Raw genomic sequence first — 133834 nt, 5'->3', positions numbered from 1 at the left:
TAGTCAATGAACAGTACTTGCACCAGTCGCATACACGTTGTGTGGGCACAGAAAATAACTACAATTTCTTATACTACAGCCACTCAATTTGATTCTGTAACTTTTCTCGTAATAACACATGATTAAGAAAGCAAACCATGCTTTGCCTCTACTCAAGCCTTTCGGGAGGTGCTACCGCACCCTAAACGGACACGTCGCTAGGTTTGCAAGATGGCTCCGCGTTCGCGCATAGCGCTTATTCCCCGTTGTGTGCGGCGAACAACCGCAGGCAAGGAACACAGGCTTAACTGATCAAAAAATAAGTGTCCGTGAATTGTAATTACCAAGACTGTTACTAGGTTGACCAGGCGACTAAGAGGCGAAGTATGGTTTATTTGCAGGACTGGCGGCGGTTCACCGGAGAGCGTGGAGAGCAACCATCGATTCCGCCCCAGAAAGCGCTTCGTTTTTCTCATTATTGGCCGGGCAGCTGGCGGGGAGGATTTGCTTATAAAGTGAAGCAGTCCTGACATGTAGTGTAACATTTCCCCCTCCACATACGAAACCCCCCGGGGAGAGTCACTCAGCAGCGCGCGCGTTGTACGTTTTTAGGCGTGCTACATGTACAAGGTTAGTCTTGCTTGCCCGGCGTCCGTTCGCAGTGAGCCGGGAAATGACGTAGGTGACATCATTTACACGGTCCAGAACAACAAATGGGCCGGTGTAACGGGACAAAAACTTGGTAGACAAACCACGTTTCCTTAATGGTGTCCATATCAACACCAGATCACCTTTACAAAATGCAACACTGCGGTGGCGAGCGTCGTATCGGTCCTTAGAACGGCCCTGTGAGGAGTGTACGTAGACGGGCTAATTAACGGTATTCTTCAGCCAGGCAAAGGGTTTTGGCAACGGATTATTTATTATTATTTATTTAAGACATACTGCAGTCCGAAGACCAAGCAGGTGGGCAGGGATTAATTACATAAAAAAAGCAGCAATCCGCATGGTAAATTGGTACATATTTCTGAAAACAGTCAAACAAGTGTGAAAAAACAGGAAGAAAAAATAAGAAACTGACAAAAAACAGGAATAATAGCAGTACACAAAGAAAAGTAGCGGCACAGTGAATGTTTAAAATATGGCAGAAAGTACACGCCTTTCAAAATCCGACACATCACGCGCCGAAAACACATCAACAGGCAATCTATTCCACTGCTCGATTGTGCGGGGAAAGAACGAGTGCTTAAAAAGATTAGTGCGTGAAAAATTGGAGTTAGATTGTGCTCATGGGTGCTTCGAGTTGAACGAGATAAGCGGGGCTGAATATAAAGTCCTGGATTAACATTAAATTGTTCGGAATTAAGCAAAAACAGAAACCTTAGTCGTGCAACCTGCCTCCTGTTTTCCAGGGTCATTATATTGTTGTTGGCCATGAGAAGCGATGGAGAAGCTCGGCTATGATAGCTGTTAAAAATGAACCGGACTGCCTTTCTTTGCACCATTTCTAATTGGTGAATGTCTTTTTTAAGGAATAGATCCCATGCTGCGCTTGCGTACTCGAGTTGCGGCCTAACAATGGAATTATAAGCTAGCAATTTAACACGCCTCCTTGTGTAAGGAAAATGGTAGAATGATGTCGATAGGCGTTATAGCTAAGCGTGCGTAGACAAGGTAGAAGGGACTGTAGCCGGTGGTTTCGTGCTGGGCGGTGTTATAAGCGTAGGTGATGAATGGTAGCATTTCATCCTAGTTTCTAAGGTCGGAGGAGACGTACATCGAGATCCTGTTGAGGAGTGTGCGATTCGCGTGTTAAACCAGTTCATTGCTGTGGGGATCTTACGGGGTAGCATGCCGGAACTACGTAGTACAAAGCCGAAGTAATTCGTCCACAACATCCGCAATAAATTGGCTGCCACGATAACTGATACGCACACCAGGGGCACCGTGGCGAAGAATAAGGGCATGCAGCAGGAATACGGACACAGTGGTTGCTGAAGCAGTTGGAACAGCTGCGGTTTCCGTATAACGCGTCAGATGGTCAACACAGACGAAAATCCCGCGGTTGCCGGCAGGCGTCCGTGGAAGCGGGCCTACCAGGTCAATCCCAACCTGCTCAAAAGCACCAGTGGGTGGTTCCACAGGATGAAGCGGGCCGGCAGAAATGGCAGAAGGACGCTTGTAACGCTGGCATTCGGTACAGGTGGGGACGTATTTTTCAGTCGTGCGGCGCAGATTGGGCCAGTAAAAGCGCTATTGGGCGCGGTGTAATGTCCTAGCGTAACCAAAGGTGTGCAGACGTCAAGTCATCGTGCATAGTGCGCAGCATGCAAGGGAGCAGACTCTCTGGTGCAACCAGGAGGAACCGTGCACCAGCTGCACTGTAGTATTCCTCGTAAAGCAGGCCGTCCCGAAGAGAAAAGTGATTAGAAGAGGCAGATGCACGAGCAGCGGCGAAGAACGGGGCCAGCTTGGGATCGTTCTGTTGCTCTCGGCGAAAGGTTTCAACGTTGGCAAATTCCTCAGATACTGGTGCGAGGTATTCGTCGAAATTGTCGTTGTCGGAAGCAGTCGTTGAAAGCGGTAGCCGGGAAAGGCAGTCGGTGTCGGTGTGATGGTGGCCGCTTTTGAAGGAAACAACGAAGTCGTATTCTTGGAGTCTGAGAGACCAGCGGGCGAGTCCTTCGGATGGATCACGAAGTCCAACCAACCAACACAGAGAATGGTGATCCGTGAATGGTATAGTGTACAAAGGTGTAATAAAGCAATTATTCGTTTAATCAGAATTTATTCCAGTTATTCAAACAAATAGAGAAGCCACACAACGTACTGCGCTATTGAAGCGAAGGGAAAAAGTCGGCACCAGAATCCCGGGACGCTCGCCGCCGAGTCTGTACACAAAGCAGCCGCGTCGGCGGATTGCCTCGAAAGCGCGTCATCCCGATTTCATATTTGCCGCGCTTTCGATCCGCTTTTTCAAAGAAAGTGCTACAAGTTGTGCCGCGCCTCCGCCAGATGGCGCCGCGGGTCCCGCGACCGAAAGAAGACGCAGTGAAACATCCCCCTCGCGAGGGGCACGATCAAATGCAGAGCCTTTCCGGGGGCGCACGACGTTCAGTAGTTTGCGTTACGTTAATGTTGTTGCACTTGTGGCAACTGCTGACGAGAGAGCGCTCGTCAGCAGTAATTTGAATGAGTCAACGATAGAAGGCGCGTTCGTAGCGTCCCATTCTGTGTCGGCTTTGTGGCGCAGTGGGTAGAGCACCATGTACATTGCGTTCCGCCCGCAGGGTCGAGGGATCGAAACCGGGCGCCGGATAGTATTTTTTTATATAGTGGGGAGGGGTGCGGTGCGGATTACGGACGTCAATGCGGGTGACATCGTGAGTTACTGAAATGCTCTGCATTTAAAAAACGATTCCCTTTTTCTATCTCTGTTAACACGCTAACGAGGTGAACTAGCAAGCATGTTAGCGCAAAGCACTACTACATTAAAGAGCAAAGTGCCCCTCGCTGCAGCACACAGATAATTGAATGCGGTTATTTGTGCCAACAGGACATTTCTTTCGCAGCGTGTCCCCTCGCCTGAAGTGATTGGGAAGCACAGATGTGGCAGGGGGAACTGCAGCTCATACCACTGATGGTGATGACGATGGTTTGAGTTTAATGGCGCAAGGCCGACAAGGGCAAAGAGCGCCAAACACAGAGTAATTTGATGAGGAGGGAGCACGAATAAATTTTTTTTGTAGGGTTTAACGCGCCGACGCAACGCAGGTGATGAGGCGCGCCGTAGTGGAGGGCTCCGGATTAATTTTGACCACCTGGGGATCTTTAACGTGCGCCGAAATCTCGTACACACGGGCGTTTTTGCTTTTCGCCTCCATCAGAAAAGCGGCCGCCGCAGCCGGGAATCGAACCCGCGACCTCGTGCTCAGCAGCGCAACGCCTTAGCCACTGAGCCACCGCGGCAGGTACGAATAAAATAAATTAAAGACTATGAGCACTGCTGGTGTGAAGGGCCAGGATGAGAAACAAGAGTGGTTAAAAGATAAATAAGATGGCTGGTGTATAGGACCAGGGGTAAAACTATGGGTGGTGTGAGATGAGTTGTAAGAAGTGAACTTCTGATAGGAACTTGAAGGTGCGCTGAACTGAAAACATGGCATCGTCTCCTAAAAAGTATGACGGATGTAATTAAATATTTTGTGTGTAGAGTTCTCTGAAGTGTTTGCGTCGTGTGATGTGGAGTGCCTTGCATTGAATTAGGACGTGTATCACAGATACGCCCTCCCCACACCTGCTACACAGGGGTCTTGGAGATGCGGGCATAGAGTTTTCAGTGCCCCCATATAGCTGTGGCAAAAAAGTGCTCTGTACTTGCTGTAACAGCTTTCATTGAGCGGTAGCAACATCAACTTTGTCCAATCGAGCTTGAACACGGATTTATATACCGACGTTGATTTCTACAGCCCTGAAAATTTTCCCTCGCTGAAAAAATCCAGAAAAGAACTAAAGATGCCTTGGAAATTTGGTATAGCTACAGATGAACCCGGAATTTTCCGATCAGACTTGTCACCATCATGGAAACAAACTTCTTCTGTAATGTTACACCGCAGAAATGCGCAGATCAAAGGCGTCGACAATTGAGATGGTTTCGCTTCATCATCACGGCTTACGTCGTGTGTCTATTATGCTGACAGTGGCAGTGACACCTATATTTTGAGCTCTAACTTTCCAACCGTCTACGGAAACAATATGGAAACCTGAGTTTGTACGGTTCCTACTTTGGCCAGCCTTCGTCAGTTTTAAGCGCGGTAAAGAAAATTACGTTGATTTTTTTTTATTTATCCTTTCATCGAAGGTCGCAGCTCCGTTCCACCCCATGCGTAGTGCAATATACAGCATAAAAAGCTAACTTCTGGTAGTTACGTTATATTGGAGCTGGTTCAAGGCCTGCAATTCGGAGAGGAGTGGTCAGATGATCATGACAGCGGGGCGGTCCTTGACGGATATAGAAGTGATGACCTAAGATTTATGCTTCGCTAATGCTGGATGGAAAAATTTCACGCGCTTTAACTTGGGACAGCCAGCCGTTCCTCTTTTAATAACACCCCCTGTTAATGTATATGCAACTAAATTTTGCAAAGATAGAAGCGAGGATGGATGAATAAGAAATGAGAGATGTAAATAGTACAAGACATTCAGAGTGCAAGAGAATCACACGAGAACGTAAGATAGTGGAAATAGTGCAAGAGGGTTCAACAGGCGCATTCATATTCGACGGGGTGTTCGAATTTTACTATTCATGTGGTCCATCTATAATGAAAGCGTTTCGGTCGGTATAAACTGTAAACGATTTCCGTTTTAGCCGCCCCTTCCCAGCGGCAGTCATTTCTCCCGGGGAGTATCTCTATACGTTCTGGAGCATAAACATTTCATTGCCGTATTGACTGCATGTAGGTTTCTCTGCTAAATATATTCTACTGTTGAAGCCAGTCTTTTTGAAATACACTACTTTATTATGAGCAAATCTTCTTATATCCGTAGAGAGCTGTAATTGAAAGCTGCTTACAAGAATATGTGAATATATTGGTGAAGAATTAGCAAGTGTCGCGACAGGCACAAACGCAACGAGCCATTTGATATAGGGGAGAACGAGAGCTATAATGAACGTTTGGTGTATATGAGAATAGGCTTCAGGGACTTGTACTCACAATAAGATTGCTTGTTCCCAGGCCCCGCTGATAGTAACGCGTAGCGGACATTCGAGGTCGTAGCAGAAGACTGATTCTATTTCGCAGACTTGGGCGACACATACATATGCTATTAAAAACAACAGCGTCGCCACCTTTTCGCACGGCAGAAACTCCAAGCACAAGTGCTTCGCCAAAGATTCACCGAGGTTGAGGCCACATTGGTCCCTAGAGTATGTGTAAGTCTGCAAATCTGCAAATGCCCGTGCATGGAAAACATTCTTGGCGGCATTATTATGAAAGCGTTGCTCGTGGACGCTTAACTTCTGTGCTTGCGAAAAGAGAAGACATGTCACCGACGGAACACCGACGTCCTAGCTAGAAGTTACCTATTTTGCAAGCTTGTTGTGCCCTATATTGCTGATGTCGATTATGTTGAGGTCACTTATAAAAGTTTTCAATCACTCAAAATCGACGGAAGGTAGGGCAAAGGCTTTCTTTCGCAATAAAAAAACTTGTGTGTATGAGCTAAGGTCCGGAACTGCTAAAATAGCAGCCTGTCATCATTTTTGTACTGTTTGCGCCGAGCTAGTGTAGAGTATCATAAACCTTTTCACGGGTGTTCGCAATGGACCGCCCATTGCTCCAGCCTATATGGCTAGAATATTTCCGCAGAAAGCAGAAGTGGTGCTGCGTTAATAATTCCGGTTCCCCTAATTTCTGAACTTTGCTTACACCACAGAGCGAGAGCTATGGAGGAGTAGCGTGAAGTGATATACGAGCCACATCCCTCGTCTTAGGTGCTGACAGAGACCGTGAGTTGGCAGCGTGCTGGTCCACCGTGTCGTCGGCACCAGCAATCCCCGCTGGGAAGCGGCAGTGTCGCCTGCGTAGTATGGTGGCTAGGCGGGATAGTATGTCCGAGGAAATTTTCAATGCAGTCCGTGAAAACCTCGGGGCCGACGAAAATTGACGGGTGGCGTAAAAGAAACTTGCTGGTGCTTAGTCAGCAGTGACTCCAGATATCGTGAAGATTTCTGTGCAGCGCGTTCAGCTGCCTAGGCGCGGGACAACGTCGGTAATCGCGTGCAATGACGAAACCTTTCAGCTATCTTTACGCAGCCTTGCACGAAATTGGCATTTGCAGGAAAGTAGGGAGTCATAGGTGTGCGCACATGTGACTCGTTGCCTGACAGTTTGTGGTTTGACACTAATGAATTTGAGTGATGGACGGTTATAGTATCAGGGGGGCTTCTACCTTTGCATCTGGGAGAAAACTGAGCAATGAACAAAAATGTGGACGCAGCTCTACATATCTCTCAGCGGACGAAGGTACCACAGAGAACGTGGTATACATGATATCGAGAGAGGTGTAAAGTGAACGATTTTCTGATAGACTGGCCACGCCTCCCCAAAATCTCATTCACGGTCTAGCACCCATTATGTTTCACTGTGGAAGGGAGTGTCATCGGTGGCCTTGGCTGGCGCGCTGTCATGAAAATCAGCCGTAAAATCGAATATGAAGCTTCAATGCAAGCTCTCAGCAGATTTTTCAAGCATGGTTGTTTCAGAAAGGGCTTGCACTATCCCACAGCACAATCATCCTGTCTTTTCAAGTAGCCGTTAAAGCTCTTGAGACCATGGTAGACAGCTAGTAGCTGGCTTGCCAAACAAAAGCAGTTCCTAGGCACTTTTGAGCGAAGAATCTTTTGGTACGGCATCCAAAGCCAGACGATGCTGACCCTCAGCCGCGCCTCCGCTCAAACTATCTTTATCTGAGGCCAAGTCTCTGAAGCCTTTTCTGACATAAACCAAACGTTCGTAGTACCTGTCTCTCCCCCTCTATCCCATGGCTGGATGCGTTCTGGACATCTAGATGCTGGCAGCCCCAGGGTCTCCATACTATGTCAGAGATTTCAGCTTCAGCGGGTGAAGCCCAGACCTCTGAAAGAACTGGCTGTGCATTTAGAAAACGGCGACTTGGCCTGGTGGTGATGATGAGGCGGTGTGAACTGGATTGGTGAAAGGGAATGAGCAGTACTGCCTTGGAGAGCGTCATGCTGCGCAGTTAAGTTAGCCGCCTAATATTCTGCTACCTCAGACGCAAGCTGGGGGTTATCGATGCAGTGTGAAGGCTTAGTTTGAAGGCCTTTGCAGACTGCAGATAAAGCTGCTCCAAGGACCAACGCAAAAGAGGAATTGGCCGAATTCGGAAACATTCTCTCCCGGAAAATAGTGAATTCGTCGGCCGTTACAACCATTAGCTTTGCCCGTACTTGAGGGAAGATGGGACCCATAGAAAACTGAAGGCGCACATCCTGGGGATGTTGACTTAACACCAGTCATCGAGAAGGGCGCAGCCGGTTTACAAGTGACCAGCTGTTCATGGATATCATTAGCTACCATACAAGGTGACCGTGCGTTAAAGAAATTTTGGGTGAGGCTGGCTGGTGCCAAGTTTAGAGGAGTGTAGTACGGAACGATGCATTCAAAACCGCTTTACGGTCAAGCGCTCATATGAGGTGGACGAGTAAAAATTATACCATAATGCAATGAGTAATGTATGGCTTGCCCACCTGGTGTGTGGCGCGGTGATTGCGGATAAATTTCGCGGGATGTTTCTATGGATGGACGTTACTGCGACTTCTCACTGAGCTAGTTCCCTGGTTTTATTCAGCGTAGTCGACTCAATCCATTGCTGTCGAGCGGCAGGTGGCTGTGCGTTTGCGCCTGAACCGACGACTGCTTCAAGCAGAGTTTGTGTTTCGCCGTACATTTGTGGTCGGCTTCGCCGTGCTCTAACGGCCCAAAAAACCGAGCTATTGCTCGACAAACCAATGTTAACCCCGTTCAAAATCGCCAGAACTGTTCCCATTGTACTCCCAACATGCGTTGTGCCCTGGAATGTCAAGGCAACATAGCGGAGGGTCCCGGCTTTATTTTCACCAGCTATTTATTTTTACACATGCATGCCAAAACCTTGAAAACAAGCGTTTTTGCTGTCCGGCTTGATCTGCAAAGTCACCTCCACACCAGAAATTGCACACGCGTTCACAAGGTAATGAGCGCAACGCCATAGCCACCGAGCTTCCGGTTGAAAGTAATTTGAACTAACATGCGCCTGCTAACCGGAGCAGCAATAGAAAGATGGATTATGTTGCTTGCAATATGGCGAATGGAAATGCGGCAAACCGCCATTAGAAGTGTGTTAAAATGTTGCAAAAAATTATCTATCTACCTGGCATGACAGGGGAATATCTAGAAATCCATAGGATTGATTGTAGGGTTTAACGCGCCGACGTAACGCAGGTGATGACGAGCGCCGTAGTGGAGGGCTCCGGATTAATTTTGACGACCTGGGGATCATTAACGTGCGCCGAAATCTCGGACACACGGGCGTTTTTGCTTTTATCCTCCATCAGAGAAGCGGCGGCCGCAGACGGAAATCGAACCCGCAACCTCGTGCTCACCAGCGCAAAGTCTTAGCCACTGTGCCACCGCGGCGGGTTAGAAATTCATTTCATCACACTATCGTGCATTGAAACTATTGGCAGTCGGTGTCGTCAGCTCCCAGGTACTCTCTTAGAGGACTCAAGGGATAAAATACGGTGAGGACGGATGTGGTCACGCGTCTTCGTTCATCCAGCGAGGTAATTTACGTCAGGAAAGATTTGAACCTCAAGCGATCAGTTTATTGCGTCACGGGAAAATCCCGATCATCAAGCGGTGCCCTCAGGCTGCTTCTGCTTCATCTTAACGTTATCATCGTTATTCCGTGTTTTCCTGTTCGGCGGCCATCTCGCTCAAATAAAGGGCTCCGCCGAATCGCTGATTAAAATATTCGGAATCCACTTTCTACATTTAACTTTTTTTTCTTTTGATGTGTTCGAAGTTTAAACCGCCTGGAAATGTCTACCGAAATTCATCCTTGATGACCATTTTTCTAGATTTGAGCACGTGTAGTGCAGTATCCTCTATAGTGACTTCAGTAAAGACACGTTTTTTCGCCTCATAACAGGTTCATTACAGCGAGTGATTATCTAAGACTCAGAAAATCTGCGCCACTAAAACTATTACACTGAAATGCCTAGCTCCAAGGTTATGTCATCGATACTTATAAAACCAGGTATTTCAGCAAGTTGCAAGTATTCAAACATGCATGTTTATTGTTACTACGGATTTTAGGAAGTTGGCCTCCGCAGTGTCACCATTGCTTTAGCCGCAAATGATAGATACAGTTTAAATTATATCTAAAAAATCACTCTTGGCTTGTTTACAGACTTCCTAAAGAGAACGTGAGTACTTTAAAACAGCTCGTGTTGCCGGGAGAGAAATGTGTTTTAACAAAGACGAAGTTCTTTCGAGCAACTTATTAAAACACAGTTGCAACGCGTTCACTGCTCGTGAAATATGCTGCCTTTTTACTTAAAAGCCTATTCTCATTTGCTGTATTTATCGAGACAATCAAGTCGTTTTTTTCAGCCCTTAAAAGCTCAAGGGAGTGGGGCACATCCCTACGTAGCTGAAATGAAGTAAAATACAAGTCGTCAGCAAAATACTCAAGCCTAATGTTCATTTTCTCACAAAGGATCAAAACAGAAAAACAATATGGGTGAATTATCCTAATAAATCCCTCAGGACTTACCAAGCGCTACTTGCGCATAATCTCCACCGAAGTCAGCAGTGGACTGGGGCGAATTCACGCCAAGGAAGGCGCAAACGAGAAAGACTACGGGAATGTGTCTCCACATCTTACTGAGCCACCTATCTAGGAGCTAGCTTTACCCAATTCACCACAGAAAATGCTTAATTTCGAGCGTCTTCTCACTTTTAGAGACACCAGCAACTGATGCGACGACTTATCTGTGCTCCCAAGGGCACAGCGTGATATCTTGGGTTTCGGTTTGCTTTAGCTTTACCACGGCAAAAGTGTAAATGATCCGGTCCAGCTCGAGCGACGGAAAGATACCATTACGAGGCCATCTGATATTGTGTGTACCCAGCGTTTTTCTCCGCATAAATCCAATGTTATGATGTGGTCCTTCGTCTAGCTCTCTAAGATTGAATACTAGAGAGTAAAGTTATAAGCGTCGTGCAACTGACTCTCCTAACCAACTGTTGAAGAAACATAAAATTCCTACGCTGCAAATTCGAAGAAAAGTCTTACGGCTAAATGTCTCCTTCTACTTAAAAACCACACATTATCCCCGCAACCTGACTCTTACATCGAGCCATCCAAAGCCCGGTTGTCAGAAAATACGTACCTTAAATTACTTACCCCTACTACGCCAGAACTGATACTTTCAAATACTCTTTTTCTCCTCGAGCCATAACAGAGTAGAACCAGCTTTCGCCCTCAAACGATGCAAACCTTGATGCCATCCAACAAACGGTTTGCTGATATGTGCTTTTATATACACCTTCCTGCTATGCCCCTCCTGCTAGGGCCCTTAAATTGGCCTGCAGTATGTAATAAATAAATAAAATAGTAGGTAACATGTGCGAAAAATCAAATGTGGAACCATTGGGTACTATTGGCTTATTGATGAGCAGAATCTAGGGACCCTAATAAAAGCCTCAAAAAAAAGGTTAAGTGAACCAACAGGAAATGAAAGGAATATAAGATGCTGTAATTATCAGAAACAGCTAACGAGTGTGTTGGATAAGGCAGTGAACACAACTGAAAGACCACCAGCCTTAAATGAAGGAATAAAGTGCAGTCCGACCAGGAAATCATTACGGGACGCTCATAGCCCCTATACGGCTATCGTTCAACAGAATGAATGTTGATAGACGCGCACACATGTTGGCGAACACCCATAAAGGGAAAAAGGCATCGTATGAGATCATTCGGTGGCAAACCGCAAATTAGGGCAACGCAGGAAAAGAGCCATTGGAAGTTTAAGTTCGCAATGTCGTGCACCTTAATAAGTGTGGTAATGATGGTAATAAATTGTATTTAGGGCGAAATTTTCGCAATTATGAACGGGCAGTAATCTGGCGTTGTTTCATTTAGAATTACGGCTTGTAAATATAAACGACAAACGACATTTCAAACTTTGACATTTCACAATCGTCAGGACATTAACTAGCTAAACACACAAACAACTCGTGATATGGTATCATCAAAGCCGGTGCAGGTTGGCCAACGAGTCGCTCTATTCGCTTCACACGCTTGCAGACCTTGAGCAACAATCTAGGCCACCCATCGCAACAAAGGATCTAGAGAATGGCAGACGGATGAGTGGGCAAAAAACAATTTTAAGGGACATCATTAAAACTGGCAGTGGGGTCGGCACTAGGAGTGGAATTCTAGTTGTGAGAAATTTCAGTTTATGAACTGAATAGAATCACGTTCCTCCGACTCCACTCTTCTGTGGTGCGACATTTGGATCGCACCGCTCCTCACTTCGTCTCACTGACATGAGGTCACTTTTTACCTCGTCTGTTGTTGGTAAAGATCTTTTTGAGCTACGTGGCCTTCGTTTTAAGCGAAAGAAAACAATTTTTTATCACATGATTATTCCTACCCTTCGACGTGAACTTGCACTTTACGTTTACCTATACGCACCACGATTTTCCTTGAGTAAATATTATAAACCTAAGCAAGCCATTCCACTAGTTCTAGTATTTAGACGAGTTATCGCTTGCACATACGTCGCCTTTGTACACTCTCTTACGACACAGGGGATTTTTCGCAATGGAGTGGTGCCTATGTGGTGATATCGGATTAATGAAGAAGATGAATAAAGAGCTTGCCTGGTTTGGCTCTCCCACCCTATTGTTTCTTTCATCTGCAATAAAAACAATTCGTCTTTCACCTACAATAAAAAAAATTCGCGGCCGATCTAAGTTATACAAGTCTTATTCATGGCGACCAGTTTTTCACAATATTTGTGTTAAGTGGGTGCTCCCTGTCGAATAATTTATCTAACCAACAGCAAGCAATATAGTGTCGTTTACAAATCATCACCGTATACACCCTTATACGAACACAACACTTTTCCTGCCTTGCAAAGCAAATTGCAAAACACAAAACAAATCGGCTCAATAATATTTTTCCTTGCCGTCCATCTGCCCAGCAAAACTTGAAATCACTCTAAAGTCCTTTGTACCATATTGTTACCATTTGAACACCCAAATGCTTTTAAATGATCGCCAGCGAGTATAAACCATAACTCGATGACGACGAAGTGTCGAGGTAATTGATACCGGGCTACTCAAAAGGTTAACATACAAACAGGCTCAACAATTTTTGCTCTTTCGCTATGTGGGCATTCTTAGCGTGCTGGAGCTACGTGACTCTATCTATACGGCGGATGATGGCCGTCTTCTTTCTGTTACAGCCAAAAGGGCATTCCATAACCACTGCAATATAAATCGATATAAAATCGAAGCAAAGACACAGAACAGGTACGTATACATGCTGAGAATGGAAAACAACAAAGGGTATATCAGTGCTAGCAATGACTACAGCTTTCCAATGGCTTCCAGACTAAAAAAAAAGTAAAGCGTTTCTTGGCCATGTTTCAGGGTAATATACCAGCAAGCACTCGTTCTCCGTAGTTCCAAGTGGTACCTCGAAGGTGCATACTGCACAATTCCATGGCTTGCCGCTGTGTAAGCCCATTCCTTTGTAACAAGCACTCGTGCCCGCTGGCTTCTTGTATTAATCCTTGGTCCCTGCTTTTTACTAAAGAAATTGCTTAATTGGCGAATTACCCGCCTTACTAAAATCAAACCTGTTCGAAGTTAAGAAAACGCATCAAAGTCAGTCATGAAGTTTGTACCGACCTAGCAAGAATCTTTATATATATAAAACTGCTATTATTATAATTATTAGCATTGCAAGGAACATAAGCCGTGTTCTGTTAGTATCTAGTGCGGGACGATTGAATCTAGAATTGCAGCTCAAATTCTCTGTCACTCTAATCTAATATTTCGCACAAAATTCTGATAAATATTGACCCAAGAAATTTCGCCGTACATTTCCCCCTTCATACCGACAACGGTTTCTCCGTTGGTAATAAGTAACATCTCTACTGCAGCGTCTGTCTTTTCTTTATGTAGGCAGAAAACAAGTCATCAAAGCGCGACGATTTCTGAGAATGGGATAATTACCACGTGGTTCATTTTGCCCCTTAGCCTTTCATCAGGGCACGAATCAGGCATTGGTTCGGCATTCCTTTTCACAGCCCCAAGTTCATCTTCACTTAGAGAAATGTTACGAAAACGCGCAAGATGGAAATGTTTTTATAATAATGTCACGGAAGTAAATTTCTGTTCTTCGTCTCCTTGAGAAATGTACCGCTGTACCTTGTGTCGGCCGAAGAGAATGATAGTCAAAATTTGTACACTTCATCTAAAACATTATACATATATACAATAGAACTTGATCAGACATACAGCCTGCCGGAGTGTGGCTTTGAAATGCTTGGGGGGTCCAGCTAGCACTCGACTGCTGTAGTTTCTGCGAACAAGTGCAACAGTAAGGCAAATTACCCCTGGCCGAACACATAAACACTTTGTAAGAGAAAGGCACAAGCGCGCCTCTATTCCTAGGCTGGACATTGCGTCATTCACTCCGGACTGGGTATCGCGCCTTGTCGAGTTCTTCGTAACATCTCCTCGTAGGGTGGCGACGTGCCCGCACTCGTCACGGCGGCGCGAAAACTAAAAACCCGAAAGGGAAAGAACAGCCGCCCTCACCGAAACATTACATCATGCGCATAAGAGAAATTCATTGCCAGTGTAATGAATGAACTAACGCAAAGAGAAAGATTGAGCCACACGGTCATGAAGTCAAAACAAGCCACTCAAAAGTTTGGATTGTGGGTCCCAGACACATTAAAATAACCACACGCGTAGTGCTCCACAGCATGTCAAGTAAACATACACCCCCATAGTTACCGAGCAGTGGACACGCGACAACATTATGCACGCACTCCTAGTAGGACAACATAAAGAGTAGCTCGGCGAGTTGGTATAGGTTAGTTGCTACTAGCAGCACTCAGAGACAAGAAAAACAGAAAGGAGGAACAGGACGAGCGCTGGCATTACTTCAGCGTCTCCCCAAAGAATATTCTATTTCTAGGAGGCAACCCATCCTCTGTCAATCGTGGTTCAGACTTTCAACGCATGTTGTGACGTTGTGTTCGTTAGAAATGCATCTCTGGATTGTTTTGAAGTTGAATAAAATGTATGCGTCAAACCCGGGCATTCGGCTCAGGGCGTTCTCTGCGATTGCACGAAAGAAGTGCCACGGGGCTTCAACGCTTTCTTTATGGAACGTACTCAGGTAACAGAATATCCATGTCGTGTTATGGCCGTGTTGCATTCCATACAAACGGTTAAGCGTTTGTTTTACACTTGTTTCATTTGTCGTAAAATGCCCAAGCACTCCGGCACTCTGCTGGCAGATCAGCCGGCGAGCCGACGCTGAGCAGACGACTCATCTCTTAGCCGGAAGTGCGTGAAAAAGCCGCCCAATAGCAGGATGTCTAGCTCATGACGAACATCTGGGAATCGATGATGTAGACATGTGAAGATGGCGGCGTCCAAAAACATGAAGGGAAGGGTGATAAAAAAACTACAAACTTTGCAACAAAAGTGTGAGCTTTCCGCTGCGCGTAAAAGAGTACTATTTGGCACAGAGGACATTGACGACGCAATCTAACGGTTGCGCTAGTTCATTTAGTGTGCTCAAAATACCTTTCAGGGCCCCTTTAAACTTGTGTTTTTACTTGGATCCACAACCAGTGTTGGCGTGGAAAACCTATATTGCAAGAAGACGGTATCCATGGGGATATTGTGCAAGGACAATTTCTTGACGCATACCACAACCTGACTTGCAAGTCTATGAAGCTTCTTCACTGGGTCCCGGACTATTGCTCTGGCACAAAATTTGTTCTGAAGATCGACGACGATATGCTACTGAGCGTATGGGACTTACATGATATTATAAGCATGCTGGCAGGATCAAAGCGCACCTTGTGGGGGAAACTGTATCGAGGTGCCCGTCCACACCGCCATTATTCTTCTAAGTGGTACGTGTCGAAAGCAACGTACTCGCCTGAACACTACCCAGATTTCTTGGCTGGAGGAAGTGGATACCTCATCTATGGTGATTCTATCGCTCCTTATTAGAAGCCAGTAAAACAGTCGCTTTCCATCCGCTGGAAGATGTTTATGTCACCGCCCTCCTTGCTCAGACAGCTCACATCACCCGCTTAGAAATTGAGGGCTTTTTCAATTATTACGTTTTCTACTCAAAGCCATGCAGCGTTCCCCGTGTCATTACATCTCATCAGTGGAATCCTTACATGTTGAGAGAACAATGGAATCGCTCTCTGTCCAGCTTCGACCTACATTTATGCGAGCCAAAATATAATAGTTCATAGGTAGACAGCGGATTACTGAGATTTGCCGAAGCTTATATGCAGAAACTGTACTTACATCAGTGCACCTTCATGACAACCATGCACGCCCGTTTATGACATGCGTTTTCTAAAAGCGCTGTTAAACTGCAATTTTCGGTGGCACATGGTTGTCCATTGAGCTTTCTGACTAATGTGGAGTAGCTAGCTAGGAATGAACATTTCGTACAGCGGTATCGCGCTCAGTTTATGTGGTCCTGCTTAGTGCACTGACTTCTGCATTGCGTACTACGATTGTGTTTTCACGACTTGAAAATGCCTCATTTGCAGGAGCCGCATTTCTAAATTACGGATCAAACGTCATTTCATGGGGTAGGGCAAGTTGATTCATGAAAACGGGAAATTTCACACTGAACGAAAAAATGCAGGATGTCGAGAAAGATTTCGGGAGTATTTAGATAAATTGAACATTTTTAAAATATTTAAAATTAGGTTTTGTTCTTGAAGCTCACCTAGTTTAGCCTTGCTTTCGATAACTGAACACATTACACCTTCTATCGATAATGTCTGCATAGTTGGCTCAGTATTTCCGGACTTCACCAAAGATTTTTACACTATTAATCATAACATCTAATTCATAAAGCTTCAAAGCTAAGGAGTTTCTACAAAACTACCTTTAGATAGGGAGTACGTTCAGTACGTGAATGGTGTATTTTCTGACACAAAAATTACAAATCAACGTATGGCCTCGGGGCCGATACTAGGTTCATTGCTGTTCCTGCTAATATATATAATATTTTTAAATTCATTGACTTTATGCCATAGCGTAATATACATCTACGATACCACAAAAATATCTTCATACAAATCAGTCACAGGCCTGACATCTACGTTAAACACTGAACTCCTCGACATTGTTAAGTGGCGCTGTATTGCCTGCTTGCACATTAACCCTGAAAACACTACTTTTATGATCTTTCATCTAGTCAATAAAAAATACCCCTACTTCCATTCATCGAAATGCGTCTAATACTCACTACTTTTGCAACTCGGTTCATCTGTTGCTGTGTAACTCGACACTAACCTAAACGTTAGCTCTCACATCAGTCATAAAAACACTGTTGCATATGGCATTCAGATCCTAATTAAAGCTGCATGGTATTTCCCAGATCGTGCCTTCTTATCATTCATTTTTCTTTCATTCATAGCCATTTAAATTACGCAATCGCATCGTGGAGAACACATATTATTGTCATATTTTACCACAGCGTATCCAAATCAAGCTATTCGTATTATCACCAGGAGCCGTCTTCAACCTAACACCCAAGACTCATTGCGCCATAGTAACGCGTCATCGGTTGAGGAGTTCTTCCAATATAATTTAGGGTAAAATTTTTCAAGTTGTGGTGTTTGCAGTTGCCTTTTATTCTTATCAACCCCCCATTTTTAGCAAACCACAAGAGTACAGGGTTTTCTACAAAAATCAAACTTTTACGGAAAAATGACTTCAAGTTTCTGGGAAATATCAATTTAGGATGGTTTGCTGCATGATGTGACAATAAGGTTTTGCGTGTCCCCATTTGAATCTCCGCTAAAAGAAGCTTTTTTATCCTGTTCATGCTTTTTTATCCCGGTCCTGACCGTTTGGAAGGGGGGGGGGGCGACACCCGGCAAAGAATGCTACGCATCATTATTGATGCAATAATCACCGCGCGATATATTGCAAAAGAATTGTCGCAGGCCTTACGTGCCTTTTTCTCGCGGTAGCGACGCACAATGCAGCATTATTTCAAACAGTGGCGTGCAACCATAGCTAGGTCAACGCGCACGAAAGCTCCAACTAATAGAAGCTTTATTATAAACGCTTTTTAATAGCAACCGGTCGTGGATGCAACGACCAGCCTGCCCAATTCAGAATTTCTTACAATATGACGGGATTCGGTACACGGCGGTGGAGTGTATTATACAGGCGGCCGGGCTTGTGTCTTTATGCAGGAGTTTTGTTCGTTATGGCTGCGGTTAACTTTTCGGCACAAACGAATGAATTTTTGGGTGATCGTGAAAACCACTCAAACGCCAAAATTTCCAACATATTTTAGCTTCCAAGCTGGATATGTCTCGGTTTATCAAAACAGAAAGCGTCAAATGAAGCCGTGCCGACGTACACCACACGGGATCCCTCAACAGCTAGCGTAAACTGCTCTGTAGCTCTTAATTTAAAGGAGCCATGAAGAGAAAATGCAAGTTGGTTTTATTCGAAAGATTTCGTGTTTTATAGTGCCCCCAGCGCTTGTCCGGATACAAACGGTGCTTTATTCACTGAGAAATTAAACAATTTCGGTTAAAATTTTGATTTTCCCGCTCAATCGTGCGTTTTCGTGGTCCCAAATGACATCACAGGAACCAACCGCTCTTGAGCCTAGAGTACCTTCATTCACACATCCGCCGTACAGGGTAGAGACACGTAAACCCTGGCGCCGCCATTTTCGGATGCTCGCTCGCCGCCGAAGCAAGTCATTGTGTCAAAACCGCGCTAAAATTATCGCCGCAACGTGAAGAAGTTTGAATCATATTGTCTGTTTCGCGTTGCTAGGTCTCGTGGGAAACGAAAAGAATAACGCGTTGAGCCCGTTGGCCCAATTGCGGCGGCACGGGACCGTTCAAAGGTTGTCTCCACCCTGTACAGCGGTGTTGGTTTGTTCCCGCGTTTCTTTACGTTCCGTAACCTAGATGGCGCCACCATGCCGTGGCAAGCGTTTGGTTTGTTTTTGCCCGCATTTAAACCTGGCTTGTTTTTGTTCTGGGAGAAAATATTCGTTCCCTGAAACAGTGCTCGCTCGACAAATGGGGTCACGTAAGACACCGTTGCTTGCGTCAATCGGCCAGTGTTGTCTGAGACAACCCCAAGCCCCGTAGTGCTGTGCCGCTAAACCAACCATGCTGTGCGCAGTACGAACAGCAGAACGCATCAGTACTTCTATGTTTACATGTGCTTTCGTAACTTCCACTGTTTGTCCCATCATTCTTATTGCTTTGTAAAGAATGTGCCCTAAATTTAAGCGCAAATTGCTCGTTCGTCTAGTTTGTAAGCTCTGCCTAATTTGCGTCTGCTTCTGCCAGCCTCCGCCAATCGCAGAGCTTAGCTCATGTGACATCATAGGTTCTGTTGCGGGAAATGAGCTGGTGGGTCGCATGACGATTCCCGTTTTTCCTAATTATGTAGCTTATTTGAGCGAAGTTTACGTTAAAATTGGTGTCAGTATGATTTTAACGAGACAATCTTTTGAATGAACCAAATTTGTGTTTTCTCTTCATGGCTCCTCTAACGCAGGTCACTTAAAACAAATGTATACAGAAATTTGTCGCTACCCAGGCTCTATGATTTACCGGGGGTATTTTACTAGTGTTAAGTAGTTCACTGTAAAGCTGTAAACATTACATAAATACCATCTGCAGTCTATACATGGGCGAATTTTGATGGGTGGTGTTTTTCAAAAAAACTGCGGCAACTGTAGTTTAAGATACCATCAGAAACGAGTTTATCAAAGGTTAGCGGCTTACGCTTCCTTAACTATGTGGCGAGTTTGGTCAACTTTTCATGACTATGTAAGTACTTCGCAGGGAAGTTCAAATATTGTATTATTCCCGCCTGGCGTCAGTAGATGAAATTCTTTTGGAGGAGACCGGACAGTTCCATATTTGTACACAAGAAAATATAGCACTTCGAGGTTTCATTCAGCTAATTATGCGGGAGCGTGGTCAGGCGCAAGTTTCAAACTAACGTGTTTTGTTTGTTGCAGCCTTCCGAATGCTCCCATCTTCGCAGATCATCCGTCTTTACGGAGTAAACGGGCACTGATTTTCTTTTCAGTGTCTTGCGACACAGCCTTTAGATGAGCAACGAGAGCAATGCAGGGCTTGGACACATAATTGGATTACCGACTTGCTTTTATACCAGTAGCGATTTCGGAAGAAGTATTCTTAATACTAGTTCTACAAAAACTGTCGAATGTGCACAAGGCTCGCTGTCAACCGTTTAGCACTCATGAAGCGGAAAATAAAGAGGTTATGGCCTTGTGTCAGTGCGCAAGTAAGCGAACTCGTATTATTTAGGCCATTGTTCGGCGAAAACAGTGCTCTACGTATTCACCAGTACGCAAGATGAAATGTCATAATGCCACCGTGGCGATGCCATTTAAATGTGGGAATTCAGTGCAGCAATACCACTCTAAAGAACGTCAAAATGTACCTGTGGAATCGTCCAGCCATTGATGAGTGGACGTGCGAGCCGTGCGTTACCGCCGAAGTAATTTCTAATGTTTGTTTGAGGCAGCATATGGATACGCCGGTACTAAAACTGCAATAGCGCCAGGATTCCTGCTCAAAACAATTATACTGCGCTTCAATAGCAACTGAAGCCATTTCATCTAAATGATTAGGGGCTAAGTATATCGCGTATGAGTGTCCGCTAGCGGGTTTTTTCAGAAATTACTGCAACTAACCACGCGTGTCTTTTCTTTGATTTGTGCCGAGCACAAAGTGCCCTCTGTTCATGTTTTATGTGGTTCTTTAGCTAAAATTCATAAGAAAACACTTTTGCATCACCCATCTCCAATTCGTCATTACGATTGTAGTGCAGTTACAAAATCAAAACGCCTAATAAAGCAGCCCCAATTGAGTTTGATGATTCTCAAGAGTTGACGTCATAAATTTCACACAGTTTGCGGAAAAATCATCGTGTGGCATACCGCCTTTGGGTGTTTACAGGTTTTATGTCTATAAAACCGTGACCCTCGTTAGTCCTATAGTGTATACAGAGCACGGCAATTTACCGTACAACCAATACGAAATTTCACAAGGTCGCCGCGAAAACCTCCTACCCGCCCAATTACTGTAAGGATGCAGGGGTCTGGAGAGAAAACACGGGGAAGATGTCAGCGACATCGTTACCGCACTTTTTTTAGATGCCTGCGATACCAAGTGCTAGAGAGAACAGAGCGGCAAAGCTATCCATCGCCGTTGACAGTTCTTGAACGCTTACTAGATTTGGCGCAAAGGAACAGAGCGCAAAATGCAGCGCCGACGCGCAAAAGATTACCTTTTATACGCCGACATTCGCTGCTGGGTTAGCGAACGCGCCGTATACTATAGCTGTCGGCTATACGTCAATGTCAATATTGATACGCTTACAAGGCCACCTATAATACTGGCCAACGGAAAGCGTACCATGCAATTCGGAGATTTCTGTCGGTAGACCAGCAGCGCTTATGTGAGCCGAAACACAAGGAAACGCACGCTGAAATGCACCCTCGTGCTCAGCGGAGTCTTTCCAAACAGGTGTGTCAACATTACGCAGCTGGGTTATGTGGTTCACAATTCCGGCGCATTTATTATTAGAGAGGTCATTTTTATTCCTGTGAGCTCCGCATAGCTCCCAGCTGCAAACATAAAAAGAGACAGTCAATAATCCCGAGAGTACACATATGAGCAAGTGTTACACGTTACGTAATTGCCTTTCCGTAGTTGTCTTTTAAATGTTGTACATACCAAAATATTTCTGTTGATGCAACCACAGGGGTGGAAATCTTTCGAGGAACGTTTGTGGCAACTTAAAACCCCGCTTCTAAAGTACTTTCTCAAAAGCGCCTTTGCACCAAGAACCGGCACCCAGCACTTTCTACTAAACATGTGGCGTAGCGGCTCCGCAAAGACGAGGCGACACATGGTTGAAAATATTGAGCGATGTATTTATAATATTTACATGGATTCCATGACAAACTCCGGGCTGGCTGCGCACCCCACATCTCCGTTGCCAAGAACTTGAAGCACAAGGTGATGTCCCACTGTCCGTTTCCTTGTCGTTGCACGACACTAGTTAAAACTGCGACCTTTATTCAGGCCAGAATCTTTTTGCGTGGCGTACTGCTGACGCCGATTGAAAACTAGCTCAGGAAAGAAAATAAGGCTGCTATACCAACGGTCACAAGACCAAAAGCTCGGTCCTTCTTACACGTACTGTTTTATGATTCATTTTATAGGTTACAATCAGCATCATTCCCAGTGCCCACGGGCGTTGCGTTCACCGCACACCATTTTAAGTAGAGGTGTTTGCCGGAAACTTTCTGCTGCTATATGACATGTCAGTAATGTTGCCTCCAGTTCATTTTTTGTTTTTTATTATATTCATACGCGGTAGTTCATTTATTATATTGATACGCAATCACGCAATCCTGACCGGATTGACGTTGAGCCAGGAAGGCTCCAATGTCATGGCCGCTAGCGTCAGTTCGAATTGCGGTGGGTGCAGACACATCAAAGTGGGCTAAAATGGGCAATGTGGTGAGGAGATGCACCAATGTGGTAAAAGGCTTTTGCCTGTTCAGGGCCCCACTCAAAGACGGTGTCCTTTTTCAAAAGATCGGTTAGAGGACGCGCGATATCAGCAAAGCCTCTTATAAAACGGCGGAAATATGAGCAGAGGCCCACAAAACTGCGGACGTCTTTCGATGAGCGGGGCACAGGGAAGTCCTTCACTACTTTGATCTTATCGGTATCGGGCTGTACTCCTTGAGCGTCGACAAGGTGGCCCAAAATAGTTAGTTCACGCCTCGCGAAGCGGCACTTCGCGGAGTTGAGCTGCAGGTTGGCCTGACGGAAAAGAGCGAGGATTTCGCGCAGGTGCTGGAGATGAGTCTCCAAGGAGGGAGAAAACACGATGACGTCATCGAGATAGCATAGGCAAGTGGACCATTTAAATCCGCGCAGAAGAGAGTCCATCATGCGCTCAAAGGTGGCGGGCGCGTTGCACAAACCGAACGGCATAACATTGAACTGATATAGGCCGTCGGGAGTGACGAAAGCGGTCTTTTCTCGGCCCAGCTCATCAATTGCAATCTGCAAATAACCTTTGCGAAGGTCTATGGAGGAGAAGTATTTCGCTCCATGAAGGCAATTTAGGGTATCGTCGATTTTGGGTAGAGGGTAGACATCTTTCTTGGTTACCCGGTGTAAGTGGCGGTAGTCCACACAGAAGCGCCAGGTGCCATCTTTCTTTTTTACCAACACGACGGGTGAAGCCCATGGACTACAGGATGGTTCAATGATGTCCTTTGCGAGGATTTTTTCAACCTCCTACTGGATGACTGCTCGTTCGGAAAGAGAAACACGGTATGGCCGGCGATGGATAGGCCTGGCATCTCCTGTATCGATGCGGTGCATCGCAGTTGTGCTTTGCCCCAAAGGTCGGCCACCCAAGTCGAAAACGTCTTCAAATGATGACAAAAGGCAGCGCAGTTTGCTTGATTGAGCTTGAGATAGGTCCCGGCTGATCAGGGGTGAAAATTTATCTGGCGAGGTAGGTCGATGGTTGGATCCATGTTGTTGCATTGGGTCACGGTCTAAAGCATATACCGAAATTTCAGCTGCCGCTAAATGGGTCAGCGCGGTGACGGTTATACCTTCTGGAAGTACTTGAGTGTGGAGCGAAACGTTGAGGTGAGGCAAGCAAACGCGGTTCTATTTTATGGTGACCACAGTGTGGGGCAGTGCAACATTTCGCGCCAAGAGAACGTCGACGATGGGAGTAGCCAGGTAGTCGCCGTCATGAATGGCGGTAGACGTAGTAAGGGGGACATAAGTGGCGGCTTGACTTGGTAAGCGAATGCGTGTGGACGAGCACAGGCGCGGCGGGGAGGGATCGGCAGTAGGCGGCAACTCAAGACGAAGAAGGCCCGTAGCAGCAATCGATAAGTGTTGCATGCTCCGTTAAGAAATCGCGGCCAAGGATCACGTCGTGAGGACATTGGTCCAAAACAGAAAAGAACAGTGGAAATCGTGGCCGGCGATGGTGACGCGACAGGTGCACATACCAGCGATCACCGGTGTGCCACCATCGGCAACTTGAACGCGCGAAAGGGCAGGTGTGAGGACTTTTCACAAGCGGATCCGTAGATTAGCACTCATAACGGAAATATGCGCCCTTGTATCAATCAATGCCCGAGCAGGCACGCCATCAACTTTCACGTCGAGCAAATTGTCCCTCGTCGGCAGCATCAAAAGAGGATTTTCGGTCGGGGTCGGGAATGCAGAATCACCTCTGGGAGCTGCGCTCGCTAGTTTTCCCAGTCGAGGCGTCCGTAGTGGGTCGGCGACGTAGAGCGGCGGGGCTGCGGACAGCGAGACTGTCGGCGCTGGGGTGACGGGGAACGGCCAAATCGTAGGGCGGAGTAGATGGCATCGGCGGCACTGCGTTGCTGGTAGCTGGCAGAAGTGCGGTTTGTCGCAGACTGCGGGACACGGTCGTTCCAAGTGCTTCGAGCGGAAGAAAACCAGCGGATCTGGTAATACCGGGCAACATGACCAACACGCCTGCAGTTAAAGCATATGGGCTGGTCATCAGGTGTTCTCCATTGAGCCGGGTTCCTGTAAGACAGTGGCTAACACTCTTGGCGGAAAGGGGTAGGGGACGACTGAGCTGGCCCACAATGATTGCAGGAAGCGCCGTTGGCGGGAAATTGCCGACGGACTGGACGGCTCATATGGCAGGCTGGCTGCAAGCCCATGCAGGCAATTTCGTCGCGCACAACTACTTGTATAACGGAAAGTGTCGGCAGATGAAAGTCAGCGACGGAGTGTTGGGTGGTGACAGGCGTCATGGCCTCTATCTCACGTCGGACGGTACGGGTCACCGTATCTGCACTGGTTTCTGCCGGTGGTGCGCGCTGTGGCGAAACTGGGCCCTCACATGAAGACGTTGCAGCGGTATATGGAAGGCGCATGAATTTCTCAGTGATTCGATGGCTTTTCGCTTGTTCGAAGCGCTTGCACTCATCCAAAATTGAGCTTACAGTGGAGCAGTCTTTGCACACGAGCAAATTGAAGGCATCATCTGCTATGCCTTTCAAAATGTGGTCAACTTTATCCTGCTCGGACATGTGGTCGTCAACTTTGTGGCAAAGGGCAAGTACATCTAGGTTGTAGGCTATGTACGGCTCAGTTGACGTCTGCGCTCGCGACGCAAGCTGATTTTTGGCAGTGAGCTGGCGACCAGATGACTTGCCAAAGAGCTTAATAATCTCTCCCTTGCAGCTGTCCCAACTAGTAAGAGTTGCTCCGTCGGTATTTTACCACGTCTAAGCTGCACCTTTCAGCTGAAACGGAAGGATAGCCAGCATAAGGGTGGGATCCCAGCGATTGTGGGCACTCACGCGCTCGTAGAGACTGACCCAGTCCTCTACGTCGACATCGTTGGTGCCGTAGAAGAAACCTGAGTCTCGGGGATGGCTCACGATGACAAGCGGCGTAGCGGCACTGGGGGGTGCAGAAGGCCGTGCCATGGTGGCGCCTTGCAGATGACGCCCGCTTCGAAGATCCGTGATCAGGACCTGTGAGCCAGCGGTGTCCAGATTTCTCAGCCCACGGAATGGGTAGGTAGAGCAGGACGGGGCCAAAACAGCACTCTCCGCCAAATAATACGGGGTAGTCCGGTATCTACAGGAGGCACAGAAACGACTGACTACGCGCCGTCCATGCAAGGGGCCGAACTCCACGCGCGTCCCTCTCAGCATCCTCTTCCACTTCCCTCTTTGATGATGATCCCGACTTGATGGTAATGTTCGTAACAATATTTATAAGCATGATTTAGTAGTATTCTATCAATGTGAGTTGAAATGATTGTAGCAATTATCGAATATTTTTGAGCCAATACTGCTGGGCCAAAAGCAGGGCACGAAATAATGAATCTGTTTGCACGCTTGAAGTATGGTAGGCAACTTTTGATCAGCTCCCGCCTTCGCCATTTCATATACGTTTGTAGTGAAGTAGATAAACAATGACCTATGCAAGTAAAAACACCGCAATAATGTGTTCTAAAATAACGCAGTCGCTCGAGGACAATCCTTTAAAACACCACCAGTATTTATATTTCTTTCTCTGTATCTGTTTTTCTCTCCCAAAACGGTATTATCGGGCGTGCGAAGATCTTTGGGAATTTGGGTTCAGGCAGTCTGGAACATTTCTGAGAAATTTCTTGCTGTCTTAAGTGAATAATATCTGATTATTATGATATTCAATAGTGACCAGTATCGAGGGGGCCTGGAAGCAGCCGACGAAGTGTTATTTGGTCGAGGAGGGGATTCTGAAGTGAGAAAGTAAATGGGTTCATATGTTCATTTTATCTCTTTTATCTGTTAGTTTGGTTTGCGCAAAACCTACGCTAATCTAAGATCGTCTTTTTAAATTCACTGCGTGTAAACGGTAATGTTTCGTCCATTTATTTCATATATTCTGGTGTGAAAGCATTTGTCGGCAAGGAAGTTTGGGTGAAGAAGTTGAATCATAGAAACGGTACTCTACTAACACATCGAAGCTCCACTTCGGGAGTAAAGCCTATGCTATTGAAGAACAGCGGATAATTCATTCCACCGAATGTCCTTTAATGAACACCGTCACACCAAACGCGGCATTTCTTCTTGTTTCCGGTATAGTAAAAACATACCGAAAAACCGATCATCTATTGCAAGCCGAGCTGTGCAACGTCTTAGCCACTAAGTTACAAAGAGAGCTTGACGCTGTCTAAACTTCCACTAGTTCGAGGAAACAAACCCAACGGTATTTTGGAGGAGGCTTTTGCTTTCGAGAATGCCTTAGCTGAAGTGAAACGTTGTCTGAAATGTCTACGCTAGCTAACACGCTTTCTTTCGCAGAATTTCGCACGCCAGTTTTGCGAAATAAGCCACAGTTCTCTTGTACCAATTATCACCAGTTACTCTATTACAAGGAATAGACGTGTTTGTTTTTTGTGCCAAAACTACTTTTTTTCTGGAAATGCAGAGCGTTACACGGTTTTTCACAATTCTCGCCATTTTTGTTCATATTTCTAACTTTCCTGGGGACTTTTTTGTTGATTTTTGTCGTTTGGAAGAAGTGTATGACATTTATATTTTTTATTTTGCCAGTTAAATTTCGTGAAAATGTTATTTTTCGTATTTCTCTAAATTTACTTTGTTAAATGTTCTCTTGGGACAATTGTCTCAAATTACGCTATAATAATTATTACTGGTGTTTTTTTTGTGAAGTTTGCATTTTCGAGGAAATGCAGGGCGTTACACTGTTTATCGCCATTTTCGCCGTTTTTTAGTTGTATTGTTAACGATTCTAGCGGACTTTTTTTGTTTATTCTTCGGATTTGGAAGGATATGTAACACCGCATGCTTTTTATTTTGTCAGATCATTTGGAGTACAATTTATATTAGTTCTACATTTCTTTTTCTGTTGTCCAATATTCTGTACTGCTATTTATGCTATTATTACGATTACCTGCGTTACTTCCGTCAAATTTACATTTTTGTGGGTATGCAGGCCATTACGCGGTACTGGATTTGGGGGTACTCGGCAAGGAATGCTAGGAATTATAATTATTCTTTTAATCCATCTCTTGCCTGAAACCACCAGACAGGACCATATTAAAATTAATGGTGTCCCTATTATATAACGACGGAACCCAAGCAAAGAAATAATATTTACACCATTTAATCGTTACGGACTTGGCCTCTGTCCTTGCCGAACAACAATAACTGCTATTGCAACAACGACGACGACGCTTTTTTACGGAAGGCGAACTGCAGTTTTCACCCTAATGATCAAGGCACCTGATATTAGGGCGTATTATTTTGAAATGGCAAGAACTATTTTTTTTTTCAAATCAACACGCACACAAACATTTCTGTTAGAAATTAGGGCTTCAGTTAAAAGTTTAGATGCACTGTCAGCCCGTACAACATACCCAAGTGTTTCTTTGGCCACTCAAACACCTCAAGGCAGGTACTTCCTGGGAAATACCATCCCTCACATGACCCGTGAGAGATAAGTATGTTTGCCGGGTTAGTAACTGCCTTACCGGAAAGCCACAATTACCTTTTGCCGCAGCTGCTGATTTTAATACCACTTGTGGGCACAATCACCCTTTTCCGCCATCAGCCGTTAGAACTGCTGCGGGACTGAGGTAAATAGCATAACGGCAATTGTATGACGCTTCCAAGAAGTGCGCAAAACACCAGGTGGTCGGATTCATACTTTATCCCGCCGTTATGTTCTGCGCTACATGCCATGTGGTGAACTAGGGCACTAAACTTTGTGCACGTGTCCGAACCACATTCGTATGCGAATGGACTGGGCGCTAAAAATGATACCCAGAATACAGATTAGCACATAATATTTCAAACCGGTAACAGCAAGCCGCTCGTGCCATGAAAAGGATCTTTATACGTATTGCTAGCTACAAGGGGATCACGATAGTTACGCTGGATTTGTAAGCGCTTCAACAGTGGCAAAAGATATTGATACAAACGTTTTCTGGAACTCAATATTTCTTTCCAAACTCTATAGCACAGGGTTCTTCGTTTATTCTCTTGTAGCGCACGTGACATGTATTCATGGCAACCATAGCGTTGCCTAAGGTTAGTCACAGGTAAGGTCAATGTAGCACGGTCTACAAAGAGACATCCAGAAAGAGTGTCAAGGCAACCATTGATAGAATGTTACGCTATGGAGGGACACGTTAGTTATGCAGCTCTTCATCACAGAACATACTTCTTCAAAGTAATTTCGGGCTGTGTTCTTCGTGCAGAAGTCTCAGGTTGTTCACAAGAACGATAAATTAACAGAGAGCTAACGGTATTCTGCGCGCTAGTCTGCACTCAATCTCGCAGCTAAATTATTTCTGTCCTGTTTCTGTGCCCTGTAGGTTTTATTACCATGCGCTCTTCAGCTAGGCTGCCCAAAATTGATCCTGATACCCGCAAAACTTCCAAAAAGAGGAGGAGGAGGAGGAGAACGCTGAGTTAGCAAAAGAATATGCTGGCCACAACGCCTCAGAAGAACTTGAGAGCACTTCCACTACTGTTCAAAAGGAAGACAAGCAAATACGTACTGGTAAATAACTATTTTCAAGTTATGTCAGGTTACCTACTTATTGATCGAACGATGACACACACAAAACATCAATAGAATTATTTTCAAATTATTCCTAATATACTTTGATACGGACTAGTTTCGATAGAAGAACAGTTACAGCCGTTTTTTGTAACCGTACTTTCATTGTAGGCGGCGATGTCTTGACAAAAAACGCAAATTCTGTAACATTCATAGCCTAACTGTCAACTACGTTGGTGACGACCAGTAAATAAATGTTGAGGTAACGATTAGAGACCGGATTTTCGGGCAATAAAAAGAGCGTTTAAGACGCAAAAACAGGCAGGCAAAAAACGTTTTAGGCTTCCAACGTCAGAAATATATTTATCATAAATGTTTACATAAATGCAAATAATTTCACACGAAGACGTGAACGACCTGTGTCTACGACAGGAAAACTAAAATTGTTTTTGTTTATACTGGCACAAAGTAGCTAACAATTGAACATACCTATTAAATTGTGCCGTAGAACTGCTGAACTAATGGTGATGTACTGACCTATTTAAACAGGCTCAGCCCACCGCTCATATTCCTTTTCAAAAAGCACTGTCGCTTCCTCGAGGGTCGCGTACAGTGAAACAGGCTTAAAAAAGATTACATGAGAGCTGGAAATACTGATTTAAGAAAAGCACTATACTCGGGCACGAATTAAGAACGGCAACGACTCATGCAGTGTATCACTCCACCGAAGTACGTCCCGGATGTATAAGCGCAGGCGCGCGTCATGAAAGGAGATGGCGCTTAATGCGTGATATCGCCAGCATTTTCTCACGTAGCTCATTTGTCGCCGCTGCAGTAATTTATATGCAGATTAGACCTAAACATTACTGAAACGACTCGGGTCACGTTCAACGTACTCGCAGAAAGGCGTACTTTACGGCTTGCGGAGGAACAGCCGGCTGCTGTGATCAGGCGCCGGGGCAACTTTTGTTTTCGTTTTAAAGTTGTTGCCACGTATTGTTGATGTCTGCTTGAAGCAATGTAACTACGACCCAACTAAAACAGACGTAATTAACATTTAAGAGAGGCTATGATTTATTAGAAAAAAATACGCTATTATATAGGGGCTGCTAGGTACAGCTCTTGTAATTTCCTTATATAGAATGATATCTGATTTTTAACAATCAAGACATCCCAACAATGCCAAATGCACTTCCACGCACTTAAAGATCATTATTTTTGAAAGGTGGTTAGAAGCCAAACAGATTTTTTGTCGAGAAGTGCGTTTTCAAGCCCTCGGAAGAGTGTATTTGAATGCATAAAGAAAATCAGCTACACAGTAATGTTTCTCATTGGCTTTTCAATATGAGAGATATGTGTTAACAAAGACGAGTTCGATGCTCAACCGTTGCGTTGAGAATAAACTTCCATTTGAGTATTGTTCTAGAAGCGAGGATGTGACGGCTCGCGTTTCAACAAATATATTTGGAGAGCACCTGGAAAGTAGTGTACGAATCACGGTAAAAATTGCGGACAATTGCCAACTACCACCTTCTTGATATTTTGTAATCACAATTGTTCCAACTGTCGCTAGTAATCAGCGTACCATTCTACTGTACTAGGGATAGTTTTTCGTAAGTTGGCTGAACTAAAGACCCGGTTGAATCGTATAAAGTTATACGCATTTATAGGAATTGAGGCACAAACGCCAAAATTCGCAAGGATTGATAGACCCTAAAAAACACCATCAAAGCCCTTCTTAACCCCTCATTCATGATGATATCCAAATGGCGTGGTGTGAGTGCAAGGGAGCCAACATGCATTCTCCCAATGTCCGCCCTCCAGTAATGATAAAGTCGTATTATGACCAAATCTATTACAATGTGTTTGGAGATAAATTCTAAATAATAAGAGCGACAGCCCTGTTCCGCAACTGTACTCCCTCCATAGAGTACCACCAGATGGTAATTCGGTAACGCTCACACTTTTACTGTGACCTAATGGTCACAAGAGAAAGAAGCTCGGTGTAATAGTAGAGTCGTCTTGGCGGTCGATTTCATTTCATTCTTCTCAAAAATACCTACAATTACATTGAGAGTTACAGAGCATCTTGCAAGGCTTCCTCTTGAGCGAAGGCGTGTGATTTTATGTTGACGAGACACCATAGATGCCCGCAATTTTAGCCAGAACCTATCCCAAGCCAACTTCGCTATAATGCAAGTGACACCTTGTTGTATTTGTGGGCATTATTGTATAACTGGCAATACTGAACTACCTCAATCAGCTAGCGGAAGCAAAGTCTTAGCTATCAGATGTTTCCTCGTCGTAATCAGCTCACCTGAAAGATATATATATTTCTATTATCAGAAGGAAATAACATCTCCCCCGGTGGATCGGCTAAGAAGCTCATTATCACCCTCAGGACCAGCCAGCCTTACGTCCACTGCACGACAAGGGGACCAAGACTTTAGGGACAAAAACTTCAGAGGTTCATCTGGGCCATATGCAATGGCTCATCTGCCCGGTCGTTCGACAGTTTTGTTCTTGTACAATAGGTGGGGTGGAAACGAGTTTTCTACAGCACTTCGAAGGAGTTATAAGGCCGGTTTTGAAATGTTTCAGACAAAAAATCAGCTGCCTGCACTGGTGCTGCAAGGCTGGAGAAACAGCAGGGCTTTGCTTCGACGTAGCTTCGTCCGGTTTGGCTATGTTTTGCTGGGTTTCGCTACACTTTGCTAAGTTTTGCGATGCTTTACGATGTTCTTACTAGTCTAGGCTAAGTTTTGAACGACGGAGCCAAGTTTCGCCGCATTTTACAAGGCCGCTCCAGTCGGTCCTCCACACTGACAGCGGATCCCATAAGGACAGAGGCTAGGTAGCCCTCACATCCGCTGTTTCTCCTGCCTTGCCGCTATTCGCCCCGAGATTGAACACAGCCGGCCCCGGGCGGGGGCGGGACGAAGCGCTCCTAGTGTGGATGGCGCTCTCGCATCGTCTGCTCGTTCACGTTGCGCGCGGCGCAACGCGTGCTGTACACGATTAAACAACCAATCTGTGTACTTGTTTGGCAGTAAGCAATGACATATTTGCCTCTGCTTCCATATTTCCTCTAGAAACTCAATTACCAATGGGTTAATGCACTGGTTTAATTCCAAGAAATATCTTCGCCGTGGACACCGCTTGGGTGTGAAACGTGTTGTAAACATTCCTTCCACACATTGCACTTTTCTTATTTACAAGTGCGTCATCTGCCGTTTTGGGAACGTTAAAGCGTGCTTTTTGAGGGTGGCGTGGTGGTTATTAAAGGATAAACGTTTTATTCACGAAACGGGTAAGCGGTGGCAAGACCTGTGCATACCCATTCATGTGCCACACCATTGTAAAATTCCGCTGTGTCCTTGTAGCAAGAAGAAAAAACAAAAACAAATACACTGCAAACGACCCATCCTCCATCGCCCACACATTACCGGGGACATATTTTACACACGCAAGCGTCTGTGCGATCGAATTCTTCCCGTACCTGTTCGAAATAAATATCATTTTTGGTGAGTCATAGCTTTTTACGTGTTATTTAAAATTTACGCATTACTTTACGCTAATTTTACATATTAGTTAAAATACGTTTCTGTGGATGCTGAAAAGTATTTCGGGCGATTTCTCGGTGAAATTAAGCAGTTGTGAGTTTGCGCCTGTGCTGTGGCATTTCGTGTATCGTTTTTATATATCAAATTTTCAAATACCGACATGAATCACCTTCTCCAGAAATGTGCCTTACTCAACATAACCAAATGCCTAATATTGTCACGTCTTAACCTCTTAAGGTGCACCTAAGTTTAAAGAAGGAGGAAAAATTGCGTAATATAATGAACGTCCTTGCGCACATGTGTGGAGGGTGTTAGCCAAGACTCGGTGGATTTTTTTATTTCCCACAATGCTCGCTTCCAATACAATTTTGAAAAAGCCGAGCCGCAATTCCTGGACAACCTCGGGCCAAGATAGGGGTTAATCAGGTTTGAAAATACTGGCGTCAACTTGTTGAAGTGCTGCTTTTTCACCGCTACGGAACACGAAGTTTGTCTTTCCGCGTTTATATGCGTTCTATTTTCGCTGCGCTTCGAATGTTCGCAACCCCCCCCCCCCCCCCCCCACCCCCCGCCCCCCAAAGAAAAAAAATACGAAATGCTCAGAAAACTTTTAGCCGTGCCTTTTTTAAGCAATCCTCACGAATTAAATGCTGCCAAGACAAATGCGAGGTCCAGTGTAGTACAACACAAAGTAGCTACCGTGAACCCGTTGCGCTGTTTCGCAACGAGAAATAAAAAAGAACGTTTTACTACATCTGCAACAGGGACACTTCCTTTGCAAATTGTATGGTTCGTAAACGACATTCCGCAAGAATGTAAACACATCTTGCTGTTCTAGGTACCTGTTAGATTATAAAAGAAGCACAAATTATCAACAGTGCAGCCGTAACAGAAACTCTGTGCAGGCGCTGACGTCCAGAAGCTTTGTTTAGACAGTGTAAACCTGCTTGTCACTTTCCTACTCTAGCTAAACATGAGATGTTAATGGTACTGCGCGCGTAAGCAATTTAATTACCAAGTTCACTAGCGATGAAAGCCTTGAATAAGGGATGCGACACCGTTATTCTGCAAACCAGCCGTCAGAGTAACTAAAATTTCATGTAACGAAAGCTGCGCGCAAAAGACCTGTTAGAACGGTAGCACTTATGTGTCTGCGCTGGTTAAAATTCAGTAATTTTATGCTGGCTTTCAAACACACAAAAATATCGTAAGCTCCCAGAAGAAATGTCGGAACAGTTACATGGGGTTGCCATTTCAGGGCATCCCGAAATGCAAGAATGCCTCATGCTACCAGTGACAGCGATTAAAACTAATGCTGTAAATGGAATTACCGAGATTGAGGCTTCCTATTTTGTTTCTATTTATGATTTTATTGAAGGCTGACAGCCATAATCACGAAAGTTCGACCTCGGTACGAGCCACGGTGCACAAGTTCATTGTCAATATTGCGGCCGTTTTCAGATTCCCGATGGGTCGCCGCTTTTCGGGGTAGTAATGAAAAGTTATTGCCGCACCCATGCTATACATTGAACATTGAGGAACCAAACTACAGTATACCATTCTTGTCCGCACCTTTCCTGTGCACATACGGTGTGAGAAAGGCATAAAACGCAGCCACAGTGTGACTTCTTCCTGGCCGCTCAGTGGAGCATGCACACTAACAGCGCGACACTGTCGCCACCTACATGTCGGTATCGCGGCGAACAGCGCAAGCTGCGTGAACTTTTTTGAGAGGCCAAGGTAGGGCAAGTTTTATTACTACCAACTACTAAGGTAGGGCAAGTTTTAGCGTGGGCAAGTGAATTCAAGCATTTTTTACGGGGGCATTCTGATCGCTCTCTGCACTGACAGCGGATCCCAGGAGAGAGGGAACACCCATACCCCAGCAGTCAAGTTAGCTGCAGGATAGCGGCGGCGGCTTCGCCGCAATACACGGGGTTCGATCGTGGTCGTCTCACATGTGGTCGAGCGGCCACACGACGGCGTTCGATCTGCTCTTCTTCTCCCTAGGGAGAGACATACTTCTTCGGGCGAACCATGTTTTAAGAAAGTGTAAATGACAAGCTCGGCCTGGAGTCACAAGGGCCTCGGCGCGGCGTTTGTGCCCCGCGGCTAGCGCCCAGGAGTTTTTTCTTGGAATTTTTTTTGCTGAAGCCGCCGGGCCAAGCTCAACCCTAAACAGCTCCGCTCTTAAAACATGCGAGAGCGTGCTAGATTTGGTGGAAAGTTTAATAAGCTCGAAAACCATTTTAGAATAATCCGGCGTGTACACGTCAATTGTACACCTATATAAATACACAATTTCTAGTCGTCAGACTTTAGCACTGAAGCAGGGACGTTAGTGCGCTTCTTCGGTCTTGTTGCAGCGGAGTTGTGGGCAGCATTGTGGATAAGTGCCGTTCCCGTCTACTTCGAAGCAGTTGTCTGGAATCCAGTGTGGGGTGCAGCTGAGGAACAAAAAAAAAGAACTCGTTTCAATCGCTGTCACTGGGCAACAATGATGGAATTAAAAACAGAATAAAAAGGGGAATAGCAAAGATTCAGAAATGTTGGTTAGGCAGACGTGATGTCACAGACTACGATGCTCAGTTTGTTCCCAAAGAGTCCGAGTCTGCACACTCTGCCAGGGTACAGATTTCATAAACACCTGCCAGAGCGATGTTCCAATGATTGAAGCTTCATGTTACAGAGACTGGAGCGAGAACGTCAGAGGACGGGTGATATTCTTGCTATTAAAAATGGAAAAGGAATGGTGTTGAAGTTGCCATTTTTTTCGCAAAATGTGAAAGAACGAGTTAAATCATTTTCACGATATTTTGAGCTTTTTTATACTAATAATAAAACCTCATGTGTCAGAAAATAGTTGTAAGTCCCAATTGCACATGGTGTGAGAGTATTATACATGTACCCATAATACGTCAAATACTGTTGGATACTTGGCGAACCCCTTCTATAACCCACTCTCCTGCCCAAATGAGGCAAGACCTAGAGGTAATGCCCCGCCGTATGAGGGGAAGGGTGGAATCACAGCCTCAGACTATGTACTTACGAAGATCGCTAATTTCCGGGACACAAATTTCCAAGACTGCCAATCCGACATTACTTCTCACTTTCTAGGTGCACATCTGACCCTAAAAAGGGAATCCACGCGACATCACCACAGCTAGGTGATAATACCGACATCACAAATAAAAATTATACTCGCTGACACTACACTTTCTCGCGGGAAAATTTATTTTTACAAAGGTCATAAGGAAAGGAAGAGGTCAACCGATGCAGGCAAGTGAAACAATAAATTCAAAAACAATGTTTCAATACTTGGTTACACTTACTCTAACCTCCTTTAAAGCAATGATCAAAATACATCGTCGTAGGAGCATCAACCAACAACAGCAACGAATATCTACAGATTAACTTGACGAATATTGTTATACAAGTCATGTATCCACAAAGTTAAGCTAACAATTAATATAGAGCTACCTTAAGTCAGATTTAAAGGATCTTGTTTTAGGTACCCAGGTGTAATGTTAGAATTCAGAATAAAATTTTCTGTTTGCTAGATCATCATGGTTCATCTTGGCTTTGCCAAATTTCTAATATGTCACATAGTATATTTGTTGCATTTCCCTACCGCAGGTAGGCCCTTTATTGAAAAAGTATCAGCTCTAACGTTACTAACCCTTGCTGCCTTCCTCACAGCTAGGTGTCCACAAAAAACATGCGTCTCTGATATCCATGCCTACCGTTTATATTTGAATGTGCTGAGACTTTTGCCCACCTGTGTCGGAAAAGATGGTGTCAATAGCTTCGCTCAACATCCAGTAATTTAAGGTATTAGCTTTCAATCCTCAAGAAGAAGTAATTTTAAAATTATGAGAATAAGAAAAGTTTTGTTCTAGAAGGTAAGTGAAGATGCTTTTTCTTGCACGCCCTATGGTTTCTCTCAATTTAAACAGATTATACTGCCAAAAATGCAGGTGTAATAACTTGTTTACGCTTTAGGTTAAGGTGCTGATAATACTACCACTTATCAAATCATGTTTTAGCGGAGCTTACTGACTCTAACTTACCCTCCGATGGATATAATTCCAGCGTGGGCGTCGCAGAACCAACCTTGGCAAGGATTCTCCAACTGAATGCTTTCGTGGTGCCGCAAAGTGTGGTTTTGAAAAATGCAATGGCCTGAAGAAACAAAAAAGCTGTATTAGGATTTCTACTCGAGGAGCGTCTACAATGCCAACATAAATAAACCCATTGTTCACTTGTCAAATATTTCGGGAAAAATAAAAAGTTATAAGCACGACCGCGTAAAGGTCATCCAAATTTCAGCGTCAGCGGACACCGCTAGACGACGGCGGCTGCTGAATTGGCGCACACATGCGGATGCTGACGCTGGACATTGCCTGGCATTCGGCTTGCCATCATAAAAATCGCAATATTCAATTATCAACCGGTGGGAAAACTACGACGTGCAGGGACAAACGCAAGCCTATGTCATCCCAAGGCCTTCTATTAACGAATTTGTTCCTTCAGCGTATGTGCCATTAGGTGAACTGCGCCGAGTACTTCAAGTGAATTGATGACGAACCTTTGTAGTAAAATACCTGCCCTCGCTCCCAGATGATTTCTTGGTTACCGAAAAGCGGTAGTTGTCACCGACATCTTTTGCGCGTCACTCGCCCCATCTCGCTCTTAATGCCCTCCTGCTGTACCTTAGATTGGCTATAACGTTCATTTTACAACCCAGTCACTTCGTTCATTCCTTTTTAGAACTGCACAAGTCCCCAATTAACCACTAATGATGTAAACATTGTCGTATCTACGACTTATGCTTACAGACAGAACAAAATGGGTCAATCTACAGACAACTAACGTTTGTTCTTAATACATCCACATCACCATGGCGTACCAAAAGAGATTTTTGCACTTCAATCATGCAAGTTATTTATTTCATAGCACACGATAATTTTACAGTTTGCTTACTAGGGGATTTCGCCCAGCACTGCCGTATTAAAATTTGTTGACTTGAAGGGAAGTACTTCGGTAAGACTATTGAAGGCTGGCCTTTCCTAGTCAATGAACAGTACTTGCACCGGTCGTATACACATTGTGTGCGCACAGAAAATAAGTGCACATTCTTATACTATAGCCACTCCACTTGATCCTTTTGCTTTTATCGTAACAAAATATAATTAATAATGCAAATCGTAGTCTCCCTCTACTCATGCATTTCGGGAGGTGTTACTGGACCCTGAACGGACACGTGGCTAGGTTTTTGCCACAAGACGGCTCCGAGTTCGCGCATAGCGAGTATTCCCCGCTGTGCGAGGTGAACAACCACAGGCAACAAGCACAGCTATAACTGATCTCAAAAGCAAATGTCCGTTTAGTTTCAATGATACTGTACAAAGCTGACATTAAGTAATTATTCGTTTAATCAAAACGTATTCCAGTTATTTAAACGAAAAATACCTCTGTTTTTGACATGCTCGCTTAACATGCTCGCTTAACATGCTAGCGAACTGAACTCGCTAGCGTGTTAGACCAAAACACTACTTTTACATTGCTGAGCAAAGCCCCGTTTGTTGCAGCGCGCATATAATTCAATGAGAATATTTGTGCCCACAGAACACTTGTGTCACAACGTGTCCGCTTGCCTGAACTAATTCGGGAACACAGATGTGGCAGGGGGAACTGCAGCTCAGATCACTGCGTGAAGGACGGATGTCGAGGAATGTCAGTCATGCAGTACCCTGACATGCGGAGTGATGCAAAGGCTTACACAGCCGCAACTGTATCTGATATTTTTAACTAAGCGTCTTTTGATAGGCAGTTGTAACAGTTAGACTTTCAGATGTGAAAGATGAAATGCACGTACGCTGAGCATTTTACTTGTGCCACTGCCCTGTCACGTTTTATGCCGACGTATAGTTTTCACAACCCGCATATATCTTTGGCGAAAAATGGCTTTGTACTTGCTGTAAGAACGTTCACTTAAGCGGCAGCTAAATCAACTTTGTCCTGTAGACCTTGAACACGAATTTATATATCCGATGTTGATTTCTACAGCACTGAAAATTTCCCTCGCTTAAAGTGACCAGAAGCGAACTGAACATGTCCTGGAACTTTGGCATAGCTATATGTGAACCCGAACATTTTCGGACAGACTTGTCACCATCATGGCAACACATTTCTGTTTCTGTAATGTTATTTTGAAAAAATGCCCAGCTCAAAGGTCTCGACTAAAATTACGATGGTTTTGCTTCATCGTCATGGCTAACGTCGTGTGTAGATTACGATAACAATCGCACTTACGCCTAAATGTTGACCTCTAACTGTCCAACCGTCTAAGGAAACAATAGGGAAACCTCATTTTTATAGGGCTCCTATTTGGCCAGCCTTTATTACTTTTAAGACGGTAAAGAGAATGAGGATGATTTTTCATATTAATATTTTCGTCGAGGGTCGCAGCTGTGTACAACCCCACGCGTATAGCAATACACTGCATAAAAAGCTACCTTGTAGTAGTGCACGTTAGATTGAAGCTTGTTCAAGGCCTGCAATTCGGAGAAGGGGTGGTCAGATGATCATGACATCAAGACGGTCCTTGCCGGATATTGAAGTGATTACATAAGATTTCTGCTCTGTTAATGTGGGGTCGAAACATTTTACGTGTTTTACCTTGGAGCAATCAGCTGTTCCTCTTTTGAAAACACCTTGTGCGAGTGTCTGTACAACTATATTTTGGAAACCTCGAAGCGAGGACGAATTGATCAGAAATTGCCAGAGATTAAAGTGCAAGAAAATGCACAGACTGCAAGAGAGTGCACATAATGCAAGAGTGTGCTACAGGTGCATTCATACTCATCGGGGTGTTCATATTGGACTTCCTCATGTGGTTCACCTATAATGGCAGCGTTTCGTTCCATATAAACACTAAAATATTTCCGTTGTAACGGTCCCTTTATCTTAGAAGTTATTTACGTCTGGGCGAATCCCCAGAAGTTCTGCAGCATAAACAATCTGGCCGTATAGCCCGCATAAAGATTTCTGTGCTAAATTGACTCTGTAGATTGACTGTTGAAGCCAGTGTTTTTGATATACCATACCACATTTTAAACAAATCTTCTGATATCTGTAGACAACTGCACTTTAAAGCCCCTTAAAAGAATATCTCAATTTATTGGTGACGAATTAGCATGTGCCACGGGAGGGAAATATGCAACTAGCAATACGATAGAGTGGGAATAACATATAATGAACGCTCGGTTTATATGACAATAGGCTGCAGCGACCTGTACTCACATTAAAATAGCTTGTTCAGAGGCTCCGATGATCGTAAGATGTAGCTGACATTCCAGGCTGAAGCATAAGAATCGGCCGAGGTCTGTTCACGGACTGATCTTATTTCGCAGGCTTGCGGGGCAAATACTTAGGACATTAATAACAACACCGTGGCCCCCTTCCTTTCGCACGGCAGACACTGGAAGGACCAGTGGTTCGCCAAATATTCAGAGAGTTCTAGGCCGCATCTGTCCGTAGAATATGTCTAACAGGGCTTCCCACGCAGGGAAAACATTCTGGGGAGCGTTTCTATGACAGCGTTGCTGGCGAAAGCTTAACTTATCTGTCTGAGAAAAGGAAGGACATTGTTCCGATGGAACACGGACGTCGTAGTGTAAAAGTTACCTATTTATACAAGCCTGATGCGGGCTGCCTTGCCGACGTCCATTATGTTGAGGTCGCTTATGCGACTTTTTTGGTGGGGCTCGATCACTCAAAACAAGTAGATCGACGGGAGAGACCGCGAAGGCTTTCTTTCGCAATAAAAAACCGAAGTGTATGTGTTAATTTCCTGAACAGCTAAAATAGCCGCCTGTGATAAATTTCTTAATGTTCTGGTCGAGCTTGTGTAAGGTATCATGGACTCTTACAGAGGTGTTCGGAAGGGCCCACCCACTTTTCTTGCCAATACCACCGGAAAATGTCCCCAGAACGCAGGAGTGGTGTATTATGATTCCGGATCCCCGAATTCTCGAGGTCGCCTTACAGCACAGAGCGAAAGCTACGGAGTAGAAGCATATGGTGGTATACGAATCACACCCCTCATCTTAGATAAGGACAGAAACCGTGAGTTGCAAGCATGCTTGGCCACTGTAATGTTGGCCCAAGCGCTCCCCGCTTGCGAGCGGAATAGTCGTTTGTGTAGAATTGCGGCTAGACGCGACAGTATGTCTGAGGAAATTTTCAGTGCAGCCCGTGAAAAACTCCGCGCAGACAAAAATTGGCCGGCGGCATAAAAGAAACTTACGGGGACTTTGTCAGCAGTCACGCCACGAATCGCGAAGATTTTAGTGCAGCGCGTTAAGCTGCCTAGGCGTGACAGTACGTCGGTAATCCCATAATATGACGAAGACTTCGAAATATCTTTACGCAGCAATCCACAAAACAGGTATTTTCAGAGAACTAGGGAGCCAGAGGTGTCAGCAAATGCGTCTCGTTGCCTCACAGGTTGGCGTTTGACACTGATGAATTTGAGGGATTGACGGCTATAATATCAGTGTTGGCCTTCTGCCCTTGCAGCTGTGAAAAAAAACTGAGCAATGAACAAAAAGGTGGGCGCAGCTGTGCATATCTATCAGCGGACGACCATATCAGACAGAGCGTGGTATGTGTGTCTTCGAGAATTCTAGGGGCTTGAGTGCGCGATTTTTTAGTCGGGGGGCTGTGTCTCACCAAACTCTAATGCACGGTCGGGCACCCAGATTGTTTTACTGCGTAAGGGGGTGTCAGGGGTGGTCTTGGTTGGCGCTATGATGCCGCGAAAATGTTCATTGTGTCTGCCTATCCCCCTCGACCGTATGGTCGGTTGCGTTTTTGACATCTAGAAGCTGGTGGCTCCAGGGTGTACTCACTATATCGATATTTCAGCTTCAGCGGGTGAAACCCGGGCCTCCGAAATAACTGGCTCTATATTTAGAAAACGGCGACTTGCGCCGGCGATGAGGCGGAGAGAGCCGAATAGGTGACAAGGAATGAGTAGTACTGCCTTCGAGAGCGTCACCCCGCCGAGTAAAGTCAGCCGCTCAGTATTCTGCTGCCACAGCAGAAGCGGTTGCTTCTCGATGCAGTTTGAACGCTTGCCTGAAGGTTCGAAGGAGTTTCCAGCCTATAGATAAAGCTGCTGCAAAAACCAACTCAAAGGTCGAATCCGCCCAACTCGGGAAAATCCTGTCCCGGAAAATACTTAATTCGCCGGCCGTTGCGCCATTAAATTTTCCCGTACGTGAGCGAAGCTGGGGCCATCAGATGGGGAGATGGGGAGAGAAGATGGGAAGAGAAGATTGGCAATAAATTTGCCAATTAACGTACTGAAGGCGCCATCCTGGAGAGGTTAACTTAGCACCAGTCGTTGAGACGTGCGCAGGCGGTTGACAAGTGCGCAGGTGTTCACGTAGTCACCAGCTACCGTAAAAGTTGGCCGTACTTTCCAGAAGTTATAGGTGGGGCTGTATGGTGCCACGTTTAGAGGAGTGTAGTACGGGACGATGCATTAAATCCCGCTATGCTGCCAAACGCTGAGATAAAGAGTCGGAATAAAAGCGATGTGATATTGCACTCAGTAATGTATTGCTTGACCACCTGGTGTGCGGAGTGGTGATTGCGGATAAATTGCGGATACGTGCCCAAAAAACAAAGCTATTTCTCTATAAACCAATGTTCACAGCGTTAAATATACCCGAAATAGCTTTCATTGTACTCCCAACTTGCGTTGTGTCTCGGAATGCCTACGCGCACCAGAGTGGAGGGCCCCGGGTTTATTTTGACGAGCAAAATATCTTTACACATGCCAAAACCTTGCAAACGACTATTTTTTTTGCTGTTCGCCTTGACCTCCAGAGTCACCGTCGCGGCATAAATTGGATACGAGCTCACACGTTCATGAGCACAATGTCCTATACGCTAACCTAACACGCCCGGCGGAAAGTAATTTGTACCAACATACACCTGCTAAACGCAGAAACCTAAAAGATCGCTCCTGTTGCTTGCATTATCGTAAGTGCAAAGCGGCAAAGAAAGCGCCGCTAGAAGTGCGTTAAAAGATTGCAATAGCTTGTTATCTATCTACCTGACATTACAGTGGAATATCTAGAAATTCATCTCATCACACAATCTTGCGTTGAACCCCTTGGCAATCGGGGCCGTCAGCTCCGAGGTACGGTCTTCGAGGACTCAAGGGATAAGAGTACGGTGAGGACAGATTATGTCAGGCGGCTTGGTTCACCCATGGGAGCGGGGAGGAGGAATATACGTCTGGAAAGATATCAACCTCAAGCCACCCTTTCACTGCATCACGCGAAAATCCCGAACATCCAGCGATGGCCTCAGGATGCTTAGGCTTCATCTGTGCACCATCATTATTGTGTGGTTTTGCTGTTCGGCGGCCATCTCGATCGAATAAACGGCTGCGCCGAATCGCTGACATCAATACTCGCCATCCGTTAGCTGAATTTTAGAATTTCTCGTTGTTCTTTGGATGGCTCTGAAGTTACACCCGCGTGAAAATGCCCCCCGCAATTCACCCCTGATGAATATTTCTTTTTAGATGTGATCATGTGGTGCAGTATGATGCATCCTCTATCCTGCCTTCAATAACAACACGTCTTTTCCGCTTCATTACAGCGAAGTGATTATATAAGTCTCACAATACCTGCGTCAGTAAAACTATTACACTGAAATTTCTAGATTTTTGGTTATGCCATTAGCACATATCAAAGCATGTATTTCGGCAATCTGCAAGTATTCAAACATACATGTTTTATTACTGTATGTTTTATGAAATTCGCCTCGACAGTGCCACCATTATTAGAGCCGCAAATTATAGAAACAGTTCAGATTGATCTCAGAAATCAATTTTGGCTTGTTTATTGACTTCATGAAGCAAGCGTGAGTGCTTTAGGAGAGCTCCTGTCGCCGAAAGAGACAGATGTTATAACCAAAAAAGAAGCCCTTTTCTATATCTTTTTCCGCACAGTTAGAACGCATTGGCTCCTCTTAAAATATGCCGCAGTTTAACCTACAAGCCAATTGTCTTTCGTTCCATTTCCGGAGACAATAAAGTTGGCTTATCACGCCCTTAAAAGTACAAGGGACTGCTTCACGTCCCCAAGTGGCTGAAATGAAATAAAATTCAAATCTACAGTGAAATCCTTGAGCCTAATGTTTATTTTCTCGCGAAGGGTAAAATCAGAATAAACGTGCGTAATTCATCCTCACGAATCAGTCAGGACTTACCATCCACTACTTCCACATTCGCTCGACCGACGTATGCAGTGGATTGGGGCCAATTCATGCCAAGGAAGGCGAAGACGACAACGAGTACGGGAACGCGGCTCCGCATCATACTGGGCTCTTTATCTAGGAGCTAGCTTTACCCGATTCACCACATATAATGCTCCTTTTTCCACGGCTTTTCACTTTTAAAGACGCCAGCGAGTGATCACGCGTTCGCTTCAAGCGCCGGCCGGCTTATCTGCACTCCCAAGGGCACAGCGTAATATCTTGGGTTTTGGTTCGCACTAGCTTTACTGCGGCAAAAGTGTAAACGAAACCGTCCTGCTCGAGGGGCGGAGGGATACCGTTACGAGGCCATCTGATATTGTTTGAATTCAGCGTTTTTCCCTGCATAAAGCCAGCGTTATGATGTGGTCTTTCGCCTACTCTCTAGCATTCAATACAGTCAAATCTCGATATAACGAATCACCCGGACCACCCAAAATTGTTCCTTATTATGAAATATCTTTGTAATGAAAAACGTGTGGTTATCAGCCAGTAGTCAAACTGAGGGATGAAAATGCGATACCTTGGCAGTAGGGGAGTGTGCATAACAGCAAGTTATCAAATAAAAATTTTGCGCTCCTTTGAAAGGTGTTTTCCTTGTAGAAATCAGTCATTTTCTTCTAGCGCGTGCAGGAAACACGACCAATTAAGAATGCCACGACATCTCCCACTTTGGGCAATGCGTCGACATCTCTCTCGACATCTCCCTCGAATGCTTCGACATCTACCACTTTGGGCAAAATAACGAGAGAGAAAAGAGGCAAATGTAGCTAGGACTGCTAGGCTACTACAGATGAAACCCCAGTTTTGTGGTGGGTCTATAATAGGCACTCGACATGCTGATGATGGCAGCAACAGCACTCGGTGAATTCACCCAGAAACGGCGGTTTCTGTGTCACGCGAGAATTGCGGCATAATTACTTTTAGCCGCGTTTTTTATACTGGTGTTCCTCGATGGTATATGAGAAAATAAATTACGTGCGTTATTTCGAAATATGCGCTACATTAAAATTCGCATTCCTGAAATCTTTTTACATTGATGGTATAAGAAATCTGGCGGGGATTTTTAAAATATTCGTAAATTTGAGCAATTCGTAAAAGTGGCGTCTGTAGTTACAGGATTTGATTGTAGTAGGCTACATGTCCGAAAAATCAAGTGTAGAACCATTGGATACTCTTGGCGTATTGACGAGTAGAAATTTGGGACCCTAATAAAGGCCTCGAAACAAAGGTTAGGTGGACCAACAGGCCATGAAAGGAACCAAGATGCCGTAATTCTTACTCAAAGCTAACGAATGTCTTGGATTCGGCAGCTAACAAGAATAAAAGACGACCAGCGTCAAATGAAGTAATCAAGGTACAGCCAAGCTGGGCTTTCATTGCAGGACTCTCACAACCCCTAAATGGCGACCTTTCAACAGAATGATTGTTTATAGACGTAACGAGATGTCGGAGAACACCGATAACGGGAAAGAGGCATGATGTGAGAGCATTCGGTGGAAAGCCGTTGGGAGTAAAAGTTCGCATTACCACACCCTTGCGAGTGTGGTAATTTTTGCAAACATGAATGGGTGGCATTCTGGTGTTTTTTCATTTCCAATTACGGCTTTGAATTAAAAGACAACAAACGGCGACATTTGAAGCCTTGACATTTCACAATCGTCAGAACGTCATACGGGCTAAACACACAAACAGCTCGTGATATGACAGCCGGATCAGTTTGGCCAACGAGTCGCTCTATTTACTCCACACACTTGCAGACCTTGAGCAAGCAATCTAGGTGACCCAACTAAAAAAAAAAAAGGATTTAGAGAATGGCAGACGGATAAGTGGGCAAAAAACAATATAAAGGGACATCATTAAAACTGGCAGTGGGGTAGGCACTAGCACTGGAATTCCACTAGTGAGAAATTTCAGTTTATGAACTGGATCCCCTCACGTCCCTCCAATTCAACTCTCCTGTGGTGCGACATTTGTATCGCGCCGCTCCTCACTTCGTCTCTTTGACAATGTGGTCGTTTTTTACCTCGCCTCTTGTTGATAAAGTTGTTTTTGACCTACAAACACGGCCTTAGTTTTAAGCAAAGGAAAAACAATTTTTTATCAGATTATTCCTGCCTTTCGGCGAGAACTTGAACTGAACATATACCTATACGTGCCACGATTCTCCCGGAGCTAAACTTACGCAAGCCATCCCACCAGTTCTGGTTGTTAGATGAATTATTGCTTGCACATACATCGCCTTCGTATACTCTCTTGCGACACAGGGGATTTTTCGCAACGGAGTGGTGCCTATGCGGTGATATCGGATTCATGAAAATGGTGCATAAACAACTTGCCTGGTTTGACTCTCCCGCCCAATTGTTTTCTTCGCCTGCGATAAAAACAATTCGCGGCCGATCTACCTTCTACAAATCTTGCTAATGGTGACCAATTTTTCACAATATTTGCATTAAGTGGATGCGTCCTTTCGGTTAATTTATCTAACCAACAGCAAAAATATAGAGTAGTTTACAAACCATACCGTATTCAGCCTTATACCAACGCAACACTTCTCCGGCCTAGCAACTGCACAAACAAATTGCCTCAATTATATTTTCCTTTGCCGCTCATCTGCCCCGAAAAACTTGCAACCACTTTAAAGTTCTGCGTACCATATTGTTAACTTTTGAACAACCAAATGCTTTTAAAGGATCGCCAGCGAGTATAAACAGTAACTGGGTGACGACGAAGTTCCCAGGTAATTCATACCGCGCTACTCAAATAGGTTAACACACAAACAGGCTCAAGCATTTTTGCTCTTTCGCCATGTGGGCACTCTTAGTGTGCTGGAGCTATGCGACTCTATCTATATGGCGGGTGTGGGCCGTCTTCTTTCTGCTACAGCCAAAAGGGCATTCCATAAGCACTGTAATATAAATCTCTACAAAATCGACGCAGAGACACACAACGGGTATACATGTTGAGACTGGAATACAAAACGGTTAGATCAGTGCTAGCAATAACTACAGCTTTAAAATGGCTTCCAGACTCAAAAGATTAAGAAAGTAAGCGTTTATTGGCCATGTTTCAGGGGAATTTAACAGCAAACACTCGTTCGCCGTAGTTCCAAGTGTTGCCTCGTCGTTGCATATTGCAGAATTCCACGGCTCACCACGCTGTAAGCCCATTCCTTCGTTATAAGCACTCGTGCCTGCTGGCTTCTTGTTTTCATCCTTTGCCTCCGCTTTTTAATAAAGAAATTGCCTAATTGGCTCATTATAAGCCTTAAAAAAAACAAACGCGTTCGAAGTTAAGAAAACACATCAAAATCCGTCATGATATTCGTACGGGCCTAGCAAACGTCTTTATATAAAACTGCGTTTATTATAATCATTATCGTTGCAAGGAACACAAGGCGTGTTCTGTTAATATCCTGTGCGGGACGATTGAATCTAGAATTGCAGCTCGAGTTCTCTGCCATTGTAATCCAATATTTTACTCAAAACTCTGTTAAATATTGACTCAAGAAATTTCACCGTACATTTAACCCTTCACACCGACAACGGTTTCTCCGTGGGTATTAAAGGGACACTGAAGTGATATGTAAACATTACGGGATTACTAGCGCAAATTGTAGTCCGGAGTCCGCAGGCCATGTTTCGACCACTGTAGGCGCGTTTACGCGATTTTATTTAGAAGAAAAACTAATTCGAAAATGCTGTCCTCCTCTCTTTACGCTCGCCCATTTTCTGTGGCGTTTTCGTGTGACGTCAGGAGGGGATGAGCTGGCAATTGGCTGCGCCACGGCTGCGCTACTGCACAGCTCCCCGGCCGACAGAGTCAGTCGGCCGAGCGTTTCGTCCGCCGGCCGCCGGCGGGTCGTCGCAATCAAGGAGGTTAAAAAAAATTGCTTGGTCGCAATTCGTTCGCTTAGTTGAAACGAAGCCAGGACACGTTTGTGAATGGAAGAATGTGCCTTTCTTTACTTGGTTTGTTTGTACACTGTATCTAGCTCCAAGTCAAGGTCGCTTCACACAAGCGCTGCACAAGCGCACATGCGACGCTTCGCTGACTGGTACGTCAGTAGGAAAATATAAGGCCTCTTGAAGGCGGGAGAAGAGCCAGCGAAGTCAATATAGGTACTAAGGAAATAAAATCAACTGATATTTTTACCGTACAGCGTAAAACTAGGGTGCGGGAAGCACTTTTTGCGCTGGGCGAACAAGCACAGCGGTCAGCAGCACGACTACGCATCTGCGAACGCTTTTCCGTCTACGAAATGCAATTGCTAGACGTGAGCTACTGTGGAAACTCGGGCGACGCTTACTGCACGAGCGTAGTACAACAAATAGTCACCTAAGCTGCTTGAAATGCCAAAACTAAATAAAAGTGTAAACCGGTTGTACAATATATACCCTATATTAGCAAGGCCTTCGCATCCCGCTCCGTGGCTCAGTGGTCTGGGGCGCTAGGTATGTCACCGCAAGTGTTTTGCAAGTCACGAGTTCGAATCCCCGCGGGTATGTGCTTTTTTTTTTTGTAAGTTAACTTTTTTGTTTTCCGCCGATGTTTTCTATATTGAGTTCACCTTTTTTTGGGCCGCAACGTTCATGGCTACACGAACTAGTTCACAAAACGCGCGCAGGCTGGCACTGGCGCGCTAGCGAGTTCTCGTTGGCGTGCTGTTGCCATAAGCATCGATTGCTTGCAGGCAGTGGGCACAGGCCAGAATGAACAGACCCTTGGCCTGGTGCGAACACGCTTTTTACGATACAGGCATGAGGGAGGCAAGCTCCAAATATGGGGGAAAAGCGCATGACATTTGGGCGTCTGCGGGTACGCGGAGGGCGTTCATGCACTGAATAGGTCTCGGCTAGGGGAGGCTTATCTTGTGCATTTTACAGCCGACAACATGGCAGAAGCGCGGTACGATGATCACTGAGATATTGAGAATGCCCATCCAACAACGCCATTGGTTATGTTTTACAGAACCGAAACCGAAACTTGTTTGATTGCTAACCTTGGGCATCGTCCAATCACGGCGCCCCTCCTCCCAACGTCACAGCATTAGTTGGTGCGGCCGCCGCAAACCGCGCATGGTAGTTTTTCTTCTTTCGCGCTTTGTAAAATAATTACCGATTTGTCAACCGGATAAACGATGAAAAGTGTGCTAATTTCTACGCAGTGCAAGCAAAAACGGGAGCTTGACAAATTCACTTCAGTGTCCCTTTAAGTACGGTCTCCACTGCGGCGTCTGTCTTTTCTTTAAGGAGGCAAACAAGACATCAAAGCGTCAGGATTTCGCAGAACGGGATTAATACCATGTCGTATACTTTACCCCTTAGCCTTTCATTAGGGCAAGAATGATAGCTCAGGCATAGCTTCGGCTGGTAAACTATAGAAAACAAACAATAAATTTATTTTGCGCAACCCCAAGTTCATTTTTACGTTGAGAAATGTTACGGAAACGCGAAAGATGAAAATATTTTTATAATATGACGGAAGTAAATTTCTGTTATTCGTCTCCTGGAGAATGTACAGCTGTACCTCATTTTGCCCCAAGGGACAAACCAGAATGATAGTAGCAACTTATACACTTCATGCAAAATATTATACATATATACAATATAACTTGATTAGAAATACAGCCTCCCGCCGTGTGGTTTCGAAAGCTTGTGGGGTCCAGCTGGCCCTCGACAGGAGTAGCTTCTGCGAGCAAGTGCAACAGTAATGCAAATTACCCCTGGCCGAACACATAAACCCTTGGTAAGAGGTAAGAGAACGGCACATGTGCGCCTCTATTCCTAGGCTGGACGTTGCATCACCCGCTTCTGACTGGGCATCGCGCCTGGGCGAGCAATTCGCAATATCTCCTCCTAGGCTGGCGACGTTCCGGCATCCGTCACAGCGGCGCGAAAAGTAAAAACGCTGAAGTCAAAGAACGACCATCCGCGCCGAAAGCTTACATCGTTCACAGAAGATAGATTCATAGCCAATAAAATGAATGAATTTAAGCCAACAAAAAGATTGAGCCACATAATCAGGAACTCGAACATACCCACTCAAAAATTTGCGTTGTGAGTCTCAGATACATTAACATAACTGCACGCGTACTGCTCCATATTTCAAGTAAACATATACCCCATACTTACCGAGCCGTGGAGACGCGAGCAATTATGCCCGCACTCCAAGTATGACAACACAATGGACAGTTCGGCGAGTTGGTATAGGTTAATTGCTACTAGCAGCGCTCAGAAACAAGAAAAACAGAAAGGAGCAACAGGAAGAGCGCTGGCATGACATCAGCGTTTCCAGAAAGAATATTCTATTTGGGTGCGGCGTACCTTATTACGCTCACACGCGAAAAAAAAAAGAAATGCAAAGGTTTTTGCGACAGTCATTACAAACTAACCTATCGCAAAGCACACAGAAAGAAAACCCTCCATGTTCGCCCGCGGTTTACGACATGCACTTACTTTCACTGGGGCACCCCAATACCCACGCCTCAGAAAAATTTTGCACACACGTCTTGCCAATGCTTCGTGTTATAAGGTACACTACGGCTTCTGTCACGGCGTGAGCCCATTGCTCGCAAAGGCGGTCTGAACCGCCATAGTGGTCGTCAGCTACTTGTTGAGAACGTGAACAGGTCAGTGCAGAGCTCGTCGGGTTCCCAACAATACCGGGTTCCCAGAGAAGTATCGTCGCACATGACTTGTTTTAGCGATTGAGATTTCTTTTTGGCCTTAGTGCTTTAAAGCATTTGATCCGTCAGCTTCATGGCTGTCTTTCGCCGTGCTATGGATTTGAACCTTAAAATGAACGTACGGTAGAAGCCGCAAACGCGCAGGGCACTGTTTAACTCCGCCTTGGTCTTTGAAGCATGTAGGACCTCATCCTCCTCACGTACTCTGGGCTCTCGTCCATGCGTGCTTCAGCCCAGGACCCCACCGTGGTAGCGAATGTACAGCTTAGCCACCTCCAGTACTTCTTCACTTTCGCGTGCAAGCCTTCTGCCTTGAGCGTTAAAGGGATCCCGCAACATTGTTTTTCTAAATCCTAAATGCTTTAAAGGAGCCATGAAGAGAAAACACAAGTTTGGTTCATTCGAAAGATTGCCTCGTTAGAACCATAACGACAACACCACTTATAACGCAAACTTCGCTCAAATAAGCTACATAATTAGGAAAAAAGGAAATGACCATGCGACCCACCAGCTCATTTTCCGCAACAGAACCTGTGATGTCACTTGGGAATGCTCTGCGATTGGCGGAGGCCGGCAAAAGCAAACGCATGTTAGGCAGGGCTTACAGCTTGCATTGCGAGCTAAATGCCCGTGAAACATACTGCACATTCTTTTTATGACAAAGAACGGTGGAGTAAACGGTTGAAGGTCCGAACGAACTCGCAAGCGTGTGCGCCAATGCGTACGAAACTAGCGCGCCGGCCGAGCTCGACATCTCGCCGTCGCGCAGACGAATTTTCGGGTTCGAGGCTCTTCGGGGCCAACGAACCGTTCCAGCACGCACAGCCGCGACCTTGCTTCGTATCGTAATCCCTTCACAGGAGGTTGGCCGTCATATCGCCAACAAGCAAAGGTAAAAATAGAAACGAGGGGAGTAAGGAACAGCAAGAAGCGACGAGATAGTGCCAGTCGTCGCGTAAGTTTCGAATGGTGTTGGCTTGCTGCTGTCGTTACGAGCTCGTTTCCAGTTTACAACCACTGAAAACTTCAGTTTGTTCAGTTACGGCAGGGACCCTTACGTTAGCTCACTCCTGGGACATGCTGGCGCTCGTCGCCGACTTCGTCAAATCGCTCTGACCTTGGGGAAAAAAATGCTGTAAACACCGCGCATTGACGCTCGTATCTTTCTGGTCGAAGCAGAGAGCTCGCGCGAACGGCTTTCCATACACGACACCGGCCAACTGGCATAAGTGATACTGCTACTGAAATTGAACTATTATTAACCGTAATCAAAATACGGCACATACGTACCAGTCTATATTCGTCCGTCGCGACGGGGCTGACGAGGCAGCGGTGCCGACGGCTGGGCGTTCGTTTGTTGTGGCTATCGCGGAATGGTCGCTTTCCCGTCCACCGCGTATCCCACAACTCTTGCCGCTCGTGCACTTAGAAGCATTGAGCGTTTTTGTGGTGTGAGGTTGTTAAATGCAAGCCCGAGCTCCTCGGCGAGAGTTTTGTTCTCCGGATCAGGCGATTCCATGACTAGGGCTGCGGGTGCACTAGGTTTTACTAGTATTTTTAAAATGGCCGCCGTCTCGATCGACTCCCGCGTGTGGGTGCTATATGGAGTCGACATACTAAGTATCTGTTTCATGGACCGGCTCTATGACGCCATTGTACACGTCACGGAATGTTCAATTTTAGCGGGAGATTTAAAATTTTGGCTTAAATTGCCTTATTTCTCAGTGAATAAAGCATCATTTGCTTCCGGGAAAGCGCTTGGGGTACTATGAAACACCTAATCTTTCGAATAAAACAAACTTTTGTTTTCTCTTCATGGCTCCTTTAAGAACGTAGTCAACAAACACATTCTCCTGCTCCTCCCATTCCCCTTCACTAAACGTTTTGACCGTGCAGAATCTACAGCTACGCGTACGACTCTTTTGCTTAGCTGGTTGTTTGCGTTGCGGCGCCGGCCGCGAGCACCCAGAAAGCACTAACTGTTACGCATAAGAAGATGGTTCGTCTTTGTGGAAAAGCTCCCTACCTACAATGTGCATGCCCACCTTGCTACGCTAAGTCTTTTTCCACGCTCTGCGGAGCAACCCCTCGTCTCTCAGCCCAGCGTCTCTCACACACCCCACGCGACCAGCGTCTTCGCCGACGGTTCCGCTCTTGGCGGCCCGGCCCACTTGATGATCCCCCCGCACGGGGCACCTTGAGTGTTCACGGTGACGGTGACCAGCGACGCCGTGGACCCCGAGCTCCTATACATAAGCTGTGTTCAACCGTGGCTAGGTGTGGAAAGGTGGAGGGTAGAAACTGCAAATGATGGCTGTCGGAGCCTTGGTCAAGCTCTGGCCGATTGCCTCTCTCTCTGTCTACCATGCAGGGAGCTCCTGATCTCTTTGAGTGCCAGGGTAAGGTCAATGAAGAAAGAACACCCGTCCCTAGCTTAATACTGTGGCGCATGGTATTTCCAAAAACCTCTTTCGAAACTAATCGGGACCCGAAAAGGGTTCGCACCGAAGCGACCAAGTTACCCTCGAACAACCTGATGTTTTGTGCACCACAGAACGTCCCCAAATTTCTTTTGATGCACTCTCTTGAAGCTGAACTTGCACACACCAGCAAGTCCATGTTCTAAGTGGCGTGATTCCTTGAATTCGTTGGCGTAGCAATTCTAAGGCAAAGAAAGTGTCATCAGGTGATGTACTTGTCGAAGTATACACGAAGGACCAGTCACACAAGCTTCTGAACCAGACTAACATATGTGACCTCAAAGTAGCTGTCGTAGCACATCGCAGCCCGAACACTTCGCAGGGAGTTATATCTGAAATAGAACTCTTGGATAAAACAGAGCAAGACCTCTTGTAGGCCTGCTTGACCAAGGTTTAGCAGCTGCAAAACGAATTACTATGAGACGCGATGGCAAAGAAATCACGACCAAACATGTTGTACTAACGTTTGACAGAAGCTCTCTTCCTCGGACCATCAACGCTGCTTTTGTTCGCTGTCAGGTCCGCCCTTACATTCCAAACCCACGTACACACTAAACTTTTTTACACCCTTTTGGGCCGAAAAGGGTGTAAAAATCTTGTCCCATGGCTAACACCCTTAAAAGGTGTTTTGGCAAAAAAAGGGTGTATGGATAAAAAGAAGGTGTTGAGCTCAACACCTTTAAAAAAGGGTGTTGAGGATGCTCAACACCCTAAAGAAAGGGTGTTGAGTCTCACACCCTTTTTCTGAGGTGATGGCATGAGCAGAGGCAATATCAAACGGCGGAGCGCGCAGCATTCAACACAAACAGCCAATACGTACAAGTTACAGTTGGAACACGGGATGCTAGCGGTACAGGGCGTGCATACTTACTTAGCAATACATGTGCTGTTCTTGCTTTTATACCCAGCAAAGGAAAGCCTTTTACTACGAGAATATACAAATCAGCACGTGGATTTGCAAAAACTTTTTAATTACGCGGTAGTTTTTCTGATCCGTAACTTAAAGAATTTTATTAAATACCATACAAATCTTCCCTGCCACCTCAACACCCTTCAAAAAGGGTGTTCATTATTTCAACACCCTCTTTCCCAGAAGGGTGTAAAGCTACAAAAAAGGGTGTTCGAAACTAAGAAACAGGGCGTAAAGAAAAAAGGGTGTAAGAAAAGACCGCCAACGAAGAAAAAAGGTGGAGAGACCTCCAATTTTGGAGGCATTTTGTACCTGTTTACACGGGTGGACTGAACATTCTCTACAAGCGGGCGGGGGGGAGGGGGGTTGTGCCTCAAGATGTTTACAGCAATATGAATTGGCATAATTTATTACCAGTGAAGCTCTTTAAGCTTCAGGAGGTAGTTTCGGCAGCATTACCAAAAAAATACAAAGAAAAAACTGGGGCGCCTGTAAAGGGTGCACCACCGCAGATAGGCTATTATGACAGTGAAGTCGGCTTTCGAGCTTGTTAGAGTGTGAGCACAAGGGGCGTATGCGTATCCGCACCTCTTACTGTACCATTTTAAAGGTACTAGTCTTTTTTGGATTCTAAAAGGTAAAAAAATTATGGCAGCTTGCAATAGTGGTACAAGGCTTGAGAAACAGCAACGCTGGGGGCCGACCTACCTTGTTTCCCTCTTGGATCTCCAGGAAATGGGGAGGGGGGGGGGAAGGCGGGCACACTGGAACAGCCTTGTAAAATCCGGTTAAATTAGGCCTCATCCCTGAGCGGTCATCCTGGCTTAGCAAGAACATTGTAAACCTTAGCAAACATAACAAAACCTAGCAACACCGGAAGAAACTAGGTCGACCCCCAGCTCCGCTGTTCTTTTTTTGCAACTGAACACCTATTTCACACCGTTTCAACAACCTACAGAAAGCCAAGCGTGTTCAAGTTCGTAAGCATCCCTTTCGCCACACGACTACAGCCTTCTTAATTTTGAAGGTTCAAATTGGTGTTTCACGTGCCAAAGCTAAACTTGGGGCATGAGGTGCACCCAATAAGGAAACGAGCGATCATTGCATAAGAGCAATTATTTTTTTTTGCGTTTGGAAATTTCTTGCGAGTAGAGGAGTTTATGAGGGGATGTCTTCTTCTTTACAGTGCTATTACGCATCCGAACATGGCCTTATTCAATGAACAGCTGAACACCTTTTCCACACCCTTTCAACACCCTAAGAAAAACCAAGGGTGTTGAAGTTGATCAACACCCTTATTTTCAAACAAAAAGGGCGTACAGCTCGGAAAAGGGTGTTGAGACTCAAGAAAAAGGGTGTAAAGGCCTCCCAACATCCTTCTTCCACCTATGCTACGCCCTTTTTGGCTAAAAGGGTCTAAAAAAGTTTAGTGTGTAGATGCTTCAAGTGCCAGCGATATGGGCACGGATCTACTACATGCAGAGGTAGGCTGACATGCGGAAAATGTACTCAGCATGGCCACTAAACGGAAAATTGCCCCGGCAATACATCCAAATGCTCGAACTCCGAAAATCCCCACCTAGCCTATTCCCGGTCTTGTGACGTCTTTAAAAATGAAAAGCAAATCATACACTTCAAAGTCACCGAAAACATCACTTTTGCCGGAGCGCGAAAAAGTACGCTATGTTCTCGTCTAGAACATCTGCTGCCCGCTCGCCGGGGGCCGAGCGGCGTCTTGCCTCCGCAGAGATCCAGTACTGCAGTGTAGACACGGTCCTGCCCTCGCACCCCTCTGTATTGCCCAAAGGAGCCCAGGGCACTGCTCCACCCGTTGGGGAACTACCGGTTGTGGCGGCGTCCTGCACCGCTGCTGTGAGAGAAATTACACTCACCAGTCCTGTTCAACTGGCCCCTGAAGGCATGGTGGGCAACGATATGGAAGTCGCTGGTTCTTCTTCAACAAACGCTGCGCTGCTGCAGCCTCATGTGGAACGCACACCAGCACACCTAGGGGTGCACGGCTGAAGGAGTCTTACCCGTCAGCTACTCCTTTGCTATCAGATGAAGAGATGGAGGAGGCGCCAGCCTCCCCGGCTTCCCAAACGTTCAATCCCTTGAGCGCCAGAAAAAGCCACCTCCAAGAATTCTACCACCCCAAAACAAATAATACTGTTACGGTGACGTGAAGGAAGACGTGTAGCCAAGCGGTACAAGAGGTATCCGCACAGTGTATTTACAATCTCGAGAGCACCCCGCAGGCCAGGCGGAAGATCCTCTTCTACTTTGACATCAAGCTCGTTTTCCGAGTACGCGTGCGCTACCGTCATCTTCTTTCGGCTAGTATCTGGCACATGTCCCAATGTCATGCATAGGCTATGCACGTACCGTAGCATAACCCCCGCGGCGGAAAGCGCCGTCTCGGTGCTAATTATAGCGACGCGGGTCGCGGACCGTGGTACTGTTTGGGGCGGGCTACGTGAACAACGTCCGTTGTTGAACGGTGGGAAGTTGGCGATGGCATGGCCGGTGTTATTTCGTACGTGACATCGGTGACTTGTCGGATGACACGGTAAGGACCAGAATAGGGAAAGAGGAGTTTTTCAGAAAGTCCCACGCGGCGCGACGGCGACCACGCCAGAACAATACTATAGAAACACTGCACACTAAAGTTGCTCTTCTAGTAAATAAAATATGAAAAAAGCCTAATTGACTGGAATTGTAGGGACCTAATTAAAAACCTTGATGACATATATGAAATCCTTACAGAGTACCAGCCAAGCCTAACATATCTTGAAGAAACATACCTGAACAGCCACAAACAAACTTTATTTGACAATACACTATCTTTCGAAAAGACAGAGCCGGCTGCACTCATTCGCCTGGTGATGTAGCTTTAGTTGTTGAAAAGTCATTGGTCTGCCAAAAACTGAACCTGAAAACTAATCTAGAAGCTGTGGCGATGAGGGCCATTATTTTTGGCAGGCTAACAACTATAGGCTCAATATACTTTGCCCCCGTCTATCACCTAAGAACACAGTTTGAAAGTTTAATGGACCAACTTCCGGCACCGTTCTCATTAGTACGGGATTGGAATGCTCAGCACCCGCTGCGGGGTTCAGCACGGGCCGATCCTCGAGGGCGGCTCCTATAGAGATTCTTGTCGTCCTCGGGCAGTTGTCTGTTTAATAAGAAACAAGCAACTTGTTTCAGCGCAACACACAATAACTTTTCTTCTATTCACCTAGCGCTGGGTTCCCCCACTTTATTTCCTCTAGTTGAATGGAGTGTTGCTCCGAATCCATATGGCAGTGATCACTTACCTGTCATACTTAAGTTGGCTCACAACCCTGCACTTTCAACCATCCCAACAAGGTTTAAAGAAGGAGCAAAGTGGAATAAGTTCAAATAATAATCTGAGCTTTCTTATACATCCATACCGCATCTATACATTCACCAAGCCAAAGACATTACTGCGCATTATATCGGTGCCGCACATTCCTCGATTCCTCGAGCTTCAATAAACCAAATAAACCGGCCAAGGACACGGGGAAACGATGAGTGTAGGACTGCACGCTTAGAACAAAATAAAGCATGGCGAACCTTCATAAGATATACAACAGTTACAAACCTCATAGTATTTAACCGAGCGCAATCCAAAGGTAAACGCATTCGACATGCTCTGAAAACAGAGAGCTGGAGAAGCTTCCTGGCCTGTATAAATTTATTCACTGACCCGTACATGGTATGAAACAGAATAAGAGCACTTCAGGGTCGGCACACGAGCTCTCGCCCACCTATTAGTACAAAAGGTGACACGCTAGAGGACCAGGCCAACGCCCTCGGCCAGCACTTTGGACATATCTCCAGCTCTACACACAATTAAGTAGAATTCCTTCATAATAAAAAGATTGCTGAACCTAAACCTCTTCACAGCGAGAAAACATCAGGCGATGGTTATAATTCTTAACTGACAAAAACGAGGATTCACCGTTGCTCTTGCATCATGTAGAAAAACAAATCCAGGGGCACAAACATAACATACGAGATGATAAAACATTTACACCAAGACATCCTTGACGCGATTATTTACCTTATTAACTTCATATGGCAAACAGGACGACTGCCAAAATCATAGAAAGAGGCAATTGTTATTCCTGTGCTAAAGCAAGGGAGAGACCCAGGCCTACTTAGCAGCTACCGGCCAATAGCCCTTACAAGCTGCTTGTGTAAATTGTTAGAAAAGAAGCTAAACCGGCGTTTACTGTATTTCTTGGAGTTTCATGGTGTACGGGATAATCACCAATCAGGTTTTCCAGTACATCGCTCCACAAACGACAATCTTGTGGCCTTTGAATCTTACGTACGGAATGCTTTTGTTCACAAACAATCTTGCATGTCCGTATTTTTTGACCTAGACAAGGCGTACGATACCACGTGGCGACACGGAATTTTACTGGTCTTAGACTCGCTTGGAATCTGCGGAAACATGTTAAATTTTATTACAAGCTACTTAAACCACCGTAGTTTCAGAGTTCGTGTATGTTCCTCGCTGTCGCAAACTTTTAACCAAAAAATTGGCGTTCCTCGGGGGGGTGTCTTGAGTTGCACCATTTTTATTGCCAAAATGAATTCCCTGAAAAATGTCTCCCCTCGCTCTTTATTCTATTCTGTTTATATGGACGACATCCGGATACGTTTCAAATCATGTACCGTAGCAGTTTGTGAAAGACAGATACAAATAGGAGTTAACAGGCTGTCGAAATGGGCTACCGAAAATGGTTTTCGGTTCTATGACGAGAAATGCTCCTCCGTTTTGTTTTCTAGGCAGCGAGGCATCATAGTGGACCCGTGCATTACGCTCAAAGGAAACCAAATCCCAGTGTAGGATAGACAGAAGTTTTGGTATTGTGCTCGATAAAACGCTCACTTTCATGCCACGTATTCAGCAACTCAAACTGAAGTGCATGCAGCCCTCAAACATACCTAAAGTTCTATCACCCCAGCCCTTCGGCACCGACAAAACATGCTTACTCAGAATATTCCGTAGCCTAATTATCTCCAAACTTGACTATGGGAGCATTGCGTATCAATCGGCATCAAAAACATCCCTCAAGATGCTCAACGCTGTTCACCACCTAGGACTCCGGCTAGCTATAGGTGCTTTCCGTACGAGTCCCGTTTTAAGTCTTTATGTGCAGTCTGACATGTGGTCCCTCGAACACCAGCGTAAATTCATTGCGCTCTTGTATGCCGTAAAGTTGCTTCGCTACCTCAGCATCCATATAAAAGACTAATGAGCGATCCCACTACCCCAAACTTGTTTTTAAAACGACCCTCACTTTTCCAGTCGTTTTCTTGTACGGCCAGGTCTCACGCCTGTGAGATTGGAATATTTTTACGGACACTCAGAAAACTGTTTTTACGGATTTAATTGCGCCTTGGAAACTCCTACCTATATCGTGCGACTTGTCATTTGTTTAAATTGATAAGAACCGAGCCCACCAGTCCCTCATACAGCAACACTTCTTAGTCTGCAATACAAATACCAATGCACAGAATTCTACACTGATGCATCCAAAACACGCTCTGCAGTAGCATGCGCGGCACTTAGACCGAACTTCTCCGGCTCAAAAACAATGAATCTAAACTCAAGCTTATTCACATCAGAAGCATGCAGTATTACGATGGCTGTTGAACACATAATACAAAGCATAATACCTATGTCAGTTATATACACAGACGACTCACTTAGTGTTGTAACGGCTTTAGCAGCTGGTAAAAGCCACAAAAATGAATATATCAACCAGCTTCTAAAACTACTACGTCTGCGTACTCCATGGGGCTCCAAATTACAATCTGCTGGGTCCTCGGTCATTGCGGAATAGTTTCCAATGATTCTGCTGCCAGACAAGCAGCTGCTGCCAAACACCGTGATGAGGTTGACGTGACATTAATACCTTACGCTGATTTAAAGGCTCTCATCCGACACAAACTGCGCGACCAATGGCAAGAAGAATTGGACACACAGACAAGACAGAGAAGAAACTTCATGTAATTAAACCTAGAATAGACAAATACATAACAGACAAACGGAACAGAATTATTGAAGATACAGTTGGCAGGTTACGTATAGGAGACGCACACGGCACACATTCCTACCTTTTAAATGCCTCACAAAAACTTCCAATGTCGGAGATGGGGAAAAGCACTTGCCGTCGTTCACATCCTTGTTGAATGCAAAGAACACGACGCTGACAGACGCAAACATTTTCCGGAACTCTACACGCACCACATCGCGATTCACCCACCACATTTTTCTTGCAGACAATCCCATGTTTGCACGCAGTCGTGTTTTAGAGTATTTGTTTGGTGTAGGATTTTTACAAACAATTTAATACGGACCATAATTGTTTCAGCGATCTCCCTCTGATTAGGGCTCTCTTCGTAATCACTGAAAGCTGAACTGAATTTTCATTTACCACTTCTTGTTCTTAGCAGTACGGTCCTCTACACCAAAATGTTGATCTTAATAAAATGTTCCTCTACACAAATTGTAACCATTTTACCTAAAGCAGTATACCCCAAATAAATATACAAAACCCTTGTATTTGGCGCTGTTTGGCCAAGTTTCCTTTGCGTTAATAAACAACACATGCAACAACAACCTTTGATGATCATGCGAGGGGTGGCCATGTGTGGAACCGATGGCTCGTGCCTCGAAGCAACACCGGCGTGCGCCTATGGAACCAGCTTAGCTCTGGTGCGATTGGTAACGCTCCGCAGCAGCCGCTTGATAAAAAAATTACACCATCTTCCCGTATTGGAACCCTGAGTAGTACGCGCAGCAGCCATGGGGTCGACTGAAGTTCCCATTAGTTTTCAGTTCGTCGTTTCCATTGAAGTTCAGCTTCGCGCGCCTTCGTTGTATCAGTAGCTTCTTGACGTAGTTTGAATGACTGAAGGACATAAGGTGCGTTCGTAGCACATGCTTCCGTCTCGGTTTGTATCGCAGTGGGAAGAGCGCCACGTACCTCCCGTTGCGGCCAAAGAGTCGTGGGATCGAAACCGGGGGCCGCCTAACTATTTCTTTTTATAGTGGACTGCGCTGACGTCAGCCCATACGCTGACGGGGCTGAAGAGGCGGGCATGCGCAGTAAAGTGTGGACGGCGGACGGCAAGGGAGGGAGAGACACAGCCCCGAGCATGAGATGCTCCGCGTCTAATATATATATGTCCCATTATGCGTATACCGTGTGTTTCTCATTGAAGCAGCAGTGAGCGTGATGATGAAGCTAATCCTAGACAACCAGGAAAGCTAAGAATAACCAGCTGGCATAGCCGAGCTAAGCCATTGCTAATTCTTTACACCAGAATGGCGTTGACTTTTTACCTGTTACCCTGTACCTGTATATTTACCTGTTAGTTCGTGCCACCTCTTTATTGGTTCCTTTTTTGGTCATCTTTTCTTGTATTGTACCACCCCAACTCCTGCCTGGGCTATTCTTGACCTGCAGTATTTTCTAAATAAAGAAATAAATAATAAATAAAACGTAATTTTGTTATAGGAAAGCCATGTACAGTTAGGTATGTTTTCCGGTGTTCTCCATTACCTGGATGAACGCGTGGATGTTATCCATTCTTGCGACATCATTTATGAACCTACTTATTATCTCCACATACAGAATGGGGGGGGGGGGTGTCGCCGCTTTTGCATTGGTTAACAACTAGTAGGAAAACGTAACAAATTGGTCCGTTTTGTTACATTTATCTTTTGTAAATATCTCGCTTTCCACCATGGTCTGGTTACCATTTTTCAGCCAAGTTGAACATTAATAGCCATGAAGAATTCTAAAGGTCATTTCACAAACTTTCATAGTGCATCGTTCGTGACGTTCATTTAGGTGCGTCGATATTAAATGCTCACTGAAGTGGTTTCACGAAGCCGCCGTCCCTCGTTTTAACCCAGCGAACGAAGGGAACACCGAGGACAAACGATAAAACACGAGCAGGAAAGCGGAGGAGTAAAGTATGGCGAAAGTGTGTTGGGAGGGCGGTGTGCAGAGACCGCGTGAGACACTCTCCCCGGCGGCGACGTGCCACCAGATAACTGAGAGAGCGAAGAGGCCACTGAAGATGAGCTACCAGGAAAAGTCAGGATGAACGTAGGGCATAACAGTGACGGGGAGGGCTGTATGCCACGACGGCGCGAGAAAACACCTCTCCGGCGGCGACGCGCTAGAAGGTAACCGAGTGGACAAAGGTGCCAATCAAAATGAAGCAAGCAGAATGGCGGAGGATGAAAGTATGGCAAAAGGTGTGATAAGGAAGCGGTAAGCCGAGACGGCGCGAGGCAGTCTGCCTACGGCGGCGCGCTAGGAGATAACCGAGAGAGGAAAAGGCCACTGAAGAAGAGCAGGAAAGCGGCATTCATCTACTGCTTAAGACGCGGCCAGTGATGGTTACAATTCCAAGCCGTGCTGGATTGTCCGACGCATTTTACAGCCGAGAACAAGGCAGAAACACGGTATTCCGATTACTGCGATATCGAGAATGCCCATCCAACGAAACCAAGCATGTTGTTTCACAGAACGGAAACCAAAACTGGTTTGAATTCTATTCTTTGACATCGTCCAATTTCGTAGCACCTTCTATTGACGTGTCTCCTGTTACCGGCCGCGGCCGCGGCAAACAGCACATAATGTTTTTCTTCTTTCAGGACTTATAAAATAAATACACATCGGCTTATCGCACGGATAAATGATAAAAAGTGTGTTTATTTGAGGCAGACTACGCAGCGGAAGCCAAAATGGAAGCTTGACAAATAAGCGTCAGTGTCCCTTTAAAGCCAACGCCATCCGGATGCTAGATGTCTCCCTCACCGAGGGCTGGGCAGATACCTTTGCACTACGTTACAACATATCGCATGGTTCCTGGCTCATTGCCGCAACTTGCTCACAGTTCTTCTTCTACCGGCTCGGGGATAAGCGTTTTTGTCCGCAGTCAACCCTCCCTGGCTTCACACCGTAGTTGCCGGGCGGTTACTTGCGTTCGCTGATGCTGCGATAATTTTGTGAGACACAGAACCTATGCGCGTCAAATTGAAGCTCCTCCTGCGCACAAGTGCGACCCGAGGTAGTATAGCAATAATCAAGCAAATTAATTAATTGGCACTTAGTCACCTCCGCTAGCATTCCCTGACCATCTCCTGTGAGTTTAAGCTGTCAGTGAAACCTATTAATTTAGACCGGGAGCGATGTTTTGCAAGCACAGCTCTGCGAGAGCAGAGATTTTCATGATATGTTTTCCGTATTTTAACGCGTTGTAAAAATACCCCGTCTTTACTCAGATTACTAGTTTCTGCCTTTTGCTCTTCATATTCAAGTTTTGTTTTCTTAAAATGAGTCTTGCTCTATGCCGGTAAATGCGGTACTGTGTATGTTCCTCAGCATGTTTATGACCTAAATAAATACATGTCATGCTGCTCGCTGAGGAGGGTGGGACACTTATGATATAGAGGACAGCTTATGAAAGCGGCCTCATTTTTAGGACAGCGGAAAATATTCTTTTAAGCTGTCCTTCAACATTTCGCGCACTGTGTGCACTCTAAAACCGCCGCTGATTTAAAAGCGAAAGCTTTTAAGACGATAGCTTTCTCATTGGTACCGATGACGTGCTGTCAGAAAACAAATGCTTTTCCCCATAGGCCGCTTGGTCGACCGAAAAGCTATGTTAAGCTCTCTGGACACACGCTCGTGCGGAAAACCGGACTTCTATTGTGTCAAGACGCTTACTTGAAAATTCTGATAAATGAGCGACCCCTTGAAAAGACAATACACGCATCGATCAGGAAGAATTACTATAATAGCATAGCTTTATTTGGTAAACCACGTATCGGAACACATTTATATCGCTCTTAGGTGCGTTTACTTAGTTGGCGAATAATCGTCGCATGGGTTCGTTCTCCGTTTGCGATTTGGCTCTTCGAAGGTATGAAGATCGATTGAACTCACTTTGAGCAAAAGTAGGACACAGTTTCACTAAAGGTATTGACTTACTTTTATGCAGTTTTGATGTCACAAAGCTTTCGCGCTTCTGTGAACTATCGTTAGGAAGGGATGGTAAAGCTTGTTTTTCTATTGTACCAGCGTGCTGTTACGGAATTTCTTTTATTTGAACTCGTCGTGTGGATATATCTTCTCTTGTAACCTTTCTCTTTTGCAAGATTAAATGAGATTCCTTCCTTTCTTAAAAAATTGCAGCAGCTGCAAGACAATTGTACTTTAGAAGAGCAGCGCCCTTCTAAAACAACACTTCTAGTTTGTTGCAGTACAAGCTAGTAGCGTAAAATGAATTGAACTCTAAATGTAAGAACTCACGCCAGTGAAAAAAGTCGCTCCAAATACTCTGCAAATGGCTAATAAAAATTTTGCGATGCCATAAGATGCCCTTTGTCCATGTTAGCCGCTGTTATCTACAACAAAACGAATAGACAAGGTAAACGGCGTTGTACGTAGGCTGAAATATTTTATTTAATTAGGTTGAAAGAGCGTTTTAATAAAGAAACCTCACTTATTCGAGGAGATTTCCTGAAATAAAAGTAAGATTAGATTGATTTCAGAGTGGTGGCCTCCGGCTTTCACACTAAACTTTTTTACACCCTCTTTGGCCGGAAAGTGTGCAAAAATCTTGGCCCACAGCTAACACCCTTACAGGGTGTTTTGGCAAAACAATGATGAACGGATGAAAAAAAAGGGTGTTAACCTCAACACCCTTAAAAAAAGGTGTTGAGGATGCTCAACACCCTAATAAAAGGGTGCTGAGGTGATGGCATGCGCAGTGTCAATGTAAATCGGCGGAGCGCGCAGCATTAAACACAAACAGTCAATACGCACAAATTACAGTTAGAACATAAATGAATTGAGCAAGAAAACCAACGGGATGCAAGGGGTACAGGGAGTCCAGGCTTAGTAACACATGTGCTGTTCTTGCTTTTATATCCAGCAGAGGAAAACCCCCCGCTCGAGTCGGTGCGCTTGACGCAAAAAGCAGATATTTTAGCGCTAATTTTGAAAGTATGGATTTTACTATGAGAATACACAAATCAACACGCAGATTTGCAATAACTTTTTTATTACAATGTAGTGTTTGTGTTCGATAACTTATAGAATTATTTTTAAATACCAAACAAATCTTCCCCGCCACCTCAACAACCTTCAAAAAAAGTGTTCAATATTTCAACACCCGCTTTCCCAGAAGGGTGTAGAGCTACAAATTAGGGTGTTTGAAACTAAGAAATAGGGCGTAAAGAAAAAAGGGTGCAAGAAAAAGGGTGTAAGAAAAGACCGCCAACTAAGAAAAAAAGGTGAAGAGACCTCCAACTTTGGAGGCATTTTGTACCTGTTTACACGGGTGTACTGGGTCAAGCTAAGTTCGAAAATCACACATCCTCCGTAGAGTTTCTTAGAAAGGCCTCCTCCAGGCATGGCCGCCTTCTGGGTAACTGAAGCCGCCATTCGACGGCTCGCATAGACTCTAGTGCAAGTGTCCTCTCTTGCGTATATTAGTATAAACTCTATAGGCGCACCCATTCCGCCGAATGTAACTGTCGCTATCGTACCGATGCGGAAGTCCTGGAAACGGAATGGGGCCGCAACCGCGAACGATATCGTTTAGGTCCCTGCAATTAGGTGGTGTGGGAGAAATAGCCGGCCCGCGTCGCCAAGCGTGAAAGACCGCGTGGAGATGCCTACAACATTTGGGCCTGATAAATCAATCATATTAGCTTTGCAAAAGTGATCGTACTTTGGTACCGTCTTGTCAGCTGCTGCCTCAGGAGGTGAATTGGCCGATGAATTTTTACTCCGAACTGCTGTTCTGTGCTTGATAAGTATGAGTGGAAATTTGAAGAATGGTGTGGAGCTTTTCCTTTTACTTTTTTCTTGTCGTCGGTTTTGTCAAGTGCATCTTGCAAAGGCCTTGTTGTCCGTGGAAAGCTTTTCCTTGGTTGTAATAGTAATATAACTCAACGGTGTACTGTATTTGGTATTTCCCCCGCTATAATGCCAGAAGGCATTGTGCGCAAACAAGAAATGAAAAGAAAATAGTGAGAAAGAAAAAAGGAACAGACGGAATAAACGTAACGCAGAAGGAAACAAGGAAACAAAGGATGAATAAGAGACAGCAGGATTAATAAAGAGAGCACGCAAGCTTGCAAGCGAGCAAGAACGAAAGAAAAAAATAAAGAAAGGAAGGAAGGAAAGAAGGAAGAAAGAAAGAACGAAATAAGTAAAGAAAGAAAGGATGAGGTTAAGAAATAAGGAGGGAAAGAAAAAAAGAGACTTACCTATTTAGGTGTCCTTTACCTGGAGCGAGCATGATGACCTCCTGTTTTGCCTCAATCCCCTCTAAGTGTGAATTTTGGATGAAACGGGAATTAGCCAAACAAGTGCGATGATATCATCATCATCATCATCATCATCATCATCATCACCAGCCTATCTGCGCCCACTGCAGGTCAAAGGCCTCTCCCATTAATCTTTAACTACTCCGGTCCTGTGCTAACTGCGACCAATTTATCCCTGAAACTTCTTCGCCTCATCTGCCCATCTAACTTTCTCCCGCCCCCTGCTACGCTTGCCTTCTCTAGGTATCCACTCTGTAACCCTTAATGACCAACGGTAATCTTGCCTTCGCATTACATGCCTTGCCCACGTCCATTTCTCTTCATAATTTCTACTAATATGTCCTTGACACGGGTTTGTTTCCTGACCCATTTCGCTCTCTTCCTGGCCCTTAAAGTTACACCTATCATCTTCTGTTCCATTGCCCGCTGAGTCGTTCTCAATTTAAGTTGAACGTTGTTAGTGAGCCCCCATGTTTCTGCCCCGTAGGTGAGTACCGGATGCAGCTGTCATACACGTTCTTTTCCAGGGACAACGGTAGGCGGCCATTCATTACCTGAGAATATCTGCCGTATGCACTCCACCCCATTCTTCTCCTTCTTATTATCTCTGCCTCATGGTTGGAATTCGGGTTCATAACTTCGCCTAAGTAGATATATTCGCTTACCGCTTCCACTGCATCGTCACCTATCTCAAACCGCTGTGCTGTCCCGAGGTTATTGATCATTACTTTGGTTTTGTGCACATTAATTTTCACGCCCACGTTTCTACTCTGTTTGTCCAGTGCGGTCAGCATGCTTTGCAATTCGTTCCCCGAGTTACTTAGCAAGGCAACGTAATCAGCAAATCTGAGGTTACTGATGTATTCTCCATTAACCCTTACTCCCACCTGTTCCCAATTCAATGTTCTTAATACTTCTTGCAAACATGCTGTGAATAACATTGGAGAGATTGTCTCCTTGTCTGACGCCCTTCCTTATAGGTATTTTACTTCCCTCCTTATGGAGAATGATGGTAGCTGTGGACCCATTGTAGATTACCTCTAGTATTCGTACATTATGCTCATCTACACCCTGGTTACGTAATGCCTGAATGACTGCTGAGGTTACAACGACGTTAAATTCCTTCTCATAATCTATGAAGGCTGTATATATATTGGTTCAGTATACTCAGCACACTTCTCAATCACCTGATTGATCGTGTGAATATAGCCCATTGTTGAATAGCCTTTACGGAACCCTGCTTGTTCATTGGGTTGACTAAAATCTAAGGCTGCAGAGATTCTGTTAGCGATTACCTTGGTAAGTACCTTGTAGACAACTGACAGTAAGCTGATCGGCCTGTAATTTTTCACGTCCCCCATGTCACCTTTCTTATGGATTATGATGATGCTCGCGTTCTTCCAAGATTCCGGTACACTTGTGGTCATTAGGCATTGCGTATACAGGTTTGCCAGTTTTTCAAGTACAATTTCTCCGCTATCCTTGAAGAGGTCTGCTGTTATCTTATCCTCACCAGTTGCTTTGGACCCTTTCATTTTTCTCAAAGACTCCCTTACTTCTTCTTTCGTTACTGGTGGGGTGTCTATCTCCTCTGAACTATTTTCCAGTTCGGCATTATCCTGGATGTCCCGGCTACTGTGCAGATCTCTATAAAACTACTCGGCTGCTATGACTGTTTTATCCCTATTTGTGATGGCATTGCCTTTCTTGTCTTAAAGTGCATATATCTGATTTTTTCCCCACGCCTAGACGCCTCTTTACTGCTTTCAGGCCACCTGCATTCTTCACAGCGTATTCAACCCTATCCATATTATACTTCTGTATGTCAGCTGTCTTACGCGTATTGATTAAACAGGCACTGACACAAAATTTTGAAGGCGAGATAACTTCGGAGATAGATTGGTGGGAACACATATGCATCATCTGCAAAATATCAGCGGTGAATACAGCCTAGAACATATTTAAAATCAATTTTAAAGTGTGCGAAACGCAACCGAGCAGCCAGCAGAGGACCACGCGGAATCGACATGCCGAGGATATTGTGTAAATAAACAACATCCAAACACGTCACGAGTTTGTGTTTGCCGCTTCCGCACTTCCGGCGTTTTTCGCCGGCCCGCCCGGCTCGCCGCTCCAATCAGAGGGCCGGAGGGCGGAGCTTCGGCTCTCGAGAACGAACGACCTGATCGTTGGTGGCGGAGGCACCGTGATTTCGTCAGCTAATCGGGCAGCTGGCCGCGACCAAAGTTCTACACCGATTCCAGGCACTATGTTTCTGTTACTTTTTATTACCATTGGATGCGAAAACGCGCCGGAGGCACGAAAAGCCCACTGAGCTAGCCGCACGGTCGCTGTGCAGGCGGCGGCCACGGCCGCGAAGTGGCCCAGGCCGGTGCAGGTAGCTCGAGTGATAGCTTGTTACCGCTGCACGAAATTGTCCCCAAGTCCCGACCATGGTGGCTTACATGAGAAAGGAGTTAATGATGCGATGGCGGGTTGCATTAAAAATTGTAATCTGCACCGCTTACGAGAGCGGCACTCGAATATCCGCCGCAGTGCTAAGCCGAACACATCTGTAGGCGGACCTGTAGACAGAGGCCGGCTGCTCCCAGCGCGCGTCTTGCCACCCACCGTCTCGAGCGCCGCGAGGCGTTCTTTAGCCGCGGTAGCATTTGCACTCGCAGCGCCTGCGTCACATCCACGGTCGCTTTTTAATTAAGCGCCTCATCAGATCAGTACGTGGGGGCATTCGCAGAAACTGCCGTCGATACGGATTCGACAGTGCTACGGCGGCTCTTCTCTGTGATATCCCTCCGACGGTCACGTGGTCAGCTTTGTTCACACAAAATCCACAAAATCCATCGTTTCGCGGCACTCGCTGAAACCGAAACTGCGACTTGCCGCATTGAAAATGCCTCTAATTAAACAACCGTCGCACGCTGAAGCAAATGAGGTTTCTACAGGTTATAAGTAGGTCACTAGCTACTTATCGCAACAAAAAAAACCAAGATGCAAAATTTTTGTGTCAGTGCCCCTTTAACATCGAAGGCTCCGCTAGTTCTATTCCGTCAGCTCGGGTAGAGATTGTCACGGTTTTCTGTTTCCTAATTAGATCTTTCGTCTCCTGGGAAATTTTACCAGTATCCTGTCAAGCCATCGTGCCCCCAACTTCTACTGCACACTCCGTGATAATGCTTATAAGGTTGTCGATGGCTTCCTGTATCGTAAACTCTGCATCTTCGATAACAGCTGAATACCGGTTCTGAAGCGCGATTCTGAATTCTGCTACTTTACGTCTTATTGTTAGCTCATTAATCGGCTTCTTTCGTGCTAGCTGGTTACGGTCCCTCCTCAAATCTAGCGTAATTCGAGATCTTACCATGCGGTGGTCACTGCACATTACCCTTCCGAGCACTTCCACATCCTGCACGACGCCAGGGAAATTGCATAATATGAAGTCCATTCCATTTTTATGCTCCCCATTCTGGCTCCTCCAAGTCCACTTCGGGCTCTCCCGTTTGCAGAAGGTATTCATGATGCGTAGGTTATTTCGTTCTGCGAACTCGACTAGTAGGGCCCCCTGCTATTTCTACAGCCCAGACCATAGTTCCCAATTGCCTTGTTTCCAGCCTGATTCTTGCCTACTTTAGCGCTGAAGTCTCCCATACTTAGGTACACTGTGCTTTTACTTTGGTCATTGCCGATTCCACATCTTCATAGAGGCGCTCCACTACCTGGTCGTCGTGGGTGGATGTGGGCGCGTAGCCCTGTACCACCTTGAATTTGTACCTCTTATTGAGACTAATTGCAGGACATGCTACCTTTTCGTTAATGCTATGGTGTTATTCTATGTTGCCAGCGATGCGTTTATTGACTATAAGTCCCACTCCCAGTTTTCTTCTATCCACTAGACTACATTAACATAGGACGTGTCCATTTTTCAGCACCGTAAGGGCTTCACCTCTCCTCCTAGCCTCACTAGGCCCCATGACATCTCATTTAATGCCTATTAATTCCTCTAACAACACCTCTAGACTCGCTTCGCTAGATAAGGTTCTCGTGTTAAACGTTGCCAGGTTCAGATTTCAATGGCGGCCTGTCCGGATCCAGGGATTCTTAACACCCTCTGCTGCACCTCAGGTCTGACCGCCGCCGTGGTCAGTTGCTTCGCAGCCACTGGAGCCTGAGGGCCGTCGGTTAACTCGCGTATTCATGGGAGGTTGTAGTCGTTACTATACCAGGGTTGCCAATCCAGCTCTGGTGAGGGAGTGAGTTACCGGCAATGGTCGACGGGGTAAATCCGCACCCCAAGGCCCATTGTGCAATTCCATCAATACACGATTTTTTTTTAACTTTTAAATCCGGTGGGAATTTTCCGGCACCTGGATTCGAGCTACGGCCCTTCTGCACGCGAGGCGGATACTCTGCCTCTACGCCACCGCTGCGCCGATATACCTTTCCAATAAAAAAAAGTCTAAAAGACGGCTCCGTGCTGCCGTCCAGTTTATATAGAGGGAGAAGATGCGGTGGAAATGATTTATCTAGAAGGCACTGTCATTGCTTTGTAAAACTTTGTTTTTATAACATTTGTAGTTATAGTTACGTCCAAGACATCTAGAAACACGTGAGCTCGGGCAGTATAAAATGACAAATCAGACTTCCTTTTTTACTACTACGAGGAATGAGCTTTGTTGCATTTTTACGCCTTGGGTCATTCGCAACTCAATTTGACGTGCTCATGCTTTTCTGACGCCAAACTACCATATGACGCAACGGCAACTTTGATAGAAAAATTCAAGGTAAAATGTGCCCTTTTCTGGGCTCCCTTCCTTGCAAAAATAAATTTAGTCTGTCGAGGTTTGTTCCATTCGCTTCGAGATTGGCTGCTTACGAAAGGTGTTCGACGGGTAGAGCAGAGTTTAATCCCACTTTTACTGCGAGTGTCACGAAAATATCAAATCGCTGCTCAGTAACAAAAGCTCAATTCCTGCTGCCCGTACGCTTTCTTAAAACGGGGAAGAGTGAGAGCTCTTATATACCTTAAATGTCAGACGCTTCCCAGTAGGTAGTATGGAGAGATCTACTACACTCAGTGCCATGCAGGGAAAAACAGTTCCATCCTCCCATTCAATCCACTCTTTTAAGTGTTAAGGAAACCTGTAGTTCACTCGTCCACTTTATTGATTGATTGATTGTAGGGTTTAACGCGCCGACGCAACGCAGGCGATGAGGCGCGCCGTAGTGGAGGGCTCCGGATTAATTTTGACCACCTGGGGATCTTTAACGTGCGCCGAAATCTCGTACACACGGGCGTTTTTGCTTTTCGCCTCCATCAGAAAAGCGGCCGCCGCGGCCGGGAATCGAACCCGCGACCTCGTGCTCAGCAGCGCAACGCCTTAGCCACTGAGCCACCGCGGCGGGTTCGTCCACTTTATTAAAGTAGCTTTGGTGACCTTGTTACGAATGTCACACCTGTTGAGTTTGATAACCCAGCGATCGGAACCGGTCGTGTAGTCTCGACATTTATAGGATGCAGTTTTCGAGGAATCCTTCACAGCAACAACTGCAGCACCGTACAGTTTCCTGAGAGCGACATCCTGCGCATCTGCGCCGGTAGTGCAGGTGGCCTTACCGCAGCATCCTTGTATTAGAACTTCAAACAGCGCGTGTCAACTTCAACCTCCGTAGTATATCTGGCAGGATAGAAAAGCTACTATTGTCTCGTTCTCGTCCATCACTGTTTTTGCAACCTCTTATCTAGTTTTGCGCTTTTTGTTGCGCACATAATTCACGCCGTAGTATCTGCTGCCCTACAGCTCTTATAGAAAAGCGAGTTTGGCAGAGCGAAGGGTCAAGCTGCGCGTACCGCGATCTTCTCTAAAAGTAAGTATGGGATGCAGGATGTTTCTCGCAATAGATACCTAACCGACCTTTTCTTTTCTTGTTTTAAGGAGCCATGCCGCAACCTTCAGAGCTTTTGGAAAGGTGTTTTTTGTAATAGAGCAGTAAAGATTTCCAGGATCAGCAGTCGAAATAGGTTAGCGGCGGTCGTCCAAAAAAGCATTTATTACTATGGCTCAAGTCGCCGAATACGCTATTTTCGGTTGCCTGATGGCCCTCAACATGGGACTCGGACTATACTTCTCCCTTCGGCGGAAAGCACGTACGGCGCACACGACGGCCGAAGTGTTCCTCGGAAGCAGGGCACTGCGAGCTATCCCTCTCGGTGCATCAGTTGTTGCCAGTCTCGTCTCTTCAGCCGGGCTTGTCGGCTTTACTGGACATTTCTACGCGTACGGCTTCCACCTCAACTGGCATGCCTTAACTAGCCTCGCCGTGGTGCCATTCGTGTGTCACCTTTTCCTGCCGGTGCTCTACGGGCTTCGTATCACATCTCTGTTCGAAGTGAGTAATTGTGATATATTTTTTTATTATTTATATTTTGTTTAGAGCATAGTTTTATTAAGTGACCTAGAAACCTTCCGGTACATCGGACGCGCCTAGCATGAGTGTGCAAAAAGTGAAACGCTTTAGTTAGTCTCATTTAGCTCGTTTTTGCACGGCACGAAGAATGTCTGCAGCTGCTCTTTCGGAAACCTTCAAATACATGCAGCGAGTGTAAAGAGACTGCGTTTGCAGGCAAGCCGTACAACGCGCGAGATGCAACTTTGGAGTAGTTGACATTTATTAGGCGTTGCTAAATTATTTATTGTATACTATCGGTATGATTCGAGAAAGCAAGTGCCACTCAGAAAATTGATAGAAGACGAGTTTTCTTATGCTGGAGACAGAAACACTGGTTCCGCGTGAACGTACATGGTCACATTTTTTTATTGCAAAAATGAAGTTTCAGATGTGGCCCGGGTTTCACAAAAGAAAACGTATGGTTAAATTATCAATTAAAAGATAACTAATATAATTAAAGAGCAGAAACACCTGAAATGGTCGAAAAAGTAATAATATGAAACGAAGAATTTGTCTCACCGATCTTTACACATAGAACGAAATCCAGCGTCGGTACGAAGATTCCGCTTGTGAAAAGTTGCCCTAGGGCTTGATGAAATAAAAGAAAATGCTTGTATACTTCTGTGGCGGCAGACGTATATCTTACACTCTGGATGAAGGCCCAACAATGTCTGGCGTTAGCTACAGTATTTTGTATCAGTTACCCTGCATTTCCTCGTAACGTGTAAACTATTAATTGGGAGTCCAGTAGCGGGAAAATAAAAATAATTTAATACAGAAGTCGGGTGTCACGGTGTTAATGAAAAATACTTCTTGAAGGAAATACAGCGCTTCAGTCAACGATTATGTGTTCCTTCTTAATGGTGCATCTTTATTCCCCTGAGAATAAGCTATCTTTGAAGTAAGTTTTGGTAAGCTAGAACCCTATATAAAAAGTTTTTATTTGGATATTATGGCGCCACTATCTTTATTATTACTTCCACTTTCATTAGAGTATACATAGTAAGCGCTGAACTTTCCACTGCATAATCAGTCGCGTACGCAAAACTTATTTTGAGTACGTACTTGTCTGCTGGACGCCAAGATTTGTCAAGCTATCTCAAAGCCTTCTTAGGTGTTCTGCAAAAACGTCGAAAGATAAGGAACCGCCGGAGTTTAGATGACTGCTTTTACAAAGTAGCGGCCGTCTTTTGTGACCCCACGCTTTAGTCTAACAGATGCGACTGTGTTCACACTTGGAGCAGTTATCGACATAAATATAGGAGAGAGAGCGCAGAAAAACTCCAAGAAATAAAGCGAAAAAACCCGGAATGCTGTCCGAAAGAACGAGTGAGTGAGTGAGTGAGTGAGTGAGTGAGTGAGTGAGTGAGTGAGTGAGTGAGTGAGTGAGTGAGTGAGTGAGTGAGTGAGTGAGTGAGTGAGTGAGTGAGTGAGTGAGTGAGTGAGTGAGTGAGTGAGTGAGTGAGTGAGTGAGTTCCCGATAACTGGCTGTAGGACATTTCGTCGAAAGGCAATTCGTAGCAGGTCAACTCGCACTAGGGCAATTCGTCGCATAGGGCAATTCGTAATAGCGCAATCCGTCAAGATGACAATTCGTCACCCTATTAGAAGTTTCTTGTGTGTTTGGGAGTGCTGTGAACTGGACTAGTTGGTAGGGATTCATTCTAAGACTATGCGAAACAACAAAGACCTAGGCATACACAACATCAGACACAGTGCAGGCTAACAAAGGATTTTTATTCTGGAAAAGCAATTTAAGAAAATCAAATCCCCCGCGCGTGCGCAAAATGACCGCGTCGTACATAAAAAATATGAACAAATATTCAAACTATATACATCATGCTGCGACGCAAATACATCACGAAGTACCCTTATTCCTATATCCCGAATCAAGAAGAGCTATCTCGCTGTTATCGAGAAGATTGCCACACAGTGATGTCCCTCTACGTCAACGCTTCGACGAACAGTTAGAAGGCAAAGGCAACGTGCCACATTTGTCCACGATATTCCTCCCGCAGAGAAGACATACATCTCCCGCCTGAATTCAAGGTACGTGTACTAAAACTGTAAAAAATTATGTTAACCGTATATGAAAATCCTTTGCAAACCACCACTTCCCCGCCCCTTTCTGTCCTGATGACTTCCATAGCGACTGCGAAAACGAGTGCTTAGACCAGTTATTTTATAGTATTTCGCTGGTGAACTTTATCGCTAAGTCTTGATAGTTTGTTCTGGAAGCTCCATTCAACTTTCGGCCTTCAATGATAACATTGGTCCGGCGAACGTGCAGCCTCCGGTGCACTGTCAGCTTCAGGGTGAATTGGACTTTTCTGGGAAGGCTTCTGAGATTTATCTTTCATGCAAGCACGTACTATGCCCCTCTTTCCCGCATTCCTTTATGCTGTAAGCCTGGAAATGTAACAAAAAGTTTTTTTTGAGCGACTAGATGCCCAAGCGACGAGTAGCCCTATGACGAATTGCCCTACGCGACCGATTGCCCTGCTACGAATTGCCCAACTACGAAATGTCCTATTACCAATTGTCTTTCGACGAATCGCCCGTACCCCCTGATAACTAACCCTCACAATAGGTGCAATAATAACGTGTCAATCCTCACTGCGCGTTGGCACGGAAGTGCATCAGATTGTTAGCCTGTGCTGAAATTCACTACAAATGGCTTTTAAAACCCAGACGATTTGAAAACGGGTTTCAGCGCTGTCTACAACGCTAACCTAGTAAACAGAATTTCTGGAGAACTGCTGGCTAAAGGTCGCTGTTGCCCGTATTATATTAGGCTCCACTGCATTTTTGTTATTCAAAAATAGTTAAGGTTTCTTGGCGGAAAGTATTTAATATTTTTGAAGAAACACAAAAAGTATTATAGCTTAGGTTCTACCGCATCAACGAAACTGGTGAAAAAATACGTCCTTATGTTTGTGTATCACAGCTCTTTCTTGTTTTTTTTGTATGTAATACAAGGGGAAAATCTGTCGCGTGAAGTTTTTCTGGAAAATAGCCGATCGAGAAAGCAACACATTCTGTGTTATCTTTGAATATAACCCAACCTTTATTACAGGACAAACTTCCGTCTTTTAATGCAGTTATGGATATATGCATTTGAGGTGTGTTTATGATTCTGTGATAGCTCGTGGGTCTGAAATAACTTTTTTTGCAGTACGTTCGACTCCGCTTCAATTCGGCAATATCGTTAACAGCATGCGTGAGCTACATTTTCTTAACGGTAAGTTCTCACCTATTTACGTTTTGCGAAAGCTGTAAAAATACACCCTCAAGTTTTTATATGAAACACTATATGCTGTAGCAAACTAACACGCACACATAAAGAACACCGCCGCATACAAGCACCTTTCTCATCATTGTTGGTTTCCACTTTTTTTTTATAAATTGTGTTCAGATTTCAACACAATCTTGAACATAATATTTTCTAAATTGTATTCAAAACGCAAATGATAGAAACGTGCCCTGAAAGACCCCCAGAGGAATGGGGCAATTAAATATTTTCTCTAAGAGACATAGAGGGATAAACGGATAGTTGCCGGAAAAACCGTACGTCCCGTAGAGATAAAGATAGACATCCATCCAATATTAAAACAAATAAAGAAGTCGTGAAATAGTGTGTAAACAAAGGTAATGGCTGTCTTGAAAAGGAATTTTCCTGGCAGTGCTGACAAAAATCAAGCCAAGTGAGAAATACCCTTCAAGGACGTGGGGAACAAGTTTCCAAAGCATTAATATTCGCTGGTGGTGCAAACACTACCGATAAAAATTAAAAGCATTCTTCTGAAATGACTCTGCCCAATGCACTTTCCACTTTTCAAGACAAATTCGTCGCAAGCAATCTGTAACGACGTTCATTAGAATCAAAATTTCAGAGCACAAACTATTTTCAATCCTGCACGTTTTTCTGATATTTGGACCATTTTGTTTGTGTAAGGAATAACGCATGTCCCACAGTATTGTTTGTTACGTGCGTTTTTAGCACTAGCAACTTGCTAGACAAGAGCTTCAGTGTTTGCGAACGTTACCATTATGTATGACTAGCGTTACCGAGCCTGTACAAAGCGAAATCTATGTAATTAAAAAGCAATATGGGCGCTCAAGTGCACAACGTAAAAAAGAAACCTAAACTGAAATTATTCCTACGATAGTTGGGCGCTGTTTCATTGTAAATAACACGTTCTGAGGGAGGCCTCCAAAAACCCTCCCATAATACCGCCTCCCGCCAAAAATATTTACTTGCGCACGATTCCTTCAGCCAGAGTTAAGGCACCATCCACAAAGTTATCCAGATGTATAAAACGTAGAGGGCTAGGAATTTCCAAAAGCGTCATCCGATGAAAGCGGTGATTGAACAAAATAGTTCCGAAGAAACAAAGTTGGGTGTTCGTGTGAGGCAAGAGCCAGCCAACATGGCGTTACGCTTGAGTGAATGTTGTTCAAGGCAATAAAACGCCAGCGTCTCCTCGCCATAGGCCATCTGCATATATAATATAGAAATAGAGATGTTTAACAAAACACATTCATTAGACATAATGCATGCCCTTCTCGGCGCTCAGTGTTAGAACGATCCTCAAAGTTTTATAAGCTGTTCCTCATCCTTCATATCGGCGTGCCTATAGAATATCCGGCCGCGCAGTGCGAACTGGTTAAAAAATATGACCAATTAAGTTTTCCGTGAAGATTATAGGACATTGCGAGGCAACTTTGGTGCATACCTGACACTTTCGCATACTGTACAGTGTTGCATAATTTCAACCATGCTGTGGCTTGACTAATGATGCACGTACGATGTGTTTCAACCATAATTACCATTTACCGTAGAAAATGTGGCCGACGATTGCGATACTCCCTAGGGCGTACAAATTTGTGCCGAGGGCGAACCGCAGTCTTCGGGTTGATACCTCATACCTGCTCCGTCTCACGAGGTGATCGCCTTGTCATCGAGCGCCATAGGGCGCGCACAATATATTCTGGCGCTGTCTCGTATCACGTCCCCACGGGGGATGATGTCTCCAGCCTTTTTCCATACTTTCATCCTTCGCTTTCCTGCCCGCTCTATCTTCGGTGACCTCTTCGTTCTCCCGGGTATCGTCTAGCCCGTCGCCGCCGGAGAGAATTTTGCGCGCCATCTCGGCATACCCCCTTCCCCTTCACACTTTCGCCATACTTTCCTCTCCGTTTTTCTGCTCGGTGTGTCTCTGTTGTCTTTGGTGTCACCTTCGTTCTGTCGTCCACAACGAGGAATAACGGCGCCCTGAAACCACAGGAGAGGGTGCTTAAGCGCTTGGCACAAAAACGGAGAAATCTGAACGCACTAGACACTACCGGCCAGAGCACGCCTTAACCACCCGGTATGTCCTGACTCACCCGTCTGCTCGCAGGGTCGCACTCGGTTTCATTGTCTTCAGGAGCGTAGCACCCGCGAAATCCGTAATCTTATGACGCAACACGCCGAAGCATATTCTGCGCCGAACCGCAGCATACGAACTCTTGCCCCAATCACCCTGCATACACTCTCGCAATAACTTCGCAAAATTGACACAAATCATTTACAGGTTGAGCCCGTTACAGAAGGGTGCTTCTATTCTAGAATTGGCGGGATATAAAAGACTTGGCAAGATAAAAAGTTTGGCAAGATTTGCATTAAAATGTTTGCATAAAGTAAAAAGAAAACTGGTCCAATTTGTTTAAATCCGGATTTTCGCTAGTTTTGTCTCATTTATTCTGAAAGATTTCGCCCGATTTACCAAATTTAATGAAAAATATTTATCCGAGTTGATTTTAGTCGCTTATATCTGTATACTGGGGGACTCGGTTTAGAACGAGTGTTCATGAATAAAAAAATTTTAAGGCGCTGAAAAACATCCTTTACCCTGGGATAAAGCATCCGAAAACAGTTCAACGTTCCAATTGTGAACTTCTCCACGATTCGGACTAAAATACATCTTTATGTGTTTCGAAAAATGCGATAATAAAACTAAACGGATATTTCTGACTAAACTTAAAAAACAAAAGAGGTTTTCATTCTCACAAATGACTAATAACGCGAAATGGCCTCATATGGGCATTCCTGAAAAAAGGCATAACATTGACTAAAATGTACCTGTCCACAAACCTTTGCAGGCAGATACTCATGGTAAGTACACGAGTTCAAAATGTGCTAAACTTGACAGAACTAGTCAAACTAGACAAGCAGGTCGTCGCTAAAAGTACGAATAGGCAACAGCCATTAATTTGCTAATTTTGAATGAAAATTGCAATATTGCATACACATGCGTTCTTTTTCGTTTCAGCAAAGTATGGGGGCCTTTGCTATCTTTGCAGCAAGTCTGACACTATATACGAGTAAGTGCCCACAGGTAGGGACACGGGAAAATAAAAACTGATTGCATTGAAACGTACTTACTTGCCTTTAAACATTCTCCAAATTTCCCTTTCACGCCAATAAAATTACTAAGGTGTGTTTTGAGTACATTCCTACAATATGAATATTACAGTACCAGTTGCCGACAATTTTACAAGTTGTGGCATCAGAACTTTTTTTTTAGAAATAACTGCGCCTTCAAGTCATCTTTTGTGGTTTGGCGTGTTAAGTGCCAACGCGAATAAAAACCCTCTGTTTTAACGTGCTGCATTATTCATCAAAAATGTCTGGACTGATAACTTGTGCCGACATTTTTTTTACTAAGCGCCATCATCTGAATATTATAGACGAGTACGAACATACCATCCTCACATAACTAATCGTGCGAGGAGGTGTTTACGGGGCCGACTTTTTTAAAAGCTTCAAACCAAGCTTAATTTATTTAAACATGTAAACTATCTAAAATTACAAACTGTCATCCCTTAATGTAGTATCTAACTGAAAAATGCAGTATCCTTTTCTGCACTGGAAAAAGTGGTGTATAAATGAAAACTGATCGTTCTCAACGAGCGGGGCACAAGCTGAGGTAGTTTGAATTATAGGGAACCGGTGCAATAAAACCACGTGCGTAACACCGTGCTCATCTCTTCATGTGCCGAGTGTGAATATCATTGTAAATTGGGGATACCTGGAACTTCAAGCTCTTTTTGTCTTTCTGGTGGTTTGCGGGAGCAACATCCCATAGATGCCTGGTTGTTTTGCTTCTGGATACATGCCGCTGTGCTGTGCCTACCACTGCAATTTTGTTATACCCGGTAATTCAGAGATAACAATACCACTGCGCCATAGCTCCACGAGAAGAAATCCAGTCGCGCTAAATGTTGGGTTCAGTCCGCTTCGCGGGTTCTTTGTGCCGAATACAACATTTACGGGCATACATATTGATTGATTGATTGATTAATTGATTGATTGATTGATTGATTGATTGATTGATTGGAACGCGCCGACGCAACGCAGGCGATGAGGCGCGCCGTATTGGAGGGCTCCGGATTAATTTTGACCACTGTGGGATCTTTAACGTGCGCCGAAATCTCGTATACACGGAAGTTTTTGCTTGTCGCCTCCAATCAGAAAAGCGGCCGCCGCAGCCGGGAATCGAACCCATGACCTTGTGCTCAGCAGCGCAACGCCTTAGCCACTGAGCCACCGCGGCGGGTCAGCCAGTTGCAGTTCAAAGCGGCCGACAGGCCTCGAAGGTTGTTATGAATAGGTAGCGAAAAGGAATTGGGTAGGATTGAAGTCAGTAGCTGCATAATAAAGCTTCTCTATGGACGACTGCCTGCTTTTATTTGGCACCACTTTAATTCATAATAATTACTGCAGGAAATGCTTGCATGTAATCACAAGAGTAATAATTTAGCACCTAAACTGTTTAAGTCATTTATACATGTAAGAATACCGTATATCATTTGCACAGGTGAGTAACGTGCGAATCGTTCTTTCGGGCAGAGTTTGTTATAACAATTGTTAGGAATGAGTTCAGACATTACAAAATCGCAGACATGGGTCGGTCGCTGCACCTATAGGAAATAGCCGACGGCAGTGAACGGCGGTCAGTGACCAGCAATTGAAATGTATCCGGTGGGTGCGAAACTTTTATTACGCCGAGCAGGAAGCATTCAGCAGTGTTTTATTGGCACGAACTGTGTCGGACATTTGTAATGTCTCCCGAGCTCAAAGAGGACGTAAATCTCATTGTCTAGGGCGATGTACTTAGCACACCTCGTCCGAGTATAACCCTGCCGAATGAGCTATATCCACTAAACGTCTGCTGTGCCATCGAGCGTAAACAATAGCGTGACAACAAAGCAAAAACGTTCAATATCCCTTCAACACGCTGAAGCAATACCTACCAGAGCAAGGTCACTCCTGATTGGCGGCCCGAAACAATCTTAAGGCGTACTGTAATAAACTAATGATGTATTTGTCGTGTGCCACTATCTCCTACAAAAGAGTACATATGAATGTCAGCTGCTAAATATTACCTGGGCACCTCGAATTACCAACGTTGTGACCGCAAAAGCATTGATACTGAATAGCCGAACGTGCCTTGCCCGTATAATTATCATTAGCACTTCCAATGTCCGTCAGCATTCGGAAAACGGCCACGGATGTTTTATTAGGCGTTGACCAACGCACCATTACGGGTATGTGCCCTTCAACGCGGTTCTATTTCCAGTAGCATTCAACACTTTTTTTGCGTGATTATTCAACGAGGTTTTCAACTGGCAGTAAATCCGTTCATTGAGTGGTATCGAATACAATTGTTCTGATAGCGAGGTTGCATTCCAAGGCCTTTTTTTGTGCGCCGTGCCAGCCACCCTTCGCTCCTTCCGCATGAAACTAAGCTGTTAAATATTACAGACCCTGTCAGGTGCCGTAGACAGCATGCAGTTCTAGCGAATTTTGACCAGCAATAAATGCGAGTTTTCTTAACACACAGAAGCAACATTATTTTATTCAAACGCCTACCATATAAAACAATAATAACCATATGTGAAGAGTTTAACTAAAGAATTAAAGATTCTGGGGCCTGGTTCCGAAACCCAAAAGTGCATCCGAGACTATTATATTAACAACATTCGTCTAGAAGCCGTATGCAACACAGTCACTTTCCAAAGTTACATTTTGAGCACGCATTTACCCTAGCCAAGATGGTTCATATTTTTCGCGAAATAATTTTTACCGAGGGATAAAGGGTGAGGTATACACATTGATATAGACATTCATATACAGACACTCCCAATACTGAATTTTTTTCTTCCAGTTTTTGGTCTCCCCCTAATGTGGTGCAACATAGTGATCGGTCTGTGCGGGACATTGTACACGGCACTGGTAAGATGACTTTTTCTCGATTAAAAGAATGGAAACTCTACATTGTTAACGGAGCCTTGTTAAATCTGTAACGCATGCTCTTTTTGAAGGATATAATGTTTAACACTGCGGTAAGAATATCAGAAATATTTTCGTACAAGTAAAAAGCTTAGTCCAATTTGAGAATTAGCGGCTTTCTTTTGCAAGAGCCTTAGTACTGTAATAAAATTAGGATACACGCATCGAATCTTAAAAATATGGCGGCCTGTGTACAAATATACCCGGAGAAAGGAAAAAAAACTTATGACGAAGACTTCTAGAAATGTTTTCTATGTTCACCATCGTTTAACCTACTACGACATAATAACCCGATACCTTGACTACTGCTTGATATACAAAATACGCTGATAGGCACACTCATAATCCTAACTGCACTCAGAAGCTAACCATTTTTTGTATCCAAAGGCGAATATAAAAATTGCGTTGGGTGAAATTATTCCCCTCATCTAAGTCCACCTAGGATATACGAACCAGGGTGCGCCGCCTAACTATTGAAATATTGTTCAAATGCAACTGTGTAACACTAGTTTTTTCGAAATATACATCCGCACTATAAGGGTGCTTTAGTGCTTATTACTTTCACTGCACTTGCTCAGACGATTACTCTTATTTTATTTGCACGTTTTTAAATCTCCTGCGCGTACGAAGGCAGAACGATCGCTTAAGCGTGCGTTATCTTTGCCCCCAAAACAATTCATCTTTTCGATTGCGAACGCTGTTGGAATACATTTTTTGCATATACGTACCTTTCCTGAAGGACATGGAGTTAGTATTGATGAATTTATAGTGCCTATTATGCCAATGTCGACCCTTTTACACTCTTTTGGTGTTCGTGTCAAATTGTAATTTTATTTCTCCTTTTTTCTACATCAATGCACAAGGGTGGGCTGCGAGGAGTTGTGTGGACCGACTGTATGCAGCTGGTGTTTATTTTACTGGGACCTGCTACTGTCATCATTAAAGTTATCGTCGATTCGAGCGGCTCAGGCAGCCAGACGCATTCACTACTTGGCTTGGACTGGGGTGCCTACATCGGAAAGTATGTTCTCGCTTTCATTTCAAAAGCGCAGTTATTCAGGCTTCGTTTCACTCAGACGAACGCAATATGCTTTAGGCACTTTATAACCTATTTTGGAAGTGCCTTTTTGTGATTTCTGCATTTTTATGCAACTTGCGAAAAGTGTACATGCCTCATTTCTAGCGGTTTATTTTTTAAGTCTTTTTTTGCGGGTGGGTTTTGGTTTAATCAAGCACCGAACAAACGATCACGCACAATGCTGCACTCTTATCATTCGGAGTTTAGCGACTTAGAGTGAGGTGTAAAGCTCCATATTTCTTTGCCGAATAACGTTTGCAATTGGCATAAATGGCACTGAATATGTTAGGTACCTGGACGACATATCGGTAATTCTGACCGAAAAAACAACAACGCATCGTCGAATACTTTTAACATCCCGCGGCAACGACCATCTCGAGCCACGTTCTTCTCGTAATGAAAACCTATTTTCCGGACCTCCTTGTACAACATTTTTTTTTTGTTTTGTGCCTCACGTCCACCGACTTCTTCTGTAGGCCCACTGTAGGAATGTTGTGCAGGGGCCGCGCACTCGTCACTGCCGCTACTTGGGCTTTTATTTCATCTCACAAATATTCAGGCCCCAAAGGATAAAACCTAACGCCAGAAAAATTCCATCAGCGCGAACCTCAAGAAAGCGGGAAAGAGCAGAATTACGTCAGCAAACAGTTAAATTCCTGGCTTCGTATTTCACTTTTGAGTCCTATGTGGGCTACTTTAACGGGAAAAGTTTCGTCTGCCTGTGTGTCTGTCCCTCGATCCAGCGGCCTTGGCAATAGTTGAGATGAATGCTTCAAGGAGAAGTTTATACATGCAAAACTTATACATGCAAAATAGGTCTGTGTTTTACCAATAGAACAATATGCTGGAAATCTTGCCGTTGACGACTTCCTTTACTTATATATGATTGCAAAATTCTTCTTTTATGGCTGGTATGTATAGTGGTGGCTATTAATTTGACAACAGAATCAATTTTCTTTCCTGTATTTACATACAATTACATAAAAAAATATCAACACATTTAAAGTTTTAGGCAAGCAGCTATAGAACGCACGTGCGTTAGTTTACACTACAGCCCTAATACTGAGCGTTTGAATCCTAGCAAAAGCTCTGAGAACTGCACAGAAGTTGACGCATATTTTTTAGAACAGAATTGGCTTCATTCGGGAGCCCGATACAGTCCTTCAAGCCGCAAAAAATGCGGATAAAAACGTCCAAAATTTAAAGATCGACAGCCCCACAGTGCGTTACGCCTTTCAATAATGGTGTGTACCGGTACTAGCATTGCTATAAAGAGCACATTCTGCTAGAGAACAGAGCGTACTGATTATACAGCGGCCACCTACGCTAGGCGAAGGCTGTTTTCTTGCATTCGCTCAAGATTTTCCTGAAGTATTTATTCTTCGGTCGGTCAATTCGAGGTTGCGCTTTAATTTTCTCTGTTTCAAAGCTTCTTGAAGCCAAGGTTTACTTAGTTGACAATACTAAAAGGCCTGGTTCATCTTAATACGGACACGGTGCACGTTTAAAATGCATTTACGGGAGCAATAAACTCGTACGCGTTGCTTCTCGATTAAACCGCTATAACTTTTAGTTGTGTAATGGAATTTAATAGAGATAACTCGTAAATTGTGTTTGTTACGCTCTGGTTTACAGCTTCAAGTTTGATCTGAGATATGACGAAAATGTCTGGGCAGCCTTTATAGGATCCGCGGCTGCTGCCACGTACCGAGCTGGTCTCGACCAGGTGGTTGTTCAGCGGTGTATGGCCTCACCTACGCTCCGTACTGCGCAGAGGTAGGAACGCTATTTCCCGGATGTCATGAAATGAGATGTGTTCTTTTTTCAAGCGCTCCCAGCTAAAATCGATATGTTCTGATGTTTGGCCTTTGGATGTATACAGGATCCGCCAAAAATACATGTATGTGCGTCTGTGAATTGACAGAAGAGCACCGGAAATGAGACTTCGTTTCGGGATTTCCGGATTTTTTATCCCGTATCAACAGCGGTAGCCACATTGCCCGATCTCATTGCAATTCTAGCAACTTTTAACCAGTAAAATGTTTGAATTAGATAGGAGGAGCCTAGACTGTGGGTTCTTTTTTTGGCCTAGAGGAGTTTCAAGCCCACCGAAAACGGCTTTTATACACACTATGATACGATATGGTTTGGTTATGCTTAGCAAGTCCTTGTTGCAACAAAAGGTAGTTTAAGGTCATGACTATTAGCGAGGCGATCCGAAAAAGCTGACATTTGCCTTTGTCGTGTTATTTCCTCTACTTCCGGTTCATAATGCTGTAGAGAGTACAGGAGCATTTGCCAGGGAAATTGGCATTAAATGGAGCATGAAGACAAAATGGAAGATTGATTCATTAGGAAAACTTGTTTGCCCTCATAGCAATAATACCAATTTTATCACAAACGTGGATTAAAAAATACAGATATTATAAAAAAATATGTGACACAGTTGCGTCTCGCTGCCCACTTTCAGGCAACTTTTCTTTGACGTCACAGAACCTTCTTTTTGCTATTGTGGACCGCCAAACTAACCCACCATTAAGCAGATAACTGGTTGATTGTAGTGAAGCCTAGAGTTAGGCGTGATCGCATCACTTGGATGCGAATGCGCAAATAACATGGCCATCTATGGTCTGCCCATAACGCGTCAACGCTGCCCATAAGACGTCATTGAGGCGCAAAATATGAAAAATTTTCAAGTTTTTTTCTGGCATTTGTTCGGTTTAAAAACGGTTTTCTTGGATGGAAAAAATTGGCTGAAATACCGAAGCAACAGTGTTTCAAATTTAACAGAGTTGTATTTTCTCTTCGTGGATTCTTTGGGCCTACCGGCTGTCATTTTATCGAAAACAAGTCACTCGTGACTACACTAGCCACGCCCGCGTCAATATAGTGCGCGAGCGCAAAGTTCTATGTTCCAATTCCTGCCCTTAGGCCAGTTATCTCACAGTGACGCCTGCGGCACCTCATTGAAAACGAGGTACAGGCCGCGTGTAGAATGCCGAAGCCTGAACGGGTTTTGTGCACACAGTTCTGAAAATAACATTTCTTCGTGCTAAACCCGCTTCGTGTCATGGAGCATCGAAAGGCGTCCTTCAGTTGGATACACGCGGATTATCAGAATTAGAACGCACGCCTCGTGAGCACAGGTTTGTTGGTATAGTTTCAAACTAAAATGTCTTTATAAGTAAACAGCGTGATGCCTCGTGCGCATAATGAATCATTTGCACATTATTTATGGGGAAACCATTCCAGTAGGAAGCGGTGAGCGGACAACGCTCCCCCACAGGAAACTTTCGTGAAAAAATGCATAATTGCTGAATTCTCTGCGACACGTCAAGTAAAAGTTCCCACGCCAGCTAAAGGCAGTACGATGGTGAGGATCTCCCATACGAGCGCGAAATCAGCTACATCGCACCACAAACGTACCCTTACGGTGCTATGTGAAACGACGTATTATTTAGAATTCGTGCTTTCCCCCTTTCCTCGTGTTCAAACTGGGGTTTCAATAACGCTGATGGTGGGTTTTGTGTTCAAATTGTGCCTTCTACCATAGCATGCCGGTTACTACCTTAAAAAAGTGGGATATGAGAATACAACATTTCAGTACCGAAGGTTTAGAGTTTGTGAATTAACGGTACATCAGTTTAAATTTTGAATGTTATTTTTGCACCGTGCAGTGGGCATTTTGTTCTCTCGGTCAGACATGTCTTTATATCACGCGATTGGATGACAATTGAAAAGAAGGCGTGATGTGTCACACCCCTTGTTTTGTATTCACCGACTCGCCTTGCAAAATGAAGTACGACGTAGAGCGCTGGGATTATTACTGATTATCACTCGTGTATGTTAGAAACAGGACGAACGTTTTTCATACGTACTAACAATTTTCAATGAATATACTCAATGGCTTTGATGGCATGGATTATTCTTCTCCGTGATGAACAAAGAACTTTAAGCGCGAAAAATTTCTGCGGCAGGTTGAATTCTTTTTTTTCGCGTTTGAGTACACGCGCAAAACAAACGAGGATTAAAAATTGGGCTGAGGATTGTTTTGAAAACAATGTACGACCAGTTACCGTAAAAAGGGTTGAGGAGAAAGTGCGTGTCATTCGGCTAAAGAAAGCTTAAGAAAAGACACCACCGCCAATTACCACGGCCGTTACTATCAAACTATAGGTTAAGAAGGTGCTTGTCGATGCAGGTGATACGATGAGTATGAGTATATACGATGAGGCTCGCGTGTTAAAGAACGCGGGTTTTCTTTTTTTCGTCTTCCGAATAGAACCGTACTCGTGGGATGTTCCTTTCTGGTCGCAGTATATGCGATCAACATGGCAATGACCTTAGCCCTTGTAGCTTGGTTTCGTGGCTGCGACCCCAAGTTGGCCGGGATAATCAGAAGTCATGATCAGGCAAGTCAATTCGTTTTTGTGCACTACACTCATTAATGCTTGTGGATATCATAAAATTTTCATTCAAGCTAAAATAGGAAATTGTCTTGCTGCTCCAAGAGACACACACTCGGCACTGTACGAGATACGGGGATGAATACGTGAAAGTTAACACTCATTTCAAAGTCTGCCATGGCGGAAGACACGGTATGGATTTATTAGAGAATACAAGGGAAGTTTTCAGAGCAAGTTGGCTGGGATACGCTAATTCAATCCCGTGATATATTTTCACCAAAATTCACTATAGCGATAAATTCATATTCCCAACAAAGCAAATTCGGCGAATGTCAGAAATGTGCCTGCCGTACCACGCAAAAATGTGCTATGCGCTGTGGGATTGCGCTACGCAATTCAATTTTTGAATTGTACCCTGCTTGATGTTCTCGGTCTGCAACTGCCTTTTTGTATGCTTGGTTGACGCCCCCCCCCCTATGCAAAACCCCGTCAGGCGCCCTTAATTGTAATTAAATAAACAAATCGGGAGATGATGATGGTGGTGATGATGATGCTTGTGTTGTGTGAGGCGAAAACGCAGACCGAACTTTTGATCTTGATCGCAAGGTCGACCTCGTCATTCGACAAAATTTCATCGTTAGCTCCGTGGATGGGTCTGTCGAGTGCATTGTGGACAAACGAAACAATGGAATTGCTTAGAGAGTAGTATTACTGCCCCTCAATGCTCCAGGTTTCTGCTAATGTGACATAGTCTGAGAGAGAGAGATAGAGAGAGAATGAGGGAGTACGAACTTTTATTTTCGGAATTTTGTTCAAATCTCTTCGATCTCTTTCGTTCATTATCGGCTCTTTTTCGAAAATAAATGTCATGAGTAGCAGGGTGTAAGCGAAGCGACCCCAATATTTTTTTATTATCGCAGATACTCCCTTATTATGTGAAAAAGTACCTGCCGCACTTCATCGGATTTACGGGATTGTTCCTCGCCTCAATTGTCAGCGCTGCAACCAGGTGACAGTTTACATTTTTGCATGTTTTTTTTACGTTGGGGAGTGTTATAATGAAATAAATACGCTTTTTGTTTGAGAATCCACCGTTACGTTAGCTCTACAAAACTAGCAGGAATTAAAGTCGGCTATTTTGACACCATTGTCGTCGAAGAAAAAAGCCGTTCTCTGCCGAAATCTGTGCAAGACCTCATTACGGATGCTGGGTAGAAATCTTCCCTTCATAAATGTGCTCTAAGCGAACCAGCATCAAGAATAGAACGGCACCGAAAGGCGCGGCTTGTATTTGTTCGATTTAATAATGCGTGAGTTTTAATTTTTGTTTCAACTAGGAAAGTTGCATTTTATTGCAACAACTTTTAATCTACATACATTGCAAAGTCGGGAAAACTTCGATGTTGTTATTGAATGGCTATATTATAGCCAGGAGCATTCCTTTCTTAAAACAACCTCATGGGGCTGTTTAAGATACTTTGGCTACCGAATTCACTGGAAATGAATCATGTTTCCTTCCGGGAATATTTATCTTTTGCTGGGCATTTTGTCTAAAAAAAGGTATCCTTAACTGCTTCCCTAAGAAATTCTGAGGCCATGTTATCATGCAGGAATTTTTAGGTGGCCTGACTAAGCACTCTAATCTCTGACTTTCATGATAATTTTTTTTCAGTACAATATCGTCCCTCATCAACTCGCAGACTGCTGTTATATACGTAGACGTCCTTTCTCAACGTTACAAGAACCTTGACTCCCATGTTCGTTGGATCACACGCGGCCTCGGTGAGTTCTCTATATTGCTTTAGTGGCTTAGTTCTCAATTTTGGTACAGGAAGAAATTCAACAATCAAATAAGGTTGGCAATAAACCTTCTAATTTCACCTTATTTTAAAAAGGCGTGATGTTTGCCGGGTAGCTGAAGGTTATTGGATACATTTCTTAGTTGTATGATTGTAGCCTGAAAAAAAAAACACCCCCAATACACATTTGAGCACCTTCAGGACCACGTGTTTTTAGCTGTTGAAGCATGCCAACTCAGAAGAGGCATCAAATATCCAGGTTTCAGGGAATGAGCACACATGATCATGCCATTCAGATTTGGTTCGTTAACGAGGTGCTCCAAGTGCTTCGTTTCTTTCACTCTGCTAAAGAGCTAGGTTTATGATATAAGACTATCCATGATCACCTAAAACAGAAACACGATCGGTGCGAACCGGCATGCCGAGGTCGGCTGAATTAGACCGCCGACACAATTCCAGCCCTTTATTTTCTGTCGCCAAACTTTCGGCACCTCCCAAAGAACATCGAAAGGCTCGGGAATGAATGGTGGCTGAGGGGCTCACACGAAAATATTCATAAAGGCACGCTTCTAAAAGCCTACCTACAGTTTTGAACGACTTGTCTCTACTAGACTACAGTTCATACAAAATAGGTAGCCTCGTTTTCGGCCAAAGTTTTGACCAAGCTGAGATACTGCTTCAAGCTGAAATGTCCAGAGTATAGTCTTCCTCCTTGCACTTAAAGCAAAAACTAAAAACAACCAGCTGAGACAGTGATCTGATCTAGAATGATAGTAGCGAAAATTGGGTTGTTTATATGGCACTTCTTATGTTGTACACCTGTTATTTTCGGAACCTATGAAGTTGTAGCTGTTTGTGTGTATGTGTGTGCGAGTGTGTGCGTGTGTGCTAATGTTGTCTGTCTGTGTGTGTGCGAGCGTTTGCACGATCGCACACGCAGGAGGATAAGGACATCGTCATGAATCCTCAATGCAGGAGTTCGTCTAATTCTGAAATAGGTACTGAAATATATTTGGCCACCAAAAATGACATGAGGAGAACGTTCACACCGTTCCTGTTTTGTTGTTTCTAAGCATGTTCCGGTATATCAAAATAATATTTCCCCATAACTTGAGGCTAAACAGTGTGCATTTCTTCTCTTTCTAAAGCATTTCTTCTTGGCTCCATTATGACACTCTACAGCTGCGCCTGTTACTACATGGGATCAGTCACCAGGGTGCGTATACTTTTATTATCTGATGCCTGCTAATCGCACTCGTTGAGCTTATCACTGTACATACACCACAAAAATGTTATTAAGCGCTTATTATACGGTCGTCTATACCAGTCTTATTTAAATATAGAACGCCTGGAAATGTTTCGTTGAATGTTTAGAGCAAGCGCATATTGGTATATTTCCCGATCTCATCGCTCTGAAAAGTACATGGGACACAACATATAACGAATATCATTGCCACCCTAACCGGTGCGTGATTCAGCCAGTATAAGCTTGCTTATTTCGTATTTACCGTTTCCATAGTGGCAGTCTTTCCTTGTGCAAACATTCAGTGAAGGTCAAGTAAAACAAAGCTGTGTCAAATCTCTATTCTAGTTCGCCATCTCCCGGTTTCTGGGGCCTTCCCAGAATCTATATAGTACAAGAGAGATGTTGCCCATGAACAACGTGTACAAAATTCAACAACTGGTACAACACTGAACCCAATATCCGGAAAAAAAGGATTTCTAAAATATAAGTTGACATACGGTAAACACGCCCACGCTTACAGTTATGTGCGCCAGCCTTTGTGAACTTATATCTCTAAACATATCTTCCGCTCTTATCTCGAGCAGCGCTAATTAAATTTCACATGGATGCACAAGAAAGAGCGCTGGTGTCGTCGTGTGCTACCGATATATTACACTAGGCTATCAATGGTCTGAGGTTGGGCGAAAAAGCCGGCGTTTTTCGTCGGCGTCATTACTAGAAATACCCCCTTCGCGATGCCTGCTACATCGCAAGCTTCAACGCGGCAGTAGCGAGAGGTGGTTGCCCCACTCGCAAATACGACACAGATGAATGAAGGAGAAGAATACGCAACTAAATCCACCATCTTAGTCAAATATCCCATTAGATATACACAGCGGCATGAACAAGCAGCGCTGCAGTGCGTAGAAGACAGCTTCCAGCCATTCGAAAGCGTTAAGGTAGATCGGAAGGCAAAGCGTCTCTAGTAGAACCAGCCGCAAAACAAAGCGACTTGGGCGGTCAGCTGGACTTCGAAACTTTCGCATGCACAGCCCGTAAGATCTTAGGTGTCCTCAAATTTTAAGAGCACAGCTGTTTAAGCTTTTATGTTCGCCGCCCAGCGTTACCAGACAAAATACAAAAAAATACCGCAAACACGTAACAGCTCTCTAGTAACGGAGAGATCAACAGCTCTCTAGTAACGATGAGCGAGCTTCCGTCGGGCGCCGACTAAGCTGACAGACGGCGACGCACGGGAAGCGTAGAATACTCCTGCTAGCCCGACGGTGGTCTTTTTGGATAGTGTAAGCGTTCCGGACTAGTCCCCTTAGGGCGTGTTCGGTCGTGGAGCACACTCATTACCTCATTTGTTTCGTTTAAACGTGGTTGCTACACCTACCTCTAACTAGCTTCCTTGATAGGTATGTATGCGCATGTTTCGAAAAGGTGGAGTAAAACCACTACTTTCACAGGATCATCATATCCACATAACTCCGAGAAGCCTCCATAAATAAAAGAATAAACCAACATGAGTTCAATACCTGGTGGGTCTTTAAAGCGGCCCTGCAACACTTCTTTCAACTTTTTTCGAAGTTTTAAATTTTTGTAGAACCCATTAAACCCACACATCCAGTACTTACAACAGGAGGTCATAAAGTACCCCAGCCAAAAGTGACTGCTTTATTTCAATCAGACAACTTAAAACTTACTTTCAAGCCCTTTTTTTCTTCCCCAGTATTGGCGTTCTTCGATCGCTGGAACTACGTCATTACAGCGGTGTAGCGGCTATTGGCAGGCTTCCCTTCAATTGTAGTGTTGAACGCATTCGATAGCCACTTTAAGAGACACCGCAAAGAGAAAAGCAGAAACGAAAGGACTGTCTGCTTCGGCGAGCAAATCACGCAGTGCCCCTCCGTCCTTGCGATAGGTTTAGCGCTGCTTCCAGACGCGAAAGAAAGAATTAAAGCGTTTATCACAAGTGTTGTACAGTCCAGTTAAGGAGGCATGAACATCCTGGCTGCTCACCCCTGAATTTAAGGCTTGATTCAAGCACGGGCTTTGGCTTTTCTGCGCACTCAAAAGTCGAAAAAGCAGCCTTTCATGCACGGCTGTTTACAACGTGCCAGCCGTGCATAGCGCTATGAAAGTTTAAATGGTCACGTTTGTTCTCCTCAGCAGCCACATCGGCTGCCTGTCTCCCCCTTTTGTTGCCCGCGTGTATCGGCCTTCGTGCCCAAAATTACCATTCATTTGCCTTTCTTGGGTGTTCCTGGTGCAGACTCAATTTTACACGCGTGCAAAGCATCCTTGGAATCCCAGCACACGTCGAGACTGAAGCAGCTGGTCCTCGGCGCTTGAAAATTCCCAAGCAACGTGGCAAGGGTTCCGACGGTTCTCCTGCGCGTTTTTTTTCGCTCTGTTATTTGCTGCCACTCTATCGCAAAAATGAACGCAAGCGTAGTAAAAAGTCTCCGGCATGCCCCATATGTTGTTCACGCCGTAAAATATCTCAAATTTACCCTCTCACAGATCGTGGGACGCTGGTTTCCAAAACGAAACCTAATTTACCGATGTCGTGGGCATCAAGAACCTGGTACACAATGTAGGCGAATGCTTTGATGGCGCTGCATCACTTATACAGCCCAGGTGTTACCCGCCATTGTAGCTGAATTGCTAAGGCGTTATGCCGCTGAGCCCAAGTACGCGGGCTCGATACCTTCCGCGGTGGCTGAGTTTTTGGTCGATGCGTAAAGAGAAAAAGCCTTGTGTCGATATTTCGCACACCTTAAAGATCCCCAGGTCAAAATTATTTGACGGCTCTCCACTACGGCGCACCTAATAACCTAAGTGTAATTTCGGCGTGTTAACTGCACAATAAATCATAGAGACAAAAATCCAGGTGTTCAACCAAGATTCACGAGAAGAGAACCCACGAGCTCTGAGCTCTTTGAGCGCCATATGCCTGTCGCTATAATTGAATAATAGCTGTGCGCTTAAGCCTATTAGGGGAAATGCTAACTTATGAGAACAATAAAGTTATGTTGAGGCAATGTGTATTTAATTTTGAAATAGGAGGCTCCCACCGCCGGGAACAGGAAATAGGCGGCACAAAATATCCCTGCTGCACGCCAGATGTTATTCTACATGAAACGACGGTATAATAAAATAAAGTACGAAAGTTAAAAAGAAACCCAATTTAAACACCGTGTGATCATGAGGCAGCTGCTACGCGTTGTAAGTGACTGCTGTAAAGTCGTTAAACACCCCACAATCAGGCGTTCTACAAAGAGTCAGGGACAGAGAACTAGTGACGTGGAATATCATTCTACGATATCTGCCCTCGAAACTATGTCAAGAGACCCAATTGAAACACCGTGGGATCATGAGGCAGCTGCTACGCGTTGTAGGCGAATGCTGTAAGGTCGTTGAATACCCCACAATCAGGTGTTCTACAAAGAGTCAGGGACAGAGAATTAGTGACCTGTTATCTCGTTCTACGATATCTGCCCTCAAACCTATGTCACTGTTACCCAATAAAACCCCTTCAACTCAGCCGTGGTAGCCGAAACTCCAGCGTCCACACAGAACCATAAAATGAGGGTCAGGCAATGCGTTTAACTCCTTTAATAAAAACTTTCCTTTGTGGGCAAGCGGAAATGGGAGGTAGAAAAATTTTCCGTTGCACGCGTTGTCAATGTACTCACAACGACGGCGGCATGCAGGAAACCACAAAAGAACCATCGCTCTCATAAAGCTGTGATACACCGTCATTTTAATCATAACATAGGCTTCTACAGGACAAAAAACAACGGAAAATTGCTCCAAAAGATGAGTTCCGAAGGAAAGAGGGATACGGAGCTCTCTCGTAATTTGCTTCTGCACGTGCTTCATAAATATCCCGCTAATACCTGTAATTTGCTCTTTCATGAAGGATCAGCGTTTCATTTCAATAATTACATCAGGTTGTGTGACATATTTAAATCGGAAAAAAAGAAAACAGCAATTTTTTTATGTGTCCGCATCTCAGTTTACATGTGAATTATTGGAGGACTGGATCGCGCTGATTTTCATTTCAATGATGCGTGGAGTTATTGATACAACTTCTAACTGGCATTTCAAATTGTTGACTGTTTGAATGCCTGAATATATGTTTTGATGCATTTACGCACTGAAAACGCAATGTGCTTGATTTTCAGTGTTATTAGGCGCCCGACTAAACGATACCCCATTATCAGCTGTATTGGTATAGTAATATTACAGAGTGGTTTTCTTGCTCTTCGAAGTTGCTGATCTTGTCAGCTCTTTTTTTATCTCGCTGAGTGCCTCTGCAGGAGAAATACCATTGACATGAGGAGAAACTTCTCGACAAATGTCTGTACCCTTGATTGTGTTTTCCCACACATTGAAGATTAGCGTAACCAGATGCTATGAAGGATCAGTGCGTTGCCATTAGGAAATTGAATGTAACATGAAGCGCGTCAACACATGGTGCGATAAACAGAAAAGGAATATACCAGGGTTTTCAAACATCGGAATGGAACAAAGGCGGTTCGGAAACCATTGCTAGTCAACGTCGTTCTGTGGGAGAGTGAAGGCTTCCATTTTGGGCTATGGTGGAAAAGACCGCCGTATGAGCAAAGAAACTTGTTGCTAGGAAGGTCGTCTTCTAATACCGGACGTCACCAACGGTCGATATGCCCGTCCGAGCGCTGCCACCCGGGTTTTCCTTAGTGAAACGATTTCGCTTTTACGCTAAAGCATATATGACATAACCTTCACTAATCACGTGGCGGGTGTATCAGTCTCGATATTAAATGTTGGCACAGCGCCTAAATGTCCGGTCGGAAAAATGGAGGTACTAGTGCAGTCATTCAAATAGCACAAATATTAAGAAAAATAGTGGGACTCAAGCAGCTAACCCACACAAAAATGGGATTTCCCCTGTGTAATTTGCTAGGATGGAAACATTTCTCTGGAAGAGAAACTATTCGTCGACTTAAAAATAGAGCACAGGGTCTAACGTTCCAGTTCTGGCAGCAAACTGGCACATTCAGCCCCGCAGGTATTCGAGAGAGAGAGAGAAGTCCGATGATCACAGTGGCGATAAAAATAATTGCAGCAAAACAAACCGTCCTGGTCACCAAAAAGGGCACATTCCAGTAACCGGCCAATCATTAGCGGATATTGCTTCCATTGGAGTTTGGACTCCTATTAACAATTCTGCAGATTGTGGGCCTGCACATCCCCAACGATGTTGCTGCAATGCTAGGAGAAAGACAGCCTATATGCAGCCCGAGCACTGATAGTGTCGGTAACGAAGGTGAAGAAGATTTAGTAAACACAGACCATAAATCGTATGACAACTTCTCGCCATAGCGGCCGCCTTGAAATCTGGAATTTTTTTTAATACACTGCAGTTATTTCACTTGATATGCATAACCAGTTTCGATAATGGTGTGTGGGGACGGGGTGCGCTTCGCTTAAATTGCCTCAAGTGCGTTCGTTGAAATCACTTGCAAACAATCAGAGACGCTGAAAAAAGATCACCACGTGAACATTCACAGCGTTGAAGGTTCACTGGGTTATGCTATCATGCCGGAATACCTTCCGGTCCTTATATGCTGTTTAGAAAAAAAGAAAGACAACTAAAATAAAAAGGAAAAGAAACAATAGAAATAAAGGAAAACTGCCTTGTGGTTTTCCTTGATTAAAATTGATAAGAGACATTGTCGGAGCATAACGCTGCATGTGAACGCGCAGATAGCACTCAGCTTCATTGAAGAGCATACCATTATCGTTCCTTCTGCGCGTCACTCACATTTTAGGTGCCGGGCAGTGTGGGGCCCCTCATGTCGTCGGAACTCATCCGGCGTCCCGCATTCAAACAGAGGCGTAGTAAAGAAAATCGCTTCCACTGGTCGAGATCCGACCTAAGTCCCTGGAGATGCGGAGCTAATATCTATCTTTTTGAGCAAGAGAGACATGCGTTCGTTATTTGCAAAGTTTTCGGGGTGATGTTTGTGCTGCGCCGTTGCCACGGGTGCTGTAGTTGCTACAGCTTAGATAAGTACACAATAATATAAATTAGAAAAATTTTATATATTAACGCAATTATTCCCCCAATCTAATGAGAACTCAACCTAGTTTCTCTTGAAAAGCCTTGTCACAGGCACCGGCGCCCGCTCTTTATTGCTTCCGTATCAACGTCAGGCTGATACTGAAACTAGTCGAGAGAGGGAATCCCAGCCCGGTTTGGAGGGTTCCGCACTTCGTGGCAGCTTTAACATAAAAGGGAGCTGCTTTGATTTTTTGAGGACACAATGGATTGTGGTGCACACAGCGGGCTGCGAGTGCGGAAGGGCGGTTGAAAGATCTGATGTAGTCTTTCTTGTGTTGTGCGACACGAGGACTCGGCGCAGACCAGAGGTGCGGCCGCCTTACGCTGCTCGAGCCAAGCTTTTAAAACGGCCGCTACAGCTGCTTTTGGCATCTTGGCAGGCCGCACATGTGCATTTTTACTTGGGGCTTATACAGCGAGTTGCCTTCCTGTGTTCCCGCTTGCCTTTTTAGGTCATATGAAAGCTGATCATATCCACAAAACGCTCCTTATTGTCTTTTCATCACAGGTAATTATCATGGTGCAGTCAGCGTCAACGGGTCCATTTGTGGGACTGATGCTTTTGGCAGTCATTTTTCCTTTCGTACATTCAAAGGTAAGTCAGATTATTATTCTCAACGTGGTGCGACAGCTACTCATTTTAAAATGGGTGCAAAAACGAATTGAGGTTCTCGGAGACGCTCATTTCAGAACAGTTCTTTTAATATAAGAACAGTGGGCTCAAAGTAATAAAATGCCCTTTAAATGAACCTCAATGGAGCTTTTATAGTGTAGTTTGTAAAATTAAGTGAGGGCCCATTAAGTGAGACTGAACAGCGCATTTCTCAGACAAAGTTTTCGAAAATATCAAAAGAAAATTCCACATAAGCTTACGTCTCAAAACATGAAAATAGATAAAAAACACATAATGCCTTCTTACGTGTCTGAGCAACTGCCGTCATACAAACTGAACGTTTATATCGCGGGATTTAGCGGGATACAAAAATAATGCCAAAATTTGTTCCAAACTAAAATTTCTTCGTGTGGTTGTAGTAGTAAACGTGCTCAGTAACCGTTTGGCTTGAAATTTATAAGGAATACAAAAAAAGGTACACAGGTGTACAACATTTGTTTCAGCCAATAATCATAACTCTTCACTCAGCCAGGTTTCCTCTGGGGTCCCCCAAGGGTCTGTTCTTGGCCCTCTTTTGTTCCTTATTTACATTAACGACCTGCCTTCTCTTATATCCTCTAATGTTCATTTGTTTGCCGACGACTGCGTTATTTTTCGGGAAATAACTACTGACTACGACTCCTACTGTCTCCAATCAGATCTAACTAGCGTCAGCAACTGGTGCAAAGAATGGTTAATGGAACTTAATGTCATTAAATGTAAAGTAATGCGTGTTTCAAGAACTACTAGTTGTATGCCTGTATATAACCTGAACAAAATACCACTTGAAATCGTTTCTTCTTATAAGTACCTAGGTGTTCATATTACTAACAATTTAACTTTGACGCAACACATCGAATACATTATTAACAAGGCAAACCGTATGCTAGGCTATTTGCGGCGGAACTTTTCCTCAGCCCCGTCTTCTTTAAAACTTCTTCTATACAAAACACTAATCAGATCAAAACTAGAGTACGCCACGCCAGTATGGGATCCGTGTCATGACAATTTAATTACCGCACTTGAACTTGTTCAGAATAATTCAGCCCGTTTCATTCTATCAAATTATAACAGGACTGCAAGTGTAACGACAATGAAAAGTAATATTGGCCTCCCATCTTTGGCGTCACGACGTCGCATTTTTCGCCTAACTTTGTTTCATAAAGTTTATTACCATGCTTCTCTCCATGCTGAACTGCTTTCACAGCCTCCGTACATATCACGTCGAAATGACCATAATCATAAAGTTGGAGTTGTTTCATCTAACACAAAATATTTTGCTGAGTCTTTCATTCCCAAAACATCCCGAGACTGGAACCACCTTCCCGCCGATATTGTTTCCATACGCGATAATCATCTGTTTCATCAAGCATTAGCTAGTATTGTATAATCAGGATAATCTATGTTTTTGTATTTGAACACATGCACTGCTTTTATGATTTGCACATCTTGTTATACCCACTCCCCTCTTCAATGCCCATGGCCTTGAGGGTATAATAAATAAATAAATAAATAAATAACATTGACGTAGGTTTTGAGACAAAGCACGGCACGGAAAGTAATAATTTATTGATCCAAAGGCGCAATTATTAAAAATCTTAAGAAAACTTGTCAAAGATAAGCTTGTAATTACCTCCCCCCCCCCGCAAAGATTTAAATAAAGCATTTTGTACAATTGATTTTTTTACTTGTTACAAGTAAATTCTGAGTAAACGAAATTACTTTAGCAAGAGCGGTTTTCAGCGAGGAGACAGGAAGTACTGTTAACACGACGTTCACATTCAGTATATGAGATATCTAGGATTTGTGACTTTCCTAAAACATCCGAAACGGAAACAGACAACGCCGAACTAATCGGCAGATTGTGAAACCTCTTGAAAACTGGCCGCTACCATTTAAAGCAGGTCTCTTTGATTAGCCTTCTCCAAAATAAATTCACATAGTGCCAGATTATCAATGCACTAACGGGTGCTGATGAGACCATAAAAACCCGGGGAAGCTGCGGTGCAGTCACGCCATTTCTCACATTTAGCAGGCTTATCTGCATTAGAATTTTGCGGTTGGTTGGAATGCCACCTAGTTTACAGATTGCAAATAATATAAAGAAAATGAAACAGGACTTCTATAGTCTGGGGGCAGATTGCACCAAAAGTTTTCTAACAACCAGCGCAGTTCAAATTCTGCGTTTGAATCAACGGAAAGCAAACTGAAAGGAAATCGAAACATAATATTAAACGGGCGCCGTTGTTCAAGTCCCGTTGCTTTCACTAGCCCTCTCAGATATAATTTCATAATTTGAACATCCCCTTGAGGTGCAATGCTACGGATAGCATTTTAGAAGATTGCGCGAAATTACGCGATTTGCGACATTTCGCACCCGCGTCGTTCTCTCCGCGCGCTTCTGCAACTGTGCCGTTAATTTTTTTTAGCAGAATTAAAAATTGCCGCTCAGCTGAGAATTTTCGAGCTACACCAAGGCAGAAAGTATAATTTTCCCGAAACCCGGCAGATACTTCAGGTATTTTGAAGCACCCACCACGCTTTTGGAGTGGGCGATTGAGTGTAGACTTAGCCGGCTGAAGAGGATCTATGGTAGTCGCTACCTAGCCAATATTGAAGCCCTTAATTTGGCGAATGCTTACAGCTATTACGGTGATGCGCTCACCTGAAAGAATTGTAGATACTTGGGAATTTAGGCTGGTCTTGGTTTGCAGTCCTAAGAACTTCATCACTCCCGATGCACTGAAGCAAACATGAAAAATTACATAAATAAATAGGTGAAGCTATTATGCAAATAAGGAAATGAGTGAGGTCACTTTAGCTGTAATTAAGCAAGATAGCACTTGAAAGAAGGAGATGTGTGCTGTTATCGGCCGCAGTAAAACATAGAATAAAGACTAAAGTTTAGAATAAAGAAAATACAATGAATTGAACGAGGCTACCTTTAAGAGGAATAAAACCATGATGGTGAAAGAAGGTTGTCGTTATGGGAAACAAAGAAATGACGAGTGCGCCTAAAATATTTACCCTGTCCTGCCCTCGTAATAATCCCGAATGTGTCGAACGTGGGAAAGGAAGCTTAGCCAGTCCGCAGTAATTACCAAAACAAGCAGACAGACCATGTAAATATAAAAAAATCTAATCTTGTCACTGCTTTAGGACCAATATCTCAGCCCAGAAATACGAGAGAAGAAGGTACTCGGCCTTAATAAAATGACGCACAGAGAAAAACTACATGACACAAGTGTGGTGTTTTAATTGTTTTAATAATGTACCCAACTCGCCCAACATTAGCCTGTAGATAGTCGATACTGAGGAGCTGAAGAAAATAGGTTCTTACGGGGTTTTTTGGATACACTCTATTTAAGCAATTGAGGTGGTAAGTAATCGCATACGAACATCGTTTCTAAAAACCCATGAGTCTCTCCCTAAAACGCTGATCGTCGTGAGGGTAATAATGGGGCAGTGTTTTTTCGTATTCTATGGAGGTCTATTAGATATCCGCTAAGAGACTGTTGAAACATGAACAAATTGGGAATAACTTAAGTAATGGAAAGCCGTGGCTCCACGCGACTGCAGGAAACCGTAATTTATTTTTTGTTCAAAAACATGTGCACTTTTCAGAAAGACAATAAAATGTTGTATGGGCTTATAATGGAGCGATTGACAAATCCGGGATGTGATTTTGGATCGAAACATATGTATAACGAAATGACGAAGTTTCATGAAATAGCCGTAGGCGCTAACAACCAGGCTTTAACAGCACAAAATCTGCCGGTCTTATTTTGAAGCTGAATAAAATAACACACCACGCCCAATCGCCAGTGTACTAGCAGTCACATCGGGGTGTTTTTAAACAGCCAAGCTCTTAGTTTGGTAGAAGCTTTCATGGTACGAGGCGTGGAAACGCAGGCGGAAGTATGTGGAGAGGGCGCAGCCTGGTAAGGAGGAAAGCAAGCGCGAAGCTTCCGTGCAACAAGTTGGAAGAATTCTTGATTGAGATGTTTATATAGGCAAAACATTTCCTAACTAATAAATTTGGTGGCAATGTTCGCACATGTCAGCACTGTTGAGCATAAAAGATCACGCATATTTGAAGCAAGACATCAATGCATAAGTGACCCTGGCACTTTTTTAAAAATGCATGGGGACGATTTTTGCTGCAGCAGGCAAACAAATTGGCATGAAAAAAGGTCTTGACCTCGAAATACAAAGAACTTTTGCGACGCCCCTTCGTGTCGGGGTACTAAGTGTAAAAGTAACAAAATGTTCCAGGAGATGGCACGAGCATTGGAACACGGCCAAATTGAATTGGGGCGAATGGGATTCGATCTTCTGGCTTTGAGAAGTTCTATAACTCTTAGCTTTGCGGTTAGGGAATACCAGGCAGCTTAGCTGTTTACATAAGTGTTCGCGGCGTTAGTGCAACAGGACTGATGTTTGGGAGTTGGTGAACGTTCATGACTGTAAATCAGCGGGGGAAAACAAAGCGCAAAAAAAGGAACGAGAAGTATACAGGGCCGTGGTACACTCACACCTGCTTTATTTTGAAAAAAAAAACACTGGTAATATACATACATCAGTCTCGCACGTTGCAGTAAAATATTGCAACGAAAACAGAAACAAAACCAACAGAACTGTGAACAGAATCAAAATAGAAACACGCCTGTGAATCCTACTGATGTTGCACGGGCTACTGTTCTGGGTGTCATTTACAGCGTTGCTTTCCAACCACCTTCACAGCGTGGATTGGAACGTTTTTTTTTGCGATCGATATGCGAAAAAGGGCACCTTGTCGTTGTAGCGGTTCAATATATCGAACTATGACAGTGTGTTTTAACAACGGGCCTTTCTTAATTTTGTTTGCTGTAGGGTGCGGGATTTTCGACTCTTATAATGCTGGCTGTTCAGTTGGTCCTAATGTGGCACAACATGACACACGCATCGAGGCCTCCACTCATGCCGCTCACACTGGACCATTGCCCCGACAACAGCACGTACCTCCAAACCCCGCGAAATATATCTGCTCTTTCCTTCGGTACCATGTAAGTGTGTGCACGGAAGACGGTAGCCATTGAAAAAAATGTTGTTTTACTTTTGTTTTCATGTATTTTCGTCCACATCTTGTGGATACATTAGCAATACATTAGCAGTACTTATGCCCAGGCTATTTTTTGCTCTTGTTTTTGCTATTTTCGGTTTGGCTGCCGAAAGAAGTCCTTCTCGAAAACGGTGAATTGACGGACTAAAGTTGAAGGTGTTACAGCGGGGCTCAAACGAGGTGGTTACAGCGGAAGAGGAAACTCTCTAGCGTGTTTGTCGTCTTTTGTATATAGCTTTCTCCCTACGTTAATGTTCGCAAGTACGATACATTCCATAGTTCGCAACCAACTCGCCCAACTTCGGGCCTTAGTTGTCAAACGTCCCTTTTAGTGGAAATGGTCTCATCACCTGTATGTGACGACAGTGCAGGCCGCTTAATTGTGCTTTGTGAAATTATGTGCTCCTGGAAGAGGATGTTGCAGTAGTTCGAGGCAAAAAACTGCGCAGGGATTAGTGCTTTCAGGGGCGCAGTTGTTTCATGAGAAATGCCCGTCCCGATTAAGCCGTCGCTAAGACGGTGTGCTTCTGAGCCCATGAACGTGAGTTCAACCCCGCCATGTTAGCTGCTTTTCTGATGGCGGAAAAAAGCGAAAACGCGTGTGTTTCGAAGTTTAGACGCAGTTTTAAGACCTCCCAGATGGTCAAAATTAATCAGGAGTCCTCCACTACGGAGCGCCTCATAGCCCAGGTATTGCTTCGGCGAGTTACTCAAAAATGCGAAATACGTTTCAGAAGAAATGTGGCGCAGCGGCAAAAGCGTACTGCCATGCCACCGAATGTATCTCGGCTTGAAGTTGGTGCGGTTTTATGACGTTTAAGGGCACGCAAGGGCAAGATCATTACATCATACTTTCTGTATGTAGACCATCACATAAAGTTGTTGTTGACAGTCTTGAATTGGGAGCTGCGGGCAGTTATAAAAAATTTCAGCAACATGGCTACAGGTATAATCCATAGGTAAAAAATGTTCTAGCACGTTCGGTGACGTAACCAGCGCAGAAACTAGTCGTAAGAAAAACCAGCTGGCTCACATGGACTTCAATGCGGCCCTGAAAACCATCTGCAAATTGATGGGAGGAAATAGTTTCTTGTAATACCCTCAACGAGCACTGTTTTGGTTATAGAACTCGTTTGTTCACGATTGTGTGACACGCTGTGCTTTGTGATTCTTCTTGTGAAGGTGAACGGTTGTCACATCTTTATGACAAGCTCTGCCACGGAGGCTTCATTTTCATGTTTTATTCATGAAGGACTCTTTAAAGTAGAAATGAGCCACTATTAGTGTCATTGTTGCTTTTCCCAAACGCATCAAGAATTCTGGCAAATGTCAGCACTTTCGGTTAAGGAAGATACTACAAAGGTTTTGGAGCATAGCGAAAACAACAGTGGTAACGCTGAAACCTCATGACAAGAAAACGTGCATTCATTGTATCCACAGGGTGCCGAATAGTCCGCCTGCGTTCCAGTTATCACCTCTCTGGAGCTGCCTCTTCAGTTCGTGCGCTACAGTTTTGCTGGGTCTACTAATCAGTTTCGCAACAGGTACGTATGTTACCTATGAAATAAAATTTCAGCGATTTTATTGCTATGATAGCAGAGTGGGCTTGAGTTTTATTGGCAGGTACATCAACAAAAAGCAAACAGGGAAAAATATTGCTTTGACAGTCATGAAGAATTCTTTGTGTTTTACTGTCATTATGAACAAGGTTTTACCGCTACTTACTGTGTTAATTTCGAACAACCAGTTTTATCCCACATCGTAAAACGTCATATGTCGTTGCGTTGGTGTGGCAAGTTTGTAAATGCTGATCACAGCGCGAAGGAATCACGCGAGCATGAAGGACCGCTGCCAAGGAATGAGGAATGTCCAGAGGTGGCTGGCTGCTTGGCATAGCGGCTGCTATACGGGCGAATCGACAGTGCACGGGAGATGCAGAGTATGCGTTCAGGACGACATTGTGGAAAGGTGGTACGAATAGGTACAGGCGGGTTCCGTCCCACGCGCCACCCCTGCGCGTCGTGATTGCACAGCTTATCTCCTCCATCACCTTTGTTTTTTGGAAGTCTCAATCAATTCCAATGACTCCAAGTTCAAAAGCGTGCTGCAAACTTAATGGGAAACCAAGGTAGGTACATCAAAAAATAAAACACACCTAACGACCGCTGCACTCCCCCCTACGAACACTACCAGTTGAGTTCACCTCAGTCAAATAACCTGCGAAACGTTTATTCGCAAAAATGGAAGACAAGATTCCAAAAAGCTTTATTATTTACACTTCATTCGAATCAAGCCATTTAGTCGCACCAAGTCGACTTTAAATTTTGGTCTGCTATCCAAATTTGCAGTTTTGATCTCTTATCGACTTGAGTGCGCAGTGCCAAGCCGCTGAGGAAAGGCATTTAGCATCTTCCATGCAGGGTTTTGAAAGTACACTATTGTGGTCACACGGTCTTTTCACCGCGGACCTGATTAATCTTGAGCTTTGTCGATGCGGAACGTGAGCAGAAAACTCCTTTCGGAGAAGTGACGGAGGGGAAAATGCTAGGCCAAGCAGTGTATGGAAAGTTGCGATGAGGCGAGGAGCCGACAAGCAGGTGTTGCGAGTCTGCGCCTCAAGAATAAAACGCTTCCCGCAGTCGGAATGTAGCACGGGACCCTCGCATTTTGAAAACGGCGTCTATTCAATTGCGCTATCATCGCATTTTGAGCGCAAAGTATTTTCATTTGGGTTCATATTGCGGGTGCTGGCTTTGGGCTTTGGCTTCTGCATTTGACAGTTTGGATTTGCACTTTAGGAGCGCGGATTGTGGACTTTGCGTTAGTTTGCATAGTGAAAGCTTCGCTTTTTAACTATCGTTTTCTTAAAAAAGGAGCAGACCTAAAAAAAGCCAATTTATAGCTAGCGAAGACCACCAGCTCCGCTGTTTCGTCAGTTTTGCATCTCATTTGCGAAGGTGGCCAAATGTTTTTTACCAAATTACCCTTTTCAATTATTGCGCCTCAGTTTGTGTTCAAAGTCGTAGTATTTACTCCACAATGCCGGTTTAGGAACTGACGGATAGTTCGGAATATTGTTTCATGCCAACTAATGTAACATAGCCTCGGCTGGCCACCAGGTTTTAGAGTACTTTCACTTAAAAATCTCACAGTTGGTGCAGCTTACTCTGTGTTATCCAGAATAACCCATCATAAACGGTGTAGACAGTAGTTGCCTTTTAAGATTACCAGCCTACTAGCTAATTTGACAGTATATTAGAAGAAGTGGGGGGCCAACTTATCATAAAGATGGCCCGGCATTGAATACCTAACAGTATTAACGAAAAGATGTGCGTCTCTGTAATTTTCAAAACTAAATTTAGACATGCCGTCTTTTTACTGAATTTACATGTTTTGTTTAGAGTATTCTCTTTTCGTATTATCAACTAGTACAAAACAGGTTCCAACCCTTGATTGAACTGCAGATTTACGCTACTGAGGACAGTCTGTTTTTAACCCATTTCCAGATAAGGAATATTAAAAATCCCGCCCTCGGTTTCTATATAAACTTATCCTTTCGCCTGGTATGTTAAATTTAATTTCCCATTTTCAATCTGAGAAAAACACAGTCACTTTACTATAGTCAACACAGGTGTTAACGCTCGAACGGGCAGACAGCGACATGGTAACTGCTGGATGCCCTTTATTTTGCATTTTTAAACTGGCCGAAGTACACTGCCTCTCTATTCTTTGAAGCCATTGACAGACGATGGAGGCGATAGAGCAGACACGCTCCACAAACATATGAAAATAAGGCCATGCCAGCCGGAGCCCGCCTATATAAAAGCTCTCCTCCTCAGTATACTCCCGTTTCCCGGCATCCTGTGCAGCTACCACGCTCCGAGAGGCACATATAGCGGCTGCTTCTCATAGCGTAGACTCTAATTCAGCTGCTTCAGGAACTTTTGTAGTGATCGCAGTAGTGGGGAGAACGCCACCGGCGAAGTGATGACGGTAACAGACGAATCGCTTCCAACGCTCCACTTGCAGCACCACACACTGACACGTCTATGTGTGGCCTACCAAGGCATATCCTTGTTCGCGCAGAATTCTGTTATCTTACCTTGTCTAAAAGGACTAACAGAACGACAAAGTGACATTGCCCACCAAACCTCTTTCTTTGTGGGAAGGCGTTATTTTGCTTGATGATTTTTTAGGGAATTTTTTTCCCGCACCAGCCGCAATTTTCCCAGGTGAAGACCTGGTGCTCTCAAGGCTTTTTTAAAAATTAGATCACTTGCCTGACATAGTGGTTTGCAGCACTACATGTGTGCGAAGAAGTTGAAAATATACCCAGTGATTATGAGAACGTCATGTACCTTGGTAACTTTCGGCCACTTAGAGCTTTACAAATTGAGAATATCTTTACAAATTGATGTATTCGGTTTGCCAAAATTCAGTTTTGTCACTAAAAATATTTCAGGTAGACCCATGATTATCTTGACAACGTAAATGCCGCTAAAATATCGATTAGTGTGCTGCACTCCATGCCAATTCTTCCTGTAACAGTTGGATTGCACGCAAAGATAAATGTACCCGCATTCCTTGACGTATTCTTTGTTACAGGGGAGCACAGGCTACCAACAGCCAACATATCCCACTTGAACAGGTGGTGTGTTCGGCAGTGGCGAAAATACGGTATCATTAAACAAGATGAAAAACTTCAGGTATGTCATCTATTCCCTTCTTGCATAATTATGTATGGCTTGTGTTTACAAATAATTGTCTTCGTCAGTGGGGGACATCCTAAACGCATTTAAACGAAATGATGGGCATATGACAAAATTGTACATTATTGCATGCAACTTGCCGTCTTGGCTCAGTCGCTAAAGCGAGGGGTGCTTAGCCCAAGGACAAGATATCCGCGGCCTCTGCACCCGTGTATCTGATGGAGGCGAAGGGTTACAGCGGATGTGTCGAGATTAAGACCCACATCACACTGCTCCTGCGGTGGTCCCAATTACTCCGTTGACCCCAACTACGGCGCTGCTCATACCTCAGGTGTAGGTTCATGTTTATTCAGCATCACTATCAATACGCCGCATGGGCGGTGCTGTGCTCTCCGCTGTGCTCTCCAAGCGAATACTACCGATTACAGAACGTCGACTCGCAAGAAACGGTGTGCGCTGCGGTAATGTGGCAGCCACGTATTCGGGGATTTGAGGGTGTTAGCGGCTTCTTAGACTAGTTTACATATTGCTGGTACAAATCACGTAGAACTGATAATCGGTGGCGTTGACGTCATAGAAACGGCGCAATGCTTTCCTTAGGCCCAACAAAGCCAATGCACCACAAGGTTTAAATGCGCTTCCATGCCGCAATGCTAACTTACCGCCATGTGCTTCTGCCGCAGCTTTGTAATTGACGCTTTTGTGTGGGTCTTGTGGCCGACGGGAATTATATCCCCTGTCGCGTTTGGGCCAACAAATATTATTCGAATTTCGTCACTTTCATAATATTTCGCGATATTGGGTTTTACGCGCCGCATCTAAACAGGGGCATGAGAAGCTTTGTTGTAAAAGGAACTAATGAGGACCACCATGCAAGCTTTAAAAATGCGGCAAAACCTCGCCCCACGGACGTGTTTAACCTGTATCAGTATAACGGCTGGCGCAGCCGGGTACAATCTTGCTTTCGGGCTCAGAAGCCAAGTCCCTTAGTCATTGAGGTACCGCTGGGGTTTGATGAATTTCAAAGTCTGCCATTACATAATAAACTATTATTCTAGTGTATGTCGTGATCAGAACCACTACATAGTCCAGAGCTAGCCGATTGCAACGCAAATCGACACTGTTCTGTGCGTCGTTTGTAGATCATGCCAATAGTTGTTTTTTACGTTTTACGGAAGACAATGTATTTATTCCAAGAACCCTACAGCCTTTTTGGCACTTGCGTGCGAAAAAAAGTTTCGCTTCTCCTGTCGAGGCAAGTGTGAGAATAGTTGCTGCTAAGAAGAGTTGATTAAATTGCTGCTCCTGAATTATCAGAACTATTTCTAAAAATAGTGTGCCTCCATCGGTGTGAGCGCGATTTCCTCCGTAAAAATTCATCTGAATAAATAGGCCTCAACGTATATATATATATATATTATATATATATATATATATATATAGCGCAATTTTTTTCTACTGAACACGGCGCTCAAGGTTTAATCCAAGCTTGGGCGGCTGATTTCAGAAGACGGAAAACGAAAACGTGCATGATTGAAAACCTGAGCTCGGGTTAAACATCTATCGGTGGCCTACAATAATCGAGAGAATCAGCTACTCCGTTCCTTATAGCCCATGTGTCCCTGAGGAGCCTCATTACTCAATTCGTATATTATTCGTAATATATTATCCGGTATATAATTTTTTTACATGGAAGTTCATAAACAGAGGGGGTAAAACCTGTCTCAAGATTGTTAATGCCCGCAGAGTATCATATAAATACCGATCTTGTGGTTCAAGAGTGCTGGTGTATAGTCTTTGTTCATACTCGGTAGTTTGACAGGATTACTACATTATTAAAGTTATGCCAATGATAACTCACGCGGTGTCACTACTTTTACTTAGAGTCGAACTAACAGACACCTACATACGTTTTGACATGAGCGCGTTTCATTTTCCATCTTTTGTGTCAGCCACAAGCGTTTGAATTATGACGAGGCCCCTCAGAGCAGCCACACAAGCGGGTTCCTGAAAACGATAAAAAAACAGTGTACCAAACAGGGCGCAGGCCTAGGTGATACAACCACAGTGCTGTGCTTGTGACTCCTAAGGCTATGTCGTGGTTTTCATGCTTTTTGCTCACGTGTTCAACGCCCACCAACCACCTCGATTTTTCCCGGTGTATTCCAGTCTGAGCGTTTTATTATAGAACCGCAAGCAAAATTTGCATTGCGGCGGCAGTCCATTTCTTTTGCAGCGGTCAAAACAGTTTTAGCCACAATATGTTAACGGACGTTCTTGTTACCTGTGCAATATAACAGGGGCGCTGCTGCAACTTATCGACATTGTTTTGTTTGCTTTGTGTGTCCACCTTTGTTGCACGGTCACTGTGTTTTTCTCTCCTATTACGGTTTGTTTCTTTACAGGAAGAAGCAGTGCTAGACCATTCTGCTCATACTACAAGCTTACTGTGTGAACAAAATGGAGTACAGGAGAAAACATTGGTTTGAAAATGTGAGCATACAAAATTTGGCGCCGCAAACGACAGCCTTACAACCCGCCGTCAAGTTGCACCGACCATCCACCAACAAGGAGAGGACAACGGCAAAGGAAACGTTTATACAAATAAATTATGTAATATTATGAAGGGCGGGTTTTCAGGGTATTCTTTTCAAATTAAGATGTCGTCATTGAGACCAGCAATGACACCTTTTTTACCATGATTCGTTCACTAAGAACTGCGGATGGTGCAGCAATACACTTTCGCATTTTAAAGCGCTTTAGGCGGAGTTTGGAAGCTGGGTTTCGAAGCTTATGCAAACTGGTCACTTCATATTTTGTCTCTATTCGTAACATTTCTAGAGGCACCTGCAAGTGGAGGCATTAGCATTACTTTCTTTAAAAAAATGTTGTGTCGGGTACAGGGCGACTCGATTATTATCCAGAGAACGTTGCTCTATTCAGCCAGCAACGGCAAGAAGCGACCACTTGAAAGCAAACTACGCACTACAGGGAACAAGGGCTTTTCCCGGCGGGACTCTAACACTTAATTTGTCATGTGCGATTCTTCTGATGAGGCCTCGTTGAACCCAGCATCCGTCATTTGGCCAAGAGAAGGAGGAGCAAAGCTTTTTTAACCGTGGAGTCCAGCGGGGTTTGTGGGCGGGGTCCTCAGTCCAGGGCTCGGTTAGTGCGGCCTTCAGTGTTCGCCCTTTGAGCTAGCCAAAGCTGCTTAGTCAGGTCCGAGCTGGCAAGCTCACTCTACCACGGCTCGTGAGTTGCATTACGGATTTTATCAAGGTCTGGGTTTGAATGGCATGCCCAAACGATATGGCAGAGCGTAGCTGGGTAGCCGCAGTGTCTGCACAGAGGGTAGTATATCGTGGTGTAAATGGTGTGTAGCCGCGTGGGATGTGTAATTATGTTAGTTTGAAGCTGTCGACGGGTGACTTGTTATTTTGTTAGCAGGTCGGCCGGCGGCAGGAAGATGTATCCTGTGAGCATGTAGTGTTCGGTGATGTTGTATGTGATGAGTGAGAGACTTGTCCTCTCATCATCCTTTTGTGGTGTCGGGCGAGCAAGTTCCCAGGCGTGACCGTGCGCCGCTTGATTGCCGCGAAGAGACGAGTAGGCAGGTGGCCAGATAATCTTGACTGTTGTCTTGGGGAGGGGGGTGGGGTAGTTGATAATTCGTGCGGCCACCTTGGAAATTCTTCAAGCCGTGTACATTCAACACACCGCGTGTCAGTTCGTAATGATGGCCGCGGCTTGGGTCTGCGTTATGGCTAGTGCGAGCGCCATTTCTTCCGCTTCGAGGATGCTGGACTTACTAAGGTTAATGAAAGCAGGGGGGCGGCGGGGGGGCTGGAGGGGTAGCGACGACCGCTATTTTCGTTTAAGCGCGGGCGTAGTCCGCCGCGTCCGTGAGGACTGTCGTACTCGAGTCACCGTATTAAATGCAGAGCATTTCAGTAACTCCCGATGTCACCCGCGTTGGCGTCCGTAGTCCGCACCGCACCCCTCCCTACTATATAAAAAAAAGAAATACTATCCGGCGCCAGGTTTCGATCCCTCGACCCTGCGGGCGGAACACAATGTACAAGATGCTCTAACCACTGCGCCACAAAGCCGCCACAGAATGCGACGTTATGAACGCGCCTTATATCGTTGACTCATTCAAATTACTGCTGCCGAGCGCTCTCTCGTCAGCAGTTGCCACAAGTTCAACAACATTAACGTAACGCAAACTACTTAACGTCGTCCACTCCCGGAAATGCTCTGCATTTTGTCGTGCCCCTCGCGAGGGGGATGTTCATTTCCCGCTTACTATCGTAAAATCCAACCAAGCAGGCGTTCCTAACTGAATGAACGCGAGGGCTGCCGGTTAAGTACGTATATTTTGTATTTGTAGGGCTAGCGCCCTGGCCGTTCTTCTTCCATCGTGATGCCGGGGGCTCACGCCGTTTTACACAGATATTAAGGCGAAACCGTTTCGTTTCTAGGTTTTAAAACCGGTGAGGTACAAAAATGGTTAGTGCGTATCTGCTCACTTCGCTGCAAATGTCGTCAAAGTCGATAGTTTTTGGCCACCCTGCAACGTAAATGCCTCTCTCTTCCCCGCCTACCTCGCAGGCTCTCTCCCTTCCGTGTCCCTCCTCCCACAATAAAGACGGTGCAAGTGTGCTCGAAACAATTCAATTTTAACCACGTTCCATAACTCGCGTGTCATACACTGGAACGTTTCAGTACAGGTGGCCTGTGAAGTTTTGGGCTTGGTTTCGTCACCCTCGAACGAGGTCCGGCCTCAGGCACGAGCGCTTTTTGTATTTTTGGGTCAAAATGTTGTTTCAACGCGCGTTGTTCGTTAGCCATTGTAAAAACCAAGCAGACACGTATTTTGTGTTGGAGAACACAGCAAATACCACCGATTTATTCATATTTTACCTCAAATATTTCCAATGTTTCCATTTTACGGAACAATGTTGACAGGGATGAAGTGGTTTTTCCAGGTTTAATGGTTTCGCAAAGTTTTCCCTATATAAGCTTCTAGTTGACGAATTCATTTTAACTTCTGGACGGCACGCTGAATCGAGGGAAAGACAGAGACATATCTATAAATTAAAATTTTCATTTTCATGTAAAGTAGACTATACTATAGTAGTAGAAAGACCAAGAAAGTCTATCATCTTTAAATATCACAGTGACGCGCACATAATTGTCCTAAAACCGTTGAAGTTACGCTGGAGGGGGGCGGAGGGGGGCGGGGGGAGCTTGAGCTGGAGATTGCGTGCCAGAACAGGGCGCGAGCCTAGAAGGGTGATTCCGGGGCGCGTGCCAGGATGCGGGAACAGCAGTGCGCAAGCAGGGTCAGAGGACCGTTTGCGGAAGGGCGCCGAACCCTGCGCCTTGTAAGGACAATAGCTGTGCCGAAGGAGGGTGCACAGCGGCCGTACGTGCAAGACGAGCAGCGTAGAGAAGTGCATTATCATGAATTGAAATGAATTATCAGTTTGGAAGGCTGTTGTTCAGCGGGCTCGTTTGGTGAAGCATGCGCGCCGGCAAAAACAAGCAGAAAGATCAAGCGCTGATCAATAGAAGGTACAACTATGTTTTCTCCTTCGCATTATAACAAAGTTCAAAGTATCACCTTTTCTTTTCAGTAGAAGCCTCATTTGTGTCCCCTCATGTGTTTGAGGTTGCAGTAGAATGTTTTCAGGACATCAGGTACAGGCGTGTCCCATCGACATCTTTGATTTTGACGAAATGTTTATATACAGCTCATTGTGCTCAAGGGAAAGGATATGGGAAGTTATTTTATGGGGAAAACATTTTACCTTTCTCACAAAAATTCCCAAAGCCGGGTTAGGTCACTTGCGTGTTGGGCGGCTCTCGCAAAATTTGATACTTCTACCGTTGTAAACCCAGAAATACAACATCTATCGCCATAGTTCTTTTTAGGTAAAGACCTTGGGTACTCTCAAATGGTTTACCATATCCACGTTTGGCTCGCAGGGCGAATTCCTTTTGATGAAAATTCCCAAATTTGAAAAAAAAAATTGAACATTTCTTCGATGTAGGGCTTTTTTTCTCGGAATCAAAATAAGCTAGGTCGTTGCAATGTTTTAATGTTCTTTCTTTATCTTTGTTCAATATCCGTGCACATAATAGTTCACGTGGTCAAGACAGTTCAATATGCAAAAACCCCTATACTCGATCAAGGTGACGCTTTATGGTATATTTTGAAAGGCGATTAAAAAAGGGCATCTGTTATGAAGCATTAAGAAGCTTATGACCGCAATGTCAGGCGGTAAATGGTCTTTAGAAAAAGCAAATCACTCAGCATTTTGGTGAGCATGCTTTGTTGAAAGTAAGCGTGAACAAAGTACCAAGCCTTTTAAACAAGTCGTAGAAAAGCACCCCAAGGGAAGGCTTCATGCTGGTTGCATTTGCTCTTCTGGGTGCACCTCTTCATGCGCTGCTCCATGTAGTTGTGTGCGCGCTGTGTAGGCCCACTCGCATATACAGAGTTGGTAAGACGAGATCCAGACCTCTTGGGAGTGAACGGGGAGCACAGGCTATGTCCGAGCTCAGTCTAACTTGCAGCGTCGACGTAAGTGTTCTGGTGGGAATAATTAAGTACAGAAGGACGGCGGTTGAACTCTCTGATCAATTTCAGTAAGATATGATCTCATGCTTTCAAGCAAAACTAAAATAATCAAATAAAACATGTAACCATGACCTTAGCCTCCGTGAGCGGTAGTAAGCTCAGGCCGCGTAAAAAAACCGCCATAGGTAGCTGCAGTTACTGCCTGATGATCGCCTGCAGTGATTCATGCACATCGCCGAGCCAGAGGAGGCTAATGGCCTAGGAGTAGTGAGTACCACGTGCCTTGGGCTGATTATTTAGGACGGCACTAAAAAAATTGTCTCAAGAAGGAACTGATAGATTTGGACACTGAAACAAAAGATTCCGTTCAGCCTCCCAACCAGCATGTATATCCTGGCCTGTGTTTAAGGTCGCTACAAAGCGGCCACCCTGAAACCCTTAGCATCTAAATCGTTTTGGTTGCCGCTAACCCCCTATTGACCAGGGGGTCAGCGTCACTGCCCCCCTTCTTCATGCTCAAGTGAACGACACTAGAGACGTGCGGCCTCGTCGGTGCTAAGTTCTCTGTAGTAGTATTTGGTTCCGCAGAATTCCTCGGGAGACAGTTCACAGTTCACTTGGACCGACATTTTCAGGGAGCAGACAATTGTACCCGGAATCTATTCTCAAAGTTTGAAGAGAGCATGAGTAACTGAAATGCATCTAGTCTGAACATAAGGATAATTTAATGTCTTGGTTCATTAAAGACATTTTTGTATCCCTCCATGACTCAATTGTTTTTCCTCCAAAATATTACGGCAATCATTTACAGCACAGAACATAGAAAGGCCAGGTCTTGAGATGAGCGGCGGAGGCCGCACCAGTCCTGAATTGTACACACGACCAAACAGGGGCTCGGAAGCTGTACCTTCAACAAGAGATTTAGGTGCAATTTACTCTCTAGGCATCCAATTTCAACATAGCATGCTCACCACAATGTTTACTTATTGGTTTTCTCTTCGTAACGGTCCTTTCTTGGTCTACATTCCGGTCATAAGCTCTTACAAACTACTTAGGTATGTCACGACTATATTGCCAGCAAGGCCGTCTTTGGCGCTTGTAGCTCCAAAACAAAAAAATAGTGCAAATGTTTTATGAGTAGGTGATAGAGAGCAGCGTTGTCTTTATTTTCGAAAGTTTGAAAAAAATCTAAAGCAGCCTTTTTTAAAATCAGCTTTCCAAGTATACCAAAATGAGTTACCTTGTTCTAGTACAGGGTTTATTTATATTGAATGCCTTGACCATAAACTCAAATTTTCGCGAAGATTGAACAAGGATAGGCAATTAAAAGCAGATAATTTCAACCACCTAGATTGTTTAGATTCCGAGAGGATAGGCCCCACATGTAGGCAATTTTCACTTTTTTTTCTAATTTGGAAATTTTTATCGAAAGAAATTCGCTCTGGAAGCCAAACACAAATCCGTTAAACCATTTGAGATCATGCAAAGATCTTTACATGAAAATAACTTTACATAAAAAGAACTATCGCGATAGATGCAGTATTTTTGCGCTTCATTGCGGGACCAGTTTCCAATTTTCCGCGAGTCGCTGAACACGCCTGTGCCCCAAGGCAGCTTTGGGAATTTTGTTTTGAGAAAGGGAATTTTTTTTCGACAAACTAACTTCACACATGTTTTCCCCGGTGTACAAAGACCTGTAGTAGAATTTTCGTCAAAATGAAACATGTCGACCGGACACGCCTGTACCTTCTCTCGTGAGAGCACCCAGTAATAACCAAGTTCTTTCCTTCCAAGTTAGCGATACAGTGGCAACGCACCGTCTTGCTCAAGTTAAAGAAGTAACTACTAGTCGCGGCTTGCTACTCCTTTCCGAATGAAGACTGACCAAAAATGAATGTGCGCCTGAATTCCCTCCTGTGGTTGGCATGCGCACTGACAAGTCGTCCAATAGTTTTACATAAGCAGACTACCTCTACGTTTTATTAACGACGATAGAAGCGGGTGAAGTGGGTAGCTTCTTCACGTTAAATGCTAGTTTCTTTCACTCTTTGCAAAATCGCCCCTACAAACGGGGACAAGAATTGAAATACGGACACGCACTTCTAACCCCCGATTGTTGTAACAACTGATAGGGTAAAACAAAGATATGACTGCACGAACAAAGTAAAAGAGGAATGTACTGTACATCCTTGATTGATTGATTGATTGATTGATTGATTGATTGATTGATTGATTGATTGATTGATTGATTGTAGGGTTTAACGCGCCGACGCAACGCAAGCGATGAGGCGCGCCGTAGTGGAGGGCTCCGGATTAATTTCTAACCTGGGGATCTTTAACGTGCGCCGAAATCTCGTACACACGGGCGTTTTTGCTTTTCGCCTCCATCGGAAAAGCGGCCACCGCGGCCAGGAAGAGAACCCGCGACCTCGTGCTCAGCATACTGTACATGATCATGACAATGAGTTTGTTAATTTAAAAAAAAATGTGATGTATAGGTGAGAATGGCGCACGGTAAGGTGTACGTCGGGCAAACGTGTAGATATATTTATACAACATTAACAGAACATTTGTCCGGCCTAAAAAAAGGCAGCCCGTGCACACAATTGGCCTCACATTGCGAAGGGAGCGGGTTCGCACCCTTATTTGATAACACTGTCATAGTGTTCAGGAGGAGGAAGTGGAGGGATACCTTTAAAGGGGCAGTGAAGTGAATTTGTCGAGCTTTTGTTTTTACTTGATTGATTGATTGCATGGTTTAACGCACCGACGCAACGCAGGCGATGAGGCGCGCCGTAGTGGAGGGCTCCAAATTAATTTTGACAACCTGGGGATCTCAATGGGGGCCGGAATGTACACACGGGTTTTTTTGCTTTTCGTCTCCATCAGAAAAGCAGCTGCCACGGCCGGGAATCGAACCCGCGACCTCGTGCTCAGAAGCACGACGGCTTAGGCAGTGAGCCACCGCGGCGGGTTTTTTCTTTTGCTATCACTGGGTGTATACTGGCTCAAATACACCTCTCATCGTTTATCTGGTAGATAAGGCGGTATTTATTTTATAAAGCCCGAAAGAAAAAGAACTACTATGCGTGGTCTGCGGCAACAGTAACAACTAAAGCAGTGGCGTCCATACGAGGGGCTACATGATTGGGCGATGTCCGAGATTATAATTCAAACCAGTTTCCGTTGCGATGCTCTGAAAGAACATGCTTCGCATTCGACGTCATCATTGGTTAGGCATTCTCTATATCTCAGTAATCGGCATACCGTGCTTCTGCCGTGTTTTGGGCTGTAAAATGCGTCAGATATATGCCTAGCAGCACGGCTTGGAACCGTAACAATCACTAGCCGAGGCATAAGCAGCGTATGAACGACCTCCGCGTCACCGGAGACGCTCATATGCGATGCGCGTTTCCCCCAACTATGCCTGGTTGCCTGCCTCGGGCATGCATCGTAAGAGGCGTGTTCGCGCCAGACGAAGGGGCGGCTGATTCAGAACCGTGTCCGCAAGCAAACGGTGCTACTGGCACTACCACTCCAATGAGGACTCGCCAGCGGATCAGTGTCAGTCTGCACGCGTTTGCGAACTCGCTCGGGGAGCAGTGAACGTTACAGCTCAAAAATGGTGAATTCAGTTTAGAAAATACTTCCCCAAAACATATAAAAACACCTAAAATAAAACCCTGTGCTATCGGGAATTCGAAGTTACGAATAGCAAAACAATATACCTGGCGCTGCAGACTACTGGGCCATAAGCAAGCGCTGCCAGCGGCGGGAATATAAATTATATAATATAGAACCAGTTTACAATTTTATTTAGTTCTAGCATAAGCAGTAGCTTAGATGACTGTTTCTTGAATAACCCTCGTGCAGTGCGTCCCGAAATTACCACAAATATCTCATCTCTAGGGACTGCGTTCGTTAGGTGGAAAAGCGGTCGCAGATGTGTGGTTGTGCTGCTGACCGCTGCGCTAGTTCACAGAGTGTGAAAAGTGCATCGCGCTCCTTGGTTTTGCGGTGTACAATGAAAGTTGACGTTGATTGTAATCCCTTAGTACCTACATTAGCTTCGCTGACTCTTCTCCCACCTTCAATTGGCGTTGGGTATTTCTACTATCGTACCAGTCATCGCAGCCTCTCATGTGCGCTTGTATGGAGCGAATTGAACTTAGGGCTTGATAGCGCCTACCGACTAGCAAACTAAAGGCACATTATTCTAGGCACAAATCTGTAGTGGCTTAGTTTCAACTGGGCGAACGAATTTGCGACGACCCGCTCACGGCAGGCGGACAAAACGCTGTCTGAGGTTTGGCGAGCCGTCCAGTACCACAGTTAACCCCAGCCATCTCCTTTTGACATCACAGGAAACGTCATAGTAAATCGGCAACGAATATGCAGAGAGGATGACAGCATTTTCTATTTCATTTTTCTACTGCGCTAAGTCGCGTGAACGCAGCGAGAGTGGAAACGTGGCCCAGAGACTCCCGAATAGAAGTTGCTCTTTTAACCTCACAATGTTTAGAAATCCCTTTAATGTTCATTTAATGAATGCCGTTAATCGTGTTCAAGCATCAATTAAAACATCAAGCGAAATTGTAGAGACATATTTTCCGTCACCCTGAATATTGTGTAAGCCGCCCTTCCTTAGCATTGTCAGATGAGGAGATCATTGCTGCCCTCGTGCGTGATAAATTGCTGAAAACACGTTTGAATGTGTGCAGCCGAATATTTTTTGGATTGTTTTGCAGGAAGAGAGGGGAAGGTAATTTTTTTTTATTAAACTTTCAGTTGTTAGAGGCGCTCGTCCGTTTGTTTGTTATTGCCCCGTTTTTGTGAGCTATTTTAAAGGTTCATCAATTCCATCTATGCTGGCTCGCAGTTATGCATAATCCCCTCATAACCATACACCTCAGATTTATTCGTACTTTCTATAGACGGTGGTCTCGTCTGCGAATTGGCTGTTGTTAAAATTTTCTCAGCCTATTGGTATCTCCCACAACGCCATCTACGGCCTTCTGATAGTTCCTCTAATTAGGCTCTAACACTTAATCAACGTTATTAATCAAAGGCTAGGGTATTGGGCTGGTGGGGCAAAGGAAGCAAAGTTGCTTTGGCTCTGGCGATGGTTTTTCCTAATGAAAACAATAACGCCCATAAATTAATATTTCAGCAAATGAGAAAGGAAACCTGAAACACGCCAATATTGTCTAACACTCTTCCCTTCCCAACCCCCTTCCACACACACTACGTAAGGCCTTTAATCCAGATGTAGCTTTGGTGTTCAACAAGCAAGAAAAATTTGAATGTCGCAGACGATTTCAGCAGCATAGTACGCAGTGTGTCCTCTCCTGGCACCGTTCATACTGCAGAATGCTTTTTCTTGTAAGCGAAAAATTAACGTACATGCGCATTCCCCAAATCAGTAATCACAATTTTCTCAGAATTTTCGGCCTTTGAAATGTGCTGTTACCTAAAAATTTTATGGGATCATTTGTGTGCTATATATATATACCTGTCATCTGTCGGCATCTTTTGTGCTCCAAAGATTACTAGAATACTATAGCTTGAGACGCAATTGTTACCTCCTGTTGAGTATTACTTCCTGAATACAGCCTGTTCTATCACTTCCTAAAACATGTGTAGCAGATTGTGAACTTATCAATTTCTTTGTTGCAAAATCTATATTCCGCGGTGCACGTGTTAGTACTGATTCTTAAAGGCGGCTATCTAGATTGATAGCCATTTATTCATTTCTTGCGTGGCACGTGCCACAGTTCTAGTCGATTTATTCCTTCTTTCTGCAACGAGCTTGTGGCTCAGTCGTACCCATCTCCTTAACAAAAAGCGGAAAGTGTAAGCATGCGCAAAGAAGAGAAAACGATATAAAAAAAATTGCGCATGTCTGACCTCCTGTGATTGGTTTCCCTGCTAAGCATGGTTTAGTATACGATCATTTCTAGCAGTTATCGCTGATACAGCACAGCAAGCAATACGTAACGATCCAGGACCTTTGCAGCAAAGAACTGCCGTTGTTGGGCGTACCGCAGAGCTGCGGCCCTTTTACTCCAACGGCTAAAGTTGAAGCTGGAGAAAAAGATAGTGTGTTCCTACAGGATCGGAAGCCGGATAATAGTGTTTTAGCTGACCGTTTTCGACGGTCCGCTCCGGTATCGGCGGCGCGCTGAGCGCAACCGGAGCCAATGCCGTTCGCGGCTTTGCGCGCCACACATGCGCAATGGCGCTCCGGCTTGCTGTCGGCGCGGAGCGAGGCGTGAAAACGGTAAGCAAAAACTCCCTAATATTTCGCCCTAAAATTGCGCTAGGTCAATGACAACCATGTTGCTGAATTGTCTGCACAACAGCGGGCGAGGGTCAAGCGCAGCTTCTTAGGTAGCTTCTTAGGTGAATGTTTTGGCCCGTGTCACTTTTGGGGCAATCCGTGCCTCCCGCAATTTTCCCGGCAAAATTCACCCATTTGGACGATACCCCAGCGCTAATGCGCAGCGCATGCGCGGTCAGTCGACCTAAACCCAATGGTAACAACCGCGCTTGGGTCCGTTTCGGCACACGCTGTTTTACAACTCTGAAAGTTTATGCCTTTCTGAAAAATTACGCGTCTACTTTGGAGGATTCGTCCTCCCCGGTCTTTGCACATTAGTTATTGCATAGCAGCCGTGATGCCGCTAGCGTCAGAGGTTATAACTTTATTTTTATATGCACTGAAATCATTGCAAATTTATTCTTCACAATATGAGGGCTCGATTCGGGCGGGGAAGTACGAAGTCTGGTGTACAACGTTAGCTTTCGAAAAATATGAAGTAAAATAATTAACTCTTTGCTAAATGTTATTCGCTAATATGCAAACTCCTCACTAAGACAGCCACAATAAATAGAAACAGCGCTTACTTTACAATGAAAACTGCACAGAAAGCACGAAGGCACCAGTGCCAAACTACTAGGAACAATCGCCCTGGCCCTGCGCGCAAATCGAAGCATTGAGAGTTTCTTTAAAGATTGCCGGAACTTTGTAGAAAGAATTACTGGCCAATTGTGATCCCGTTATCCAAATTATTAACTCTTTGACAATGTCGGCTTGCATGATCTGGGTATAGAGAGCGATTCGGCGTCTGAAAAGCATGGTTCACAATAGCGAGAAGCACAGGGAATGGGCAGGTATGGCCTTTACTTTGTTTCGTGCAAGACTTACGCGGTGCTTTCGTATGAGAAATGCACTAGGTGCATTTTAACAAGCCTTTACGGGGAAGTGTCCTTTTCAACGGGTTTAAGGGTGCGCTGTTTTTTTGGCGGGGATCCTCGAGTGGAGATTGTGGAAGTATGGTTAAAAATTGTCGTGCAGTACTAAGTGCAGTTATGGAATTGGGAGCGACATGCACACCAGACAAACTGAGAAAAAAAGAACGATCGCTGCAACGTCAGATTTGCACTTCGAACGTGAGCGCTGGCGCGCATGCGCCTCTGATAGCCAACACCAAAACAAGCGCATCCACATTGGCATGAATTTATTGCAGCTTGTAGCATTGTGACATTTGCTGCGGGAATTAAAACAGATCACCGGGGTTATCGCTTGAAATGGATGTTCAATGGGTGTAAAAATGGCGGCAGCGCGTTCAATATACGGGCTCCTTTTGCGTGCCAGCTGCAGTGTTCGGACGCGTTGTGACGAGCGTCTGGAAGTCTTGGGTTGCGGCGAAGGTAACGAGACGCTGAACAATGGACGCCCAATCTTGACGGGTGGTGGCTGCAGAGGGCTGAGGAGTGGAAGTTTGCAAGTCCGCTATGGTAGATATAAGCCAAGATGCGGTGGTTCTTTCGGTAGAGGCAGCCGAACTGGAATTCGTGAAACCACTCAGAAGGGAACCAATGTAACCGTCGGTGCCACCGAGAATGCCGACAAGAGTAGACAGGCTGTCCACGGACGTGCGGTCACACTCGTGGTAAAATCGGGAGCAGTCTCGTCCAAGCCAACCGCTTGCCCAGGCACCCGCGTACGAGTCGGCCTCTTCACTGCGATTCCTGCAGAGAGCGAAGAAAATCGAATCGGTAAAGTCAGACAAACATTTGACCCCAAGGTGTAATTCGAGGGCATTCGGTAATGTAATATAAAGTTTTAGATCACAGCTGGGTCCGTGGCCTGCCCGGCAAAAGTGTCGATTCCATGAGATAATTGCGGTGCAGAATGAAGTAGCAAACATTGGCGCATTTTAAGAATATTTGCTTTAAAATGGTTGGTTAAACTGGTAGGACGTACCTGAAATAGTTGTCGAACATTTCAACTCGAGGGACGCCATCGGACACGGCTTTAGAAAGTTCGCATACCAGACGCCGGCGGCACTGCGTGGTACCACCGGTCACAGATTCTTCGGTTGACGCGATGGCCTGCCGCACAACGCGGGCCACACGGTCCAAGCTGCTCTCGGCAGAGGTAGCGCCGCCATCGAAGGAACGCATGGCGATGGGCCCCAGACCAATGAGCCCTCCGAGGACAGGAAAGAAGAAGGAACCGACGAAAAGCGTGAGGTAGGCCAGGCCTGAGAGGAGAACCACGAAAACGCCTTTGCTGATGATGGGTGCGAGCAGGGGCATAGCCGCCAGAGATAGTGGGAGGAGGGCGCCAAAGGTGCGACCAGTGTCAGATTTTGATCCTTCCGAGACATCGGCTTGCCTGGACGAGGCACCTGCATCAAAAAGAAGGCAATGCATGAACAAGAAGGTGATGTTACAAAGAACAAAACAGACAATGTTAAGGACAACGCAAAGGCATTGCATACTCCCGTAAGCATACCGGTCTAGGGTAAGGTGTTTTTTTTTTTTTTTCACGACCAATTATGAGAGAGCACATAGGAAGCGAGAGTAAAGCGCAGGCTAAAAGTATCTGCAGCCTACATCTGGGGAAAACTGAAATAAAACGTCGAAAAGCCATGTACTGCTGAAATTTCAAGTCCAGAAATACTCTGATCTAGAAGCCATTTTCGGGGCGTCGTTGAGTGGATATAACATGAATCGAAGAACTGTAATTTTTAGGCAGCAGGAAAAAGTTGGAACACAAAGTCCGGAAAAACCTATTCCGCTTCATACATGACAAAACTGTTCAAAATACCCGACAATTCAAAGTTTTGCGGCAAAATTTAAAAACCATGGTTCCCGCTCTTACCTGCAGCAGAAATGGCGAAGAATATGCAAAGAGACGGAAGAAGGGCCATCGCGTTCAAAGTTTCAAGCGTGGGGATCTAGCAGTGTGGATCTGGCTGCGCGTCCAAGCGAAATGCGAGGGCGCCGAAAAAAGGCGCATACTTTATACAGCAATTCGAGCTGCGTGTTGGTGGAAGGAACGATGTTATCACTACGCTTTGATACGGTCGTTTTAACCATCGGATTGAAGGGAACCGTATCAACAGGCCTTTACTCTAGTTTTAAAACGCCCTGTGATCTTATCGAGGTTTCAACAACCAAAAATATATACTTCGCTACCAATGACAGGACACCCTAAGAACAGTTTGTGCACGCGCTTGCATTTATCTCTTTCTCGCGCAATGCTGCGCTGGTTTCGACGCTCAGCCGATGAGACGAAATATAAATAGAAGCAAAGTAGATTAAGGCTAAATCGAGCGAAGAACAACCGGTAAGTGATCACATAAACCCGTTTATCCGCGCATAATAAAAAAATACTCATGCATAAAAGTCGGAAACATACAGGCTGCCCCTAATCGGATCAGATAGCTGCCAAAGCAACCGCACAATTCTGATGCTTCATCAAGTTGTATTTCAGAAATATGCACCAATTTCGCTGTCAAAAAGCCTCTTGATACCTAAATGGTGTTGTTTGCAAAGTAGGACATTTATTCTCGCCCTTCAGCGGACACACGACAGTTTGAGCACAGCAGTTTCTTCGCCAAAACAGCCGGATATACATGTGTAACGTGTCGGACTTTCTCGACAAGCTATTGTACGGCACCCGACGTGCTCCGCGAACGTGTTCAGGATAGTACTGCAGGGACAACGTATGACTTGGGAGCAGAAAAATAGCCGTAATGGTTGTCGGTGTCCCTGTTTATCATTTTTTTTGTAATTATCCACGACCTGCTTGTATGGCCGCACTAGCCATTACAGCGTTCAGTGCTGTCCGCCCCTTGAAATACGGAACCTGTGAAGAGAACGTTAGTATCAGGACGTTGACATAGGTCCTTCCGGCTTACAGGCGACAGTGCCTAAATCGTCATAACCGTTAGAAGTGATATCCGGAGACAAGCACAGAGCCCTGCCCACGGCTCTGCCTAATAGCATAGCAATCTGCGTTAGATTGTTTGAAGGGGGCAGCTATCGGCAGCCATCTTCTTCGACACCTAAAAAATAGCGCCCCCTAACCACCATGACATCTCAAACCACAGTACTGTTGTTTAGGCAAACATCGGTGTAGCGTGCATGCTAGTGTATATAAATACAAATAAATGGGTTCATTAATTTCCGGCTATGATCCTGTTGCCGGCTCAATAGAACAAATATTGGGTGTGCTGTTCTTGGAGTTATTCGGGAAGAACTTGTACGTACAACAACAGTAAGGCCACACTGGAAACAGTTCTGCAATAGTTGATGGCCAGGTATAAATGAATGTGGCGTTCTTTTAATGCTGCCGTCCTACGTATTTGCAGGCGAGTGTCGAGGTTCTTGGTGCTGGATGATTTGTCAAGATGACGCGTGATCGCCAATGTAGAGAGGACTAGACTATATAGTGGTCGAAAGATAATACATCCAATACACCAAAAGTGATGCAGTGAACGGACGACACCATTTAGACATTAAAATACCAAGTCTGCATAGCGTACAGCGAAGGGGAAGTGCTGGCGTGACAGACAAAAGATCCTCAGTGGCTAAGGCGTTGTGCTGCTAAGCACGAGGTCGCGGGTTCGATTCCCGGCCGCGGCGGCCGCTTTTCTGATGGAGGCGAAAAGCAAAAACGCCCGTGTGTACGAGGTTTCGGCGCACGTTAAAGATCCCCAGGTGGTCTAAATTAATCCGGAGCCCTGCACTACGGCGCGCCTCATCGCCTGCGTTGCGTCGGCGCGTTAAACCCTACAATCAATCAATCAATCAATCACTCGACAGACAAATGATCGGGGTTTGAACTCAGTCTCTTGCCGGTGTTATATTTTATGTTTTGCTTTGACAATTTTCACTAAAACTAGAGGAACTGGACCTAAGTGGAACTGTATTCAATGTTTAATATATATATTGTTTTTCCGTAGGACGTGCAATACACAGAGGATCATGTCTATGTAGAGTCTCAGTCAAATTTGGCGCAGCTTGCACTAGTGGTGCAAGGCTGGAGTAACAGCGTAGCTGGCGACCCCGGTCCCATCGCCGGAGACCAGACTGTTCAACCTCACATAGATTACCCAACTTGTCGTTGACAGTTCTTCATGAAAGCAGCCCCCGTGCTTTTTGGCCCAAGCCTTTCACACCAATCCCCAAGTAGACCACGTTATCACGCGCTGGAAACCGATGCCACCTGCGTACCGAACTCGCAGTCTCTAGTGCGAGCTGTCCTGGGCTCGCCATTAGAGGCGCAGACGCACGTGAAATGTTTTAAATGCGAATGCATTTATTAGTCGGGGGTTGTCTTGCGTCCATCGAGCGGCGTGCGCCTGCATTCCTCCAGCGCGAGCGCACGTGAGCGCGCGCCTCGTAGTTCTGCCTTCGTTGTCGTCATCGTCGTAAATGCGAATGCATTTCTTAGTCGGGGGTTGTCGTGCTCCGCGCCCGCAGGTGTTATCTCTCCGCGCTCAATGCCGAACGCATGCGCTTGAAGCGAGCTGTACTAGTTTGCGCGAAGCGGCAAGGACGGCGAGTACTGCGGTGTTAATCTCGTGTCTAACGTGTATGGGAACAACTTGATATCGCACGCCGTTGCCACGTCTCCCGTTCGAGACACGTCTCCGTACAAGGACTTGTACACCCTTGCCTACACCGGAGAGTGGCGAGTGGCTGGTCGAGTACATGCAGACCAGTCACTCTATGCATTGTCTGTCTGCCGGCTTCTACACGTGCCGCACTACCATTCACGGGAGTTGCATTGATCTGGTCTTTACGCGAAACTGTGACGCGCGTATGCTTCTCAAAGACCCTTTGACCGTGCACTTTAGCGATCACAAGGCAGTGATTGTGGCCGTCAGGTACAACGATAACACAAACAGGTGCTAATGAATAAATGATTACGTTCACACTCTCGTCATTAATTACGCCATTACTCGCAACACACTCATCGGTGCACCCAATGCATTCGCATTTCTGCACGATTCCCTTCGGGGAGGTGCGGGGGGGTGCGGGGGAATTTTTTTTGTTTGTTGTTTGCCAGCCCTTCACGTGGGGGAAGCCGGCACGCAAGCATGGACGACTCGACGTCACCGGACCAAGCTCAATGTTAAACATAGAAGTTCAGTTGCAGCACTGAGGTCTATGAGAGCGAGCGAACGAAAGAAACGAGCGAATGAAGTGCCTTTTGTTCACGTTGAACAACTTCCGGACGGGTTACTTTCCAGGCCGCAGCGACCGTGACCGGGGCAGCCGCTCTCCGCTGTTGCGGTGCTGATATCAACGACGCCACCAGACAATCGCAGCACTGGTCGACGACTTTTGACTAGTTTGGTTTGGACGATGGGAATCCTAGTAGCACAACAGAGAAACAAAATGTGGCACCCCGTCGGGGTGGGGCGTTCGTTTCACTTTCCCACAACGTTTCTCTCTCGACTCCTCTTGGTCGGCCATGGGCAGGCGGCGCAATGGAAAGGTGTAGGGCGGGGCAGGCGGACCAGCGACGTCCAGCTTGTTAACGCCCAACTGCCCGCAAAACTGCGCATGCGCAACGGTTCGTCGGGACGTGTTTTTATATCTTGCTCCCATCAGCGCTGCGCCGTGGCTTAGCGCCGCGGTATTATCTGTCCGTCCTAACCTAGGTAGCTCTGGTGGGGCCAACATTTGGGCAGGCAGGAGCTCTTTAGTGTACCGCAGCAAGGACTGATGTTCGCCAAGTAGGGGCGTTGTGATGGATTATTATGAATCTCCGTCCGATACCGTAGGGAACAGGAAGTCTTCCAGCTTGTGGCTTGGTGCACGGAGTCAGTGGAATGCGGCCCGGAGTTCCTACCTCGCGGTGTCGTGCTGGTGGCAAGTGCACACTAAGTGCTCGAGCATCTCGGGATCTAGGCTGTCGGCGCAGGTGGGGTTCGCCCGGCGGCCCTGGTGGTGCAGGCGGGCTCCCACGTTGCAGAAATTAAGGCACAGGTGAAACAGGAGTGCATACCTCCAGACACGACAGGCAAGCAACAGTATTTATAAACCCGAGCGCTCAGACAGCGAATTGTGGCGTCTCTGCTAATGCGTCCGGGTAGGACCCGTGGGGCCTTACCACTGAACACTCGAGCATCTGGATGCAGGGCCTCCACCACTTGTGCCAGGATAGTCCTTCAAATGACACCACATCCCAAGAGGCTGGTACCCCTGCCCGGCGAGAAGCACCCTTGGCCAGGGCGTCGGAAACCTCGTTACCCATGATTCACACGTGTGATGATAGCCTGTGAAGTCGCAGTGGACACCCCTGGGCCTCCACTGCAGAAGCTTGGCTGCCAGCGACCGCTCTACGTACCCGCTGGAGCTGGCTGGCTCGTCGTCAGCTCTTAGACGGGGGAGGGCAGACCGGGAGTCAATCAGGATGATGGCCCCCCGGACCTGGGTCCTCTGCTCTAGAAGAAGATCCGCGGCTAAGTGGAGTCCAACCAGCTCTGCGCTGGTGCATGAGACCGGGAAGGGGACGCTGCACACCTGGCTGGTGCCAAGTTACAGCGCCGTGCAGGCAGCTCCGGCTCTGCCCGTCGACTGTTGGACGAAACCATCCGTGTACACCTACAGGAGTCCGGCAGCCTCGTTCTTCAGCAGGGCGGCCACCTCTAGGTAGATACCTTGGGGTGGAGTAGACCTCTTACTACGGACCCTCGGCCATGTGGTGGCGATGCGTAGAGCCTGTCCCGTGCTTGGTGGTGGTGGCTCCAGGCGCGGCCGCTGCGGCAAGGCGATGCGGCTCTCGTACGTACTGAGAAGCATGCCCATCCGAGAGTTGGGCCGGCTGCGGTAGCGCGGCAGGAGTGCCGCGCCGTCCGGTGTGCCCTGAAGGCGTAGGATGTGGTGGAGCCCCACCTGCAGGGCCCACATCTGGATAGGCCAGGAGTCTGACTCCGCGTAGTTCGCCACTACCGGGGATGTGCTCGGAAGGACCAAGCAAAGGCGGATAGCCCGGCGCTGATCCACCTCCAGCTCCTCCCACCGGCGCGGATTGAGTAGCACCCGAGGCCGAGCATAGAGGGCGGCGGACGACGCCATCCCGTAAAACACCCGCAGGGCCACGGTGTGTGTGAAGCCCTGACGACGCGCCAAAAACCTCCGCACGCCCTGGTGGACCCTCGTTATGCGTTACCGGAGTGCCTTCACTGCAGGTAGCCGGGACATCTGGAGGTCGACCAGGAGCCCCAGATACTTGACCCTGGAGCACCACGGAAGGGACTGGCCGTTCAAGGTAAGAAGGAGGCAGTGAGACAGGGGACGCAAAATCAGCACGTGCCATGTCTCTCTCACACCTACCCCAATTGCTCTGACGAGCTTCTCGTGCAGGCTCAACATACTGCCATCCACCCACCCTATCGACAAACTTTCCTCTCCTGTTTTCTTTCTGTCTTCGCTCACTCGGTTACAACGCCACTGCCAAACCACAGCAGCGGCCGCCAAAGTGCCTGGGCGCTAAAAGGAGCCCCTCCGAGTTTCGTGCTTCCCAAACACGACAGGCAAGCAACAGTATTTATAAACCCGACCGCTCAGACAGCGAATTGTGGCATGCAATGCTACTAATAATTAACGCGTACATATGTAAGCAGTCGAAAAAGCCGCGATTTACACAGGGCTTGCAAATTCGTATCCGTTTTTTTTAACAAATCGGCCGCCAAAAGCGGTTGGTGACGAAAGCAACTGAATATGCCTATTAATAGGCTCACCCTGGCGTGTTTTTCTGGTCCCCCTGCCTCGTTCTTAGCGCACGTACACCCGCCCAAAGTTTAACAATACTACGGCAGCGTCGGCCGTTCAGTTTATCAAGGCCGTATAATGGCGCGACACTGCAAACTGGGTGACAGTAGCAGCACGTGCACTGGGCCCACGCTCCACCGGCCGTCATCTGCTAGGCTGTTCCAAGAGCACACTGCCGCCCCAATGTTCCCCTGTGCACAGGACATTGCTTGCCATACTGGCCTCATTTCTTCAAGACAGGGCCCGTGGCGCCAAGTTGAAACAGCGCAAACAGCGTTTCCCGAAGGAACCATCCGGTAAATGTATTGATCCTTGATATTTTGCCTCAAAATGTCTGTTAAAAATGTTACCTCCCGTTGTTTTCATAAATACACGAAAAGACTTAAAAAATGTGAGAATGTATTCCGCGCATTAGGTCGAGTGATCATTCCCTTACGTTTGTCTTACAACTGTGTGGGTTGAGTACGTTTCCTATGACGCATAAACTGTAGGTATACACAGTCAGGCAAGGGTAAATTATTGGAATCGTCAAAGTCCAGGCACAATGTGCTCAGCTCTACGGATAGCAGGGTTCGTTCTGTCTACTATACCCATAAATTAACAAATCTGGCTGCCTTCACTCTAACTAGGTGTCGCATTTTCACCAGAATGCATCCTCGCATGCCCCAAGAAAGAAGACGAAACGTTGTGAAAATGTGGGCCAGGGTTTGGCGCGGAGGAAAATAGCCACAACCATTGGGGCTAAGCAGTCAACTATTAACAGGATTATTCAAGCATATCGAGACTCAGTGCGTATTTGCGACGCAAGAAAAAAAGGACATGAGAAAACTACTGAAAGCAATTGCTGCCGCTGGTGCGTATCCGTGCATTACCGCAGGTCAAAAAAGTTGCAGTTGACATCTACGCTTAGGTCTTACGGTGTATGAATGAGCTATACTCAGGGGTTGACGGAGTGTTTCGGAACGAAGTTGCTGCATTTACCATGTATGTTTCCCAACACTGGATTTCAATGAGGAGAGCTACGCTAGCTGCAGTAGTTTGAATTACCGTGACACATGAATGTCTAAGCAGATCTGCGCTTGCGTGTATATGAGCGCGAAAAAGGTGCGGTTGCGGAGTGTTGGTCAGTTACAGTGTCAAAGTTTAAGAGTGTTTATCGGGGTGGGGTGACTGAAATTTTGGGCTTTATATCTGGAAAACAGCGAGAAAGAGGGATAGAGACATGGGTATCTTTTTTTAGTAAAATTTGTAGAAAGTTTGGGAAAAGGGGATAAAGAAATGTTAGACCCGATGGCTTCAACAAACATTCCCGGGCCACAGCATAATATTAAACTGATCTTGAAGTGACAAGCTGCTCAAGGCAGCCGTCGGCATGTGTCAATGCCAGTTAGATATGCAATGTTTGAGTTATTCACCCCTGATCAAATCCTCAGATATGACCAGGTTCTGCGAAAAAGTGCGGGCGTTTGCCCGTATTAAGAACAGTCGTAAGTTAATGTCAGGCATTTCCCACTGAAGATCTTGGCTCATATTGATTTGTGTATATATGCGTTGGTTTGTATCCTGAGAAGAGGTTGCGATTCTTAAGCGGTGAGATCCCCGTGTTGCTCGGAGAATGATGGTACTCCTAGGTTGAAGGTTTGAAGATCTTCATATAGTTTTCATAGAGGGGAGTGCAATAGTCCCGGTCAACAGGAAGCACGGTATGCGAGTTCGAGAGGATCTTGCTCGGCTGCGTCGCTCCCTCTCAGACCGTGATGTCCTTGTGTGAATATATCGTGAACTTTTATCATTGTGGATTGGAGAATCTTCCTCCAGCGTTTAGGTACTCTGCCTATGGCCAAGAGACTAATGCTTTATTGAGCGTGTGTAATAACATTGTCAAATTCTCCTTTTTCCCGCGCACTGTAACCGAATGGAAACAATTACCTGCATTATCCTTAAGTAGCGTTGTCCTCTTGTCCTCCTACGTGACAATTCATACCCCCGGGGCGCATTTGAGGCACTTAACCAGACTGCCTGATCATGACCTTGTGAATATGCCATCGGAACGCCCCATGCATCTTTCGCAAAGGTTGTAGCTGCCCACATCACTACCATGCCACCCAAGTATACGCCTGGGACGAGGCCGCTGCTCCCACTTTGGCGTACGCTGCAGCAACGAGCATGCCTTACGATTCCAGGGTCAACGATGAAGGAACATTGCCCGACGCTAGCACTACAGCTGCTAACTCCCAACTATCTACGAGCGAAACAGTGACCACACCCACATTAGCACCACGACAAAAGTTGGTCGTGATTTGCACCCATGGCTCGGTAACAACCTCTGGCTCTGCCCAGCTGGTATGATACCACGATTGTCGATGACCACAGAATACAAGATAGCCCATCCCACCACTTCCATGGCTACAGAACGTACCGCCATCCGTTGCGCCCTTCACACCATTGAGTGAGCCTCACGGCGAAGATGGGCGATCTTTTGTGACTCCAAGCCTGCTATCCAATCGCTCCAGTCAGCTCTGTGCCGTGGACCCTATGAACAGCTGCTGGCCGATATATGGCTACTGTATGAACATGCTGCTCAACCGGGTCATGGCATTGCCTTCCAGTGGCTTCCCAGTCACTGCGGCATCTCGGCAATGAAAGTGCGGACGCTGCTGCCCGCTTGGGACAGAAAAACTGGGAGACCATATCTATTCCATTATACAATACGGATGCTGCTAGAACTATCCGCAAACTTGCCCGGGAGACCACGATTGCCAAATGGACAACCCAAGAGTTCACGAGCTCCCGTATTCATTCCCTGGACCCGAATCTTCAGCGTCCTCTTCCATTAGGCCGTCTCACGGACTGATGCAACCATTCTTTACAATCTCTGCCTTGTAGTCGCCTTCACAAATGCTTACTCTAATTTGATTGGAATGACAGACAGTGAGGTGTGTGAAGACTGTGACACACTGGAGACCATACGCCATCTTCTATGCGAATGGCCTCGTTTTTCATCGGCAAGAAGGCAACTCTACTCAACTTTACGGAAGCTCGATTCTCGGCCACCGTTCTCTGAGGAGAAAATCCTGGGCCACTGGCCTTCACCGCCATCTGCGCACAAAGTGACGGAAGTGCTCCGGGGCTTCCTGAAAACAACGAACTTGCACAGAAACTGTAGCACAAAGGACTACTCTCTATGAAGTCAATGAACTCTATTGCCTATAGTGTCGCAACGCTGGCCACACCTCTTTACGCTCTGTCCTTACCTTCCCCTTCATCCACTGTCTTCATCTGTTTTTCACATTGTTCCCCTTCCCCACGTGTAGGGTAGGAAACTAGCCCACAGCCTGGTTGACATTCCTGCCTTTCCTATACCTTTATTCCTTCCTTCTTTCTTTTTGGGGGATTATGGGCTCGAACCTGCATTGCATTTTTGGAAATTCTTTTCACCATGTCCGTACGACATGGTGCTCGGGAGCAAGTGATGATGGTACTGGATTGAGTCTTCAAAATGGCCATAGCGATCGCTGTTTCTTCCGCTTGGAGGTTATGTACTGCTTTAGACTTATGCTCGTGATGATGGCAGTGGGGGCTGTGATAACTGCAGGTTCGGTGTTTGCGCGCATAGCCCGCTGCATCCGTAAACACCATTGTGCATGGTCGAGTCTCCGTACAGTTTTTTCAGGGCTTAGGCTCTGGCTTGTCTTCTCCCTTCAAGGTGCTGAGGGTTCTACAAGGGTTCCGAGAGTTCCGTAGAAGTGGGGGCATCCGCAGCATTGACTGAATGTCCAGTGCGATGTCTGACGTCGTTTAAATGGTTTGTAGAAGTGCGTAGCCCAGGCGTTGGAGTACGTGGCGTTCAGAGGGGGGCCGGTAGAGGGGAGGGTAATGGCTAGCCGCGTTCTCTGTGCGCTGAGGTGGGTTTCAGTCAGTTCTTCTAGACTGTTATGTAGTCCAAGTGCTTGCAGTCAATTTGTTGATGTAGTACTTGTGGGCAAAGCTAGGGCTGGTTTGTACGCTTTGCGGATAATTGTGTTTCTCTTCTGCTTTTCTTGAACCTCAAAGATGGTGTAGGGGGCGACATTCGTGATTCGAGAAACAATTAAAGCTGCGATCAAACGTACCATGTCATGATCTTTCATGTCGTAGTTCTGGTGCGCAATCCTTTCGAGCACCCTAATTATTTCCCTTGTGGTTGCTTGCAGTTCCTGGATTAGCTGGTTGTTTTTTCAATTTTATTGATAGATCATGCCCAATATCTTAATTGCTGAAGAAGGAAGGATATTATGTCTATCACGAGATATCTTTGCGTCTATGACTGTCACGTCGCCTCTTTTGCACGAGTAAGAGCTTGGATTTGGGGGAAGCGCAGGTTAGTCCGCAATATTTTGCATAGGCCTGAACTACGTTGGCTGCCTTTTGGAGGCGTGCCTGCATTATTCCTGTCGATACTTTGTTGATAAATATCGTGAACGTCACACGATGGCTCAGTATGAGCGCAGGTTCTGGACCCGCCCCCGTGCTCCTTGAGTGCACCGTCTCTCTCCATGTCACCTTCTATTGGTGTAGCTTAGTCGGTAAGACGACGGGCTGTTGTGCCTTACTCCATTTGCGTTCATGTTCGATTCGGGGGGGTGGCAGTAATTTCTTTTATTTATTTGCGGGAGTTTCCTTATGACGTCAACGGTCGCGAACGAACCTTTGGACGGTAGAAGTATACTGCTTTGCAGCAAAACCACGTTTAATTTTTGATAAGTTCGCTATGAAGACTGCAGATTTCTGCTGCTCTGATGTTTCGCTTCGTCCGCTACACCTGAGAAACCGCAAAAAAAACTCAAGTTACGAGATTTGCACCTGGAATGATTACGCTGCTGCTATCATGTTCTTGAACTACGTGTTCAAGACCATATGACCGATTGCCGGT

General features: G+C 45.2%; 3 protein-coding genes across 4 annotated transcripts; 1 reads left to right on the top strand and 2 right to left on the bottom strand.

Moving 5' to 3' along the window:
- Positions 1 to 34752: 34752 nt before the first annotated feature.
- On the bottom strand, positions 34753 to 44079 carry LOC144151357 (complement inhibitor CirpT4-like). The gene is made up of 3 exons (XM_077682378.1): positions 43837 to 44079; positions 36612 to 36723; positions 34753 to 34988 (listed from the first exon to the last, which is right to left on the bottom strand). The coding sequence occupies exons 1-3, from the start codon at positions 43943 to 43945 to the stop codon at positions 34880 to 34882; spliced, it is 330 nt and encodes a 109-aa protein (XP_077538504.1). The 5' UTR covers positions 43946 to 44079; the 3' UTR covers positions 34753 to 34879.
- Positions 44080 to 71973: 27894 nt separating this feature from the next.
- On the top strand, positions 71974 to 109837 carry LOC144151366 (sodium-coupled monocarboxylate transporter 2-like). 2 transcript variants are annotated; one of them, XM_077682395.1, is made up of 16 exons: positions 71974 to 72245; positions 72314 to 72767; positions 76003 to 76068; positions 79142 to 79193; positions 82040 to 82107; positions 83028 to 83185; positions 84878 to 85018; positions 87525 to 87654; positions 88569 to 88657; positions 89321 to 89430; positions 90596 to 90663; positions 97299 to 97385; positions 102315 to 102487; positions 103984 to 104087; positions 107149 to 107249; positions 109658 to 109837. In XM_077682395.1, exons 2-16 carry the CDS (start codon positions 72435 to 72437, stop codon positions 109739 to 109741), a joined length of 1764 nt encoding a protein of 587 aa, XP_077538521.1. In that variant the 5' UTR covers positions 71974 to 72245; positions 72314 to 72434; the 3' UTR covers positions 109742 to 109837. The 2 variants fall into 2 exon arrangements, with proteins under 2 accessions (XP_077538521.1, XP_077538522.1); XM_077682396.1 differs by having other exon boundaries at positions 71974 to 72767.
- An 11504-nt stretch (positions 109838 to 121341) lies between these two features.
- LOC144151686 (uncharacterized) lies at positions 121342 to 123167 on the bottom strand. Its single transcript, XM_077682797.1, has 3 exons — positions 123011 to 123167; positions 122108 to 122534; positions 121342 to 121872 (listed from the first exon to the last, which is right to left on the bottom strand). The coding sequence occupies exons 1-3, from the start codon at positions 123057 to 123059 to the stop codon at positions 121467 to 121469; spliced, it is 882 nt and encodes a 293-aa protein (XP_077538923.1). The 5' UTR covers positions 123060 to 123167; the 3' UTR covers positions 121342 to 121466.
- Between the last annotated feature and the right edge of the window lie 10667 nt (positions 123168 to 133834).

Source organism: Haemaphysalis longicornis, unplaced genomic scaffold, assembly GCF_048455015.1.
Source record: "Haemaphysalis longicornis isolate Haplotype H1 unplaced genomic scaffold, Haemaphysalis longicornis Haplotype H1 scaffold_9, whole genome shotgun sequence".
NCBI lineage: Eukaryota > Metazoa > Arthropoda > Arachnida > Ixodida > Ixodidae > Haemaphysalis > Haemaphysalis longicornis.
The sequence above is the reverse complement of the archived record's forward strand: the minus strand, read 5'-3'. Positions and strand labels throughout refer to the sequence as shown.

What these genes read in the sequence shown, in the direction of transcription:
- LOC144151357 (XM_077682378.1), bottom strand. Translation starts at nt 43,945, where the DNA reads ATGATGCGGAGCCGCGTTCCCGTACTCGTTGTCGTCTTCGCCTTCCTT. An exon ending in GAATGTGGAAGTAGTGGATG is followed by an intron (nt 36,724 to 43,836) that starts GTAAGTCCTGAC and finishes TTGTTTCTTCAG; the next exon opens with GCCATTGCATTTTTCAAAAC. An exon ending in GGAATTATATCCATCGGAGG is followed by an intron (nt 34,989 to 36,611) that starts GTAAGTTAGAGT and finishes TTTGTTCCTCAG; the next exon opens with CTGCACCCCACACTGGATTC.
- LOC144151366 (XM_077682395.1), top strand. Translation starts at nt 72,435, where the DNA reads ATGGCTCAAGTCGCCGAATACGCTATTTTCGGTTGCCTGATGGCCCTC. An exon ending in GGACATTGTACACGGCACTG is followed by an intron (nt 82,108 to 83,027) that starts GTAAGATGACTT and finishes TCAATGCACAAG; the next exon opens with GGTGGGCTGCGAGGAGTTGT. An exon ending in ACGCTCCGTACTGCGCAGAG is followed by an intron (nt 85,019 to 87,524) that starts GTAGGAACGCTA and finishes TCTTCCGAATAG; the next exon opens with AACCGTACTCGTGGGATGTT.
- LOC144151686 (XM_077682797.1), bottom strand. Translation starts at nt 123,059, where the DNA reads ATGGCCCTTCTTCCGTCTCTTTGCATATTCTTCGCCATTTCTGCTGCA. An exon ending in CTTCGCCATTTCTGCTGCAG is followed by an intron (nt 122,535 to 123,010) that starts GTAAGAGCGGGA and finishes TTTTTGATGCAG; the next exon opens with GTGCCTCGTCCAGGCAAGCC. An exon ending in ATGTTCGACAACTATTTCAG is followed by an intron (nt 121,873 to 122,107) that starts GTACGTCCTACC and finishes CGCTCTCTGCAG; the next exon opens with GAATCGCAGTGAAGAGGCCG.